General features: G+C 40.4%; 6 protein-coding genes across 10 annotated transcripts in view; 5 read left to right on the top strand and 1 right to left on the bottom strand.

The window, feature by feature from the left end:
- Positions 1 to 20,712: 20,712 nt before the first annotated feature.
- Positions 20,713 to 35,653, top strand: LOC146642089 (protein NLRC3-like). Its single transcript, XM_085399017.1, has 9 exons — positions 20,713 to 21,159; positions 25,541 to 25,619; positions 25,725 to 25,953; positions 26,131 to 26,987; positions 28,056 to 28,996; positions 29,698 to 29,871; positions 32,043 to 32,216; positions 32,847 to 32,893; positions 33,039 to 35,653. Exons 1-9 carry the CDS (start codon positions 21,056 to 21,058, stop codon positions 33,593 to 33,595), a joined length of 3,162 nt encoding a protein of 1,053 aa, XP_085255143.1. The 5' UTR covers positions 20,713 to 21,055; the 3' UTR covers positions 33,596 to 35,653.
- Positions 35,654 to 46,494: 10,841 nt separating this feature from the next.
- LOC146642088 (NACHT, LRR and PYD domains-containing protein 3-like) lies at positions 46,495 to 64,084 on the top strand. 5 transcript variants are annotated; one of them, XM_085399013.1, is made up of 18 exons: positions 46,495 to 46,595; positions 47,813 to 47,857; positions 48,009 to 48,111; positions 51,858 to 51,968; positions 52,059 to 52,169; positions 53,085 to 53,163; positions 53,271 to 53,472; positions 54,268 to 55,942; positions 56,752 to 56,925; positions 57,042 to 57,209; positions 57,323 to 57,487; positions 58,157 to 58,330; positions 58,594 to 58,767; positions 60,803 to 60,964; positions 61,316 to 61,489; positions 62,370 to 62,543; positions 62,625 to 62,671; positions 62,768 to 64,084. In XM_085399013.1, exons 2-18 carry the CDS (start codon positions 47,839 to 47,841, stop codon positions 63,304 to 63,306), a joined length of 4,251 nt encoding a protein of 1,416 aa, XP_085255139.1. In that variant the 5' UTR covers positions 46,495 to 46,595; positions 47,813 to 47,838; the 3' UTR covers positions 63,307 to 64,084. The 5 variants fall into 5 exon arrangements, with proteins under 5 accessions (XP_085255139.1, XP_085255137.1, XP_085255140.1 ...); XM_085399011.1 differs by having other exon boundaries at positions 54,151 to 55,942; XM_085399014.1 differs by lacking the exon at positions 56,752 to 56,925 and having other exon boundaries at positions 54,151 to 55,942.
- Positions 64,019 to 71,522, bottom strand: LOC146642087 (PI-PLC X domain-containing protein 1). Its single transcript, XM_085399016.1, has 7 exons — positions 70,801 to 71,522; positions 70,496 to 70,632; positions 67,213 to 67,338; positions 66,975 to 67,130; positions 66,440 to 66,546; positions 65,758 to 65,828; positions 64,019 to 64,896 (listed from the first exon to the last, which is right to left on the bottom strand). Exons 1-7 carry the CDS (start codon positions 70,901 to 70,903, stop codon positions 64,622 to 64,624), a joined length of 975 nt encoding a protein of 324 aa, XP_085255142.1. The 5' UTR covers positions 70,904 to 71,522; the 3' UTR covers positions 64,019 to 64,621.
- A 23,669-nt stretch (positions 71,523 to 95,191) lies between these two features.
- On the top strand, positions 95,192 to 101,869 carry LOC146642086 (four and a half LIM domains protein 2-like). The gene is made up of 6 exons (XM_085397653.1): positions 95,192 to 95,291; positions 97,202 to 97,381; positions 97,492 to 97,666; positions 98,064 to 98,233; positions 99,654 to 99,840; positions 101,289 to 101,869. The coding sequence occupies exons 2-6, from the start codon at positions 97,226 to 97,228 to the stop codon at positions 101,438 to 101,440; spliced, it is 840 nt and encodes a 279-aa protein (XP_085253779.1). The 5' UTR covers positions 95,192 to 95,291; positions 97,202 to 97,225; the 3' UTR covers positions 101,441 to 101,869.
- A 1,215-nt stretch (positions 101,870 to 103,084) lies between these two features.
- Positions 103,085 to 116,955, top strand: LOC146642085 (uncharacterized protein C7orf57 homolog). Its single transcript, XM_085399754.1, has 8 exons — positions 103,085 to 103,168; positions 103,819 to 103,866; positions 103,975 to 104,148; positions 107,932 to 108,019; positions 108,245 to 108,374; positions 109,034 to 109,098; positions 111,578 to 111,678; positions 114,454 to 116,955. Exons 2-8 carry the CDS (start codon positions 103,824 to 103,826, stop codon positions 114,510 to 114,512), a joined length of 660 nt encoding a protein of 219 aa, XP_085255880.1. The 5' UTR covers positions 103,085 to 103,168; positions 103,819 to 103,823; the 3' UTR covers positions 114,513 to 116,955.
- Positions 116,956 to 118,908: 1,953 nt separating this feature from the next.
- Positions 118,909 to 140,419, top strand: part of LOC146642084 (plakophilin-4-like) — a 79,524-nt gene continuing 58,013 nt past the window's right edge. Inside the window, exon 1 of the mRNA XM_085399753.1 lies at positions 118,909 to 119,320. Within this exon, the coding sequence (XP_085255879.1) occupies positions 118,952 to 119,320 (369 nt within the window). The 5' untranslated portion in view covers positions 118,909 to 118,951. The remainder of the gene's footprint in view (positions 119,321 to 140,419) is intronic.

Raw genomic sequence — 140,419 nt, 5'->3', positions numbered from 1 at the left:
TTATGATGTAATAGTTTTGTGATGCGGAAAAAAAATGCTGATGCCCACTCGGGAAAAAATCCAAAATAGGGTCAGGATTAGAGTTGGGGGTTGGGATGTGATCGTGGTTAGGGTTAGGGTTACAAGACTGTGGTTAGGGTTTGGTGTGATGGTGTTTTAACATCACATCGCAAAACTATGACATCAAAGCAATGTGACTGGTTACCTGCAATGTTGAACCTGGACCAACATTAGTGCTGATGAACCAGAACAACATAAAGACGACGACATCAGTTCATGTATCTTTTCCCAGCTCCTCTGTTCAGCCTTTCTGTTTTAGCCCCTCCCCCTTTTAAGGCCACACTTAAACAACACTGGTAACAAAGGAACCATGCTGATACATCATTTTTGTTCCTTTAAATTAAGTTTCTTCTGATTGGCTGCCCCTCACAAACAAAAAGTTTGAACAACAAATGGTTGGGGTTTCTGCATCCTTGAGAGGACCATATTTGAGATTGCTGTTCTGTATGATGTGATGCAGAGCCAACAGTAGAATAAACAGCAGAAACTGCGCATATAGACTAATTTGAAATCCACTTTTTCAATGATTGACACTTTTATTTTATTTTGACAAAAGAAGAAGATGACCACAGAAAACACCACTTGTCAGCATAACTTTGTTTATCCTTTATCCTAAACACCTCTACAAGTCATCACCACCCAACAGTTATCCTGGGCTACAATTAAACCACCACTTTAACTGATCCACCACTCATATTAATAAACCAAACAGAATAAATAAAAAAACATATATACATATAAACCGACATGTACAGATACTCATTAACATGGTGGGGCAAAAAAGTATTTAGTCAGCCAGCAGTTGTGCAAGTTCTCCCACTTAAAACGATGAGAGACGCCTGTAATTTTCATCATAGGTGTACCTCAACTATGAGAGACAAAATGAGGGGGGAAAAAACCTAGAAAATCACACTGCAAATAAATTCTTTAAAAGTCAGACAAATTATGGTGTAATATGTATTATGGTCTTGAGGACTTTTAACTGTTTTTACAGGTTTCACGAAGCTTCCTACTGATCTCCTTTAAAGTGACAGAAAGGGGAGTTTCACTAGTTCTGCTTATTTAAGCTCAAAGTGTCTCACGATGTGAAATGAGTTAGACATTCCTGCTGTAGAAGACTGCATTTCCTTATACCACTCTTTCTGATTTGTCACCATCTTCTCCACCATGTGACCCCTTTTTCATTTCTTCTAATGTGTCTCTGTCTTCATGAGCATATCCCTCTGTGCTGCCATCATCACTAACATCGGCAGCAGTGTTGTCCTTGCTGCAGCAGCACAAGCATGGCAGCAACGTGTCAACAGGCCAAGGAGGGCTTTTAGGGTCTTTGCTATAGAAAAGATGAATACAGGGGCAGGGAGAAGAGCATAAATGAAAATGAACACAGACTGCTGGATGGCTATGGTAAGAGGAATGGTAAAAATAAAAAGGACCCTATGCAGAAGATAGAGTAGGAAACAAGTGTTTTTTCTTATGCAGCCCAACTGTGGGAACATAATGAAGACACAATGGAGTACATAACGGTATACTTCCGACCATAAGGATCCTTCACTGTACTCGACAATGCTCAGAAATATCCAAGCACACACAAACTTAAAGACAAATGGGTACCTTTCCAGATCAATACACATCCTGAAGTTAAGACCGGCAATCCCACCATAGAGGTAGTGAGTGACGTGTTGGTCGCGAACGAAACGGCTCTTAGAGCCGACTCTTTGACATGAATGATGTGAGCCGGCTCCTTATTTGGAGCCGTGTTTTTTTTCTTCTTCTTTCTCTCTCGCACTTTTATCCACTTCACTCCACACGCCAGCCAATAAAATTCATTATTTATTTTACATTAGTAATTCCTTTTTTGAATAATTTTATATTGTTGTTGATAATAAAGTAATTAAAGCAACAAAACAACCTGAAGAGCCGGTTAGGAGCCGAAAGAGCTGGCTCTTTTTAGTGAGTCGAGCCGAAAAAGCATCTAGGTGTTTTCTAATGACTTTCTCTTGTGCAGAGTCAGGTGCAATGCTATTCTGCAACTCGAGGCCTTGATGGTTTAATGAACTGAAATAGAAACAGGTACTGTTTTGTGTTCTTGTGCACTGAAATTGAGTTAATTTAATAGTGAAGTGGCTAAATTTGTTACTGTTGTGATAGTAGTGCAACTGTTAGCTTGTGTAGATCCTGACAATGCTCGCCTTTTTGCTTTGTGTTTTTTGTCAAAGTGTAAACATTTTAAAAAATATATAGATATCTTTTGGCTAGGCTAACTTCAAGTTATCTAGCCATCCTGACACACTTACTATATTTTCTGGAAGAAAATATTAATCATGACAATAATAACCTTACTTGTTCAGCAGTTTGTAAACCAGATGGTTATAAAGTGCCTCACAATTTAGATAAAACATTTTCAAAATAAGTGACTAAAATAAAGAAAGGAGAATTTCTGTTCTACTGAAACTTACAACTATCACCTTACATTGTGACAGTTGAAGACAAATTAATATTTGAATACTTCTTTTAACTTTAGGACTAGCTGTTTTTGCTCTTGTTTAACTGACTAGTAATATAACATGCTCTGTTTTGCTTGACTAACTTCTTAGTTCTCAGAGAAGTCCAGTCGGCCGGCTCAAATTCGGGTAGAAAATCATAAATTTAGTTTGTTCTTTTTTACTCAGATAACAAAGTTAGTTTTAGTTTAAAACAAAACAGATTTCTAAAATATTTTTTGTTTGTTTTTATTTTATGGCACGTGGTAAAAAAAAATTGTTAAGCATTGTATTTCTCTAAAATAGTTGAATAGAAAAAAATGTTTGTTTAACCAAAAGTTGGGTGGAGGCTCTGCATATACTGTATTTACATGCTTGTGAATGAAAGTGATCCAGAAGTTCTTTTTTTGCCTGTCCCGATCAGCACTGCAGCAATCTGAAGGCCAAGAAAAATGCAAATGTTTTCCCAAGTGGATCAATATGACTTTGCCATACTGGTCCACTTGATTGATCTTTATTTATTTATGTTTTTATTTTTTTTAAGTAATTACAATCAGAACAGACAGGACCGGAGGATAGGAAAGGAAAAAATGTAGACAAGAGAAGTTGGGAAAATGCTCAAGAAAAGGAGAGGGAAAGAAAAACAGAGGGGAAGAGGGATAGAGACACAAAAAATCCACTAGATCACCTGCTGGGGAAAAAAAGAATAAAACAAGCAAAAAGACAACAACACAGTAGGGAAATCACAGCAACAACCTAGATAAGCATAAGTAACAGTAAATAATAAATACTGAATTTTACTGAGCCGCATACAAGACCGACAGGGCATGATATGATAAAAGGCTGCAACCAAGGAAGATAATGTGTTTCTGTGCACACCTATGTGCACACCTGTATGCATAAGTGTGCTTGTACTCCAAAGCTTTCTCCCTGTAGTAGGTGTGGGGAGCCATAGCCCATAGCCCTGTCCCCCAGGGCATGAAGCAGGCATGGAGGAGATCCAGGCCCCAGACATCTAGAGGACCCCCGGAGCACAAAAGCCCAAGGAAGACCACTGGAGGGGCGACCGCGCCACACTCCTAGAAAAGAGCTAAGGAGAGCCCCATACGACGTCCACATGGCACGGACAGAGCCCCCAGATGCCAGGCCCCACTAAACAGCTGCCGGGAATGAGCCAGTACACACCCAAGCACCCAGCCCCGGACACAGAGAACCACCAACACACCGATGGGTGAGGGCATCAGCCACTGGCAGGGAGTGTGGTGGGGGGAGACAGGCATTTGAGGGGCTCTGAGATGTTCTCAGAGAGGTGGAGTGTAAGACCTGACCTGACACATAAACAAAGACAAACAGGCTTACACAGACACAAATCCCAGAAATGAAAAGAAAGTGTTCCTGTGCACCACCAACAGGCAACAATGACTTGCGCTATGTGTACCTAATAAGCAAATAATGGATAGTACAGGCAAATAGTTTCTTATAATGCATTCATCATTATAAGATATAGTGACACACAACAATGAACGATGAAGTCAGATTTTTGCAAGAAACAATGAAACAAGTACACTGCAAGTACTTTCTGGGATGCGAGCCAAATTATGGAAACACCTGCAAAACCTGTGACTAAGGCACAAGTAGCCTGTAATTAAGTAACATGTAACAAATTTTACTCAAAAATTAATTACAATAAGACTTTACATAAAATATTTTGTTCTGGCATTTTTTTTAATGTGTTGTTAAGTGAGAAAATGGATACCTTGAGATGTACCCTATGAACTTCATGCTTGGAAGTCTTTCATAAATGTTCTAAATTGCAACAATTTCTCCTAAAATTTGGAATATTTTCATTTATCTAGGGACAAAAATTTATTGAATGGCACTTCACTTTTTTTTTTTCATTTCACTTACAGCCTGCTTAAACACAGTCCAAACCTGAGTATGAACATGTCAGTGGAGTCATTGAATCATGCACATAATCCATCCAGGTAAGTAAATCCCAAAAAGTTGATTCTGTTCATCTGGAGGTAGCATTTCCAGTGGGAGGAACATTTTGTCACCCATCCAAGTGACTTCTGAAGAAGTTGTACAGAGGTGAGAGTCAAATGCAACTTGGCAGGACCCAACAGGCTGCTGAGAAATCATTTTTCTTAGTGTTTTTGTTAATAAACAGCACATCCTGAAGGCCTCAAACAGAACCGGTTTGGTATGATCCCAGATTTGGTCAGACAAACAATAACAGCTTTAAGAGAAAACCATTATTTGAAAAATTTTCTGTAGAACAACAAAGGTTTGAAATAGCAAAACTATTGTTTTTTCCCCTTTGATTTCAGTTGCTGTGACCACTTTGGATGATGTTGCTTTCCCAGAAGAAATGAGTGGATGGAGATGACCTTGCTCCTATTTATATGTCATGGTTGTTGGGCTGCAGCCAAGGTTCAAAGTTCTGCTGTTTTTGTACAGCTGCTTGACAAACATCTGTGGCATCTAACCTCTTATATTTATAATTGAATAAATATTATAAGTAATTATATAAAGACTATATGTATATGAATATTATATTGATGTGTGAATTTTATATGAATACAATAAGATAAAGAAATTTATCTTATATTATATTCTCAATATAATTTATTTTTGGTTCTCACACAGTTTATAATGAATTCCAATTGTGTTAATATTCCGTTACTAAACTTTTATATATTCTATGTGTAGCTATTATTCCTTCTGTTGTATTTCAGTCTTAAATGTCTGTTGCCTTTAAAGGGTTAAAGCTAAATCTCCTTCTTCCCACTTTTTTTTTCACATTTCCTGATTTTAGTGTTTCTGCTTTGCTCTAGCTTGACTTGTTTGTCGAACCGCACCTCAGATATTTTCTGCTTTAAACTGGTAAGTAGCCGTTTTTATGGTGGACTAACTCTCAGCTACTTTTTGCTCTCAGTGCTGCCCTGGAAAAAAAACTCTGGCCCATTAAAAAAAAACTGGAAATTTTTCAGCTGTTTGTGTGAGAAGTTGTATTAAACAGTTAAGGGTTTCCTGTCTGTACATAGATTACCAGTGTAACTCATCAAATACTTGAGCATTTGGCAGGATCCTGGATCTTGCTTTTAAGCGGTTGTTTATTTTGATGTCACACCAAAATCCATAGTTAAGTTAAATTCAAGTTAAATCTATTTGAGCAGATTTATTTAGAAAAAGAATAAGTGACAGACTTAAACAGTAACAAAGACCTCCCCACACGCACATATTTTCAGTTCCTCTTATATTGGCTCTTAGCCAGTGGTTTCATTACCACTTTCTTCTTCATTTACATCATATTTGAGACAGATTAACTGCTGGGGGAATATGTTTTCTATGTAGAGTCACTTTATTCTATGTAGAGGATAAAGTGCAATTTATTTCTCTCTTGAATGTATTCATGTTAAATCAGGAGTGTCCAACTCCAGGCCTCAAGGGCCGGTGTACTGCAGGGTTTTGATATCACCCTGGGTCAACACACCTGAATCAAATGATTAGTTCATTACCAGGCCTCTGGAGAAGTTCAAGATATGTTGAGGAGGTAATTTAGTCATTTAAATCAGCTGTTTTGCATCTAAAACCTGCAGGACACCGGCCCTTGAGGCCTGGAGTTGGACACCCCTATTTTAAATGAAATGCCCCTTTAGGATTGGTTAGAAGCTGTCAACACCACCCCTTTCATATGAATGCTTAAGGCGGGGGTGTCAAACTCCAGTCCTTGAGGGTCAGTATCTTGCTAGTTTTTGAGATATCCCTGCCCCACCTGCTGCTGATTACCTGGATCAGGGCCCTATTTCAGGAAGCCGGTTTAGAAAACTCAGAGTGAAAAACGATACTCAGGGTTGAGTAACCCCGAACTGTCCAACTCGGAATATTCGGTTTCAGAAAGGCTGATAACAATTAGTTCAGTCAACGCGGAGTTGCTTTAACCCCAAGTTAAGCGCGCGCACGAGGATACATAAAGCCCTGATTAGTGGAGCACAGATTAAGCGAGTCACCATGGAGACGGAGGGAAAGAAGGCGCGGTCAATGTATGTCACAGCGCTTGAGGCCGAAATTCTGATGGCAGTATAGGGCTTTGGAGCGTGATGTCATGGGGGTGGGCGATAACATGCAAATTTTGCGGAAAAAAAGTAACACACCCTCAGCTGCAAAAGAAAGGGAGCATGCATGGCAAAACATAGCCAACAGAGTCAATGCGTGAGTGTTAATTTAAACATTGATCTAGGGATTTCCACCCATTTAACACGTTATTTTATTATATTATATTTTATTTTATTTTTTATTTCATACATTTTATTTTGTGATGTGATGTGAGCGCAGGTGCAACCCAACAGGCCCCAAACGTTCCTGGCAGCAAGTAAAAATGAAATATAAAAATATAGTCCAAACAGGTGAGGTGTAATTGTATTATGAGCCATAGTGCTTGGTCTGTTTGTCCGATGTAAATCAATTGCAGTTAGAGGCTACATTAATTTTCTTTCTGTAAGCACTTATTGAAATTATCTGAGCACATTACAAGTACATATTTGCTTACTCTGTATGCTCAAATGTGACCCGTTATAGCCAACAGCAAAAAAGCGGAGGCCCGAAAAACAGGTGGGGGTCCTCCACCACCACCACTCACAGAGGCTGAGCAGTTGGCTTCCACATTTGTGATAATGTTGGCAGCATCACATATGATCTTCACAGTGCAGAGAACACAAATTAGCATCCATTACTATAATGAAATAATTTGTTAGTTTGAAATGCTACAGGGAACTATGTACCTGTACATTAATGCTGTGGCAAGACTTCCTGTTCACATAGTCTCCTTCATTTACTGAAGGAGCAATGATTGGAATGTGAGTGCCATCTATACAGCCAATCACGCCTGGGAACCGTGGGAATAAATGTAAAATTTAAGTAGTAGTTCAAATATCACATCATGAATTAAGTTTTGTTCATCCTGCTACCTGCAATTTTGTGGCATCCCTCTTTGATAAATCTTGTGGGTCTATGACCGGGGAACACCACAAACGCGTACAGGAGACGTTTCAGTGCAACTGTAACATTCCTGACTGCCCGACAGACGGTAGCCTTGGAAACGTGCTCAGCGTCACCAATATTATACAGAAAGCTCCCGTTTGCAAGAAACCGAAGTGCAATACAAATAATATGTACAGAACTGAGAGGATGTCCGCGATGTGTCACATGAGCAATATTAGGCTTGAGGATGTTATTCAAATAAATTATAGATTGTGCTGAAAAACGGTAACGTTCACACAGGTAATCATCAGGAAATGATAAAATGTCCAAACGCGCTCTAATCACTCTCTCCTGGCGGAGAGCTCTGCGGAGAATTTGGGCTTCAACATCTACTGGCTCTTCAAGGAAGGGACACGCCATGTCTGACACTTCCTACAGTCAGGTTTCCGACAAAGAGGCGGAGAAAGTCAGGGTTAGTTGAAGTAAACCTGCTAGGGGGCAGGTTAGCTTCACGGAGTGTGTTGTCATAGTAACTCGCTCAGAATTAATCTAAACTCGCTTTGTGAAACCGAAAACCCAGAGTTTTCGTTAACTCAGGGTATACTTACTCAGAGTTTGCACTAAACCGGCTTCCTGAAATAGGGCCCAGTTCACAATCAATTCTACCCCCAGGTCAAAAATATGTATAAGAAAATTGGTCTAATATAATATCATTTATAAACATACCTGTCCAGCTGTCCAGCGATTAATTGCATAAGTACATGGATGCGGGACCTCACAGCAGAAGCATACTACATAATCTGTTGTACACACATATATATTTATTATGTATTTTTCACTTACTGTATTTACCAAGATCAAAAAGTCACAAGTAAAGAAAGGCCACACTATGGTGCATGTTTAAACAAGGAAAGTTTATTGATCAAAATTATTTATTAAACAAATAAAAAGTTTTTCAACCAAAAAGATAGATGTTCAAAGCAACACAACTGTGGCCCAATATCAAACAGAATTGTGAACCCCACTCTGTAGAGTGGGCAATCATAATGAAGCAGTTCGTTTTATTTTGTGGATTTAAGCTGCTCTTCATAATTTTGGCCTCCAGATGTCACCAGAGAGGACTGTGTTTAAATGTTTCAAGTAACGAACCCTTTTTCAATATAGGCTTCAATGCTTCAGAAAGCTTCATTTGGCCATCACTAGCAGGGCCCTGTTTCAGGAAGCCGGTTTAGTGGAAAAACTGAGTAAGTATACCCTGAGTTAACGAAAACTCCGGGTTTTCGGTTTCACAAAGCGAGTTCAGATGAAGCCTCAGTGAGTCACTATGACGACACACTCCGTGAAGCTAACCTGCCCCCTAGCAGGTTTACTACAACTAACCCTGACTGTCTCCGCCCCTTTGTCGGAAACCTGACTGTAGGAAGTGTCAGACATGGCGTGCCCCTTCCTTGAAGAGCCAGTAGATCGTGAAGCACAAATTCTCCGCAGAGCTCTCCGCCGGGAGAGAGTGATTAGAGCGCGTTTGGACATTTTATCATTTCCTGATGATTTTCTGTGCGAACGTTACCGTTTCTCAGCACAATCTCTAAGTTATTTGGATAACATCCTCAGGCCATATATTACGCATGTGACACATCGCGGACATGCTCTCAGTTCATTACATATTATTTGTATTGCACTTCGGTTTTTTGCAAACGGGAGCTTTCTGTATAATATTGGTGACGCTGAGCACGTTTCCAAGGCTACTGTCTGTCGGGCAGTCAGGAATGTTACAGTTGCACTGAAACGTCTCCTGCACTCGTTTGTGGTGTTCCCCGGTCATAGACCCACAAGATTTATCAAAGAGGGATGCCACAAAATTGCAGGTATCAGGATGACCAAAACCTAATTCATGATGTGGTGATACTTGGACTACTACTTAAATTTTACATTTATTCTCACGGTTCCCAGGCGTGATTGGCTGTATAGATGGCACTCACATTCCAATCATTGCTCCTTCAGTAAATGAAGGAGACTATGTGAACAGGAAGTCTTGCCACAGCATCAATGTACAGGTACATAGTTCCCTGTAGCATTTCAAACTAACAAATTATTTCATTATAGCAATGGATGCTAATTTGTGTTCTCTGCACTGTGAAGATCATATGTGATGCTGCCAACATTATCACAAATGTGGAAGCCAAGTGGCCAGGCTCTGTCCATGACTCACAAATATTCCGTGAATGTACACTGAGCACAAAATTTGGACATGGTGAGTTGAGAATACTGTAAAATATATAAAGACCAATTGCTTCAGGGACATTTGAACTGAAGTGTATCCTTCTGTCTTAGGAGAGTTCACTGGCTACTTGCTTGGTGATAGGGGGTATCCATGTTTACCCTATTTGCTTATCCCTTACCCTGACCCTGAACCGGGCCCACAGCAGCGATATAATCTGGCTAATTGCAGGACAAGAGCCAGAATTGAAATGACTATTGGAATGCTTAAGGCCCGGTTCCAGTGCCTGCAAAGACTCAGGGTCACCCCAGAAAGGGCATGTGACATTATTGTGGCATGTGTGATTCTTCACAACATTGCCACAATTAGAGGAGAACACTGTCCTTCTGAACCAGACATCAGCAGTGATCCAAACCATGAACATCCTGACCCTCCCACGGACATACAAGATGGAAGCGCAGTCAGAGACACCATATGTCACAATCATTTCTTTTGACCCATCACCTCAACATGTTGAAAGAAGAATAAACAGATTTTTTGTTCAACTGGCTTTATTGGTCGCCTGTGTTTCCTGTACACAAAGTATTAAAAGATGTAAACCTCATAAAGTGTCTCTGTTGCTTCCTCCTCTGTAACAGCTGTCAATGTTTCTTCATTATTTTCCTGTAGTAAAGAAATAGACAACATTGCTGTTCTACTGTAAACTCATATAATCTGTGGAGTATTACTCACAACTGCATGTTGGTCTGGCTCAACAGGAGGCTGCACCAGATGCAGTACACCACCACCATCAACTGATAGAATATGAGGTTTATACAGGTCACTTATAACTTACAAGGGACCAAATGGCAATTAACAAACATACCAATCACCTTACACTTCATTGTCATTATGCTCTCAAAGACAACCAAGACTGAGGGAAGGCAAAATCAGTAGGAAAATAACTTCACTACAAAATAATCCATTATGGTAAAGAGTTTATCAAATGAATGAGTAGCACTGCAAAGGTGACTGTGAAGAAAGGATGTATGCACATCATGTATTATTTTGGATTTACCCCTTATGTAGGCACTTGTGTCTTGCGGGGTTATTGACTCAGAGGATGTCCCCGCAGAGATGCCTTCGGCCACAGGGCGCCCACTGTTTTGGCTGAGGGCCAACTGCTCAGCCTCTGTGAGTGGTGGTGGTGGAGGACCCCCACCTGTTTTTCGGGCCTCCGCTTTTTTTCTGTTGGCTATAACGGGTCACATTTGAGCATACAGAGTAAGCAAATATGTACTTGTAATGTGCTCAGATAATTTCAATAAGTGCTTACAGAAAGAAAATTAATGTAGCCTCTAACTGCAATTGATTTACATGGGACAAACAGACCAAGCACTATGGCTCATAATACAATTACACCTTACCTGTTTGGACTATATTTTTATATTTCATTTTTACTTGCTGCCAGGAACGTTTGGGGCCTGTTGGGTTGCACCTGCGCTCACATCACATCACAAAATAAAATGTATAAAATAACAAATAAAAAAACATATGATAAAATAACGTGTTAAATGGGTGGAAATCCCTAGATCAATGTTTAGATTAACACTCACGCATTGACTCTGTCGGCTATGTTTTGCCATGCATGCTCCCTTTCTTTTGCAGCTGTGGCTGTGTTACTTTTTTCCGCGGAATTTGCATGTTATCGGCATATGCTGCCATCAGAATTTCGGCCTCAAGCGCTGTGAAATACATTGACCGCGCCTTCTTTCCCTCCGTCTCCATGGTGACTCGCTTAATCTGTGCTCCGCTTATCAGGGCTTTATGTATCCTCGTCCGCGCGCTTCACTTGGGGTTAAAGCAACTCCGCGTTGACTGAACTAATTGTTATCAGCCTTTCTGAAACCGAATATTCCGAGTTGGACAGTTCGGGGTTACTCAACCCTGCGTATCGTTTTTCACTCTGAGTTTTCTAAACCGGCTTCCTGAAACAGGGCCCAGGAGGCAAAGATAAACTCAAAAACACTCAGCTGTATTGCTGGAAGCAAGGAAATGCAGGAAACTAAATTAAACTGGCCAATAAGCAAACAGCACACACAGTGAGGGATGGAGGAGATGACAACACTGAACAAAGGAACACACAGGGCTTAAATACACAGAGGGATAAAGAGGGAACGAGACACAGGCGGAGAACACAGCTGGGAGTAATCAAACATGACGAGACCAAGGGGAAGCAAAACTGAAAACATTAACATGGGACCCAGACTGTCAAAGTAAAACAGGAAACATAACAGCAGACCTGACACTGAGACAGAGACAGGGAAGGTATAGAAACAAAACCTAATACTGGAAATTAGGAGATACTAAAGAACTTAGGGAGCTAGAAATACAGAAACAAATGGTAAATAGCCTGTATTTGTATAGAATAGAATAGAATAGAATAGAATAATCCTTTAATTGTCCCACAAGGGGAAATTTGGTTGTAACAGCAGCCAGAAAGACACATATACAAACAAACAGTACACAGAACATAAACATACAAAATTTTTCTTACATATTCACATTAAGGACAATGGTTACTATAAACAGAGTACTGTACAGTTATTAAATTAAATAAAAATAACTACAGATAAGAGGCAAACCAGGTTGCAGTGCGAATCTGTTGATTATATAGCGCTTTACTTAGTCCCTATGGACCCCAAAGTACTTTACACTACATTTTCATTCACCTATTCCAATCAGAGACATGATCAAATAACAAAATGGTCATCAGAAATCTACAAAGAACATGACGCATATAACAGCAACAAAATCCTTTATCTGGTTGTCATGGTCCTGGGTCATTTGACCCTGTGTTTTGTGTTCCTGTATTTTCATGTCATTTTGTATTATGGTTTATGTTCAGGCTCATTTATAGTCTGCCTCTCTAGTTTATTTTCTGTTCCTCAGTTTAGTTAGTTCTGTGTGTTAGTTTAGTTTTGTTCTTGTTTCCAGCAATAAAGCTGTTTTCAGTTTACTTTTCGCCTGCCTGACGAGTCTGTGTTTGGGTCCAATCCTGCTTGCTCAAAACACAGTTCATGACCAGTTTTGGACAAGTTACTTTGAAAAAGCAATTAATTATAGTTACTAGTTATGTCTTCAAAAAAGTAACTGAGTTAGTAACTGAGTTACAAGATTCTAAAAGTAATTAATTACTTGAAAAGTAACTATTGCGTTACTTTAAAAAAAAAAAACGTTTAACCCTCTGGGGTCTAGGGTATAAGTGGCCATTTTTAACTACTTTTGATTTTACTACATTTCACCTTTAAAAACTATTTACTTTGCCTTGTTTGGTATCATTCTTTTCAGGACAACCTCACGTGTCGGAATTTACAGTTATGTTTTTCATTTTGACATACTGTATTAACATAATTAATTTAAAATTAGACAAAAAAACATAAACTTTGAGTAGAAAAGGTTATATTTTTTACTGTAACAACCACAAACATGTTTAGTAGCTAGCGGGTACTAGCTTAACTCTCAATCCTGCTGTTAGGTTAAGGAAAAACAGTATGTACAGTGGGGCAAAAAAGTATTTAGTCAGCCACCGATTGTGCAAGTTAAAATGATGACAGAGGTCAGTAATTTGCACCAGAGGTACACTTCAACTGTGAGAGACAGCATGTGAAAAAAAAAATCCATGAATTCACATGGTAGGATTTGTAAAGAATTTATTCGTAAATCAGGGTGGAAAATAAGTATTTGGTCACCTCAAACATGGAAAATCTCTGGCTCTCACAGACCTGTAACGTCTTCTGTAAGACGCTTTTCTGTCCCCCACTCGTTACCTGTATGAATGGCACCTGTTTGAACTCATCATCTGTATAAAAGACACCTGTCCACAGCCTCAAACAGTCAGACTCCAAACTCCGCCATGGCCAAGACCAAAGAGCTTTCGAAGGACACCAGGAAAAGTATTGTAAATGGTAAATGGCCTGTATTTGTATAGCGCTTTTCTAGTCCCTAAGGACCCCAAAGCGCTTTACACAACCTGTCATCCACCCATTCACACACACATTCACACACTGGTGATGGCAAGCTACATTGTAGCCACAGCCGCCCTGGGGCGCACTGACAGAGGCGAGGCTGCCGAACACTGGCGCCACCGGGCCCTCTGACCACCACCAGTAGGCAACGGGTGAAGTGTCTTGCCCAAGGACACAACGACCGAGACTGTCCGAGCCGGGGCTCGAACCGGCAACCTTCCGATTACAAGGCGAACTCCCAACTCTTGAGCCACAATCGCCCCTTGTAGACCTGCACCAGACTGGGAAGAGTGAATCTACAATAGGCAAGCAGCTTGGTGTGAAAAAATCAACTGTGGGAGCAATCATCAGAAAATGGAAGACATACAAGACCACTGATAATCTCCCTCGATCTGGGGCTCCACGCAAGATCTCATCCCGTGGGGTCAAAATGATCATGAGAACGGTGAGCAAAGATCCCAGAACCACACGGGGGGACCTGGTGAATGACCTGCAGAGAGCTGGGACCAAAGTAACAAAGGTCACCATCAGTAACACACTACAACGGCAGGGAATCAAATCCCGCAGTGCCAGACGTGTTCTGCTGCTGAAGCCAGTGCATGTCCAGGCCCGTCTGAAGTTTGCCAGAGAGCACATGGATGATACAGCAGAGGATTGGGAGAATGTCATGTGGTCAGATGAAACCAAAGTAGAACTTTTTGGTATAAACTCAACTCGTCGTGTTTGGAGGAAGAAGAATACTGAGTTGCATCCCAAGAACACCATACCTACTGTGAAGCATGGGGGTGGAAACATCATGCTATGGGGCTGTTTTTCTGCCAAGGGGACAGGACGACTGATCCGTGTTAAGGACAGAATGAATGGGGCCATGTATCGTGAGATTTTGAGCCAAAACCTCCTTCCATCAGTGAGAACTTTGAAGATGAAACGAGGCTGGGTCTTCCAACATGACAATGATCCAAAACACACCGCCCGGGCAACAAAGGAGTGGCTCCGTAAGAAGCATTTGAAAGTCCTGGAGTGGCCTAGCCAGTGTCCAGACCTCAACCCCATAGAGGTCTGGACACTGGCTAGGGAGTTGAAAGTCCGTGTTGCTCGGCGACAGCCCCAAAACATCACTGCTCTCGAGAAGATCTGCATGGAGGAATGGGCCAAAATACCAGCTACTGTGTGTGCAAACCTGGTAAAGACCTATAGTAAACGTTTGACCTCTGTTATTGCCAACAAAGGTTATGTTACAAAGTATTGAGTTGTATTTTTGTTATTGACCAAATACTTATTTTCCACCCTGATTTACGAATAAATTCTTTACAAATCCTACCATGTGGATTCATGGATTTTTTTTTTCACATTCTGTCTCTCACAGTTGAAGTGTACCTCTGGTGCAAATTACTGACCTCTGTCATCATTTTAGGTGGGGGAACTTGCACAATCGGTGGCTGACTAAATACTTTTTTGCCCCACTGTATATCTGTTGTATTGAAACGTTTTCATGTGTTATTTTTATTTACCACTGCTGTTAATTAACAATGAAGAGACTATATTGATTCTGCTGCTTCAAAGGAGTAGCGTGGACTAGATCTATGGACTTTATTAATCTTGATTTCAAACTTCTCCGAGAAACAGACCTCGCTCAGCAGGCCTGAGTTTGCTGCTTTCTGGAAGCTCTTCTGAGTAAACCCACAGACTATTATACTCTGGCTTTACAGATTTAAGAAACAACAGACAGTTAATCTTCATATTCAAGAAATTAGCTTTAGCAAAAATTAGCATTAGCTACCAGCAGCTGCTAGCTCGCCAGTTAAAATAAAAGAAGAAAGGACCCCTGGACTGGAATGGTTGGTTAAGATAAATATTTTATTGGAGTCTCACCAGTAACACAAACTAAAGACAGTATGCCACCCAAGAAAGGCCCAACACCAGAGGAGGTCGAGGATATAAAAACCTCCCTTGGAGCAGTCAGGGCGCAGCAGGAGCTGCTTCTGGGGCTTTTGGAGGAGGTAAAACAGCTACGCCTCCAAAATGCCGAGAAGGACAGACGAATTATGGATCTCGAGCGGCGGGTGGATGAGCTGGAGCAGTACACCCGTACGAACGACGTGGTCATTAGCGGTATAAAAATCAAGCCCGGGAGCGTTGGGGAGCCCAGCGACGAGGAGACCCGCTCGGTGGAGCAACAGGTGGCCTCCTTCCTCCAAAGCAAGGGGATAGAGATGGACCTGGAGCAAGTAGAAGCATGTCACCCACTGCCCAGGAGGAGCGACAGACCGCCGGCCGTCATTATGAGATTCGTCAATCGGAAGAACAAGGTCGCACTGCTGAAACAAGGACGCAAACTGAAAGGCACGGACGTTTTCATTAATGAGCATCTGACACGAAAAAACGCAGACATCGCGAGGAAGGCAAGGCAACTGAAGAAGAACGGTAAAATACAACATACGTGGGTAACAAACTGTAAAATTTTCATTAAGCTAAAGGGGACACCAGAAGAGGCAAAAGTACTGATAGTGAGGAACATGGAGGATCTGGACAAGTACAACTGACACTAATGTATCGAGGCAATATATAACTCTAATGACAATCAAATGATAAATACACCAACATCTCTAATTACACCAGGAAATGACATGGACACGTTGAAATCAATTCTCCAACAGAAAGTAATTGATCTAGATTGTGAATATAAGGAGCATAATATAATAGACCCAGAAATAGATTCTGAAAGTAATGTTCTTTCTTCTTTTGTTAAAAATTGTAATTATTTCACACAGGAACAATATGAAAAAAAAAATCAACCTAGACGGGAAGCTCTCATTAATTCACTTTAACAGCAGAAGTACTCTAATTTTGATTTCATTAAGGACTACTTGCAACAATTTTCTCGCCCCTTCAGTGTTATAGCCACCACTGAAACTTGGTTCAACGTTGATAAAGGAATAGATTTCTGTTTGAGTGGATATGATTTAAAATACATGAATAGATTAAATAGGGCGGGCGGCGGGGTTGCTATATATGTTCATAACTCTATAAAATATAATGTTGTAACAACTATGTCTATGGCTATTGATGGAATTTTGGAATGTTTGACTATTGAGATCATGAATGAAAAAAAGAGAAATGTTATAATAAGTTGCATATATCGGACACCCAGTTCAAGTATTGACACTTTTTATGAATGGATAGAAAAAATGTTTGCTTCGGTGAACCAAAAATTACTATTCATCTGTGGTGATTTTAATATTGATTTGCTAAATCCAACAAGGTTAAAAGCCATTGATGACTTTACTGACACGATGTACAGCTTATCACTATATCCAACAATAACAAAGCCAAGCAGAATAACATCACATAGCGCCACTATTATTGACAACATTTTTACTAATGTCATGGATTTCCAAATTAATAGTGGCCTGCTTGTCTGTGATATAACTGACCACTTACCAGTTTTTACTTTGTGTGACTGTGATTTAAAAAAAATAGATACCAAGATTACGATAGCAAAGCGAACAATAAATTAAGAAGCAATTCATGCCTTCAATTTCGATTTAGAACAACAAGATTGGAGTTCGGTGTATGAAGAGTCAGATGTGGACAAGGCTTATGATAATTTCCTAGATATATTCATTATGTTGTACAATAAACATTGTCCTGTAAATGAACACAAGACAAAGAAAAAAAAGATAAAAAGTCCTTGGTTCACAAAAGGAATTATCAATGCTTGCAAAAAGAAAAACAATCTGTATAAACAGTTCATCAAAGTAAAAACAAAAGAAGTGGAACAAAGATATAAAGCATATAGAAATAAATTGACTGATATTATAAGAACAAGTAAACAACTTTATTATAGAAGAAGATTATATGAAAATAAAAACAATATAAAAGGAACTTGGGATGTGTTAAATAACTTAATTAAACAAGGATCTTCTGGAACATCATATCCTGAATGTTTCATTGATGCAAATGGTGAAAATCATAACATGAGTAACATTGTAGATGGGTTCAATAATTTTTTTATAAATGTTGGCCCTGAACTAGCAGCGGACATCCCGTGTCAAAAAAATGAAAATATCAGTAATATAAAATCAAATCCCTTTTCACTGTTCCTCTCAGCTACAAATGAGCAAGAAGTAATAAATATCACATTAAAATGTAAAAGTAAGTCTTCAATGGATTATCATGACATAAATATGTCTGTAGTTAAACAGGTTATTCTGAATATTGCTAGTCCCTTAACATATGTCTGTAATTTATCATTTCAGTCCGGTTGTTTTCCAAAAAAAAAAATGAAAATTGCGAAGGTAATACCACTATACAAAAGTAATGACAAACACAGTTTTACCAATTATAGGCCTATTTCTCTACTGCCTCAATTCTCAAAAATTTTAGAAAAACTTTTTAATTCAAGATTAGAAAAATTCCTTGAAAAACATCAAATAATAAATGTTGGTCAGTATGGTTTCAGAACGCAAAGAACCACTTCAATGGCGATAATTGAGGCAGTAGAAGAAATTACCAATGCACTGGATAAAAATAAATATGCAGTTGGTATTTTTGTTGATCTCAAAAAGGCCTTCGACACAATCAATCACTCAATTTTATTGGATAAATTGGCAATATATGGTATTCGAGGGAAAGCTGGTAACTGGTTAAAAAGTTACCTAACGGGTCGGGAACAATATGTTAGCATAGGGCATTACCACTCAGAGAAACTTGGTATTACATGTGGTGTTCCCCAAGGGTCAGTGTTGGGACCAAAACTTTTCAATGTATACATAAATGATATTTTTGATTTTTCTCAAGTACTTAAGCTCATACTGTTCGCAGATGACACCAATATATTTTTCAGTAGCGATGATTATACTGATCTTGTAATGACCGTAAACAGGGAGCTAAAATTAATAAAAAAAAATGGATGGATATAAATAAATTATCATTAAATATAAATAAAACTAAAGCAATGTTTTTCGGTAATTTAAAATATAATATAGAATTACCAATTATCATTGAAGGTGTACCAATTGATAATGTGAGTGAAAACAAATTTTTGGGAGTCGTAATTGATAACAAAATTTCATGGAAACCACACGTCAGACACATAAAATCCAAAATTTCCAGAAGCCTCGCAGTTTTGAACAAAGTGAAACCATACCTTGATAAAGATGCACTTCGTACTCTGTACTGTACCCTGGTTCTTCCATATATTACATATTGTGTGGAAGTGTGGGGAGAAACATATAAAAATACAACTAATCCATTAGTCACAGTATAGAAACGAGCACTGCAAATCTGGAACAGTCTGAGTTTACAACTGAAACAATGCAAAAATATTCATAGATTTAAATTCCTCTACAAACAGTTGGTCTGGTCACAGTATACTCAATGATGGTTTTAGTGTGCTCTGTAACGTCTGTTCTCTTACCATTGCTGGTATGGATTCCAAAAAAAAAAAAAGTGTGTGCGTATGTATGTATATGTGTGTGTAGATATATATGTATGTATGTATATGCACGTGTGTTTGTCACTATGTAATTATTATTGCCTGTTACCTGTGGTAACGCAATTTATAATTATTATATATTCTGTATTTAGTTATGATGGTTCTAATTGTTGTTGCGAGCTGCCGTTGAGAAGCTTGCATGTGCCCGGGGCTGTTGATGGTTTGTTTGGTTGTAACGATGGGCGTAGCTGTGGGAAGCTTATTGTTTTTTGTTGATGAGTGAGTATAGGGGTGGGATTTAATAAGTTCTCTTCATCCCACTCCTTTTCAGGTAATTTTTGTTTTTTGTTTTGTGCACTTTATGTTCAATATATGTATTTTGTTGTGCCTGAAATGAATAAATAAATGAATGAATGAAATGATGATTGTTGATAGCTACATTGCCATGTAATGAAAACCCTTTTGAATTTGATTAGTTGTACAACATTAGAAATAGAACTTGAAATTGAAACAGATTTTGTTCATGCTTTACACCTTCAACAGAAGTGTTATTAGTTAAGTGTAAACAATGTTCATTTGAAGTAATTCTGACCTCACTCTTAGGTCAGGTTTTTTTGGGAGCTGAGACTCCACGGAGAACTTTAGATTACGGACTTTGTGGAAATCCGTAGAAGAGGAATGATCTTCCATTGCAATGGATGGTGAGCCACAGCCCATATGGAACTGAATCTTGAAGTCTGGTTGCCTGGATTGTAACAGGACGAACTGTGTAAACCATACATCGATCGTGGACTGAACTCACACCAATAAACCGCCAGATCACCAAACAGGCCTGAACTGGATTCTATTGACACTTTAAAAGACCCGGGTCTGACATTATTTTCTTTTTTTTTTCTTTTTTTTTAACAATAATAACCAGAATTGTGTGTGCGCGCACACAGTTTTGGTTATTATTGTTAAATTCAATACAGTGCACAAATTCAAATACAATTGAATAATTGCTTCATCATTTGTGGTTGTGTTTTCATTGTGGTTACCCATCCTCTAGGCTCCTGCTGTTCCTGAAGTCTTCTGATTTGCCCATTGTTTATATATTTTGTTACATGCTGGTTACAGTGTAAAAGTGGCCAGCCAGCCAGGAGCCTTGAATTAATCGGTAACGATAGTGAAGCGTATTTTGTGTAAGGGAGTTTTTGGTAAAACCCTTTGTCTCACTAAAAGATGGAGTTTGTTGAAAAATTAGGTATTAAGGTCCCAAATGCTGTCATAGTGCATGGGGTAACAGGATCAGAAAAGGATGAAGAGATTTTTGACTTCTTAAAGCAGTATGGCTCTATTAGTAGGGTCCTCACCATTGATGATCAAGTATCTGAATTCAACAAGGATCAGATAGTGGAGTATAACTCGGGAGTAGCAGTACAAGCATTAGGACCCTTGTTGCCTTATGTCCACCCCTCAGCTGCAAATCCTAATGTAGTACTTTCTGTACATGCTTTGACAAATGTTTATTCCCAGAGATTTGGGGGTAGTGTCACAGATACTTACCTTAGTGAACTGTGAGGAATAGCCAAGCTAAGTGGGAAGGATTTTGAAGAGGTACTGAGAGAGGTGATGACAAAAATTGAAAAATCTGTGGGTGCTGCTGAAGAAAGTGCTGCACTCAGTCATGAAGGTGATTCAGAGGAAACTGATCATACCGACAGGCCCAGTCAGATCTTTAGAGCATGTTCAACAATTCTGCTTTTCCTGTCTCAGAGAGTTCAGACTGCAGAGATATAAAGCTGACAATTATTTCCAAATGAGTTATATTTAATTTGATGGAATATTTTTCTTTCTTTTTTTTGTTTTTTTTTTAATAGTATTTATTAGGATGCAGAAACAGAGAGCAGACCACTCTAGCTGTGTGTCCATGAAAAGTGAGAAGTCTATGGATAAGCCTGTTGTGTTTAAAGATGAACAACATCCTGATGTACGGTAAGCATTAAATATATATTGATTGATTGAATCTTTATTTTGAACATGTTGAAAAAGTATAAAAAAAATAGAATTGAAAGAGACAAATGAACAAAGCAAACAAAAGGAAAACGAGCAACCACAACTCCAAATAACGTCCATGTTCAAAAAGGAGCAGGAAGAAGCATAAGCTTATTTAATCCCACCCCTTTTCCACTATCTAGTATCAATAGACTACAGAAATACCTCCTTGCAATTACATTATATGTTATGTGTAATTTTTTTTTTTTTTAAATATATACACATATATGTTTCTATCTATCCATACCTACGTATATACACACATACGCACATATACACATTTTCAATAACCCCATTAACACCTGAAGGATACACAACCTACAATTTTATATATATATATATATATATATATATATATATATATATATATATATGCTGTTCTGCATAGGCCTGAACCCCCTCAGTGAGATCATTAACAAGACTGGCTACGGATACCGACTACGGAACGGAGCAGTTGTCAGCCACCTCCTGTACATGGATGACATCAAGCTGTATGCCAAGAGTGAACGAGACATCGATTCACTGATCCACACTACCAGGCTATACAGCAATGACATTGGAATGTCGTTCGGACTGGAGAAGTGTAGTCGGATGGTAACAAAGAGAGGGAAGGTAGTCAGAACTGAGGGGATTGAACTACCAGAAGGCAACATTGCAGACATAGAGGACAGTTACAAGTACTTGGGGATCCCGCAGGCGAATGGGAACCATGAAGAGGCCGCTAGAAAAGCTGCAACCACCAAGTACCTGCAGAGGGTCAGGCAAGTCCTGAGGAGTCAGCTGAATGGTAAGAACAAGATCCGGGCCATCAACACGTACGCCCTGCCCGTGATCAGGTACCCTGCTGGGGTAATAGGCTGGCCAAAGGAGGAGATAGAAGCCACTGACATAAAGACAAGAAAGCTCCTTACCATGCATGGAGGGTTTCACCCCAAGTCCAGCACCCTGAGGCTGTACGCTAAGCGGAAGGAAGGGGGCCGGGGACTGGTGAGTGTCAGCACCACAGTCCAGGATGAGACAACGAACATCCAAGAATACATTGGGAAGATGGCCCCAACTGACCGAGTGCTCAGTGAATACCTCAGGCAGCAGAAACCCAAGAAAGAGGAGGGAGACGAGGAACCATCATGGAAGGACAGAGCCCTGCACGGTATGTACCACCGGCAGATAGAGGAGGTGGCTGATATCCAGAAATCCTACCAGTGGCTGGACAAAGCTGGACTGAAAGACAGCACAGAGGCACTAATCATGGCAGCACAAGAACAAGCTCTGAGCACAAGATCCATAGAGGCTGGGGTCTATCACACCAGGCAAGACCCCAGGTGCAGGCTGTGTAAAGATGCCCCAGAGACAATCCAGCACATAACAGCAGGGTGCAAGATGCTAGCAGGCAAGGCATACATGGAACGCCATAACCAAGTGGCCGGCATAGTGTACAGGAACATCTGTGCCGAGTATAACCTGGAAGTCCCGAGGTCAAAATGGGAGATGCCCCCAAGGGTGGTGGAGAATGACCGAGCTAAGATCCTGTGGGACTTCCAGATACAGACGGACAAAATGGTGGTGGCTAACCAACCGGACATAGTGGTGGTAGACAAACAGAAGAAGACGGCCGTAGTGATCGATGTAGCGGTTCCGAATGACAGCAATATCAGGAAGAAGGAACACGAGAAGCTGGAGAAATACCAAGGGCTCAGAGAAGAGCTCGAGAGGATGTGGAGGGTGAAGGTAACGGTGGTCCCCGTGGTAATCGGAGCACTAGGTGCGGTGACTCCCAAGATAGGCGAGTGGCTCCAGCAGATCCCGGGAACAACATCGGAGATCTCTGTCCAGAAGAGCGCAGTCCTGGGAACAGCTAAGATACTGCGCAGGACCCTCAAGCTCCCAGGCCTCTGGTAGAGGACCCGAGCTTGAAGGATAAACCGCCCGCATATACCCATACCATTTATATACCCATACCAACAAACCCGTGCATGCGCACACACATGAAAATATTAGACAAGAACACCCTATCAAATCTCTACCTTTTCCCTGTACCCTGTATATAAAAAGTTTACCTTGATTAGAGCAGGGATATAAAACAAAATGTTGAGTAAGCAGGATAAGTAGTGTGGCGGCCAGAGATGGGCAGTAATGCGTTATTTGTAACGGGTTTCTGTAATCTGATTACTTTTTTTCAAGTAACGAGTAAAGTAAGGGATTACTATTGCAAAAACGGTAATTAGATTACCGTTACTTTTCCGTAGGAACGCTACATTACTGCATTACTAATTTTTTTTGCGAGAATGTCTCATGACAGTGAGGTAAGCGAGTGCGACAACAGCTGTGTGCAGATCAACAATGGATAATATATCGAGTGCGGGAGAGAGTATGAGCGTGCAGCGTTTAAAGCGTGGAAGTACTGACCTTACTTTAAGTTTGATTCCATAAAAATTGACAAAAACATTAGCGTCCGTTGTGCGTGGGAAGAAAACTTCTTTTTACAGCGAAAAAAACCCCTAAACTTCCAAGCAAGCACTGAGTGCGCTACGACGTAATGGGAAACTCACAGAGAAACTCGCGGATTCTTCAACTGACCGCTGCAGCACACCTGCACCAGGGTAAACCTCCGCCTACCCCACTCCTGCTTTACAGGTGAAAATAGAGCAACAGGACCGCTAGTCTTTGACTTTATTTATTTTCTGCTTTGTTTTATGTACATCTGTTTGAAAGAGTGTAAACACAAAAAATATTTTATTTTATGTGCTGAAATGTGCAGAAAATAGGTTTAAATGTTAAACAAATTTCTTCCAGTCAGAGAATTTTGCATATAATTAAATTTTTGCTTGATGCATAAAGTTAAAACATTAAAACTAATAAAACAAGTTTTAAAAAGAGACTTTTCCATTTGATTACATTTTGTATGATGGATTATGTAGAAAAAGTAGAATTGGGCTGAAAGATCTATCGCTTTATCACCTATTCAGGTTGTAAATCGTGTTTTTAAAAAGTAACTAAGTAATTAATTACTTTTGAAAATAAGTAATCAGTAAAGTAACAGGATTACTTTTGGGGGGAAATAATCAGTAATTAGTTACTGATTACTTTTTTCAAGTAACTTGACCAACACTGGTGGCGGCTTAGTGTGTTATCAATGGCATACGTGGTGACTCTAGTTCCAGCTGCCTTCAGATCATTAGCATTCTCCTCCTGAGTAGTTTTGAGCTCATCCACCACCTTTCTCCTAATCATCCTCAATGAGGCAAGATCTTGAATGGAGCTCCAGACTAACGGGGACTGATGGGAGGATTCTGGGTCACCTGATCTAGGACTAACTCTATGCTTTATCAAAATTGAACGTTTTCATCCTATTCTTAAAAGTAGTCAGGGTGTCTGTCAGCTCCCAAACTGGCAGCTGGTTCCACAGAAGAAGGGCCTGAAAGGTGAAGACTGCCTCCTATCGTTCCTATAAATACTGTACGGAACCATATGTACTGTAAGACGGCAGTACATGTGGTCACTTTGGCGTGACATGTCACCCCAAAGTGTGGGTTTTTTTGGCGGGGTGACGTGCTACTGTGAACTCTTTAAGATAAGACGGGGCCTGATTATTCAAGGCCTTGTTTGTAAGGAGTAGAATTTTAAATTTGATTATAGATTTAAAAGGATGTGACTGAAAAGAAGCTAATATGCGAGATGTGTTCTCAAGGTCAAGTTTTTTGCATCTACATTTTGCTCTTCCCGCCATTTGGAGTGAAGTAGCAAGTGCAGAAAGGATTTTTGGTTTTCAGTCACACATCACCAACTGTTAGTGTCCCCTCCTTTATAGCCTGGTTGTAGCTGATAGTGTTTTCCCCTCAAGTGAGGAAACAAGTATTTTGTGTCCACCTTTAACGGGAAAAGTTTTCTTGCATATTTTGAAAAAATATTGCTTTGTTGTAAATCTGACCTCTTGTAGTTCCCTACTAGGTCGTCATTGGAGACTAGCATGAGGCATGCCTAAATATTTATACCAATATTATAACAGTTAATATGATATTTCATCTCTAAACAGCTACCTAACATGTCTAACCTTATGATCCATCATGGTGTGGAACCTTTTCAGTAGGCTTCTGATGGCTGTACTCTGCATAATGCTCTGCAGATCAATACTCTGGATGCGGCAAAGCCTCTATGCCCTTGCACACTGCAAGCTCTACTTTCTTCTGATAATGATCCAGCAGCTCCTTATATTTCCTGTACATAGCTCTGTTATGTTTTGTTCTTCCTTTGAAGGGTAAACGGCAGTAGCTTTGCACATCCTCATGTCTAGAGAACTTAAACATTATGTTTTTTTCCATAGCCTTCTGCAGAAGGGCTCAAATGTTTCCTGCCGTCTGTCTGCTTCGCAGGATCATAAACAGTTAAACTTCATATTTAGGGTGGGTATATATCGAAATGTACTTTTCAGCTCTTAAAATTGTGCATATTTCTCTGTTTAGACTTGCAGGTTTTTAGACTCTGCACTCAGTGTCTTTCATTTCCAGGTGCTCAAGTCAGAAATCTTTACTTTCATTGGGAAAGAGTTAAAGAAGATCCAAAGGGTTCTGAGCTCAGATTGTCCAGAAGACTTGGAAAATCAGTTAGAGGATGGGGATTTGTTGGAGGATGAGGATAAGGATGAGAGGCGGAGCACCAGAGATGCAGTTGTGAAGATCACAATGTACTTTCTGATGAGAATGAAGCAGGAGCGGTTGGCTGACTGTCTACAGAAAAGTAAGCAGATTTCTCTAAAGACTTAAGTTACTGGATACAGTGAATATTTATTAATCTGTCAGCAGATAGACCAACTTATGTTCAAACACTCATTCTTTAGTAGACTGAAACGTTAGACTATTTACAGAATAATTTATTAATAAATCTTATTTGGGATTTTTTTTTCTTTTTTTTCAGAATTTTTGGCTGCGGTTTGTCAGCGTAAACTTAAATCTAAGCTGAAAAAGAAATTCCAGTGTGTATTTGAAGGGATTGCTAAAGCAGGAAACTCAACCTTTCTGAATCAGATCTACACAGAGCTGTACATTACGGAGGGAGGGACTGCAGAGGTCAATGATGAACATGAGGTCAGACAGATTGATTTGGCCTCCAGGAAACAAGACAGACCTGAAACAACAATCAGACAAGAAGATTTTTTTAAAGCCTCAACTGGAAAAGATGAACCAATCAGAACATTTCTTACAAAGGGAGTTGCTGGCATTGGTAAAACAGTATTAACACAGAAGTTCACTCTGGATTGGGCAGAAGAGAAAGCCAACCAGGACATCCAGTTCATATTTCCAATCACTTTTAGGGAGATAAATGTGCTGAAAGAGGAACGATTTAGCTTGGTGGAACTTGTTCATCACTTCTTTGCCGAAACCAAAGAAGCAGGAATCTACAGCTTTGAAGATTTCAAGATTGTATTTATCTTTGATGGTCTGGATGAGTGTCGACTTCCTCTGGATTTCCACAACACTGAAATCCTAACTGACCCAAGAAAGGCCGCCTCAATGGATGTGCTGCTGGTAAACCTCTTTAGGGGGAACCTCCTACCTAATGCTCACCTCTGGATAACCACACCACCTGCTGCAACCAGTCAGATCCCTCCTAGGTGTGTTGACATAATAACAGAGGTCAGAGGGTTCACTGACACACAGAAGGAGGAGTATTTCAGGAAGAGATTCAGAGATGAGGAACAAGCTAGCAGGATCATCTCTCACATCAAGACATCACGGAGCCTTCACATCATGTGCCATATCCCAGTCTTCTGCTGGATCACTAGGGATGGGTATCGAAAACCGGTTCTTGTTGAGAACCGGTTCCCACTGTTTCAATTCCTTGGAATCATTTGCCACTTTTAAAAACGATTCCCTTATCGATTCCAGTCGCCCCGAATGACGTCATCACGTTGAGTAGCGTCTTTTACCCAGTAGGAAACACGGCGCCTGAGCGGCACAAACGCTCAAAAGTTTGGTTACACTTTATGAGAAAGGATGACAACAGGGCAACGTGCAATACTTGCAAAGTAGAGATTTCATCAAAGGGAGGAAACACTACGAATATGCAAAAGCATTTGCTCAAAAAACACGCGATTGCTTTCAACGAATGTCGTGTTTTTGATCCGCTCCGGACTAGCGAAGCTCAACCCAGCAGCAGCGGTAGCGTTTCCACGTCCTCTCCCGTTAATACTGCAGGTAACTAATCAATTAGCATTGCATATTATGTTAGCGCGATTTACCTTATTACAAAACCTGCTATTACTGTGCGTTGCATTTAGATAACCATGATGAGAGAGACAGAGTCTGGCTGGCTCAGATGCTGGCAGTTCTCGCTGCAGTCTACCGGTAGCGTCTCCTTTCAGGCCAGGATAGACGAATGTCACCCAGCAGTGTCTAAGTTTGTGGTCAAAGGCTTGCACCCATTTGCCACAGCAGATGCCCCCGATTTCACTTTGGTAAGTGAATGTGTTTAATTGTAGGCAGGGACATTACTGGATATTCTTGTGTAATTGCTACAGAATAATTTATGTTAAACTTTGTTATTGCTACAGGAGAATATTTATTTTATTATTTTACATATACATTTTTTTCCTGGGGACCCTGTGACACCCCATTGAAGAGCCGTAGGCTGGATCTCTTAAGATCTCACTGTTGGGTTTGTAAGGCCATGTTACTCCTAAATTTCTATCTTGTTCAAAGAGAAGATATAAAACACAGTTCTAAGCTAATCGACTTTAGTGTTCTCCTTTTTAAAAAAAAAGAATCGATAAGGAATCGAATCGTTAAACAGAATCGAAAATGGAATCGGAATCGTTAAAATCTTATCAATACCCATCCCTATGGATCACTGCTACAGTTCTGGAGGATGCACTAAAACCCAGAGAGGGAGGAGAGCTGCCGAAGACCCTGACTGATATGTACATCTATTTCTTGGTGGTTCAGGCCAAAATGAAGAAGGTCAAGTATGATGAAGGGGATGAAACAGATCCACACTGGAATCCAAAGACTAGGGCAATCATTGAGGCTCTGGGAAAACTGGCATATGAACAGCTGCAGAAAGGCAACTTGATTTTCTATGAATCAGACCTGAGAGAGTGTGGCATTGACATCAGAACAGCTTCAGTTTACTCAGGAGTGTTCACACAGATCTTTAAAGAAGAGAGAGGACTGTACCAAGACAAGGTTTTCTGCTTCATCCATCTGAGCATTCAGGAGTTTCTGGCTGCTCTTCATGTCCATCTGACTTTCTTCAACACTGGAGTCAATCTGCTGCAAGATCAAGTAACAACCTCCAATACGTCTGAAATAAGAGAATGTACAGAGACACACTTCTACCAAAGTGCTGTGAACATGGCCTTACAGAGTCCAAACGGACACCTGGACCTGTTTCTCCGCTTCCTCCTGGGTCTTTCCCTGCAGACCAATCAGACTCTCCTACAAGACCTCCCAACAGAAATAGGATGTAGTTTACAGACCAATCAGGAGGTAGTCCAGTATATCAAGGAGAAGCTCTGTGAGAATCTGTCTGCTGAAAGAATCATCAATATGTTCCACTGTCTGAATGAACTGAATGATCATTCTCTAGTGGAGGACATCCAACAGTCCCTGAGTTCAGGAAGTCTTTCCACAGATAAATTGTCTCCTGCTCAGTGGTCAGCTCTGGTCTTCATCTTGCTGTCATCAAAAAAAAATCTGGATGTGTTCGACCTAAAGAAATACTCTGCATCAGAGGAAGCTCTTTTGAGGCTCCTGCCAGTGGCCAAAGCCTCCATCAAAGCTGTGTAATTTCACAAATATATTTACTGATTCTGATTTCAATCCTTTGTACACCTTACACCTTAACGTTACAGTATATTTCTGTAAATCACTTTTACATTCATTAGTGCATTGAATACATACTCACCTGCTCTGGTCAGCTACTTTCCTAAAGTTCAGACCCAGCTTCACAGTAGGAATCTATACTGTGAAAAATCTCTTTATGGAATTGGGGGGGGGGGGGGGGGGGGGACATCGTCCACACAAACATTTAGCTGAGGATGAATTCAGTTTGATCAGATCCCATTTTCATCTTGTAGCAGCAAGTGATCAACTTCAAGATTTAGATTAAAAATATGATAAAACTAGTTGGTGCTGTTTGACAAGAGCTGTATTATTGGAGCTTAACATATAACCTTTTTCACATCCAGAATAAATATGAGCCTGCTTCTGAAGTGTTCATAGCTTTTTCTACTATTTTGTAATTTACTTCTATTTACAAACCGTATATTGAATGTTAACAACTTATTCTAAGTGAAATGTATGAAAATTGAATTTAAACTTAACGAAAACATATTTTAAGACCACCGGTTTCCTGTAAATAAATGTAACAACACCAGAATAAATTGAATATGAATTTAGTAATGATGGTAATTAAATGCATAATGAGAAAACATGTAACAAAACAATGTGTAAAAAATAATCTTGTTGCTTATTGTCTCATCAGGATGAATGGCTGTAACTTGACAGAGAGAAGCTGTGAAGCTCTGTCCTCAGTTCTCGCCTCCCAGTCCTCCAGTCTAAGAGACCTGGACCTGAGCAACACCACCCTGCAGGATTCAGGAATGAAGCTTCTGTCTGAGGGACTGAAAAGTCCAAACTGTTTACTGGAAACTCTCAGGTCAGATCAAGTTGTAGTTAATTTTTTTAATGACTTCTTTGAGATCTTTTTAAAAAAAATTATATCTCTTATGTGCTGAACATAGATATGAAAATATCATGTCTGTTTGTTCCCCAACACTGCTGTTCAGTTAGCCACACCCTACCAAGCTAACAGGACGACAAGACAGACAGCAGCTCTGTCACCAACAAAACTCACTTCTCTTTTTTCAAGAGCGTATATTTTTTCAGAATCACAGGGTGGATGAAGCCCATCCTCGCTAACTTTGGAAAAGAGAGTCTAAGGAGCTTGGAAAGAAAAGCGTCTGGACTTCTTTGAGTTGCTTGAATACATTTCACCTCTCATCTGAGAAGCTTCTTCAGTTCTAAGGGTCAAATGGCTACAAAGGGTCATCCCCTATGTAGCCGGTGTATCAGAGAAACTCAGGAGGGTTCTCTCCAAGCACGACATCCCAGTGTACTTCAGATCCAGCAACACACTCAGACAAAAACTGGTTCACCCGAAAGACAAAACTCCTAAACACAAACTTAACAACGTGGTGTATGCTGTACAGTGCAGCGAGGAATGCTCAGACCTCTACATTGGAGAGACCAAACAGCCACTTCACAAGCGCATGGCACAACATAGAAGAGCCACCTCTACGGGACAAGACTCAGCAGTTCATCTGTATCTAAAGGACAAAGGTCACTCTTTCGAGGATGCCAACGTTCACATTTTGGACAGAGAGGACAGATGGGTTGAAAGAGGAGTGAAAGAAGCCATTTACGTCCACTGTGAGTGACCATCTTTGAACAGAGGTGGTGGTTTACGACACCATCTGTCTGCCATCTATAATCCAGTTTTGAGATCTCTTCCCAGACGCCTTAACGCCCACTCACATCCTGGGCCATCTGACCTCAGGAAATCACATGATAGGGTGGGGCCAGGTTTCACAATGAGCTCATCTGAAACCCTGGCTGATTGTGACCCACACCCGCTTTCACACCTTGGCTCATCTGATTAGGTAGAGGATCATCAGGTGGTCCTTTGTCCCTCTTTGGGGGGTAACTCCCACTGGGTTTAAATCTGGGACTCTCCACCATTTGACCCTTAGAACTGAAGAAGCTTCTCGGATGAGTGGTGAAACGTCTTCAAGCAACTCAAAGAAGTCCAGACGCTTTTCTTTCCAAGCTCCTTAGACTACGATGACCTGGATGACTGAGAACCTTCACAGACATTTTGGACAAGAGAGTGTGTACACCCTAAAAATGTCACAAATCTACCACAGGGGTAACACAGGCAAAATGACTATACTGTTATCGATACGTGTTGGATACACTGTGTATGTTAACGCAGGTAAACAGCAAGCCAAACTCAATTTAACTCAAAATAAAATATCCTTTAGCTCTTTGACATTGTGAAATAAATGCACAAAAGAAATAGTTAGTGATAGAAAACATGTATCAAAGTTAGTCTTAGCTGCTAAGTAATAATAAATAGTGGTTTTAACAATCCTCTGATATGCAAATTAGATCGCTAGCATCATTGCTATGGTAATAGACCATGCTCTAAGCAAAATCCGCTTCTGGGATAAGGCTAATTCCTGGTAGAAACACATTCACAAAACGATCTCTAAATCAGCTGTTATAAACATATAAGACAAACCAGAACATGTAATAAACTTACAGCCATTGCTTTCGATGGTGTATATAAAGATTCAGGCCACAGGAGATAAAGTTTAAACACAGATAGGCAGGTTTTCTGTACAATGCTTTTTCCTAACTGACTGCAGCTTCTGCTTCCCACAATGCATTGCGAACACAGATTACTCCTTCAAAATAAGATACAGAAAAACTAATGCTGACTGTATAGAATATATTTTTAACTAAATTACTCTCTTTTTTAATATAAATTACTACAGTTGAAATATGACATTTTTATCACTAAATTATTATGAACCATTTTTAATCTTTTACTTGGGACAGAACACGACAATAATTCAGGCTCACATCTGCACCTACAGCCAATTTAAATTCACCAGTTATCCAAACATGTCCTATAAAGTTAAGTCAAGTTAAGTCAATTAATGTTGATTAACCACATTTTTTGCAAGGCTGAGTTTAATTACTGTCTTTGTCACTGCCAGACCTGTTAAATAAAGAATGTCTCCTTTTTGATTATTGTCTCATCAGGCTGAATGGCTGTAACTTGACAGAGAGAAGCTGTGAAGCTCTGTCCTCAGTTTTGACCTCCCAGTGCTCCAGTCTAAGAATGCTGGACCTGAGTAACACCACCCTGGAGGATTCAGGAATGAAGCTTCTGTCTGAGGGGCTGAAAAGTCCAAACTGTTCACTGGAAGCTCTCAGGTCAGGACCTTTTCAACTGATCACAATTAAAAATCTGGATTAACATTTTCAAATAAACTGGTATTGTGTGTTTTTTCCTTTTTTCATAGTTTTGAATCAGCTGTCTTTAGCTAGATTCACTTGTTTTCTATTAACATATTCTACCAGAGCTAACCAGAGAACTTCCAGAGCTTCTTGTCTAATTCTAAACTCTGAGATTATGGAAAGTCTTTCAGTTCCTGCACAGCTGATTAAATTAGTTTCATTCTAATTATGTTTAGCTTGAATTCAGAATGTTTGCAGGTATGACCAAAAAATTAATCAGTGGAGTTCAGATATCTGGATGCCCATGGTCACCATGAACATCCATTTGAATCCAGTGAACTGAGAAATGTGAATGCATGTCAATGAATGTCATTAGTCAGAGAGAGTAAAGACTTTGTGACACTTAAGAAACTGAAAGAAAGATACGTGAACTTTCTTTGTGGAACAAAAAACCCAGAGTTTCCAGAGTTGAGGGTTAACACAATGAATTTTAGCTACACCTGATTTCTGTGACAAGACAAGAATTAACAAGAATTGTTAATATGTCTACCTTACCTGGAAAGCACTTTGGTTCAACTGTTGTTTTAAATGTGTCACTTCTTTCAGAATGAGGTCTGGTGAAGTTCGATGGCTAGGACCAGGTCTGAGGAAGTGTAAGTGTTTGGATAACGAACAAAGCTGTATATTTAACCATTATCATCACTCATTCACATCTCTGATATCAGGAGTCATCATCAGAGTGTCAATCAATAGATGCATCAGTAACTGAAGCTGGATTGTCTTTCTTACCTCTATCAGATTCCTGTGAACTCACACTTGACACAAACACAGTACATGGAAAACTCAAACTGTCTGATAACAACAGAATGGTGACGTATATGTATGAGGATCAGTCATATCCTGATCATCCAGACAGATTTGGCCACTGGCCTCAGCTGCTATGTAGAAATGGTCTGACTGGTCGTTGTTACTGGGAGGTTAAGTGGACAGGAGATGTTCATATATCAGTGAGTTACAAAGGAATTGGAAGAAGAAGAGACACGGACTGTTTGTTTGGAAGGAATGATCAGTCCTGGAGTTTGCGATGCTGTGATGGTTATTCCGTCTGGCACAATGGGAAAGAAACAGTCATTTACTCCTCCTACTCTATCCCTGACAGAGTAGCGGTGTATGTGGACTGTCCAGCTGGCACTCTGTCCTTCTTCAGAGTCTCATCTGGCAATCTTATCCACCTTCACACCTTCAACACCACATTCACTCAACCTCTTTATGCTGGATTTGGGTTTGGGTGGTCTGGTTGGTGCCTCAGTTTCTTTGGTCTGAATGACGCTTTTGTCAGTTCATTTTGTAAGTGATCATACAGCTAATTCCACATACTTGTGTGTAATTCCACTCTGCATCTAAGCTGTGCTTCTCTCAAGACAAAGAAGGCAAAATGGCGCCTGTGTTTGGCTGTGCCGCTGCCTTTGTCCATGTGTTTGTTTACTTTACATGTTGTGCAAGTGTTTTTGCTACAGAGGCCTCATCGGTGGAAGTGGGGGAAGAGAGATGGCTTTCTTGTGCTGATTTGTTGGCTTCAGAGAGAAGTAGACCTTCAGGGGCTTTATCCCTGGGCTACTGCCAGTAATATACACCTAAAACTTGTCGGAGCTGGATTAATCCCCACAACGCCCTGTGTTTACCACCCGAATTGTCATCTGAAAGCATGGAAAGCCACGGCTCATCGCAGCAGGAACCCTGATTTGCTGTGCGGTTTACCTCATAGTGCAGACTCTCTTCCAGGCCACCCTACACCTGTCCCGGTGGGTTGCAACGTTAAAATTATGTTAATTAATGCCCGCTCAATTGCCAACAAGTCTTATATCTTAAATAACTTGTTCTGTGCAGAGAAGCTTGATTTTTATGTTTATCTCTGAGACATGGCAGCGTGAGAATGAAGTCTTACATCTTTTAGAGCTATGTCCCGCAGGCTGTTCACTTCTCTGTGCACCTTGGATATCTGGATGAGGAGGTGGAACAGCGTTAATTTTTAAAAAAGACATTTTAATGCCAGATGATCTCTTCAAGCTGCTACAACCCTTTTGAGATGATTATGATTAAAAATTGGAAGAGATCAGCCCATGTACGGTATTGTAATTTATCGTCCACCTGGCTCTGCTGCGTCTTTTCTGTCAGACTTGCAATAATTTTTAACTTCGACTATTAAAATGGGCAAGGTCATTGTGACTTCAACTGTAATGCAGAACACTCATCAAATAGTACCACTAAGGAGTTCCTGAGCATCATGGACTTTGAATTTTGTTCAGCATGTATCAGGTTGTACTCATACTGCTGAGCATACTCCGGACTTGATCTTCACTTATGGTGTTTCCCTTGAACACTTGAACTTAAATGACGTTGTTTTTAGTGAACATAAGTCATTCTCTTTTAATGTATCTGTCAACTCAGAGTCTCTTCCCCAAGGTTTTATTATTGATGACTCGATCATTTCTAAGTTTTCTTGTCTTTCTAATTTTAAAAATTCTTCTGACAATATTGAGCTCCTTATTAACTCTTTTAATAAACACGGTCTTGCCACTGTCAATCAGGTTACTCCTTTCAAAACTGGGCATTGCTCTGTTAGTTCCTGCGCACCCAGGTTAAATAATCAAACTTGTGGTCTTCAACGCCTCTGTGGTGTCCATCATGAACACTTCAAAGAACTTCTTCACTTATATAATGAGTCAGTGAAAGAGGTTAGACGCTCTTATTTCAAAAATCTTATTTCTAAACTGCGAAAAATGGTCTCCTTAACTGAATTGGAATAAATTGCTCTTGCATTTGTGTCATCACGTTTAGATTATTGTAATGCCCTGTTTACCACTTTGGACAAATCAACTCTTTCTTGCCTCCAAGCTATACAAGATGCAGCAGCCAGACTACTAACTCATTCTAGCAAGCGAGCTCACATTACTCCTGTTTTATATTCTTTACACTGGCTCCCAATAGATTTTAGAATTCGTTTTAAAATTCATTTTTTTCACATAAAGAGCACTGAATGGCCAGGTTATTTGGCCATGGTCAGATTATTTATCCAAGCTTCTTACAAAATACACTGCTGCTCATTGTCTCCGCTCACAGACTCAGAGTTTTTTGTTTTTTCCCCGTACACTACTGAAGACGAAAGGGGACAGAGCCTTTCAGTCTGTGGCACCAATGCTGTGTAACAGTGTACAACCACAACTACACTTTGGTTGACTCTGTGGAATCCATTAAAAAGCAGTTATAACTTTTCTGTTTAAACAAATCTTCTGTTGATAAATGCTCTTTTTTTTAAAACTTTTTGTATTATTTAGATTGTCTATTTTGTTACTTAACGTTCTGTTTATTTTAACTTTTGTGTGTACAGCGATTTGTGACTGCCTGTATATGAAAAGCGCTTAATTAATAAACTTTACTTACTTACTTACTTACACATGCCAAATTAATGCTGTAAATAAATGCTGTAAATACAGTTTACAGCAGTGTAAATACAATTTAAATATCAGAAGATCAGAGCAGCTTCATGAAAGGCTGAAACTCTTTCTCTAACATTCACTCTCTTCTTAAAGTGTTTCCTCAACACTGTTCTGTACCTGTAGCATTCACCGTTTTATTCTTAGATTTAAAGAGAGACTTTGAAGTACAGTCAATTTGTCTTAATTTTTTGTTCCATTATTCTATCCATTATTTACTCTGCATGTCAGGGTTTTCCCACATACCAAAGAAAACGTTATATAAACCAGTTGTGATACCTCTGACTGTTCTTGGTCATTTTTTATAGGCACTTTGTAATTTGAGGTCAACATATTTTTTATTTCACCATTATGTTATAAGCACAAAGAGGGTGTTTTTTTTGTTTGTTTGTTTGTTTTTTAATTGTTATGCCTTGTGAATTATTGCTTGATGTATTGCTATGATTTTTTGTTTCTTAAAGGTCTAGTTTTTATCACACAGAGAGGCTTACTCTCACATTATCGTCATCTGTGAAAAGCCTCTGTGTGCAATTGTTGGTAAAATAAAACATTTCAATTAATTGTGATTTTTTTTTAATGTATATATGGAATGATCTGTCACAGTCAGCACCCAGGATGATATTGTATGGTAAAATCATAGGTGTTGAGGGCAGCAAGCCAGTGATGTCTACTGCACTGACCTTGCAGATGTCAGTGCATATGTTAATGAATTATTGTCAGTCCTGACAGTGAAATTGACACCATACAGGTAGTTGTAAAATGTATCACAGATATGTTCTGAGTCCACTGTCCAGCAAAAGGCTCTGATGGTTTGGTTTGTGTCTACATTGTTCTTGGATTTTGGGGTCCTTCCAAGTGGGACTATAACTCTTGGTGAGGACTGACAGTTGACAGATGATGGTGGAGTAGTTTGCTATAAACCTCCGATAATAATTACAAAATCTAGGGAAAAACTTGAAAGCTTTCAAGTGAGTGGGCACTTTTCAGTGTTTCACCACTTCAGCCTTTTCTGGAAGGTTGGCTATTCCATTTGTGGTGGCAATGTTATTCACATACTTAACTTGAAGATGACAGAATTGGCATTTGTTAATGGAGACTTTCAACCTAAACTCCTCTAGCCTGTCCAACACCTTAACCTTCCTGCCTTCTTGGGACCTTTTTGTGCCACTGCTATGTGTTAAATGGCTGCCATTTCCACTGTGTTCAGTGGAATATAACCAAACTTGCCACAGGATAGTTTTTACCTGTCAATGTTAATATTCCAGTGTGAATTCCTTAAATCAGCCTAAAATGGCTGAGCAGCAGAAATCCCCACACCCATCACCCTGGGGACCATTTTCTGCCCATTGACTTCCATTATAAACGCTATTTTTCAACCCCAAATTATCATCATATGATTTTATTTTTTCTTCTTTTCTTGGATGTCAATGAAGACTCAGGGCCTTGAAGTTTTAATTTTTAAATTGCAAAAAAAATGCAAAAAAAATAATGGCAGGTCAAAATGTATGTTGGTGCCAATCTTTGGTCCATCTAAAGGCCTACTTATAATGACAATCACATATTACTTCAACTGGTTTTTTGTGGAAATATTTAGTTTCGTTTTTTGGTTTTTGGGGCTTATAACACAGGGCGCTCATGTAATAACACTGGGATTTGAAGGGTTAAAACAACGAAAATATAATTAAAACTTTACATGAATATTTCAGGGAGAAGTAGTTTTACAAGGTTGGCTAATTTAAAGTGGAATAAAATATGGATATATGGTCTTTTTATGGCGTGGCTGAGAATGGTCCCTAGGGTGATGGGTGTGAGTTTTTTAAAGGATGGCAGGAGGGTTAAAGCAGGGGTCTCCAACGAGAATCAAACGAATGGCTTGTTACCAGGTTGGCATGATGATACTTGATAGCATGCTGAAGAGGTAATTCAACCATTTGATTCAGCTGTGTTTGAGTAGGGCTGCATCTAAAACTGCAGGACTGTAGCTCTTAAGGACTGGAGTTGGAGATCAATGCCAAAATAAGAAATGTTGTTCGTGCTCTTTAAGCGTTTTGCCACAAACAATTATATAATCCTAGTACACAATGGTTTCCAGAAGTTGCATGTCCCCAACAGCTATCTCCTTTAAGCCCTTGAACGTTGCAGGCGCTCCAGTGATTCCCTGTGGCATACTCTCAAATTGATAGAAAGTAAGACAGCAGACAGTACAGGTCGGCAGCAACACCTCCAGCACAAGAACACTGAATACAGGGGCTCCCCAAGGATGTGTGTTGAGCCCCCTGCTCTTCACTCTGCTGACCCACAACTGCACACCATCAAACAGCTTCAACCTTTTCATTGGGTTTGCAGACGACACAACTGTGATAGGTCACATCAGCAACAACGATGAGACCTACTACAGGAGTAAAGTTAACCATCTGGCCGAGTGGTGCAGCAACCTGTCCCTGAATGTGGAGAAGACTAAAGAGATCATCATAGACTTCAGGAGAACTCTCACCGTGCAAACCCCACTAACCATCAATGGTGCTGCCATGGAGAGGGTAAGCAGCACCAAGTTCCTGGGTGTGCACATCTCAGAAGATCTCTGCTGGTTAAAAAGCACCATCACTGGTCAGTAAAGCCCAACAGTGACTCTACTTCCTCCACAAACTGAGGGGAGCAAGAGCCTCAACCCCTATTATGAAAACCTTTGTTAAGGTTCAAATATTGAGGAAGGAGAGTACAAACAACCATTGGTCCAGAAGATCTTGGTCAAACAATTGATTTTAATGAATACACGCGTGGGAAGACCACTCTGTACACAGACAGGGATTGATCTTCGACTTAATCAAAGCATACACAGATTTTTATAGCGTCAGGGTTTGAATTAATGACGCCCCTTCATACGTCACAGACGGAATATATACATACGTCAAATCAAAACCACAATGACTTTTAACACGGTTTAAAAGAACATTGTCTTCTATCTCGTCTGGAACACGAGCCCCACATCCTGCCAGACGCTGTTCCTCTTTCCAGAGACAAACATGACCAACTTCTCACCTATAAATGAGTCTAACTAATGTGTGTGTGTGTATGTGTTGACCTTACATGCTCTCTCATCTCACCCGTTGCACTTCTGACCTTTTACCAGAACCGAGGCCCATCCTTAGGTACAATAACCTAACTGAAACTATATGTACTATGTTGAATAAATGTTTTAATCAAGAACCTCTACTAAAAGCTTAATAAAAGAATATAAAAGTATAACAGACATTTTGAATAACCTAGTAATTCAAATAGCCTCGTCTAACCTGCTCCTCAGAATAACTTAGACTCTGCTTTCACTTCTGCAAACTCTCTGCAACTTCCTGTCGACTCCTGCCTGCAACTTAGTCTTTCTGAAAGACACACACACTGTTTAAACCTCTGAATACAATATCAATACTGTAAATTATATTATTAATGCAATGGTAATGATGATGATTATTTACCAATAGCAGTAAAATAATTTCCCTGCTCTCCACACCTTCTACAGAGGCACAGTTGAGAGTATCTTCACCAGTTGCATTACTGTGTGGTATGGCTCCTGCACTGGGTCCTGCTGAAAAAAGTTACAATGGGTAATGAGAACAGCAGAGAGGATCGTAGGTACTTCTCTTCCCTCCCTCCAGGAGATGTACTGCACCCACCTCATCCAGAAAGCCCTCTGCATTACAGGTGACTCCACTCATCCATCCAACAACTGCTTCAGTTTGCTGCCATCAGGAGGGAGACTGAAGAGCCTCCGGGCCAGACCCAGCAGACTGGAAGACAGCTTCGTCCATCAGGCTGTCAGGATGCTGAATTCACTCCCTGCTCTCACACACATGAACTCCAGACCAGCATTCACCTTTTCCTTCTGACCCCCCCCCCCCCCCCCCCCCCCCCCCCCCCCAAAAAAAAAACACCCAAACATACAAACTCTGACCCACCACCATTGCACTGACTGGGGCAGTCAGTGAAAGTGCAAGTGGGAGCCCACTTGCACACGAACTGGCCCACAATCACTATGATTGTGTTGGACACTGCTGTTTAAATAATTGTATAGTATTGTATTGTGTTGTACATAAGACTTATTTGATGTTATTTTACTTTATTTTTCGTTTTTCATCTTTAGATTTTTAGTGTACACTGAGGGCTATGCGAGCATTGCAATTTCAAATGTGTATGACCAGAGATGGGCAGTAACGCGTTACTTGTAACTTGTAACGCGTTACTGTAATCTGATTACTTTTTTCAAGTAACTAGTAAAGTAAGGGATTACTATTGCAAAAACGGTAATTAGATTACCATTACTTTCCCGTAGGAACGCTGCGTTACTGCGTTACTAAAACCATGATTTTTTTGCGAGAATGTCTCATGACAGTGACGTAAGCGAGTGCGCCGTTAGTGACAACAGCTGTGTGCAGATCAACAATGGATCACATATCGATTGTGGGAGAGAGTGTGCAGCGTTTAAAGCGTGGAAGTACTGACCTTACTTTGAGTTTGATTCCATAAAAAATGACAAAAACATTAGTGTCCGTTGTGCGTGGGAAGAAAACTTCTTTTTACAGCGAAAAAGAAGTTGACGGAGCGTCTGTGGAGAGAGTGAGCAGCACCAAGTTCCTGGGTGTGCACATTACAGAGGATCTCTCCTGGACGAACAACACCACAGCACTGGCCAAGAAATCACAGCAGCGTCTCTTCTTTCTCCGCAAACTAAGAAGAGCAGGAGCACCAGCCCCCATCATGTACACTTTCTACAGAGGCACCATCGAGAGCATCCTGTCGAGCTGCATCACTGTGTGGTTTGGAGCCTGCAATGCGTCCTGTCATAGAACCCTCCAACGCATAGTGAGAGCTGCAGAGAGGATCATTGGTGTCTCTCTCCCCTCCCTCCAGGACATTTACAGCACCCGTCTCACTAAAAAAGCCCTTTGCATAGCGGCTGATCCCACGCACCCAATGCAAAGCTTCTTCAAGCTGCTGCCGTCAGGGAGGAGACTGCGGAGTCTCCAGGCCAGGACCAGCAGACTGAAGGACAGCTTCATCCATCAGGCTGTCAGGAAGCTTAACTCCCTCCCGATTCTGCCCCCTCTCCCCTCTTCTCCACCACGGTTTCACTGAACTCTGTCACACACACACACACACTCACTCTCTGACTCACTCACTGGCCTGCACCAGTCACTTTGTGGAGCATTGGACTGCCATTACCTCATAAGACTTTGTCTGTCACACTATCTCTTATCGTATATTACTAAATCTCCATTTGCACTATTTTGCCTATTTGCACTACTCTGTCTGGTTTGCACTTAATGCCATTTACCCTTACCTGAATACTGTATATTGTATATTGTATAGCTTTCTTGTTATATGTAAAATTGTATTGTATTTATTTAAATTTCTACTTTTTAACTATTTTACTTGCATTTTTTAATCACTCTCTTATATTTTAAATGTTTATTTGCTATTCATCTAGGGGTTGAGAGTAACGAAATTTCAATTCTCTGTATGTCCTGTACATGTGGCAGAATTGACAAATAAAGCTGACTTTGACTTTGACCCCTAAACTTCCAAGCAAGCACCGAGTAGCTACGACGTAATGGGAAACTCACAGAGAAACTCACGGATTCTTCCACTGACCACGGCACACCTGCACCAGGGTAAACCTCCGCCTACCCCAGTCCTGCTTTACAAGTGAAAATAGAGCAACAGGACCGCTAGTCTTTGACTTTATTTATTTTCTGCTGTGTTTTACTTGCATCTATTTGAAAGACTGAGTGTAAACACAAAAAATATTTTATTTTCTGTGCTGGAATGTGCAGAAAATAGGTTTAAATGTTAAACTAATTTCTTCAAGTCAGAGAATGTTGCATATAATTAAATGTTTGCTTGATGCATAAAGTTAAAAGGTTAAAACTAATAAAACAAGTTTTAAAAGAGACTTTTCCATTTGATTACATTTTGTATGATGGATTATGCAGAAAAAATAGAATTGGGCTGAAAGATCTATCGCTTTATCACCTATTCAGGTTGTAAATCGTGTTTTTAAAAAGTAACTAAGTAACTAAGTAATTAATTACTTTTGAAAATAAGTAATCAGTAAAGTAACGGGATTACTTTTTGTGGAAGTAATCAGTAATTAGTTACTGATTACTTTTTTCAAGTAACTTGACCAACACTGTGTATGACTGTACATATGGTCTTTGACAATAAAGCTGACTTTGACTTTGATACCAAGGGGACAAATAAATGCCATCTTTTCCTTGTCTTCGCAGCCTTTTTTATCTGATCGTATCCCATACGCAGGTCTAATACTGAGAACCATTGGCTGCCTGACAAGGAATACAGGGCATCATCAATGCGGGGCATTGTATATCAGGTGTATGGCAGTTGTTCAGTGTTCGTTAATCAATACAGATTCATTGCAGATATTGACACATATAAAACAGCTTTTATATGTGTCACCTCACATCTGCCTCACATCATTTATATCAGCAGGGGCTAATCTCCTTGACCTCTTTGGAGGGGGCACTAGGCCTGTCACAGTGGCATAACAGTTTGCATCTGGGGAAATAGAAAGAGGGCAGGGCCCTTTCCATTTTATCTGTCCCAGAATGTCATTATTTGGGAGTCTCTCCTGTGTCCCACAGACTGAATCCTCATAGAATGTGCTTTGCTCACCTTTCATCTTCACCCAGTCCCATAAGCAGCGGAACAGTGATGTATTGGTGCCATCTAGTACAGGGCTGTGTTGTTGGTTTCTTAAATCGTTTAGTTTTAGTGGTAAAATGTTGTGCTTGACTAATTTCTTACTTCTCAGAGAAGTCCAGTCTGCTGGCTCAAATTTGCGTATAAAATCATAAATTCAGTTTGTTATTTTTTAAGCAAATAACAAAGTTAGTTTGAATTTAAAACAAAACAGATATCTAAAATAATTTTTGTTTGTTTATATTTTATGGCAGGTAGTAAAAAACATGTTAAGCATTGTATTTCTCTAAAATAGTCGAATAGAAAAAAACAAAAGTTGGCCCAACAAAGTGGGTGGGGCTTTGTATATATATTTGAATGTTTGTGAATGAAAGTGATCCAGAAATTCTTAATAAAATGTTTTTGTGCACCAACAACAGAAAACCCCCAAAACAAAACCATCGCTTTATAGGCTTTAACCTTTTTTCATAACCTCCATGAAGGCAACCATGTCTTAGTTATGCGTACCTAATAAGCAGGTAATGGATAATACAGACAAATAGTTTCTTATAATGCATTCATTATAATAGGAAATAGTAACACTTTATAACATGACTTGCAAGTAAGGTGCAAGTACCCTGTACTTACATGCATTTTGTAGGCAACAAGTCAGGTTTTTGCAAGAAACAATGAAACAAGTGCGCTGTAAGCACTCTGTACTTTCTGGAATGGGAGCCATATTATGGAGTCACCTGCGAAACCCGTGACTAACGCACAAGTAGCCTGTAATTACATGTAATTTTGTGTAACAACTTTTGTACAGGAAACAACAAAATAATAACATAAAAATAAATAAATAATAACCATAATTAAATGGTTAAGTAATTTTAAGTACTGGGTTATTTCATGGTAAATTTATGGACAAATAAGCAATATTTCCTCATCTCACATCTTATGTGCCCTGTACTTTCCTGCAAATTCAACTAAGTACTACCTAAAATAAACAGTTTCGTTGTTATAAACAAATATAGAGAGTATGGAAGTTTCTAGGTTTACAGTACAAACCTCAATTTGACCATCAAAGCCCTGTGGCCTAACAGTTTAGAGTACATTGAAAATAAACCAGAGACACCAGCAGTCTAGGACTCTTTGATTCTGAACAGTGTAGTTAAACAGACTCGGTGTCACAAATAACCTGTAAATGACTGTGCCATTTGGAGCCCTACGTCCCCATCTAGTGGCTAAATATTGAAAAGAAAACAAATAAGTCTGTAAAAGCTCATCCACGAGGTGGCGTCGACTCTCAGAGATCTAAATACCACTGAGATAAAATCACGATCACTATAAATTTACAAATGGTTTGACCTGGAGATCCTATTTGGAGTTAAATCTCATTCACTCCTAAATAAATCTGATTTAAATCCCCCGCTGGTCTGGGAAAAGCCCACAGCAGAATCCAAAGCAGCATAAAATGAGACTTCATTTAGTTAATGACATTATTCAGCATGCACATCTTTGTGTGCAATATATACTTGCACTCAGTTACACTTGTAAAACACATAAAGATCTGTGTATTTACAGGTAACAGCCTTTACCTGAACTCTGTGAATTAGGAATGGGGGATTTGATTGACTTTGAATGTGGCTTGGTTGTTGGTTTGAGCATTTCAGAAATTATTAATCTGCTGGGATTTTCCATCTCTAGGATTTGGAGAAAGAGAAAATGTCCAGTGAGCGGTGGTTCTCTGGGTGAAAACGCCTTGCTGATGTCAGAGGTCAGAGGAGACTAGTCAGGCTGTTTTAAGCTGATGAAAGCAAAAGTAACTCAAATATGTACTTGTTGCAACAAAGGTATGCAGAAAAGCATCTCTGAGCCCAAAACATGTTAAACCTTGAAGCAGCAGCAGCAAAAGACCACATCAGGTATCACTCCTATATTATATATGATTATTATATATAATATTATACTATATTATATGAGCAGGAAATTGGACAACAGAAGGTCTGATGAGTCTCCATTTCTGATGCAACATTTGGATAGTAGGTCTGAATTTGGTTTAAATGTGAAAGCATGGCTCCATCCTGCTTTGTATCAGCATTTCAGGTTGCTCATGGTGTAATGGTGTGGGAGATATTTTCTTGGGACCACAGATTACTGGGTGGGAAAGGTTTTGCCCAGGAGTCTCCTTAAGAAATCTAGTCCATAAGAATGACATTAGATACAACGGAGAGTAGATAATAATGAGTACACATTACATTTAGCATTCTTATTTGCCACATTCTAGCCTCCTGAAAACTGAGGAAAAGAGAATCTTCCCATTGAATTTTTTTGTTATTCCCTTCCTCTTTGAAGCTAAAAGAGGCCACCCAAACACATGAGAGATCAATGGAAAGCCCAGGATGTCCATCGGGACTTCTTAGGGTAGCTCAAAGTAGTAAAAAGATATAGACCAAAAACAAGTGTCCATTACAGAGGACATAAACGAATAAGGTGGTTCTCAGGAGGCTAGATGAAGAAGAGTGACTCATGATCAGACGCCTGTGTGTAAACTGTAAAAAGTCCTGGAAAATCCTTTGTCCAAAGTCCGGTAAATTGAATGTTTACACAGGAACTCTGTAAATGGAGGAATTTGACGTGTCATCAAAAATCAAGGAAAAATATATGAGTTTGTAGCTCCTATTAATAAATTTTGTTCATGAGCATCTTAAGGACTTTTAAATTTTGTTTAATTCTTTTGAGCTTTAGGAATTTAAAGAAATCAAGTGTGGTGTCACAAAAATGAAGCAAATTGTGGAATTATAATAAGACTTTCAAGGCATTTCTCAACAATGTCTCAAAGCAGATTTGTGATCACTTTAAACTTAGTATGATTTAATGTTTGTATTTCCACTGTGTGTTTTGGTTGTATATCCAGTTGCTTTTTGTATATTGTATTGTATTTCATGTGATGGAGCTGGCAGGGTCTTTATTAGGAGAGACGAGGATAAGCTAGAAATGAGTACATCACAGGGACACTTACATTGAGGTGGTTTAGAGACAAAGGAATAGAAGCGGCGCTGACATGGTGTGAACATGTGCAGAGGAGGGAGACTGGATATATCGGACAAATGATGTTAAATATGAAGCTGCCAGGCAGAATGAACTGATTTTACTAAAATTACACTGACAATCAGCAAAGCTTATGTGATGATGTTCAAACAAGTTTTGCAGTCATAAGGAGGATCTTAAATCCAAGACTGAATTAACCCTAATTACCCGTTCCCATGGTAAAAATCCTGTGAACACAAACATCCTTCTATTCTCCAGTCTTGTTGGTACCTGTTGTACTGATTTGCTTCTCCATTAAGTTAATTACTCACATGAAACCTCATGTATTATAAAGTTGCCTTGGAAAAATCCTGCTAAGGCTAAAATGCAAGCAGTTAAATGAACTTACAGTGAACTCATCATTTGCAGCTCTTAGAAAGGTGAGAAAAGAGAAGCAAAAACTGTACAAAGTGTTGAGCAAAACAAAGCAACGACTGCAGTTTGAGGGGGGAAAAAACTAAGAAAGAGGAAGTTTCTCTGAGTGCAGAGGCAGGATTGCCAAATATAGGCTGTTATTTTTATTCACTAAGCAAAATGCAGAAGAGAAAAGCCAGGAATCAGGCTTCTCAAAAGAAGCAGTGCAGAGTGAAGAAGTGTGCAGAGGCCCCTGTTTTATGGTAAAAAGTCCATTTTAACATCACTAAAGGTTTTATTTGTTCATCATGTCACAGTTTTTTCTCCAGTCAGAGTGAAACTTGAAGCTTCATTGAGGTCCAAGTTTATCTTTGTGATTCATCCTCAGCCTGTGATGTGTGTTTGTTTGCCCTGCGCTGCGACTTCAGGCACGCTTCCTCTTCAGATTTGCAGCTTTATGGAAACGTACTGGTATAACTAAAGCTTACGCAAAATGTTATGTCTTTATTTTTAACACCTATGGTTACTAGTTATTGCTTTATAATGCTTCCGAATCAGAGCAGAGGCACTGACTGCCTGCAAGGAAAAAGCCCAGGGAGCGTTACGTTTATTCTACCTTTGTCACACGCCCTGGTGTGACTCACGCCTGGGCGTGATAGTGGGATTTGTGCACTTCTTTCAATGGTGGATTTTCTCAGTGAGCTTGGAGCGTTACTGTCACCATGAAAAGGTACTGTAAAATCTTATTTTCTCTCTTTAAAATGCATTTAGGTCAGAACAAGTGAAGTGCAGCATCTCCTGACCCTGTTGGAGACAGTACAGCCAAAAAACTCGACACAAATTCTTTGCTTCGATGCTTCGTTTAACACACGGCTCTGTAGCGCGCAGTTGCCTACATTTGCGACTAAAAACACTCTGGAGCCAGAGTCTTCATCCACTTCCGCTTGCTTTACACAAATCTGCAGTAAGCCTCCAGAAGTTCTACTAAAATATGTAGAAAAAGAACTGGAAAGAACTACAAAAAATAGATTTCAAAAGACATGTGCATAAAATTAAAGGGTTTAGTTGTTATTGTTGTTGTTAGAGATTTTAAATATTGCAATTTTATAATGGAAATGAGCAGTTGATATTGAAAGACCTGTGTTTTTTTTCCCCTTTTGTTTATTTAATATTGCTCATTAATAAGACAAAACTCATTCTTATCTGATTACTCAATTAATCGATGGAATAATCGATAGCTGCAGCCCTCGACATTAGTACAAGAATTATAAGTAAAAAGCATTTAAAAACATCACATGTATAAGCAGCCTGTCACAAACGTTAATCCAAATTACTTTTTACAGCATAAACAGTTTGTAACACAAACTTTCGATTTGTATAAATCGTACATATCATAAATGCGACAATACTAAGGTAATTGTTAACGAGCTTGTGTTCACTTTGATGTACCTCAGTCAAGACAAGGTGCCCCACAAGACAAAGTATCCTTAATACAAACTCTTCAGGCTTAATTTCACATTTAGTTGTAATTAGTTTTGGGGAGTAATAATAAAGTAAAACACATTTTTTCTACTCAGTATTTCTAATATAGATACACTTTGGTGTAGTATAAATAGTCATGAGGAAGTAGTAAGTATTGTAAAACTTATGGACACTTTGAGTGGCCAGTAACACTATATAAGTGTGAATATATTAAGAGCTTAACACCGAGCAAGAAAATAATCTAACAATAAATTAGAATCCATTTATTGTGAGCTAACTAAGATTAAACTAACTAAAATTAAAATAGAGATCAGAAGAGGGGGTGGGGGTCATCATTCATAAAAAGTAATCTGTGCTGCCATTTCAGTGAGTGTGGAAAACATATGTGCAAGTCCAATATATGCAGGGTCTTAATAATAAAATAATAATAAACAACAAACTCCATGTTCTGTTTCTCCTTTACAGACATTACAGAAAATACTGATGATTTGATGGATAAGAATTTAAAAGGTATTTGCTTCTTTTGAGGAAATATAATTAATATTGGAAGCTCTGACAACACTTTGAAAATATGTGTTGAATTTAACAATATCCTTGACGTGTTCTAGAAAGCAATCTTTAGTCTCAGATGTTTTGTAAGTTGGGTGTATTTTGTATAAAGATATGAGCTCCACCATGGATCTTGTAGAAGGGAAAAATGATGGGATCCTTCCCTCTAAAAACACTACACCAGGGGAACTTTGTGGGCCCACTGAAGCTCAGAGGTAAGTTACTTGTGTTTCTGACACTTACACACTCCCTGGCCACATCCTTAGGTACACCTGTTAAACTGCTTATTAACTTGTATCTTATTAACCAATCACATGGCAGCAACTCAATGTATTTAGGCATATAGACACAGTGAAGACGATCTGCTGCAGTGCCTGATGTGCAGATGCCGGTCAGCCCTTTTCAACCAGTACTGACGTATTAAGAGGCTGTCAGTTATCTGTATCCCCGAAAACTTGATCCTGCTGAATAATTTGCCAGCACTATTGTCAGTGAGCTGTGAATGACTGAGAATGAGTAAATTAAATCCATAGTAAAAAAGAAATTTAAACTGGGTCAAGTTGAACTACAAACACCACCAAGTGTGGTTCAATTTCTTACTCTTAAAACCCCAAAATTACTTTCCAAAATATACAGAATGCTTTCTAAAACGGATGAATCAATATCCCTTCCTATTGCAAAATGGGAAGCGGATTTATCAGTTAACTTAGACCAAAACTTCTGGTCTCAGATTTGCTTAAAAACCTTTCATTTAATTAGAAATCCCAGTCTTCAATTAATTCACTACAAAATACTACATAGAGTACACTATACAGGTCATCGGATGTTCAAGATGGGCTTTACGTGTCATGATCCTGGGCCATATTGGCCCAGCATTCTTAGTTTTCTTGTATTTTTGTATTTTGTTCCTTATGCCGTGGTTCCTAGGTTCTGTTAAAGATGTTCCTTATTTGGTTACCTCCTGTGTGCCCCTGTGTATCTGTGAGCCCTCGTCTCTCCTTGTGTTTTATTCCATGTTTTCCCCAGCCCGTTATGTCTGTGTTCTCCCTGTGCTCTCTCTCCTCCTGTCTGAACCTCTGTGTACTTCCTTTTTTACGTTGTCCGTCTCCCGTCAGTGTTGCGTTCACTCCTGCCGTGTCTTGTTATGATTATCAGTGTCACCTGTGTTCCCCGTGTGCTCCCACTTCCCTCGTTAACTCTCTGTGTATTTATGTCTGCGTCTCCCTCAGTTCTGTGTCGCGTTCTCCCTCGTGACTTTGTGCCCCTCCGTGTGTTTTCTTGTAAGTCCGTTCCTTAGTACTTCCCAGTTTCGTTTCATGTTATTTTGTATCGCTGTTATCTTTTGTCATCTTTTGTCAGCAATAAAGCTGCATTTTGAGTTCAGTCCTGTTTTCCCGTGAGTTTGCGTTTGGGTCCTATTTCCTGCCTGCCACACAGCCAGTTCATGACATTACGTCTGCCAACAACTGCTCACACTGCCAAACCAATTCACCGGACAATTATATCCACGCTCTTTGGTTCTGTCCACCAGTTCAGAAGTTTTCTCGCGAGATATGTGAAGACTTATCGAAGTCCGTTTAGTGTGTTTGTTGGGCAGCTTAGATAATGTCACTTCAGAAAAGAATATCGCCCAAATGGTTTTCACTGCCCTATGCATAGCCAAGAAAACAGTCCTCATGAACTGAAAAAATATAAAAAATAATCTTAATTATAACCAATATAGAAATTACCTATTAGATTACATTAGTCTTGATACAGCCTCTGCCACCACATCAGATCAATTGCTCTGGGCTCCTTTGATCAGCTCCATCACCTAGTGGGGGTGGGGGGTCATAGTTTGGTCCCACCTTTGCTGTTGTGATTGGTGTGGGGGTAGGGACAGGCTTGGGGCGTTGGGGGATTCCCCAGGAGCATCTTCCTTGGGGGGCTCAACCCGGGGTAACGGTCATGTCCTATTAGGGGCTCTGTTGGCTCTTAGGTGACGGTTTCCTTGTGGCTGCGTGCAGCGGGGCTAGGGGAGGGTCTGTGCTGATGGACGTGGGTTACTGACCTGGTAGCCTGGCTGCCCCTGGGTGGATCCGGGACGGGCGTGGGGTTCTGGGGGTGCTCCGTCTCTGGGCTGGGGCCCTGGCTGGGCCTCGGGGGCTTGGGTCCTGGTTGGTGTGTTGCCGGGGTTGTGGGCGGGTGGGTGTATGGGGGCCCAGCCCTGGCGCAGGGTGCCGCCAGTGCATCGAGCCACCTGGGGGACTCTTAAACAGGTGGGGGAGGCTGTTACATCTTGCAGGAGGTCTCCTCTCTTCAGGAACTCACTCTGCAGGAGGGGGAGATACAGGAGAGGTAGAGGAAGACCTCAGCCTGGGTGTTGATTGTCTTGTGTAGTCTGGAAGATGAGTGGATGACAGGGTGGGTGCAGTTTTTTCTGTGGTGGGGTCGGGTGGGCTGTCCCGGGCTCTGTGGGGCCAGGCGGCGCTGCCGAACTGGGCCCCGGTCCGGATGGGCCTGGGCCCCCTTTCCATGGCGGGTTGCAGAGTGTGTGGGTGCCTACTGGGGTCAGCGGGGGAGCTGGCCCCAGGGAGGGGTCACTTGCCTCTCCCTTCCTTCCCTCCCCATCTCCAGCTGCCTCCCTCTTCCCACTCCACCACAATCACCCACACATGCAGGGCCTTGGGGTAGGGGTGTGTCACCAGGGTGCAGGGGATGCATCCCCCCCTCTGTCCCCCTCTGACTGCCTGTGCCTCAATTTTATCTCACAACATAGACATTCACATTACTCACACTCTCATAACACATACATATAGTATCTTGGGGGTGGGCAAGCTACACGGAATCCAAAAGACCATCAGGGTGTACAACCTCACCCCTGGTGTCGTTGCCCACCTCTCAATTTTAAATACATGTAGACATTGAGAGCTATCAGGAGGGGCTATGCGCTTACCTGCTGCTCTCTGGCAGGTAGCTCCATGCCCTCCTGGGTTTTAAATGCATCTTAGAACACACATGCATCAACACTACATATGAGCGGGCGGAGGGAGGTTTGGAGTCTTCACACACCCCCGTTCTCTGCAGCCTGCTGGAGCGGGGGGCTAGGAGGAGTTGGCCGTCCGATTGGGGTCTGGAATGTGGGGCCTCCCTGCTGCTGCCGAGTCGGGACAGTCTGCTTCTCTCCACCCCAGGGAAAAGGGTAACACTACCTGGGTCTGGGTGCAGTTTCCCCCTCCATGGGCAAGGGTACCTAGACCTGGGGTATAGAATACACTTGGGGAGTGTGATTGTGTGTACAGTGTCTCTTTATGTCTGTTTCCACTTTGGGTAAGTGCTGAGTATTTGCATATGAGAGCATGAGGGTGGGAATGGATGTTTGTATCTGTGTGTGCCTGTATGTCTGTGTCCATATGTGCTTACGATATATATTCCCATAGATCATCATGATGTTGTTTATTATGTTGCTCTCTTTTTTTTTCTGCTTGTTTTCTTTTTTTTCTTTCTCAACAGGTGATCCAGGTGATTGATATATGTATTTTTTGTCTGCTTATTTTGTTGGTTTTTGTTTTTTGCCCTTTATCCCCATCCCTCTTCCCCGCTGTTTTTCTTTCCCTCTTTCTTTCTCCCCTTTCTTTTCCCCAGTCAAATCTGTCCCATATTTAGCAAGTGAAAATAAAATAAAATAAACAATAAAAGGTGAATCAAATAGACCATTACAGCAAGGCTGGGATGGTCCATTTGGTAAAGTAAATCTGTTGGGCATCTTTCTTCGCCTTTAGACAATAATTCTGATGGCAAAAGAGCCAAACAGGACAGGCAAGAAAGGGGGAAAAAAAGAAAAAGAGAGAATGAGTAAACGCAGCACTGCAGTTGTGTCAGCAACGCGAACAATAGTAGACTCAAGACATAGGAATCTTGCTCAGATATGTCCAGGTTTTCCTACATGACTAGTGAGACTAACAACTCTCTTGTTTTGAAGCCAGGAGCAGCAGCAGACTACATCAACTGCACCAAGCTCTGTTTCGATCAAGACCAATCATTCAAAGGAGTCACCTCTTGCTTTTAATAGACAACAATCTTCTGGAAAAGAGTTAGTCCACTGCAGTATCTGCTACACTTGCATTTATTAAACAGTTTTTTGGCATAACAATAATGCTTTTGTCTGGTGTTTCTCTGCCAGGACTGGGGAGGTGAGGCCTGGTTGTCCTGTATCCAGCTGTGATTCGGTCATGAGTGACCACTCCAAGGAGCCACCTCTTGCTTTTAACAGAAAGCAGACTTCTGGCACAGAGTGAGTTAGCGTGTCACTATATAACCTCAGTTTATTAACATCACATCAAGTCTGTTAAGGAGCAAAGTATGTAAGTAGTAATGATTTTATGTTGCAGTCTAAACTTTTAACACATTTTTTTCATTTCATTATTCTTTATTCATTCTATTATTATCAGGACTGTGACGTTTCCTCTAGACTGCACGTCAAAATGACTTGTGGCAACATACTGAAACCCTAAAACTGTCATAAATCTAATACTGGTACACGTTAAAACACTGTAAATTGTTGGAAAACTGGGCCAATGAGTTAATGAGTTAATTCTCTGGGAAAAATCCCTTGTAGGCTTCCTTAGGAAGAGCAAGAATCACAAAATCTGCCAGACTTAATATGTGGAGCTACCTGCTGTGGTGGCCCCTTATCAATAACAAAACAGTTGAGGTAACTTGCTAGTTACATATGTTTATCATTATTATGGCTGCCATATCATTGGTAGCCATATATACATATATTTTATGTGGCACTTACTGAAAATACATTGAAGATCTTTGCAATCCATAGGATCAGTTCTCTGGCATTTCATTGCGTATTCAATAAAACCCTAAAATGGCAGTGAACCAAGTATTGAGCCTGTGGAACCCCGCAATGTAAACTTTAGTAATGATGGGGGGCTTTTTTGTGACTTTGCATGTTTATTACAAATTTTATTAATTTTTAAAAAAACTACTTTATAACTTATAATTTACACAGTTTTTCTACCAATTTCTGCACTTTATTTATGAATTATTGGATTTATTTTGTGCAACAAGAGAACCATGTTGAGAATGATCTTGAAGTGGCAACATGCTGGGAAACAGTTTTCCAGTAAAATAGATTGTCATTCTTTATCAAAAAGATAATTTTTTTTAGTGTAGTGTGTTTCATTTTTATTCACAGACTGTATCAGGACATCTCAGAGGTTCATAGTGCTTCATGTGTGGAGGACCATCAAACAGACATAGACTCAATATTTAAGGTAAATTTGTCTCAGTGTGCACTTAGCAAAGTCTCAGCAGTTTTTGATTTGTTTGGTTTGGTTTTTTAGTCACAGTATATGTTTCATCTTTTTATATAATTTTTCAGTTGCTTGAGGAGAGTATTTTCACTTTTGTGAAAGACGAGTTGAAGCGAATGCAAAGGCTTTTAAAATCAAAGTGTTCAGATGGAGAAATGGACACCGATATGAATGAGGGCATGAGGAGCAGCAGAGAGGCATTTCAAAACATCGCACTGCACTTCCTGAGAAGAATAAACCACGAGAACCTGGCTGATTCTCTGCAGAGCAGTAAGAACATTTTACAGCTGCATTTTAATGGATGGTATGTGAGGAAGGAAGACAATGAGAAAAAGGAAACAAATATACAGTATAAAGATGCCCTTTAAACTCCACATTGAGCAGTTAATGCAGGTATAACAGATTAACGAGTTTATTATGTACTTGAAGCCCATTCGTCATCACTGACTGATTGTCAGTTTACTGCTAGTGCTTCAAGCTAAATGTTTTGACTGTGGCCATCTTGGTGTTATGAAACCACAGGTAACAATGGGGACAGTGACTATGGCCATAATCCTGTAATTTTTATTTGTTTGTATATTTTTTTAAACTTACACTATTTTGAAAATATAGATTTGACAAAACCAGATCTTATTTTTGGATTTTTTTTTGTACATGGCTAAGATCTCAGTCACACAGGTTTCAAAGCTGAAGACAGTAAAAAGTGCAAAAGTTGCAGAGTTTAGGTCTTTGCATGTTTTTCATTGATTAATTGCAAGTTTGTTCTTTGTTGGAAAGAATACAGGTTCAGCATTGGCTTCATATTTCACACATAGAAGCTACAACAACCTTTTGTAAAAGTATCTGTGGTTTTAGTTTTCAAAATTGTCAGCAACCTAAACTTTAACATTATTTCTAACTTTACTTGTGAGGGATAATTTTATATGTTGTTTTTGTGTGTTTATGCAGAATCCCCTGCAGTATGTCAGCGTAAACTTAAATTTAGTTTAAAAAGGAAATTCCAGTGCTTGTTTGAGGGGACAGCTAAAACGCGAAACCCAACTTTTTTGAATGACATCTACACAGAGCTCTACATAACAGAAGAAGGGACTGGAGAGGTCAGCAATGAACACGAGGTCAGACAGATTGAAACTGCTGTGAGGAAACCGGCCAGACCAGAAAGAACGATCACATGTGAGGACATCTTTAAACCCTCATCAGGTAAAGATCAGGCATGTAGAACAGTGCTGACAAAGGGAGTGGCTGGCATTGGGAAAACAGTCTTGACACAGAAGTTCACTCTGGACTGGGCTGAGGACAAAGCTAACCAGAACATCCAGTTCACATTTCCATTCACCTTCAGAGAGCTGAACCTGCTGAAGGGTACAAATTTCAGTTTGGTGAAACTTTTTCATCATTTCTTTACTGAAGCCAAAGAAGTGGGACTCTGCAGCTTTGAGGAATTACAGGTTGTGTTGATCTTTGATGGCCTGGATGAGTGTCGACTTCCTCTGGACTTCCAAAACAATAAGATCCTGACTGATGCTCGACAGCCCACTTCAGTGGATGTTCTGCTGACAAACCTCATCTGTGGGAACCTGCTTCCTTCTGCTCGGCTATGGATAACCACACGACCTGCAGCAGCCAATCAGATTCCACCTGGATATGTTGACATGGTGACAGAGGTCAGAGGGTTCACTGACCTACAAAAGGAGGAGTACTTCAGAAAGAGATTTGGAGAAGAGGAGCAAGCCAGCAGGATCATCTCTCACATAAAGACTTCGCGAAGCCTGTACATCATGTGCCACATCCCTGTATTCTGCTGGATCACTGCTACAGTTTTGGAGGATGTGCTGAAAACCAGAGCAGGAGGAGAGCTGCCTAAGACCTTGACTGAGATGTACATCTACTTCCTGGTGGTTCAAGCAAAACTGTGGAGCATCAAGTATTGCATTGGAGCTGAGGTGGATCCACACTGGAATCCAGGGAGCAGGGAAATGGTTTTGTCATTGGGAAAACTAGCATATGAGCAGCTGCAGAAAGGTCACCTGATCTTCTATGAATCAGACCTGACAGAATCTGGCATTGATCTCAGAGTGGCCTCGGTGTACTCAGGATTGTTCACACAGATCTTTAAAGAGGAGAGGGGGCTGCACCAGGAGAAAGTGTTTTGCTTTGTCCATCTGAGCGTTCAGGAGTTTCTAGCTGCTCTTTATGTCTTTCTGACTTTGACAAACTTTGGCGTGAATCTGTTTCAGTCTGAAACTTGGTGGTCAAATTTATTCAGGGACAAATCTAAGCTATCATACCTTTTCCAAAGTGCTGTGGACATGGCTGTACAGAGTCCCAATGGACACCTGGACTTGTTTCTCCGCTTCCTTCTGGGTCTTTCCCTGCCAACAAATCTCACACTTCTTGGTGGGTTGGTGACACAGAAAGGAAATATCTCTCTTGGGAAGCAGGAAACAATTGAGTATATAAAGAGTGTGATCAGGAGGAGTTTGTCACCAGAGAGAAGCATTAACCTGTTCCACTGTCTGAATGAGCTGAATGACCATTCTCTGGTTGAGGAGATCCAACAGTATCTGAATTCAGGAACCCTTTCCCCAGATGAACTGTCTCCTGCTCAGTGGTCAGCTCTGGTCTTCATCTTACTGTCATCAGAAGAAGACCTGGACATGTTCGACCTGAAGAAATACTCTGCTTCTGATGAAGGTCTTCTGAGGCTGCTGCCTGTGGTCAAAGCCTCCAACAAATCTCTGTAAGTTTCCTGAAAAATGGGAAACAACTGCTAAAGAACTACTGCATTTAGCTTAATCTGCTGAAAATAAAGTAAGTCAGGAAATTATAATTTACTTAGAAATCAATGCATGTATATGTTTAAAAAATACAAATAGATTAAACAAAGAGAAAGCTAAAAGAGAAAAGCTTAAAAAAGGAAATCATGGGATGTGTAAATACAGAAAGAAAGTAAAACAAAAATATGAAATCATTCAACTTCATTAATAACTATATTTTCACTATTTCTGATGAGTTTAATGACATACTGGCAGTTGATACAATTACAGCTTCAGCAAAATTCCATTATTGATCAATGTTCCTGATTCTTTCTAAGTAGTCTGGTTGTTTTGTTTTGGAGAAATGCTCATTTTAATTACCATGAGATTTTGAGTCTTTGTTCCAGAGTTTCTGTATCTTAAATTTTGCTGTAGTTTTTAGGAACGTTTTTGGGCTATTTAATGCACTAGATCTGCATGCATTATTTTCTAAATGTTCTAGCTGTGATTTAAAAGCTATGAACGATGCATCCTCTATATGAGAAGGAAATTTTTTATATAATTTACGCAGGATCTGAAATAACACACTGAAAATACAGAGCTGTTTACTTGGGTACTTAAAACCTGAATTTAATACCATAATTACTTTCAGTAGTTTCTTGATGGTGACCACATGAACATGCATTTAATAACTACGTATCTGGCCAACATATAATAATACATTTTGGCAGATATCAGTAGATTTTTTTGTTGTGATTAACATTGCTCCCTTTTGTATGAATAATAAACGTAGGTTGAGTGGCTGTAATCTGACAGAGAGATGCTGTGAAGGTTTGGCCTCAGTTTTTAGCGCTCAGTCTTCCACTCTAAGAGATGTTGATTTGACAAACAACAACCTGCAGGACTCAGGACTGAAGTTGGTGTCTTCTGGACTGAAAAATCCACAGTGTAGCCTAGAAAAGCTAAGGTTTGATCAACACATTTTGGGCAAATTTTCACAGTCGTTTCTGCTGAAACTGCTAAAAATTGAACAGAAATGGTAAATGTCTAAACAAAACATGTTTATATTCATCTTATTACCAGGTTGAACCAAAACAATCTCACGGAGAAATGCTGTCAAGAGCTGTCATTAGTTCTACAGACTTCTCATTTGAGAGAATTGGACTTGAGTTACAACAATCTGCAGAACTCTGGACTGAAACAACTCTCTGCTGGGCTAAAAGGTCCAAACTGTAGACTGGAAACACTCAGGTCGGGATATCCTATTTTACATAGCAATTAATAATCTGTGGTGTGATATTTAAAATAATTCTGTATGTTGTGTTTTGTTTTTAATTTGTGCACTGATTTAAATTCTTCTACAGGCTGATTGGTTGTAATCTGTCAGAGAAAAGTCATGATACGCTGTTTTTCATTCTCACCTCCTCTAATCTGAGAGAGCTGGACCTGAGCAACAACAGCCTGAAGGATTCAGGAGTGATGCTCTTCTCTGAACAGGGAAATCAGCACTGCAGACTGGAAACTCTCCGGTTGGATTATGACTTATGTTAAAGTTTTACATTTGGATCTTAAAGTCATTAGGTTTTTTAAAATTAGTTTTTGGTTACATGCTTATAATAAAATCTGTGGCTAACCTTCAGACTTGTGTTCTACAACAGAATTATAAAGATTTCAAGTGTCCCTGAGAAGGTGTTTGCTAGCAAGTACCTAATTCAGACATTTCCAGTTTTGGGGGATAATTAGCATCATTACTTCATTTACAGAAGCGTATCGATGATGTTCAAGTCACACAACTTGATATTATTCATTTGTAGCCTGAAATTTGTATTTTATTACTTGGAATTTATGTTTCAGAGATCATTAAAAATTGCATATTTTGTTCAACATTACAATCAACATAATCAAATTTATCTTTAAAAACAGATGTAAATTTCCAAAACATGTCCTGCAGAACTTATTTTGCAGAATCATCCAAAAGTAATTTCTTTTTAAAAATAATCTCTTTTAAAAGTAATCTCTTTTTAAAAATCCCATTGGCTTTTTTTTTTATTCAAGAGATGTGATGATAGAGACAGTGTGATGGCAACTTCCATCAAACTCTCTTGGCCTACACAAAACACGTTTCCTACGCCACTGTATCACATCCCATAAATGTTTGGTCTAAAAACATTTTAAGATGTATTTTTTTATTTTATCAGATTGAGTCGAACTGGTCTCACAGAGCAATGCTGTCAAGGGTTATCATCAGCTTTATGCACAAAGGTGTCTAGTCTGAGAGTGCTGGACTTGAGTGACAATGACCTGCAGAGCTCAGGAGTAAAACTGCTCTGTGAGGGACTTGGAAGTCCACACTGTCAACTCCAAACTCTAAGGTGAGGTCAGGTTAAGACGTATTTGGCTACCTTGATTCTGCAACTGTGACATTAGATGTAATTGCAAATGCTTTGTCCTTTGGTAAAATGTTTCATATTTATAAGATGCTTATTCATAAATAAAACAGCTAACCTGGTACAGAGAACTTTTTGTTTGTATTTGATTATGGATACTGCAAGTTTCTATAAAATTGACCTTTTTAAAAACATAGTCTACAATGCTCTAAAGTATACACGTTAAAGACCTGTATCTCATTTGTTAGGTTAACTCAAACCAACCTCACAGAGAAATGCTGCAATGACATCTCAACAATTCTTAGCTCCCAGTATTCAAGTCTGAGAGATCTGGACCTCAGTAACAATGATCTGCAGGATTCCGGAGTGACATTTTTGTCTGCAGGACTGCATAGTCCGTACTGCATCCTGAAAACTCTCAGGTCAGATTTCAACTTGTAAACTCTAATACTTTCTATACATAATGTCGGTTTTGGTTATTTGTTACTTTTAATTTGAGCAAAATTTGTGTCAATCTTTTTTTGTAGGTGCACCTAAATGAAAAAGCTATATCAGTGCGATGGATATAGAAAGTTATTTTTATGTCATGGTACACTCTGTTCTACTGTTTATAACAGTTACTGACATTTTAAAGTTTTCTAATCTCTTCTGCCATGCTTTATACCTAAATGGTAGTAGAATGGTTTATACCTTAATCCTACATATATATATATATATATATATATATATATATTAGGGGTGCAACGATACACAAAATTCACGGTTCGGTTCGATACTTTGGTGTCACGGTTCGATATTTTTTCGATACAAAAAACTGTTCATGCATTTTTAATTTGTCATTTATTAAAATTATAAATATATATTTTAACTCAAAAGTACAGTTTTTAAATTTAACCCTAACCCTTGTGCGTGTTTTTTATTTTGACAGCGAATGCGCACCTGTGGACCACTTATGTGCAGCCCCGGTTATTTAGCTCATCATATTGCAGCCACAGAAATTCTTTTGTCCATGAAACCATAAAGCTGCACTTTCTTTTTGCCTTATAGTCTGATTTGTCATAACTTCTCCGTTTTGTGGTAAGCTTTTCTTTGGCTGTCACTTCTTCACCCTGACCTGTCTTATTTGGCTCAGCAGAACTGAAATGCTTTTACACGCTCACTCACATAAGCTCAGCGATTCTCTGCGCGATCAACCTCTCACATGTTTAAGCTGCGGGAGATTTCACTTGTCATGTTTGCATAGTAAGCTAACGATTAATAAGACGATGTCAGAGGAATTGGTGCACAAATTATCATCACGCTCTCTATACACAGTTCGCACGATTGCAAAGTGAAAGCAAAAAAACAAGCGCAAATTCAAACGCGACTTCAATATGTCACATATTGACAGTGGCTCACCGATGCCAATGACATAATTACCCAGCTACATTTCTGAAAGAATGCAAAAGCATTGACATATATTTTTCCTACAATAGCCCGACGGGCAGGGAAGAGAGAGATTTTGGTAGCCCGACTGAAAAAAATCGCTAGCTCCAGGACGTCGGGCTAGCGATATTGCAAGCCCTGTATCTGATTGAGGAATCGCTCATCTTTGGAAAAGAGAGTTTATTACAGAGAAATGGCTCTTTCCAAAATAAAAGCTATACTATCCGCTTCTTCTGGGCTATATTCTCAGCAGCATAAGGAGAATCATGTGCTAACAGCTGTCTAAATGACTCGGCTAAAGTTAGTAGCATGCTCGTTGTTTTTGTCTTTGCACTAGGATGATGTCGGCGTAAATGTGCAGTCATATTCGTTGTGTTCCCACTAGTGCTTTCAGGTTAATCTCGTTGAAATGACCTTAACGCCACAACACGGCAAATCTCCGTTAACGAGCTACCGCCGATCGCCCCGTGCATGGGGCTAGACGGCAAACACGTTAACGAGCTAACTGCGCTAACACACTAGTTCACACCAATGTAATTGAGCATTGCATGGCACATCCAACATACTGTTTTACTTTAGTCCATGACTCGCTTACCTTCAGGGTCATACATCACATGAAAACCAAAATAATTCCAAACGCCAGATCTGAATGAGGTTCAATTTGCCTGTTGCAAGTAGAGCTTAACTTCTGTCTCGCTAGCTTGCCCTGCGCTCTTCCTTCTGACTATGCTGTCTGTGTTGAGCGCTCAGTGGATCTGCGCTCGACAGTGCAGCCTAGGCGGAGTAGTCGAACACAGATTCACTGAGCGCTCAACACAGACAGCATCGTCAGAAGGAAAATTGATAAAATAAATTACAAATGTTGTATTGTTTGATACATATGCGTACCGAACCGAAAGCACTGTATCGAACGGTTCAATATCGATACGAATATCGTTGCACCCCTAATAAATAAATATATATATATATATATATATATATATATATAAATATATAATCCAAATCGCACATTTACTGAATCTAATCCTTTAGCCTGAGTGGCTGCAGGTTATCAGAAAGAACTTGTGACGTTCTGATGTCAAAGTCTACCAGTCTAAGAGAGCTGGACTTAAGTAAGAACCACCTGTGGGATTCGGGCATCAAGCTTTTGTCTACTGGGCTGACAAGTCCACACTGTAGACTGGAAACTCTGAGGTGAGGTCACATTTTTACACTAACTTAGCCAAACATTTTAATTTTATTTTAGTGCTGTTTATTGTTTTAACATCACTTAATTAATTTTAATTACAGAGTTTCTGACTTAATCTTTGGTGTTTATAAATATGCCAATGCTTGAGACTTCTAATATCCTTTAATTTGGCTTGGTTTGTACCATAGTTTAAATATGTTTAAGCTTATATATATATATATATATATATATATATATATATATATATATATATATATATATATATATATATATATATATTTTGTTCATTATGATAATGAAAGTCAAAGGTAAATGGATCACAGAAATTACATGGAGAAACATTCTTAATTTTTCAGGTTGAATCACACAAATCTCACAGAGAAATGTGGTCAATATATCTCACTGGTCCTCAGCTCTGACTCTTGCAGTCTGAGACACCTGGATTTGAGTAACAATGACCTACGAGATTCAGGAGTAAAACTGCTTTCTGCTGGACTGAGGAGCCCACACTGTAGACTACAAACGTTTGGGTATGCATCTGAGGAATATGTGTTGCACCGTAAGGGTCATTGTGAAAAGACTGGACAGGCAGCCAACTGTGACAAGGGGACCCATTTTTTTCCTAGTAGACGATTTGCTGTCAGGATGGTTGCCCCTTCCTAAACCCTGGCTAGCAGTTTCTTCAAGTTAAAAGGATTTTTTTCTTTCCACTGTTGCCAAGTGCTTGTTCATAGGGGATCAACTGGTGGCTGGGGCTTCATCCTAATATTGTAAGGTCTTTACCTTGCAATATAAAAAAAACAACTTGTGGTGACTGTTATTGTGAATTGGCATAATGTAAATAAAACTGAACTAATGTTGTGTTTGCACACACACTCCATCTCCATAAGACAAAGGTTATAAACTACAATGAAAATAACCCTTAAGAGCTACATTTAAAACTGCTGCAGAGTCAATAAAACTAAATAATTAATAAAAACCTAAACTTACACAACAGGAAAAAAAGCAAAAAATAAATAAATAAATAAATAAAACATCTTCACTAAACAGTATGCACAAACAGCCACAGTTATGAAAGTGCAAACATTTTCATTTAACTTCTCAGATAGCATAGTGTACAAAGCAAGAGAGGGCTTTTTTTTTGTCTGAAGTCAGACTAATGAATTCATAGTTGTGGTGGACAGACTGAGTGCAGATTCTTATGAGCACATTTCTGTTTCTTTTGCAAATCTTGAACAAGACCATTTTTAAAACTAGCTGCTGTACCTGAGGAATTACTTTTTTGCTTTGAAAGACACTTGAGAGGTACTTTACACTGTCTCACTTGCATATGACCATCTGCACCAATTATCATGCAAATTATATATTAGTTTTAGGTGGATGGATCACTTCAGTTTTGCACTCTTGCAGATTGTCAGGCTGTTTGATCACGGCAGATGGCTGTACGTCTTTGGCGTCAGCTCTGAGGTCCAACCCCTCCTATCTGAAAGAACTTGACCTCAGTTATAACCATCCAGATGAGTTGGGAGTAAAGCTACGATCTGTGGGACTGAAGGATCCAAACTGGAGACTGGACTCCCTCAGGTATGATGTACATTGGAGTACAGGAACTGTAGAAATGCTAAAGGACTCCAGTCTGGTCTGACTTTGATTTTCCCCTCCCAGCGAGGACCACAGTGGTCTTCAGAGGCTGAAATCTGGTCTGAGGAAGTGTAAGTATATAAGATGTAACACTATATTTCTGGTTTGATTTAAAACCTTCAGACTTACTGCTGTATTTCACCCTTTCCTCTCTGTGTATTCCTTAGATGCATGTGAACTAACACTGGACCCAAACACAGCCCACAAAAATGTTGTCCTGTTTGAGAATAACAGAAAAGTAAGACTGTCACCAGAGAAGCAGCCATATCCTGAACACCCGGACAGATTCGACTGGTGCTACCAGCTGCTCTGTACAACGGGTCTGACAGGCCGCTGTTACTGGGAGGTGGAGTGGAAAGGAGGTGTTGATATTGGAGCAACTTACAAAAGCGTCAGAAGGAGGGGAGCTCTAGATGGCAGCAGGCTTGGATGGAATGAGAAATCATGGAATTTAGAGTTCAATGATAAAAACATCTACGCCTGGCACAATAATATAAAAACAGTTCTCCTTGCTCCTCTGTCCTCTGCCTCTGAAAGAGTGGGAGTATATTTAGACTGGACTGAAGGCACTCTGGCTTTCTACGCAGTCTTGCCTGATTCACAGATTCACCTGTACACCTTTTTCTGTGGTGCCTTCACTGAACCACTTTACCCTGGGTTTGGGTTCTTATCAATAGACTCTTCTGTGTCACTGTTAGAAATATAATCTATCCAAAAAAGGCTAATTTTTCCTGGTGAAATAGCCATAGGTCTCAGTAATGCAGCAAAAAAAAAAAAAAAAAAAAAAAAAAAAGCAAAATATTTAATAGATGTTAAAAAGAAGAGGCTGTGGTTTTTAAAAATGAGATTTTAAAAAATGCACCTTTTGTCTAAAAAAATAAGTTTTTTTTTCTATACTTTTAATATTTGAATATCTGACAGATGTTGCTTCTTTTTTGCTAATTAAGTCAAAGTTTGGACATCAAGCTTGGTATGAAAAAAGTAAACAACTATAAGTTCTTGTTTGTTGTTGTTTTGTTGTTGTTGTTTTCACATGTAATTTATTTATTTTATTTAATCCTGAACATTTTGTAGCTTGTGGCGTTTTGGAAAACTGAAAATTATTATTATTATTATTATATTATTAGTAGTAGTCATTTTTAGCCAGGCCTTCATCATTTTGTTTGTGCGCATCGTCTGAGGATTCTAAATATCTTAATTACAAACAAATCCAGGTACAAAAATCACAGATTTTTATTATTCAGGCAGTGTGACGGTAAATGTAGAATAACCAGGTGACATAACCCATGCGTTTCTTTGGACTGTAGAAGAAAGCCACGCAGGCAAAGTTTCAAACTCAAGAGTTGCTTGGTGTGGGGTGACAATGCTAATCACCAAACAGCACCCACACAGCTGTTTATAAAATACAATGTGAAAAATAAATATGAAAATATTTATTTAGAAATACCAGCATTTGATTAATTTACAGTAAAACAAAAAAGAAATGTAACATCATACAAGATATAGTGCAAGAGACCTAGTATTCAGCACGTTGTTCTCCAAGCTAACTATTGTATAGCTGTACGCTAATTAAAAGGCTGCTAGCATTCGTGATGTTGATAGTAAACACTAAAATTTGTAACATGTGGCATTGTGAAATGCAAAGATAAGACTTTCTGATCCCTAAAGAAAAGTTCACAGCACAGAGACGAGTTATGAGGTAAGAAAAATCATTGAAAAAGAAAAATGAATTAGAAATTAAAAATAAGTCAAAATAAAAAAGAAAACGCATATACAATATATAGATTGTCATATTTGTGCAAATATTTGTGGAAAAGTGTCCAGTAGTGCAAAATATAAAACTTTAACTACACTTGCACAGTGAATGTGTAAAGAACATGTAACTTGTGTACCTCCTTATAGTTTTAGGTAAAGCATGTTGAAATTAACCTGAATAAACATGTAGACGGTAATGTGATGCTTAAAAAACAAAAACATCAAGCACACAACTGTATAAACAGGATGGCAGGCTCACAAAATTATTAACTGGCACTTATTTTGGAGGATGCTGGCAGCTTCCTGCAGCCTCTGCCCACCAGTTTGTAGTTCAGCTCGACGACAAGCGAGCAGAACTCGCTCATACCGACGAAGTCACAGCACATAATGTTGACTCCCTCGGGTCCTGGCTGCTGCTCACCCGCCCACTGGAGAAGCAGTGAGAGAGAGTTCAACGTCAACATCCTCATGCTCTGGAAAGGGTGCAGGAAGACGTAAAACATGGTCTCTGTCAGGTTCAGACCAGTGACGTAAAAACCATCTGGAAAACAAAACCGTCTGTAAGGCCGGTGCTTAAAGAAATGAACAGCAAATAAAACCTGAGGTAAAATAAATCCCAGCTAGCTGCAGAAGCAGTACACTTCAGAGTATTTTTACTACGTCACTGACATTATTATATTATTAAACTTATGAGAATACTTCTGTCCATCTTGTCCAGGACGTTCTTGTAAAAGATTTTTAATCTCAAGAGTTTAAAAAAAAAAAAAAAGGTTAATAATAATTATATTATATATTTTGGTGGCTCAATCAACAGTATATGAATATTAGAAATTTGGTATTTAAAGGAATTATTCTGTTTTAATAAAAACATTTCATTTAAATTTTTGAATAAACCTTTTCAACTTTCAATAAAAACGTTCGCCACATGGGGGCAGCAAATCCGAATCCATGTTGGATTTTTATTGAAAACCTGCGTAGTCTGAATACGCTTTGAATTTTGAGCTTAAGCATAAATTATACTTCTGCATTGAATCTGTCAATCCTACTACATAAACCCGCAAAAGTGTCCAACATTGTTAGCAGCAAGTATAGTTGTATGTGGCGTGGCTGTGTTGCCGTGGAGTTTCTCTCCAATTTTATCCACTGGCTTCCTGATGATTAAAAAAAATTACAGCAGAAGAAGCAGCATCAGAGGAAACAGTGGTACTGAAAGCCATCACAGGCTGTGTGGGATGCATATATATGTACAAACTAACATTTGTACCTTTGGCAGGTTATTAAATCCAGTAAACTACCTTTACAGTATATTCTGTATCCAGTACTTTTGCTCTAACATTTTAAATACAGGTCTGTAATGCTACTACTTTCCCTCACTGCACTACTTGTTCCAACAACCTCATACCTGGTCTTCCCTGCCGTTGCTGGCCTTCCAGATAGGTGATCACTTTCTTAGGATCTGGGCTGTTAGCATACCTGAACACACAGGACAGGTTCAATCATTTCAGTGTTAGTGACATGACCAACTGTGCAGACAGTAGCCTTGAAAAGTAAAAGTAATCAGGCACTGCTTTAAATCTGTTTTTTTCCCCTAATGGCCACCAGTCTTGGTCACCAGTCAAAGACCCAAAAAGAAGGAGGGAGAGAAGAAGACCAAGAAAACCACATAAGGTCTAAGGTTTGAAAATAGGAGGAAACAAACTATCTTTACATACGTGTATATATTACATGCAACCAGTGTTTACATATTTAATATTGTATTTCACACCATGTCACACCATTTATAAATAAACCAACAAGCACGTATTATGTCTGACAGTGAACACACATTAAAATATGACACTCCAATTATGTCATATTTGAACCTTTGGCTGTTGCTGTTCTCAGTGTGGTTTAAAGTCACTGTACCAACATCTATTATTAATACTTTTGAGACACCAAGATGCTCAAAAACAAAACAAACAAACAAACAAAAAAAGAACAGCTAATATTGCCAGAGAAAGTAATCAGAACCGAAATCACGGAATCGAAGACACTTAAGCTACGAAGTCTATCTAACCCTTCTACATACAGTCTATGTATTTTACCAATAAGGTATCCGATTCCACAGCCCAGGGTGCTGCAGCTCCTGGTCGTCATAGGAAACAATGACCTGCTGACCTTTTGACCAACATGACCGCAGAGTGGGAGTTTCCTGCATGCATACACATGAATCAAACTGTCAGTTTATTAGGCACACTGTGCCAAAACCAATGCAGGCTAATAACATGATTACAGCAACACGTTTTAATTTTCGGAGCGTGACGTTTGTGGTGTGGTATATTAGCAGGTTTCTGGACTAGAGCAATACCTCTGATATTTGAAACACCTGAGTCGAAAAGAGTTTCAACAGAAACTGAACACCATGACCTAAATGATTAAAGGATTTATTGCAGGACTACAGTCGTAAATGCATTCGTTTTAGTCGGGGGTTCCCAATGAGCCTGTGGTTGAGATCAGTTCCATGTATTTATATCTGCTGAAGTTAAAATGGTAAATCCTTATCTGAGAGGCTGAAAGCAGTGAATATTTGGCATTATTAAACTTTAGAAATCAATCATTATCCTAATAATGTCTATCTACCTGTGGTGGGCACAGCTTCCCTCTGAACAGCAGAAGGATGAACTCCATCAGATGGGCGTGGTCTTCGTCACTTAGAGATTCGAAGTGTGAACAGGCAATGATTACAATCTCTTTGGGGTGAGCGTCCAGCCAGCCGGCCAGTTCATCCAGAGCCTCCTGCATGCAGACAGACGTTAAAATTTGCTGTAAATTAGCTTTCACTCTGAGTATCAATGCCGTTTTGGTGTAGTTTACTGACCTTGACGGTTATTAGCGTGTATATGCCGTGAGCGAAAAACAATTTGCTGCTCCCTGCTGGCTTTCTGGCGATCCGCAGGTCCAAGAAACGAACACCAAGATCACACTGATCAGAAAGGACCGATAGCTGTAGCCAAGAAAGAGAATGAATATTGAAACACCAGAACCAAACAATGACAGAGACTCCACCATGTTGTACAGATGGCTGTATCTCTCTCCTGATCTCCTCTGTACAATTTCACATTTGCATTCATCACTCCATCACACCTGTTGTCTCTGATTTTCAGTCTAATTCTTGCGTAGTATGACATATCTCAACTTTTTCTTCCTGTTTCAGGTTACTTGCTAGTCACTTTTTTAAAATAGTTTTATAGATCCGCCTCTTCTTTTTTCTGCACTTGTGCAGCTTCCTCAAACTTTTTAATGACACACTGCTGAGATCTGCCAAGTTTTCAGCTGGTAGTGCTAAAAAGAACATTTTATGTCTGTTAAACCCTTATCTTTGTTATTTTTCTAACATTCAACCCATTTTTGTGACAGGCTTCTAGTAACAAAACGCTTAAAGATACAGTTTAAAGTTGGTTAGATATTTGCATGTGTAGACACAACACTTGTTCCGTCTTTGCGTTAGGAGCCTTTTTTGGATGCTGGAATGAGTCATACCTTAGTGTTAAGTGCCTCAACAAACAAAAAAACCATTCCTCTGAAAATGGTTTAAGTACTGGGGGGAAATGATCAAATAAGCATCCAGATGTCCAAAGAAAAACATTCAAGGACCTTCGGAAAGCCTGGAGAACCGCTCAAGACCACTTTAACAAAAAAAAACATGAAGATAGTCTGATTAGAAGCAAAATATGAAGAAATGAGGGGCGGCTCGTTACACAGTACTGTATACAGTAAGTCATGATCAAACATAAAAACGTTAAATGTAATGGATACAATTGCTCCCATTAAGGTGAAGGTTATCTCTGGAAGGAAAAAGTCTCCATGGAGAAACTCCACACTAGTGAAAAATGAAAAAAGAGAGTGTAGGAAAGCTGAGCGCAGATGGAGAAAAACAAACCTCCAGGTTCACTATGACATCTATAAAGAGAAACTTCACAATTATAATTTACAACTGAGGAGTGCAAGAAGGTCCTACTTCTCTGACATCATCACTAAAAACAGCCATAATGCTCGGGTCTTATTTTCCACAGTTGACAGGCTAACAAACCCTCCTGTGTCAGTGCCAGCTGAACTTCATTCAACCATGGCCTGCAATGACTTTGCCAAATTCTTCACAGAAAAAATCCAAAAGATTAGACAAGCAATTGGTACATCAACAGCAGATCCAGGATATGTACTGTGTCCACCGAAAAACTGTTTAAACACCATAAAACAGTTTCACCCTATTAACAGCAAAGACCTGGAGGACATCATAGGTCAACTGAACTCCTCCTCTTGCTGTTTAGATGTCCTGCCAACAAGTTTTTTCAAAAAGGTCTCAAAGACTTTGGAGTCAGACCTGTTACAGATCGTCAACTTTTCTTTAATATCAGGTGTGTTTCCAGAACCACTAAAAACTGCTGTAATAAAACCTATACTGAAAAAGGACAATCTTGACAAGACACAAATGAACAACTACAGGCCGATCTCAAATCTCCCATTTCTAAGTAAGATCATTGAAAAAGTAGTTTCTCAACAGCTCAATTATTTCTGCTCTGACCAAAGTGTTCAATGACATATGTCTGAACACAGACAGTGGAACAATGTCAGTCTTAGTTTTACTGGATCTCAGTGCAGCATTTGATACAGTTGACCACAACATATTACTCAAACGACTGGAGAACTGGGCAGGTCTTTCAGGAACTGTACTAAACTGGTTCAAAACATACTTAGAAAACAGGAAATACTTTGTATCAATAGGTAACTTCACATCTGAGCAGACAAGTATCACATGTGGAGTTCCCCAAGGTTCCATCTTGGGACCCCCTCTGTTTAACATTTACATGCTCCCACTGGCACAGATTATAAAGAACAACAAAATAAACTATCATAGCTATGCAGATGACACACAAATATATATCACAATGTCACCAGGAGACCAAGGCCCTGTGCAGGCTCTTGGTAAATGCATTGAGGAAATTAATGACTGGTTGTGCCGCAATTTTCTCCAGCTAAACAAAAACAAAACTGAGGTAATAGTCTTTGGCGCCAAAGAAAAACGATTACAGGTCACCAGAGAACTTCAATCTATACACCTAAAAACCACAAACCAGGCGAGAAATTTGGGTGTAGTGATGGATGCAGACCTAAACTTAGAAAAACACATTAAGACAATAACAAAATCAGCTTACTATCACCTCAAGAATATATCAAGGATAAAAGATCTGATGTCTCAACAGGACCTGGAAAAACTAGTCCATGCATTCATCTTTAGGAGGCTTGATTACTGTAACAGCATCTTTACAGGTCTACCTAAAAAATCAGTCAGACAACTACAGCTCATTCAGAACTCTGCTGCTCGAGTCCTCACTAAGACCAAAAAAGTGGACCACATCAGTCCAGCTCTGAGGTCTTTACACTGGCTGCCTGTCCGTCAGAGGATAGACTTTAAAGTTCTGATGCTGGTCTATAAAGCTCTGAATGGTTTAGGACCAAAATACACCAGTGACCTCCTGACCCAGTATGAACCTTCCAGATCCCTCAGGTCATCTGGATCCGGTCTTTTATCAGTTCCCAGAGTCAGAACCAGACACGGAGAAGCTGCATTCAGCTTTTATGCTCCTTATATCTGGAACAAACTCCCAGAAAGCCTCAGATCAGCTGAAACACTCAGTTTATTTAAATCCAGGTTGAAGACTCACCTATTCTCAGCTGCATTTGAATAAAGCACCAAATCCACACTTTTAAGCTTAAACTTCAAAACTTACATTTTAACTACTGATTTTATCTACTGTTCTGATTTTATCCGTTTAGATTTTTTTTTTACATACTGTTTTGTTTGTTTGTTATTTAGTTAGTTTGTTTGTTTGCTTGTTTTAATCAATTTTAAATCGTGCTTTTTATTTGTTTTTGTTTCTAATGTCTCTGTAAAGCACTTTGAACCACCTTGTTGTTGAATTGTGCTATACAAATAAACTTGCCTTGCCTTGCCTTCCTCCTTCCAAACTACGGTAGTTCAGTAATTATCAAATTATCAAAACCTCAGATGAATTCCCCAAACCTTTTACGAGGTAGGGAGCTTCACCTGAGGTGGTGCAGGTTCCTGGTTCTCTTTCACCTTTAGGGGGACCGTAAAATACCTGCGTGGTGGCCCAGCGGTAAACACAGGGTCGAGTACAGCAGGGGAACAGCCTGTCAGTCAGTCTGAGGAAGCAGGACTCCGATCTCACCACAGGAGAGGAGACATCCAGGCTGAAGGACATGCTGTCATGGCTGCCTGTGGTGCGAGAAGAGCCTGTCAACAAGCATCTGAGACAATTTTTTTTATTACAGTTTAACCTGAAATTAAGGATATTATATTTTTAAAATAAACACGTGATCTGTATGAGAGTGTTTTCTATTCTTTTCTGTCTTGAACTGGCTGAACTGGTTGCTCCTGTTTTACCAGGTAATGCCAGGTTCCACAGCGGGACGTCCAGCAGCTCCTCCGGCAAACGCGACATCCAGTCCGGGTTTCCTCCGAGCTGCTCCCGCTGTTTGTCCTCCATGTCTTATTACCGCCCTGTCCTACTACAGATGTTCAGCATGCTCTTTGAGTTTCTTCGGGATCTGAACACGGTTTATTTACCAACTCTTCCGGTTGTTGTCAATCTCCACTTTCTTTAGCGATTTTCAAAATAAAATCACCAAACGCGACGAGAGCTTGCTTAAAAAAACAGTAGCGTTAGAACACTAAAGTAAAAAGTACGGTAACAATGTGCGTCCCCCGATTGAGCAACAGCGCCGTAAAATAAGAAGAATGGCGCCTAATTACAGAGTTAATAATGCAGACTTTGTAATATCTCACGTGTAGATTCATCAGCCAGATTAAGTGTTTACTGACAATTGACAGTGATAGCGCACATCATCATCACTATTCCAACAATCCTCTCCTCACAGACAAGCATAAACACACTCGACTATCGCTAAATCAGATTTAACACACGTTTGTAATGACGGTAATTCAGTTTATAATAGGGTTTATTCGCTCGGTCAGCAGGTGGCGGTATCCTCGTACACTGGGGAGTAAACTGCCATTAAACGAACAGAAGAAGAAGAAAACATCTGCACATGCGCGGTACGGATCGGGTAGACCCGATTTGTACGGTCAGACTTTACACATGCGCAGTAAGGATCGGAGAGTCCTGATCCTTAACTTTCTTTTTATTTTTCGTTTTTGTCTACATTGTACTGAAACGCTTCATTATTGCAAACATTTTAAGATATACTTGTTATTCTTAACATCTTAACTCTTACTCTGACCCATAACTTTTTTTTTTTTTCCATACTTTAATTAAATTTATGCACATATTACAATCTCTCGTTGGGAGACAACATTAGTGCAACAACATCTTGAAAAGGTTGAATAAGAAACCAAACGAAACAAAAAACAAAAAACAAAAAAAACAAACAAAAAAAACCAAAAAAACAAAAACACATATATACATATACATAAATATATGAAGGCCATTTTTATGACATATAACAGTTTCCTTTCTGCGAACACTTTAACATATATGTGGCTTACTTAGTATACCAAAAACACAATCATTAAAAGGATAGAGATTGAGTCCCATTGTCGAATATCAAAGCAGCCTCTTTACATGAATCCCTCAGTAATTCTAAAGATGACAAAAAAGATTTTAATTCAATTTTCAATACAGTTAGGGAAGGTCTTTTACTTTGCCATTTGCATTTGTGTATGTGGTATTTGCCCATAATTATCACCACCTTGTGTAGCATGGACAGTTCCTTAGATGGATCACCATTATTATATAAAACTTGTGTTAGAGTCAGTGGGGTCATCCCATCTATTCTTATACTCAACCAGTCTACTAAATCTTGCCAGAAGTCAGTTGTTACTGAGCAGGAAAAAAACAAATGATCAATACTTTCCACATTTTGTGAACAAAATCCACATGGCTCTACCTCAAACCCAAACCTTTTTTTAAGCATTTCAGCTGCTGGGTAATATCCATTAATTATTTTAAATTGCATTTCTTTGACTTTGGGGGGGATAGGCCATTTTAAAAAGTGCATATATTTGTTCGTTATTTTAATATTACTCCCTTTTAGTTTTGTGTTACTGTTAAAGTCGTGAAATAATTTGTTCTTAAATATCTTGTTCATGGTTTTATTATTACAGTTTTTATCCGTCAAAGGAATCTGGTTTAGATGTAAAGAAGGTAGACTAATTTGTGCCTTAGAGTAATACAAATAACCTTGAATCAAACTCAACAGAGGTAAGGGGATTGCCTTACAAACCTTGTCATATTCTCTAAGGGAACACTGAATGTTAAACTTAGCATTAAAAACACCCACTGAGAGAAACTGACCCCTTTCATCAAGTAAGTCTGTTATAAAGATTATGTTTTTTTCAAACCACTCTTTAATAAACAATGACTTCTTATTAATTGTAATTGTTCTGTTATTCCACAAGGTGGAGCAATGTGGTGAAAAGTTATGGGCAAACACCATCTTCCAATAAGACAAGACCTGCTTATGATATTCTGACAGTTTCACAGGCAACTTCAATATATCAAAATCACATTTCAGGAGAAAATCCAACCCTCCCACCTTTTTGAAAATATTTTTTGGGATATGGAACCATATGGAGTCAGGTTTCAAGAGGAAGGCTTTTATCCAGTTTATTTTAAAAACTCCAACCATTGATTGAAAATCAATTGACTTTATACCACCTTTAGCGTAATCTTTGACAAGTTGTGATTTTTTAATGTAATGTGTTTTACTGCGCCAAATGAATTGATAGATTATAGAGTTAATCTTTTTAATACTTTTCGGGGTAATGTATAGTGAGTATGCTGGATAAACCATCTTTGAGACGCCCTCTGATTTGGATAATAGATTGCGTCCAAAAATTGTAATATCTCTCGTCAACCAATGATTTAGTGTTTTGGACATGCCATCAATTTTGTCTTTTAGGTTTTTTGATTCTCTAGTGTTGATGTCTTTGTCTAAATAGATGCCTAGATACTTAACTTCATTTTTCACTGGAATCGTCCTCATGCTATTTTCCAAACAATCATAAAGTGGCAAAAGTTCACACTTCTTTAGGTTCAGACACAAGCCTGAAGCTTTAGAAAAAATTGAAATGACATTCAATGCTTTCTCGAGTATTGATTTATCCTTTAAAAATATTACTGTGTCGTCTGCAAACTGACTTATTTTCAGTTCAATATCAAAAATGTTTATTCCTTCGATGTCTGAATGGTTCACAATGAGGTAAGCCATTAATTGAGTGCAAAGAATAAATAATTTTGGAGAAATTGGGCAACCCTGTCGAATTCCACAGAATATGTCTATCCTAGATGTTATGCCTGGATTGAGCGAAACATAACTATAAATTTGCTTGTAGAACAGTTTGATCACTTTGCAAAATTTGTTTCCAAATCCAAACTCTGACCCATAACTATCATAAAACGCTACGACCGGAAGTAGAAACCTTTCGCGCATGCGGGGTACCGATCGGGTTTCCGGTACGGATCGGGTAGTGACAAGCCCTGCTTTTCATAAAAACAATATCCCCCCCATTCAACTTCCGCACCCTTTCAGATTAAGCTTTAGGCAAGTTCATCAAACCCTCTTGCCCCCTGGGCCCGTGGAGTGGCCCTCTTTCTCCATCTACAGGAGAAAAGCTGAACTACATGATGCTTCTGCTTCACTGGGGTCTGTTGTACAGTACGTTGCAATACAAAGGCCATTTCATTAAAGCTCAGACAGAAAAACCGAAGTATAAAGAGCTCTGATGCCAAATCCAGTTTGTAGGCTGTATAACGTTAAAAATAAAAAAGTGTGTGGAGTTTGCATTTACATGTATAAATGTACGAAGACAAAAAAAGGCCATATTTAGGGTTTCCATCGACATTGAAAATGTAAAAAAAAAATTAATTGACAAGAAACACTTGCAAATTTACTGGAAGAAACAGAACATTTACAAAGAGACTGGGGAAAAAAACCCAAGACTCAATCAATTTAACTCAACTCAAGTTTTATTCGTGTAGCACCAAATCACAACAACCGCGAGGAACTTTATCTTGTTAGGTAAAGACCTTACAATAATACACTCTACCACTTGGCAACAGTGGAAAGGAAAAACTCCCTTTTAGCAGGAAGTAATCTCTGGCAGAACCAGGCTCAGAGAGGGGTGGCCATCTGCAGCAACCATTTGAATGAATGATGAATGATCAGGTTAAAGATGCAATAAGGTTGTTGGTACTCATTAAATTACCGGATGGAAGGGATTGCCAATTTTTGTTTATATTATACTATTAATTACTATTACTTATTTATACATTTTTATAGTGATGTTAATATATTATATATTTGTTAAAATGTCATTGCTATCAATTAATTAATTGTGCATTTTTCTATTGCAGTTAAAGTTTGGCAGTTTTTGTGTAATTACATATTGTGACCACTAGGGGGAAATCAGTGTGACGTGACAGCATGAAAAATGGCCTTAAATCAAGACACAGAAAACACACACACGGTCAAAAATTAAATGTAATAAAATTAAGTTATGATTTCAAAGCATTACTTTGTTATGGTTGTCTTCAGTTTCATATAATAAGGTGAAGCTGTTTTCACATGTAAATGCTCTAGAAATAATATAACTAGACAATTATAGAGATGCTTGAATTATGAGGAGTCCTTAAATTGAACCTTTTTACCTTGTGACCCTATGAAATTAACTTACTTGTTCTTGTGACTGTTAGGTTGGAGTATGACTCAGACAGCCAAATGACACTGTGATCTTTTTAGATTAAGTTTCAGGTTACAATTTTGTTACTGTGTCTCAGTTGATACTCAGCAAATTTATTTAGTTTTGGCATTTTTGTGCATTTTTATTGGATTGGACTGTTTACAGGAAAGCAGAGAGAGGATAACAGACTCAAACCCAGTTTCCTGAAGGACCTTCAGTACATAGATTGTCAAGGAGACCTGACATGGGCTGCCCACATTTAGGTCCAGACCAAAAAGGCTAGGCAGCGCCTGTATCACCTACGACAACTGAGGAAGTTCAGGGTCTCTCCAAAGATCCTCAGGATTTTCTATACAGGCACTGTGGAGAGCATCCTCACACAGAACATGACATCGTGGTTTGGGAACAGCTGTGTGAAGGACCAAAAAGCTCTCCAGAGAGTGATCCGTACAGCAGAACGCTGCTGCAGGATTGCTCTCCCCCCGCTTCAGGACACCTACACCAGGAGATGCCGGACTAGAGCAGCGCAGATACTGAAGGACCCGTCCCATCCTGGCAACAAACTGTTCCAACTTCTGCAATCTGGTAGAAGGTTCCGCATCTTCCGGGCAAGGACAGAGAGACTCAAGAGGAGCTTCTATCCCCAAGCCATCCGTGCCCTAAACACACACACCCGCCCTCTCACATCATCTATAATTGACTGAGACAGGACTCTCTTCCAGACACTCTAAACCAAGGCACAATGTACATTTCAATTCCTTTAATTTTAAATATGTTTATATTGTCTATCCTGTAAAATAGTCAGATGTCTATTCATATTAATGTACAGAATTCACCTGCTTGCTGCTACTACTGCACATTCACCCAGTGTATATACTATATGTATGTATATATACAGTGGGGCAAAAAAGTATTTAGTCAGCCACTGATTGTGCAAGTTCCCCCACTCAAAATGATGACAGAGGTCAGTAATTTGCACCAGAGGTACACTTCAACTGTGAGAGTCAGAATGTGAAAAAAAAATCCATGAATTCACATGGTAGGATTTGTAAAGAATTTATCTGTAAATCAGGGTGGAAAATAAGTATTTGGTCACCTCAAACATGGAAAATCTCTGGCTCTCACAGACCTGTAACGTCTTCTGTAAGAAGCTTTTCTGTCCCCCACTCGTTACCTGTATGAATGGCACCTGTTTGAACTCATCATCTGTATAAAAGACACCTGTCCACAGCCTCAGACAGTCAGACTCCAAACTCCGCCATGGCCAAGACCAAAGAGCTTTCGAAGGACACCAGGAAAAGTATTGTAGACCTGCACCAGACTGGGAAGAGTGAATCTACAATAGGCAAGCAGCTTGGTGTGAAAAAATCAACTGTGGGAGCAATCATCAGAAAATGGAAGACATACAAGACCACTGATAATCTCCCTCGATCTGGGGCTCCACGCAAGATCTCATCCCGTGGGGTCAAAATGATCATGAGAACGGTGAGCAAAGATCCCAGAACCACACGGGGGGACCTGGTGAATGACCTGCAGAGAGCTGGGACCAAAGTAACAAAGGTCACCATCAGTAACACACTACAACGGCAGGGAATCAAATCCCGCAGTGCCAGACGTGTTCCGCTGCTGAAGCCAGTGCATGTCCAGGCCCGTCTGAAGTTTGCCAGAGAGCACATGGATGATACAGCAGAGGATTGGGAGAATGTCATGTGGTCAGATGAAACCAAAGTAGAACTTTTTGGTATAAACTCAACTCGTCGTGTTTGGAGGAAGAAGAATACTGAGTTGCATCCCAAGAACACCATACCTACTGTGAAGCATGGGGGTGGAAACATCATGCTATGGGGCTGTTTTTCTGCCAAGGGGACAGGACGACTGATCCGTGTTAAGGACAGAATGAATGGGGCCATGTATCGTGAGATTTTGAGCCAAAACCTCCTTCCATCAGTGAGAACTTTGAAGATGAAACGAGGCTGGGTCTTCCAACATGACAATGATCCAAAACACACCGCCCGGGCAACAAAGGAGTGGCTCCGTAAGAAGCATTTGAAAGTCCTGGAGTGGCCTAGCCAGTCTCCAGGCCTCAACCCCATAGAAAATCTGTGGCGGGAGTTGAAAGTCCGTGTTGCTCGGCGACAGCCCCAAAACATCACTGCTCTCGAGAAGATCTGCATGGAGGAATGGGCCAAAATACCAGCTACTGTGTGTGCAAACCTGGTAAAGACCTATAGTAAACGTTTGACCTCTGTTATTGCCAACAAAGGTTATGTTACAAAGTATTGAGTTGTATTTTTGTTATTGACCAAATACTTATTTTCCACCCTGATTTACGAATAAATTCTTTACAAATCCTACCATGTGAATCCATGGATTTTTTTTTCACATTCTGTCTCTCACAGTTGAAGTGTACCTCTGGTGCAAATTACTGACCTCTGTCATCATTTTAGGTGGGGGAACTTGCACAATCGGTGGCTGACTAAATACTTTTTTGCCCCACTGTATATATAATGTTCTTCCTCTACACCCCCCCCAATTTTTGCACATGTCGAGGAGCGTGTCAGGCTACATTTCACTGTGTGTTATACTTGTATAACTATGCATGTGACAAATAAAGAACCTTGAACCTTGGAGACAATGTGAGTTATGGCTGGAAACCATCAAACTTACTGGTAATAGTAATAGTAACACTGGTAAAAGTAGAAGGCACCTACCTTTATTTTCTCTAGTTATTTTAGCTCCACTATTAGGTTATCCTATTGGTTTCTGGGTAACCTAGGTCCAGGACTCATCTTAGGCTTAATATTTAGGACTGTCTTTTAAACAATGGTTTGTGTGGATTTCAGTCGAATTCAGAGTATTACTTGAGTGGAGTGTAAATGAAAATAAAACCCATTCATTTGTAAATCATTTAAACTACGCAGTGCTGTAAAAAGCATATTTATTTTTGCTTATTTGTCACACTTACATGATTCACATATTTTAATAATAGGCAAAGATAACACAATACATTACAAAGTTCTATTTTTAAAGGATAATTTCATTCATTAAGAGAACAAAAGGTATCCAAACCTAATTGACACTGTGTGAAAAAGTACTTGGCCCCTAAACCTAATATCTGGCTGTGTCACCCTTGGCAACAAAAACTGCAATCAAGTATTTGCAATAACTAGGAATGATGAGTTTTTCACATCGCTCTGGCGGAATTTTTGAAGAATTGTTTTAATTAGGAACATTGGAGAGTTTTCAACCATGAACAGCCTGTTTGAGGTCGCAGTCAGGTCTCTGTTAGTTTTATATCAGATGTAACTCAAACCTTTCAAAAAATGTTACTTTTGAGATGAGATGAGATGAGATAGCCATAATTTGTCAGTTGCAGTTGTCCACAACCGAGACCTTGCCGACCGTACATACAATACACAAACATCACATTGGGGAGACAGGTCAGGCTAGGTAGCCTAGGAAAAAAACAGCGAAATGTGTAACACAAAAGGATAATACAGGAATGCACAGATACCACCACACCATAACACAATAAAACACAGACAAGCAACATGAGAGAGTATTCCAGTGTGTACAGCTGGATCTGGGACCACTGCAATCTTCAATCACACCTCCAGCTGATCCGCTGTCCACATCGGATTAGAGGTAAGAATGGGAGGAGGCGCTGGATTTGGGGAAGGGAGGGTGATGGTGAGAGCGTATCAGTATCAGTGTACATGTGCGCATGCGTGTGTGTGTATCCTGTGTCTCATCAGTCCACAGAATATTTTCCCAAAAGTCTTAGGAATTATCAAGATGTTTTCAGGGAAATGTGAGATTAGCTTTTAAGTTCTGAAACAAAAATACTGCAAGAAAACAGGTGGTTGGTTCCAGAACGCACTTCCAACTTGATTCTTTGAAAAACATATGGCATCTATTTCTTGTAGAAATATAGACCAACAAGAAACAATAATTTCTTAAAACTTGGAAAAAAACTAAAATTAATTTAATCTAATTCAACAAGTTCAAAGAGTGGTAAAAAAAATTGTGCAGTCTCTTTCTTATTGTTGAACTCTGACCTTAACTGAGACATGTGAGGCCTGCAGTTCTTTGTTGTTTCTGGTTCTTTTGTGACCTCCTGGATGAGTTGTTCTTGGAGTACTTTTGATAAAACGGCCGCTCCTGTGAAGCTTCACCACTGCTCCAACTTTCCTCCATGTGTGGATAATGTCTCTCACTGTGGTTCACTGGAGTCCCAAAACCAGAGGTGTGGACTCGAGTCACATGACTTGGACTCGAGTCAGACTCGAGTCATTAATTTTATGACTTTAGACTTGACTTGAAAAAATGTTCTAAGACTTGTGACTTGACTTGGACTTTTACACCAATGACTTGGGACTTGAATTGGACTTGAACCGGTTTACTTGAAAAGACTTGATGTTTTACCCCAAATATAAAATTTAACATGCATATTATATGGAGATTTAAAATGTGATGTCATTCACGGGTAGAACCGCAAAGGATTCTGGGAACTCGTGGCAAGCGGTACTAGCGCACGCAGGCTTTCAATTAAAATCAGTTATACAGCGATAAAAAGAAACACAAAAATGTCAAGAAGCCGTTGTATTATTAACTGCAATAGCCGGTCGCATGACAGCCACGGGAAGCCGACGGGTAAAGAGATCGGTTGTTATCGGATTACGTCGTTGAAGAGAAATTGTTCAAGCCATGTTTCCGAAGTAACAAAGACGGCCTGGATCGCAGCCATTCAAAGATCAAATATAACGTCCCAGAACACTCCAGCTCACAGGTTAGTCTGCTCCAAGCATTTACACGAAGGTCAGTGTTTTTTAGTAGTTAATACGTCATTTTCATAACATAATTAGTGATATAGGTTACAAGCAAGTCTGGCGCTGAACAGAAATTGTCGCGCTATGCTCCTTTATTTATTGTGCATAAATAGTGAATTGTCCTGACACAATATTGCGTTTCGCTTCTGTTATTATGGTACATTGACAAAAACACATACTTTTATTCACAGGATAAAACAGGTTTTTTGTATCACTAATTGTCCAGTACGATTACAGCATACAATATTATTGTCACTGCTACATTTCTGTGATGGGTACCAGAAATTATTTCCACTACTAATTAATTACCGTTGAGCTCAAAGGTCCTATTAATAAACGGTTAACGAATGTGTATTTATGAGACGATTTGTGAGACTGGTAAACTTATGATACGTACGATGGTCTTTCGTTCTACACGGTGCATTTCAAGGTCCTGTACCCATCCGTCGGTAAACTGTACCTGGGCTTGTTGCAGTGACCTGAAGTTACTAAACTTCATGAGTGTGTGCACTCACTCCAAGAACCGTATGTTTATAAATATGCATATAAATATGCTACAATGAGATAGCTGACTTCATCTAACTAGCAAATGTTGTCCAGGCTACGTTGGTGATACAGTTTTTTTTAATGTGTATGATATTTTTGTCATGCGATTTTAAAGCTGGTCCTACAACCGCATCCAAGAATAACATGCAGCTTATCTCAGAACTGTCGGTGAAAATTATTCTTGGAGCTAGGTTTAATTGAGCTGCATTTTAAAGAGGTGCAATTTCACAATTTGTGTATATTTTCTAAGTTCACTATTTTGTATGTGTTGAGAAAAACACAGATTTTAAAATTACATGGTCTAATATTTACATTTAGCATATAACTGCAACATTATTTTTTCGTTTGTTTTTTTTAAAGACTCGAAAGGACTTGAAATTCAAAGTTTCAGACTTGTGACTTGACTCGGACTTTTACACCAGTGACTTGAGACTCGACTCTGACTTGCCTGACATTACTTGAGACTTGACTTGAGACTTGAGGATAAAGACTTGAGACTTACTTGAGACTTGCAAAACAATGACTTGGTCCCACCTCTGCCCAAAACCTTAGAAATGGCTTTGTAACCCTTTCCAGACTAGTTTCTTTAGCTTGTGGTGTGATGTGTTGCTTTTAGAGATCTTTTAACCTGCTTCACTTTGTCACACAGTGAAATTGAACTAAGCTTTCAAAAAAAATGATGTTAATTACTTTTAATTCATTATTTTTACAAGAGTGGCAAATCTTTTTTCCCCACACAGGGCCAGGTGGGTTTTGATCTCTTAACAAATTCAATCATAATTTAAAAACTGCATTTTGTATTTAACTGTGGTATCTTTGTCTAATATTAGAAATTCTTAGTCTTGATGCATGCTCAATCATCCAGGTTTTCAGGGTTCGTGTGTGGATGCGAGGAGGAGATGACCCAAATGCAGGACTCACGACGCAGGATACGGAGGTTTATTATAGTGAGTGGATGGACAGAACATGAATGCTGACTGGCTGAACGACCCAAAGGCAGGCTAACGGTCATTAAAAACTAAAAATCATTAAGATAGATTTAAGGGTGGCTGGCCTCTCCCTTAGAGATAGGGTGAGAAGTTCGGCCATCCGGGAGGGGCTCAGAGTAGAGCAGCTGCTGCTCCACGTTGAAAGGAGCCAGCTGAGGTGGTTCGGGCATCTGACAAGGATGCCCCCTGGGCGCCTCCTGGGTGAGGTGTTCCAGGCATGTCCCACCGGGAAGAGGCCCCGGGGCAGACCCAGGACACGCTGGAGAGATTATATCTCTCGGCTGGCCTGGGAACGCCTTGGTATTCCCCCGGATAAGCTGGAGGAGGTGGCTGGGGAGAGGGAGGTCTGGGCCTCTTTGCTTAGGCTGCTGCCCCCGCGACCCGGCCCCGGACAAAGCAGATGAAGATGGATGGATGGATGGATGGATGGATAGATTTATTAAAAATTCTACTTGAAGGTCACTACTATGGAACGCCAGGACTGCCATAATGAACTAATTAAATACACCATTAAATAATTAATTAAAATTGGAATTAATTAATTAAATAAATAGTTATGACACATGTAATTAATTAATTATTGACACATTTAATTAATAATTTATTTATTTCACATTTTAATAAATTATTGACACATTTAATAAATTATTGACACATTTAATTAATTATTTATGTATTTCACATTTTAATTAATCATTGACACATTTAATTAATTATTGACACATTTAATTAATTAATTATTGACACATTTAATTAATTATTTATGTATTTCACATTTTAATTAATTATTGACACATTTAATTAATTATTGCCACATTTAATTAATAATTTAATGGTGTATTTAATAAATTCATTATGGCAGTCCTGGCGTTCCATATTGTGGTGCCTAATGTTAAATTCTCCTTTTATCAGTGGCCGCTTGTGTGCTTATGTAACATTTTTTTTAAATTGTAAATTCAAATATGTGACCGGAGTTGATCCCCAAGTCTTGCTGTATCCTAAATTCAATGTCAATAGAGGCTCTTTGTTCTATTCTATTCTATTCTGTTTTGTTCTGTTGCACGCTATTCATGTTTTTCACTGGAAAACAAAAAAGTCTGGAAGAGTTATGTGATGCTTTAAAAAGTATCTGGTGGAAAACAGTTGAACAAAACAACAAAAAAGTTTCAGAGAATACGAATAATTTGATGATTTCATCGTCTGTGGCACATAATATAATTAAATCTCTGTCCACAGGGGACAAGGTGGAAAACAAATACTGAATACTGAATAAAGCACTTAGGCAGCACAGCGTAACATTCAGACATGATTTTTGGGGTAGAAATGAACACTTGGGCCAATGTAAGAGAACACAAACTGCTTTAACAATCTATATTAAAGAATAGTGGGCAAATATTTGGGTTCAAAAAGTACAGAAAGTAATTCCCTTTATTCCTTAAAGCTTTAAAAGGTAATGCAAGATGTGGAACATGGCGTTCCGTCTACCCAAGTAACTTTGACTATGACAAGAATATGATTTTATCATCAGTCTCTCATATCACTGTTGAGAAATTTTGGCCCGTTCTTCAGAATCAGAATCAGAAACTTTATTGTCATTGTCACAAGAACAACGAAATGAAGAATGGTCCCCGATCATTGCATCATCCCTAGCAATATCAAAATATAAATAAAACAATAAAATTCAATAAATAAAATAGATAGAATACTTAAAATACTAATAAGATGTAACAGTAAAACATTCACATACATTCCCACACACATGCTTCAGACCGTGCATAGATTAACACAAGAGTGGCGTGATGGACATTTTTTTGTAGTATTCAGATGTGTTATTGCAGTTGGATAACAGCTGTGTTTGAGTCTATTAGTCCTTGCTCTGATTGCCCTGTACCGTCTGCCTGAGGGCAACAGTTCGAACAGGGAGTAGCCAGGATGTGAAGTGTCTTTTATGATGTTTTGGGCCTTTTTAAAACAGTGGGCGTTGTGTAGAACTTCCAGTGTGGGGAGAGGGCAGCCAGTGATCTTTTGGGCGGTGTTAATGATCCCTTGGAGTGCTTTCCTCTGAGCCCCTGTGCAGCTAGTGTACCAGATGCATATGCAGTAAGTTAGAACACTCTCAATGGTGGCTCTGTAGAAGGACACCAGCAGTCTCTGTGTGATGTTATTCCTCCTGAGAATTCTCAGGAAGTACAGTCTCTGCTGGGCCTTTTTCAGCAGCTCGGAGGTGTTCACACTCCAGGAAAGGTTCTCCTCTATATTGACTCCCAGGAAGCGGAAGCTTGCCACCCTTTCTACACACTTCTTTACAAGGTTGCGTCAGTTCACTGAGGTTTGCAGGCATTCATTTAAATTACTTCATGGCTGACTCAATGACAGCATGGTGCACAAGTCCTGAGGCTGTAAAACCAGCCAAAATCATCATCACTCCAAAACCGTGCTTGGCAATGCTGTGAAAAAAGTATTTGCCCCTTCCTGATGATTTAGTTTTTACATATATTACATGTACAACTTAATGTTTGAAATCATTAAACAAATTTTAATGATAGACAAAATATTGTGCTGACATGCTGTAATTGGTTTTCCTCTTCATTATGATGAAACATCTCTGCTTTGGTCTCGTCTGTCCAAAGAACTTTGTTCCAGAAGTCTTTACAAACCGAAGCTGCACTGCCATGTTTGTTTTTAGAGGTATCAGACTTTCACCTGGAAATCCTTCTGACTAAACTAAACCGACTAAACACTTGTTCAGTCTTTTTCTAATTGTACTGTCATGAACTTTAACGTGTAAGCTGCTAGCTGAGGCCCGTAGAGTCTGAGATGCAGCTCTTTAGTTTTTGCCGTTTCTCTAAGCATTGCATGGCCTGAGATTGGAGAGAGGTACAAACTATCAAAACTTCTGATTTAACAGATGTACTCACACTTGCTGATGATCAGTTAATCAAGTGCATTCAATCAGCAGCACCTCGGTCCAGATCAAATGTCTTAATTCCTATGGAAGCAGTAAGGGTGGAATAAATTTTTAGACTTAGAACTCTACAGAGTACTAAGAAAACATTTTTCACATGACTCTATATTTCCTATTTAAAATGATACAAAACAACTGTGAAATAAATTTTAAATTTAAAGCCAGGAAGCAGCATAACTGGAAGGACAAACGACTGGCTAACCAATGTAATGTTTACAAAAGCTTCTAGTGGAGACTCTCAAGACTGTCCATCCATCCATCCATCCGCTTCCGCTCATCCTTTTCAGGGTCGCGGGGGGCGCTGGAGCCTATCCCAGCTGTCATAGGGCGAGAGGCAGGGTACACCCTGGACAGGTCGCCAGTCTGTCGCAGGGCCAACACACAGGGACAGACAACCATTCGCACTCACACATTCACACCTAGTGACAATTTGGATTATCCAATTAACCTATCCCCACAAGCTGCATGTCTTTGGACGGTGGGAGGAAGCCGGAGTACCCGGAGAGAACCCACGCAAACACGGGGAGAACATGCAAACTCCACACAGAAAGACCCCGGCCTGATGGTGGAATTGAACTCAGGACCTTCTTGCTGTGCGGCAACAGTGCTAACCACCGTGCCACCGTGCTCTCAAGACTGCTTGGGTTAATTTTATTATATGATTGGGTATAAACTTATTAATATGTCATTTGTAGCCAGTTTCTCTGCCAGCGAAGCATCAGACTTTTATTTCAAGAAACTACTGGACAATGTAGTGACGGAGGACCTGTAGATGGCTGGCGTGACAGAGGAGGATGCTAGAAATAGGGTAAGATGGAGGCAGATGATTTGCTGTGGAGAAGAAAAATAACTGACAGTTGCTCAGTTCTTAATGCTAAAACTGTGTAATCCAAATTGACTGGAAAACATCAGACCTAACTAACTTCTATAAAGTAAAAAATGTGTGTCTAAGTGTGATTAAAGCCACACGGCAGAGCACACTGACCCTCAGTGGGGTCACACATGGACATGTTAGTGTGGTCTAACCATTTATTTGCAAACCAGACGCTGCTGTTTAGCTCTTACATGACATGCTGTTCTCAGAACCATTAAAAAACTCGAGCTGTCCTTCTCTGTGCCAGCAAAGCGATAAACTAGGGAATAATTGAGTGTATTTATCGCTATTATATAATCTAATTGAACAGTCATGAGATTATGAAGAGACTGTATATTTAAAGAGATCAATGATCACTCCGTCGGCTGATAAAAGCTGCAACAGCTGGAAACCTAAAACAAAAATCACATTCTGTGTCCATCTTCATATCATAAATAAGACTTGAGTGTATGAGAAAGCTTTTATGCAACTATTCTGAGCAGAAATAAACCCAATAATAATGGATTGCATTTATATAGTGCTTTTCGGGGCCCTCAAAGCACTGTACAATTCCACTATTCATTCACTCTCACACACTGGTGGAGGCAAGCTACAGTTGTAGCCACAGCTGCCCTGGGGCAGACTGACAGAAGCGAGACTACCATATCTCGCCATCGGCCCCTCTGGACATCACCAGTAGGCGGGAGGTGAAGCGTCTTGCCCAAGGACACAACAACCGAGACTGTCCGAGCCAAGGCTCGAACCGGCAACCTTCCGATTACAAGACGAACTGCTAACTCTTTGAGCCACGATCGTGACCCGATGTCACACAGTTTTATTCTTTAATAGGCAAAAAGTGTTGTTGTTGTTTTTTGAGATTCTATTGCTAAATTACATGAGTGATATCTACTTATCGGATAGGCAAAGACAATTATTGTTGTTATACAACATCTTGAAATTTGAGGACACAGGTAATGTTGTTTTGGGATCTCCAGAATAAAACCTGCCAGTCCTGAGAAAAAGGCCATGAGATCATCTGCTAATGTCATGATAATACCAAAGAGTAATCAGTCAGTGGTATCAGATCTTAGAAATTGAATTGAACCTGCTAAATGAGAAACTACTTCTTTAAATCATTTAATTTTTATGATGACCTTGATGATGGTGTCCCTAAAAAACCTGAGAGGTCTAATAGCATGTCTTTGTAGTGCCACCAGTATAACGCATTACATCATCCCAATACTGGTTACTTTTTGACATATAGTTTAGAAACATTTTATTAAAATTGGACAGTGAAGCTAAGACAGAAAAACTGGGATAAAGACCAGGGGGAGATACGCAGCAAATGGTCTCAGGACAGATTTAAACACGGGCTTCAGTGTTATACTGACAGCATATGGGTTTCCTGCTCTACCCAGTGAACTAAACCAGCACCCATCTCAATACTGATTACTTAACAGTTCCTAGAACTGATAGTGAATCTTATTTCATTTGGTTTCGTCGAAATAAACTCCAAACGCAATAACAGGAAACAAACTTTGTTAAAACTCTAAGTCGAGGCTTTTTCCTAGTACTACAGGTATGATAAACATTCGAGGAACACGCTGCAATGTCTGTAAATCATTTCTATTTACTAGTTAAACTTTTACCTCTCTTGTTTTTCCAAAAGCTATTTTCCCTTAAGTCTGAATGATAACGCTTTAAAGTGAAAACAACACATGCAATAGCGACATTTTTTTCCCCCACAGACTGTATAAAACCAATGGGCACAACCACGTGACATCACCCGTCGGTTTAAGATTCTGGACTTTAAAGTCTCAGCTTTAACATTTTGAGCACCACCGTATTATTTCAGAGTCAGAAATGACCAGAATTGTACGGAGCCCCACCGGGGACATGGGAGAAAAAAAAAATTTAAGACGGACTTTTGCGAGATCTCACAAAACAAACTCGGGATCTCGCAAAAGTTTTGCGAGATCTCGCAAAAGTTTTAGCCGCATTCTTTGAAGCCAACCGGGATGTCGAGGCACGATGTGCCGGGAGAGCGGTGTTCCTCCCGGCTGTAGCAGGTCTTGACCTCCCATTAGCTTCGAGATGGTGGGTGTCAGATCTCCAAAAACGTCGGAGCACTTTTGCAAATATGTGATGTCTTGTAAACCGAGCAGATATCTGACGTTTACACAACTACATTCACGCCTCCAAATATCTTAAAAGTGTATTTTGTGACCCAGAAAGAGTAATATTATAACTAAGTAGCTGCCGCCATTGTGGGAATTCAACTTTTGCGAGATGGGTATCGTTTAGGTTTTATCCGATACCAGTACCAAACCGGTACTTTTGAAACAGTGCCAGTGCTTAAACGGTGCTTGAATTGGTGCTTAAAGAATGGAGAACACAAAATTGGTCCAAAAACCTCTCATGTTCAGCTGTTTTTTTGTAACAAGATAACAATGTTAGCCTTTTCTGCAGCTATAGGGGATTTATGGCATCACTCTTGGCTGGAAGCAGTGCTTAAACAATGGAAAAAACAAACTTTGTCCAAAAACCTCTCATGTTTAGCTGTTTTCCACTTTTTCTTTGGTCATTTTAGCCTTTTTGGCCAGGGTGAAGGGAGTACCTGCCATCAAACAAGAAGACAGCTGCATGTAACTACGACTGTGTTTGCTAGTTCACCTTACCTGCATTAATGTAATAACGTGGTTTGCCTACCTAACGTAAATTACACACGAACAACATTAAGCTACTCACGCAGAGAAGAACAGCTGCTGCTGCCATCATCATCCGTCATCATTTCTGCCACACTGGCAGGGCTAGGACCCAGGACTCTACTCCTCGGGTTTTTGGGGGATGTTGCTAATTCCGGGTCAGATAACAGGCAACCCACACGCAGTAGATGTGCTCGGTGTGAGGTCTCGCAGCAAGCTATCAAATACGGCGCATTTCTCGGCTTTTAACAAAATGCTATACGTCAACAGGTGTTTCATCAGATTCGAGGAGTTACCTCCTTTGTACAGCATCACCTTAAAGCACTTGTTGCAGGCTGCTGAGTTTGCATCTTTTGCTGTGAAGTACAGCAAGACTTTGACCGCTTCGCTTTGGGCATTTTTAATCTGTAGCTCTGCTCTAAAAGAACGTACGTACCTGGGCCCGCCTACTACGCTTGCAAAGGTAAAATGATTGGCTGGAATCCAAAGTGTATGACATCTCAGGAAAAAAGAAAGCACCGAAATGTGCGCTGCTTTTCGGTCTGGTTACTACCGTTTATGTCATGGCACCGGATACCGGTACCCATCCCTAGAATTGGATGAAAGTAAGGCGCTAACACCATTAAGTTTGGTTAGGCCTTTTACTTTGAAGGTGAATGCTTAGAGTTTATGTCAGAGTTTTTCATCTTGGAAATACATTTTTTTCCTTAGGGAATGGTGGTTACTATGAGGTTGCCATCTGATCTCTAGGCCTGTGAGGTTATGGCCTTAGCAAGGTGCATTCATAAGCTGTAAGGGTTACGACAAACAGACATGCTAATGGGTGCTATATAACAGTATGATAAAATGATAGAATTTCGCTTATGACAAGTGAAGGAAAAACTTTTTCAGACGATTGCATTTACAGGCTCCAACAGCACAAACGTGGTCAAAAGGTCCAGGACAATGACTCAAATTAGCTGACGGGAAGCCTAGCACACAGCTAGCAAATGTAGCTGCAAATAAAAGGGAATATGGCCTTGGCTCCAGTATCCAGGTACGAGTTTTAAAAACTCCATTCAGCATTGTTATAATGGTGGAAACTATCCAAAATGTTTTCGTGCAAGGATGTAAAAAAAGGTTTTCTTATTATCTCACATTTGGAGTCACCCTCAAGTGCCCAGAAGATGAGTGCAGTTTTTGCGTCTTTCTTTTGTAAATTTTTGGTTCTGGAAGTTGAGTATGTCTCAGCAGTATGATACCTTGTCTCAATGTTACAGTGAAGTGGTACAGTGATTTGGCCTTTTGTCCTGTTCGGCACCAGCTCTAGTACAGAACAGCATTTCCCGCATTGCTGCTTTAAATGCAAACATAGTTTTTTGGGGCTACTTTTAATTCTTGAAACCAAAGATTTCACTAATTTGAATTCACCTGAAAAGCCAGGCTTCATATACTGTCTTTGTGGTGGCGTAAAGGGTAAAGAAAAGCCATGACTTCCAAAAGCTTTTTCAATTTGTCACAAATGACAAACAAGACTTTCAACAAGGAGCTCAAAATTGGTCTTTGATGTGCAACTATTGCTTTGGGTTAAAACAGATCTTTTCAGAGTGTCTCCAGCTAAATCCCAAAAATGTCTAACATTCTGTAGTAATGGGGTCACCTGAGTAAACAGAAATCAAAGAAGATTAAAAGGGCTTCAAATCAAAAAAGCTTAAGATGCCTCTTCTGTCCATACACATTAACCCATCGAAAAAGCTTATGCTACATAAAGGGAACAGTAGCCTTTGTGCAAGACAACAATATCAAAGAAGACACATAAGTGAGCAAAAACACTTTTTTGCCTTAAATGAATGCTACAAATTCTTAAATGATAAAAATATTTGTGTGTTTGTTACAATTTTCTCTGAAGAAGTTAGTACCAATGTGCCATCATTGCATGGTAACAGTGACTGGAAACTAAGCCATGCATTAACGAACAATTATCTTGTGACACCAAGCCTATATGTCTCGAGCAATCCTGAACCTGTATGGAAACTCCCTCTTCAAAAGACAAAATACTTGGATTCCAAGTTCCAAGTATTTTGAGCACAAATTGCATTAATTTGGTGAGGACACCAAATTAATGCAATTAAGGAAATGAGGAGAGACTGTGACATAGTAAACTCACTGTGTTCACTAACCACCTATAGCCTCATAGAGGAGTAAACAGTCTGGTGCTTAGTTCAATTCCCTTCTCTCCATTGGGCATAATTAGATAAATATCCTCCAACTAAACAGGTTGAACTCAGCTGAGAATCAGGAGATGCGAGTCCTGCTTCAGCTTATTTTAGGTGATTGATTTACAAGCCACCTTTAGCTGCTCTGATAGCTTTTACCACATCTGTCTGTCGGGTAACTCTAACCATCACTTTTTGTGAAATCTATATCCTTAAAGCAGGGGTGCCCAATCCCAGTCCTCAAGAGCTAGTGTCCTGCAGCTTTTAGATGCATCCCTACTCCAACACAGCTGAATCAAATGGATTGATTACCTCTTCAGCATGCCATCAAGTTTGGCAAAGGCCTTAAAACAAGCCATTCATTTGATTCAGGTGTGTCGGAACAAGGATCCATCTAAAAGCTCCAGGACGGTAGCTCTCAAGCACTGGGATTGGGCACCCCTGCCTTAAAGTGTTTCCATCCAAGGAGTCATGGAAATAATGATACAGTTTATTTTAATAGCACTCATCAAAAAATATGCTACAAAGTGCTTACACCAAAAACATAAATGGTGCTTACTGAACACCTATGCACAGACACAGACTAAGAGATACGGGCTTTACATAGAAGGAACACACCGGCAGGAAAAGATAAGATACAGAACCCAAACCAAAAGACACCTCATGAAATCAAAGATAAATAATACAAAACAGAAAACCACTGGGTCACCAACCCAGGACCAAGATACTCACTGTCATATGCCTGTCTGTTTATTCATATGAGAAATAAACCTCAAAGAATAAATTAGAACACCAAAGCTAAAATAGTAAAAACATAAGATATAAAAGAAAGAAAGAAACTCATTGCAAAAGGAAATAAAATAAAGACAAAATTAAAATTCTAATAGGAAGCTAATCAAAACCCAAGAGGACCAACACAGGGCACTTGCTTCAGTCAGACGGAGCTGACTTGTACCAACTTTACTTTTAGGTTCAGGTAATGTTCTTTACTCTTAATGAATTATGTCAGGTAGATCCATAATATGTTCATATTGGCCACAGGAGCCCCACCCGCCTGCTGCTAATACTTCTAGAAGAAAGTTGACTTAAAAGGGGAGGAGCTAAATGGCTTGTTTGAGAAACAAAGCTGCGTCAAAGAATGGTGTAACATGAATAAGCAATATTTTAAACTATGAATCAATCAAAGGTTACGCTAGTAAAGTCCAGCAATAAAAATACTTATTTGGAAATAAGGGATAAAAAGCTATTGAGAAAAAAAAATAAAACTCAAAAGATGCCCTGAAGAACTCCCATCTCTTCAAAATGCATTTAATTCACCATCTTTGCCCCAGTGCTAATATTTAACAACGAACAGCCAACACCAATTTAATATTTATATTAAGATATATTTCTCTCCTTTTACATGCATTAAGCTTATATCGGTTAGATCCCTAGTACGGTCATCTCAGGCACAGGCGCCCCACCTATGTGCCAGTCATACTCTTTGTTAACGAGGGGCAGCCAATTTAGAAGAAGGGATGTTTTATGCTAGAGGAGCCAATTTGGCTTATTTATGAGCTATGTGAGCTAAGGGTTATAGTATAAGATAAACAAGGATTACTTTGAATTGTGAGTCATGCAAAGCTATTATAGAAAATAAAATCTGTACCATATGGAAATTATTCTGGAAAAGTACAGGCACTTTGTTAGCTCTGGTTTCATGAAAACTTGTTAGTTTTACATTGTAAAATGATGTTCAGTATGTTCAGTTGGCTTTAAATTAGCACATCTTCCACCCTCCTGTTACACAAGATATGGTCTGAGAGACATTTTTTTGTAATATAATACATTGAAATCTAGGTTAATAAATTAAGTAACTTATTTTTAAATGTTATTTCTCAATTTAAGCAATAAAAAACAGCCCTTTGATGCTTATATGAGAGGTTTCAGTGGTTTATAAAAATCAAGTGCTGCATTTTCGCTTCGCTGGATATTGTCCATGACTAATTCAATAGCTAAATTTAAAAACATTTATATTGATCCAACAGGGCTTATGACCACAGCAGAACTTCAAATTAACAACCATCCACAGTAAGTAATGTCAGAGTTTTAGTACATTTATGTGAACCCTGTTGTTCAGTAGTCAGTTCGGTAACTGCTGATCAGCATTTTGAGCCAAATCTGAGCTTTAAGGACAGTGCAGCCATTCATATCTGAGTTTTTTGAGTCTTTTGTTACTGTTGCTAAGGAGGTTATCTAATTGGTTCAGTTTGTATGTTTTGTTAGGTATGGATGGATTTGAATGAAGAGTGTATCACAATTTCGATTTGGTCTAATTTAGTGGTTAACTTGTGGAGTCGATCCAGATGTTGACTTCCACGTATTTCGCATACATTCTCTAACATTGTGAAATGGGGGGAAATTCATGACACGTCTTCTCAAATAGATGCCAAATTCAGGGACTCACGCATTGTGTCAGGGGGGTTTTCAGCCTTAGCAGAGGCATGCAATCACAGACTGCTGTTGTTAAATGCTTTTGTTGTTCGCTTTTTATTTCTGTCTCTATCAGATTGAATGATCTCTAAGAAATTATCTTATTTTCTTGTATCTGCTACTGTAACATGTATCAAGGATGTTTTGACAAGATTACAGAAAAAACTGGTTAATATCCGATCCAACTGCACAAATATTCAAGTGAATCTGAAGCATTATTACTGGCCTCTTTTAAACTGAAGATGTGGAGCCACCTACAGAGAAACTATTATCTTGTCAGTAAAGTATTATGGTGTTTAGTTATGATCTTATAAGACTTTGGTCACAAATTTGGAAAACGGCGTAAAAAAATACTTCAAACCTTCAAAAGACCCTCAATTCTCAGCTTCTTTTTAGGTTCAGAAAAGGAATCGATTTGACTCGACAATCAGCCTTTTGGAGCTAGAAATAATCCACTTTATACAAAGAGTAGCAGACATGTTTGTGCAAAATCTTCCTCTGTGTGGTATGTTTTTGTTGTATTCTTTATCTCCATTTAAACCCACGTCTTGGCATGAATTGAGTCAACTAACCCTATTGACAACCAGGTCTACAGAAACAAACTTATGAGCCCGCACACATGCTAGTGAAGCTGTAGCACTTTAAACAAAACTCAAAGCTGATGTTCAGCGGGTTAAACTGTCTAACAGGATTTGCTATTTGTTTGGTCCTCTAGCTATTTGGTCAAGAACCAAACCAGACAAAGTCAGAGTTAACAAAATATAATTTAACCAGGGAAAAAAAATACCTATGTCAGTCTCTACACAGACTAATAATACAAATAGAAATCCAGTCCATACATACATAGAAAAAAGTATACGGAAATGATCCAAAACTCTAAACTTCAGAGCTAAGGAAACTGAAAATAATAATATGTTAGTATTTCACTGATAAGAGACATGAAAGTCTAAATTAAAATATAATCAGGCTCACAATGAGAAACAGTCTTCAGAATGTGAATGAAACTTCACAGCAGTCACATCTGATTTTTATTTATTAAGTAAAACTCCACTCGCAACCTTTTTACTGTGGAAGTCATGCAATGACAGACAGATGGGCAGAAATTCATCCAAGATTTAATTACATCAAGAAATGATACAAGGCAGCTCTTTAAGAAGTACAACGCTCTATTTCACAATTTCAAAGAATGTGATCCGGATACACATCAAAATTTGGGAAGTGGGAAGCAGCAGGAATGAGGATCAGCACCTCCAAATCTGAGGCCATGGTTCTCAGCCGGAAAAGGGTGGAGTGCCCACTCCGGGTCGGGGATGAGTTCCTGCCCCAAGTGGAGGAGTTCAAGTACCTCGGGGTCTTGTTCGCGAGTGATGGGAGAAGGGAGCCGGAGATCGACAGATGGATTGGGGCTGCAGCTGCAGTAATGCAGACGCTGCACCGGTCCGTCGTGGTGAAGAGGGAGCTGAGTGTAAAAGCGAAGCTCTCAATTTACCGGTTGATCTACGTCCCTACCCTCACCTATGGGCGACCGTGGCTCAGGGGGTTGGGAATCGCATCTGTAACCGGAAGGTTGCCGGTTCGATCCCTGGGCTATCTGTCCTGGTCGTTGTGTCCTTGGGCAAGACACTTTACCCTACTTGCCTACTGGTGTTGGCCAGAGGGGTCGATGGCGCGATATGGATAGTGGTATTGTAAAGCGCTTTGGGTGCCTTGAAAAGCGCTATATAAATCCAATCCATTATTATTATTATGGCCACGAGCTGTGGGTAGTGACCGAAAGAACGAGATCGCGGATACAAGCGGCAGAAATGAGCTTCTTCCGAAGGGTGGCTGGCCTCTCCCTTAGAGATAGGGTGAGAAGTTCGGCCATCCGGGAGGGGCTCAGAGTAGAGCCGCTGCTCCTCCGAAAGGAGCCAGCTGAGGTGGTTCGGGCATCTGACAAAGATGCCTCCTGGGCGCCTTCTTGGGTTGGTGTTCTGTGCATGTCCCACCGGGAGGAGGCCCCGGGGCAGACCCAGGACACGCTGGAGAGATTATATCTCTCGGTTGGCCTGGGAACGCCTTGGTGTTCCCCCGGATAAGCTGGAGGAGGTGGCTGGGGAGAGGGAGGTCTGGGCTTCTCTGCTTAGGCTGCTGCCCCCGCGACCCGGCCCCTGATAAAGCGGATGAAGATGGATGGATGGATGGATGGATGGATGGTCATTAAAATGGAAAATCCTCTGGGCAAAATGTGCATGAAACCTGCAGATAAACCACTAAAGACCAGCACAGACGTTATTATCTTATTATCTCACATTTGGAGTCACACTCACAAGTTTTATAACGGGTAGGAAAAACAAGTGTTATTTATAAATGGGCAAACGTCAAACTAAAGCTCATCACAGATCCTTTTTTATTTGATAGAGTTTGTTTTGAGCTTTTCACAGCAGGATTTTCTGGGATTTGCAGCTTTTTGGTTCGACTTTATACCCGTCTGAATTTAACCTGCCCACTCTGGTCAGACCACTGCTTCCGCCTCCACGCCCCAGTGTGGGTCACATCATGCCTGGGCTGTATAAAGGAGATGGACCACAGCGCTCAGTAGACACCTCGGGTCCTCGACTGCTACCAAGCTGCCTTTCTGGTAAGATTTTATGTTGAGTTGCTTTACTAACTAATTGAATCATTCATTAAATCTGCATCATTTTTTGTATAGTAATAGTTGGTGTATTTGTAAATTCCCCATGATTAGCTGAATATTATCCAACTTTCTCTGGAGGTTTAGCGGATTAATTGTTGAGCAACTTTTTAGGGGGAGTGAGGGAAAAGTGAACACAGACTTTTTTCAGTAAATTCTAAAAAGTTTGTCTGGTATTTGGCCAGTACACCATGACATAATGACATTTAAATAAAGTCAATTAAAGAGATGTATTGGGCACAAAAAGACTTACTGAGGAATGGTTATGAAAGTACAGTAAGAGGAACAAAGGTAGAAATGGGATTTATAGCAAAGTACTGATGTCAGCTCACTCAGCACTGAAAGGACTGAGGATTAACAAAGGATTAGAGGTTGTTTATGTGGGGCTATTAAGTATACAGTGGTTGTTTTGTTTGCTTAGATGGTAGAGAAAAAGTATAGATGGCAGACAGGATGTATAAGTCACAGAAGCACATATATATAATGAGAGAAGCCAGAATAAAAAAGGCACAAAGGCTACAGAGGAATATGGTGGGTGCTGATTTTGAAATATATTTGGGGAAAATAGTGGATTTAGATGGGTGTCGACACCAAACAGCATCCCAACATTATTGCCTATGTCAAGAGTCCACTTACTTAGCAGAGGCTGCTTTGGGTTTCTGAGGAATTTTAGAGGTGTTCACATGATTTTGGATGAAGAGGACAGTAGAGAAGAAATTCTGCATATTTCCTATTTGTCAAACTATTACTTGACTAAAACAGGCTGGAGCACAGGACAAAAAATAACAGATTTGGAAATAAAATGCACATTAAAAGGGTTATGTTGATGATAAGGTTCTGTGAAAACTTTCAAATTAAAAAGGAAACATTAACTGCTGAACCTAACTATTCAAAGTATCAGTTAACTTAACTAGCATCTGAAAACAACTTCATAAATATTGCCAATAGACTAGCTGTTGTATTTACACCGATACTGTACAAATCCTTCAAATAGCATGCTATTTTACATTCTTACTTCATAATAAAATATTTTTTGGAATTAGAAACACAAGAATGATAGTATACAGACAGTAAAATAACAGGTTTGTGCAGGCAAATGTAGCTGTTATTTCTTACAGTGTTGTTTTCTTAAATAATTTCTACAAAGACACCCCAAGGTACCATCCAAAAGCCTTCTTCCTGATCACAAAGCAGCTTTAGAACTTTTCTTTCAAATTCAAGTCAATAATAATCTTTTTAACTGACCTTTATGGTAATTAAGAAGAGATCTGAGCCTATGGGTGTAATTAAATATGCAGTTTCTTCAAAACCAGCACGACTGAAAATCCTCCAGTCGTATAAACAAGCAGGATCTCTTCCAAAAGCTGATTTCTGGATGTTGCATAAGACTTTCAATAGGGACTTTCTTTAAATCCACCCCTTCTTAAAGCAAGAATTTAACTGTAAATCATTCTTCAATAGCTCTTTATCTTTTACTCCTCCTCCATCAATACTTTCACTGATTTTCCATCATGTGTTTTTTGTTTTTAACCTACTTTTAATATTAGTTTTAGACTCTATTGAAGAGTTGAGTTTATACTTCATTTCAGCCCCATTTTCAGAGCTATTGGTGACATTCCTTTAGCTAATTTGCTGAGTGTAGTGCTTTATTAACTTCACAGGAATTCCAGTTAGGTTACACGTGCTCATAAAGGCATGATGATCATTAATATGTTTATGTGCCACGTGGTCCTGAGATAGTACTGTGACTCTTTTGTAGAAAAGTCTCTAATTGTACAAAATGTGATTACATTTGAGCCAGCGATTGCTCCTGTGTGTGGCTGCAGTTATGCAACGTTTATAGCACTCTCTTACAGAGCATAGGACTCAGAAGAGTCGCAATGGGCGAGCGTTATGATTGCACAGAGTGTCAGGAGTCCCTGTACGGCCATAAGTACATCCTGAAGGAGGAAAAGCCCTACTGCATCAAGTGCTATGAGACACTATTCTCCAACACTTGTGAAGTGTGCCAGAAGCTCATCAGCTGCACAAGCAAGGTGAAATACCCACATTTTAACTGCTACATTTTTCTTACAGTGATTCTTGTTTTTGCCATTGTTTAAATATTTCCACGAACTACAGAACCTGAGAGTGTTTGTCTCTGCAGGATCTGTCGTACAAGGATCGCCACTGGCACAGCGACTGCTTCCTCTGCAACAAGTGCAGCCGGTCTCTGGTCGATCGGCCCTTTGCCACCAAAAATGAAACGCTCATGTGCATCGAGTGCTACAGCAACGAGTACTCTGCCAAGTGCCACGCGTGTCTGAAGAACATCATGCCAGGTTAGGAAACTCTAAGGTTACTGTAGCACACACAGATTCTAGGTCTGACCAACAATTTCAGCTGTCAAAATGGCAGCCAACAAAATTCTAATATACAATTTATTCGTCAAATTGTTGATATCAATAGGAAACAATCTCCACTACAATAATGATATAAACATGGAGGGATAAAATAGTCCAGTGTCCCACTTCCAAAAGTGTTGTAGCGTTTGCAGTGTGGGCTATGAGTAGACTAGAGTATGACCTTCGCCACTGAGTTTTTACAGCCACAGCCGCTTTAGCAAGTTGGAGATTTCCCAAATGACAACACAGCGATACATCAGCACCAGATGGATTAAACTAATAAATGACATTTGTTAGTCACTCTCTCTCCTTCTCCATCTTGTGCACCCACCAGGCTCTAAAAAGATGGAGCATAAGGGCAACAGTTGGCATGAGAGTTGCTTCACCTGCAACCGTTGCCAGCAGCCCATTGGCACCAGGAGCTTTGTCCAGAAGGATGCCAACAACTACTGTCTGCCCTGCTATGAGAAGCAGTTTGCTCTGCAGTGCGTCCACTGCAAGAAGGTAAAGTGACACGCTGTGGCTAATAATCATCGCTGTGTTTGTTAAGCTGCAGATTCAACTGGTCTGACATGTAAAAAGAAAGGTCTTACACAGGCTCTGTATACTTGGCCTGATAAATGGTCCAAATCAATGTAAATGCTGCCATAATGAAAATACATGCAATGAAGGCGGGTAAAGATTCACATCCATGGTACGTAACAGTTCTGGGCAGGAAACAGATGGTCACACAGGCAGGGATCGGAGGCGTCTTTTTGTGCTAAAAGCTGAGAGAGCAGTCATCTGCCTCCCCTGTGACTAAGTCAGCAACAAATGCACAAAAATGACAAGAATGTGAAGTTAGACTGGTTTACAAAGGCAAAGAGCGGTAAATGAAATAACAGGATTTTTTATTTTACAAACAACATTACCAAAACAGACAGGAACAATACTAAAAAACAAGATGATCAGTTCCTCTCAGTCAACATCACATGACATGGTGGTAGCTTGATAATTCACATCCACAAGTACAGCAAGTACAGCAAACAAAATACCTCAATTTCTAGTGTCACTTCCAAGGATAAAGCAAAGCAAACTATGCAAGGCTTAAATGTTTAAGACGTGCTTAGCTTTGGGTGCAATACTGGGTGATGTTTGCACCTTTATTTGGGCGTAATACCACTTTCAGCATGCATCTTTCTGCAAAATACTTTTATGTACAGTATTGTTTGCACACTAATATTTAATCATACTTAATCACAGTGAGAAAATCTGAATGAAATTTATGTGCATACTAAAATTTGGTCACTTTAGCCCATTGCTAGGAGGTTGCCAGGCAACCTAATGATGGCATAAAATATGCATTATTCAAGTTGTGTAAATAAATCGTTGTTTGTTTGGGGGGTTTTAAATAGTAAAATCAAAAATGACAGTGTTATTTATCAAGCTTTATGGATGTATCAGTGTTAAAAACAGGTCTTTTAAACCCATTTCTTGGTAGTTGCTAGGCAACATGACATTATATGAGCTATAGATAAGAGCCTTCAGGGGCTTAAGATGTACCTGTGTGACAAGTTTGGCAGCTCAAGTGAGAAAAGTATTTAACTCAGTGGGAGTTACAGAGCTGTAGTCGAAGGCATGGAATCCTGGTCTTGTTCTTTTAAACGATTTCTCACCTTATTCAAAATTTTTGCTCTAGCTTATGCTTGACAGCTGGATTATCAGTGTGTTTCTGCTCTGACACGGTATTAAAAACATTTGAAAAGGTATTTTTAGACCTTAAGATTCAATATATGTCCGACGCAGATGGTATAAAACATGTAGCTACGGTTACATAACCTGGTTGTTTGTGAAAGCATGTTTTGAAGCCTGGGACTGGGTCTTTTCACAACCACAGTTATCCCCCTGCTGGTCATTTAAACATTTGTAAAATGCTCTTTTTCAGCCCATCACCACTGGAGGTGTGAACTACCACGACCAGCCTTGGCATAAGGAGTGCTTTGTTTGCATCGGGTGCAAGCAGCAGCTGGCCGGCCAGAGGTTTACCTCTCGAGATGATTTTGCCTACTGCCTTGATTGCTTTTGCAACCTGTTTGCTAAGAAATGTGCTTACTGCACCACCCCAATCAGCGGTAAAGGTCATGCTACACTCATATCAGAAGTACTGCCCTTCATGTTACACATCCAGCATATAACCAGGGAGTTACCGACACTTTGCACCTTTAAATTTTTCATTTTATTGCTTTACGCGTTTAATTTTTATGACCCACAGTGTTCAGGATAAACTATTAAGGTGCTTAATTTAGCTGTGGTATCAGTTTGACGACTGTACAAAGGGGATTCTTGTCCAAACGAGCTTGGCATGTTGAGTCGAGGCTCATTGGAAAATGAATTACTGGAAATATGCTGGAATTATGATTTTAAGTCCACACTTTAATAATTTTTCCTGTTAAATTATACTAAACTACTGGCAGCTTCATCTGGCAGCATGACATCCACATTCCAGTGGAGCTGCTGTTTGCGTGAGCATTGAAGGTATTTGCTGATAAATGAACAATAGTAGACTGTAAAAATACCCTCTATTTTTGTTGAAGTTCAGGTTTGTTCTCCAGAAACTGAATTCTCCCTTAAATAAGTGTGACTCTGGGTAAACATAAAATCAGTTTAAAATAATATACAAGGGAACGCTTGCACAGAATGCCACGGTGGCACGGTGGTTAGCACTGTTGCTGCACAGCAAGAAGGTCCTGAGTTCAATTCCACCATCAGGCCAGGGGTCTTTCTGTGTGGAGTTTGCATGTTCTCCCCGTGTTTGCGTGGGTTCTCTCCGGGTACTCTGGCTTCCTCCCACCGTCCAAAGACATGCAGCTTGTGGGGATAGGTTAATTGGATAATCCAAATTGCCACTAGGAGTGAATGTGAGTGTGAATGGTTGTCTGTCCCTATGTGTTAGCCCTGTGACAGACTGGCGACCTGTCCAGGGTGTACCCCGCCTTTCGCCCTATGACAGCTGGGATAGGCTCCAGCGCCCCCCGCGACCCTGAAAAGGATAAGCGAATGGATGGATGGATGGGAACGCTTGAAATGATGGACTCTTTTGTAGTTTCTTTGTAACATATGAACTCAGGACTGAGTAAATTAGTACACCTTACTGGTCCCAGGTTCCCCTTTCGAACTACATTTAAGCTTTAGCCGGTTCGTCTTTTAATGTATGATTAGCCATTTGCATTACCTAATAAAATGTTCAGGGAGTTTATCATGCAATGTCAAAATTCTACTAAACAAATAATTGTCTACTTGTCTTCAAAGACTGAATAACAAGTTTAAATGGTTTTGGCCGTGGCTTTCATCACTTTTTATTTTGGGCCAACGGGCAACCATAAGTGCGACTTAAAGCAGCACTTTAAATATCACACCCAGAAGCAAGGCAAATCTAATACTGCAAAGTTTTGATCATGGGAGCATACTTAAAAGCAACTTAATCTCGCATCCTGCGTGGATCCACTCACCATCAATTACGGAGTTATTTCATTACCCAGATCATGAGACTCCCCTTTACTGACTCTTCTCTCCATCTCAGGTCTTGGGGGGAGCAAATACATCTCTTTCGAGCAGCGCCAGTGGCACAACGATTGCTTCAACTGCAAACGGTGCTGCGTGTCTCTGGTTGGTCGGGGTTTCCTGACGTGCAAAGACGACATCCTGTGCCCCGACTGCGGCAAGGACATCTGAGCGAAATCCACCAGAAGACAACCCGAGCCGGATTGGCTGCCTGTCGGCATGCACAGCAGCATTCACCTAACTTTGCATGATTTGAATCATTTATCAGTGTCTTAAACATTAACATGTTTTTTTATGCATGCACTGAAGATACTGCGTCTTATGTGAATGACCTGCAGCCTTTACTCCCCATCAGGATTTCTGCATTTTGCTCAGAAAACATCCATACGTGGAACAAGAACATGTTTTACTTTCAAGTCAAGAATGCTGTAACCCAAATATACTATGTGACAGCACATGTAAGAGCATGTGAGGCTGTTCTTAACTGATATCACTATGATGTAATTGTTACTACTAATGTTGTTTGTTCTAATTAAATCATTGCTATGTAATCTAATTTCAATCTGCTAGGCACAATAAAGAGCTTTAAAGGATGCTAAACTGGATTAAGGCTTTGACATGCTGGCCCACTAGCTATGCTGAGTCAAAAATCCAGAAGGACAGTATACATTTACACAGTTATGACACAAAGTTTGCATGACAAAGTTAGCCAAAAAAAAGACCCAATTTACAAAAATTCGTTTTACGCTTTTATATGTTTAGTATTAAAACATTCATTAATTTGTGCAGAAATTAATCATATTGGGTTTAGCCTAAACTATCAGGAAAGAGGGGAAAGGGATCCTGCAACAATATCCTCATATCTTGTTAAACAAAGGAAATATGCAGTCAAGACAGAGGGATGAGAACACACTGATATGTAATAAAAATGCTTTCGATTATAACAGCAACACTTAAAAACCAGAAGCTTATAATGGCAACCAAACAGCTGATTGTATTATCCTGTAACATGAATATTTAGTTTTTTTCTTGTTTTTTTTTTTAATGAAAGAACTGTGCAGACTCCCAAAAGGTTGATTCTGTTCATCTGGACGTAGCGTTTTCAGTGGGACAAAGGTTTCCTCACTCATCCAAGTGACTTCTTCAGTCTCAGCTTACTGCAGGTTTCCCCAACCTTATAAACAGTACATTTGCACAATAACTGAAACTAGTCCACTGAATAAGTGGGCTCAGTCAGCTTTCGGGATTTACTTACCTGGATGATTGAGCATGCATCAAGACAAAACTGTGCAGACTGTTAGATGCAAGAATCAGACAAGCGAGCAGAAGGTCTGAATGATCAATCAGTCTTCATCTGTATTATAGACACAACTAGTGTCAATACGGACAATGTAATTAGCATGGTAGCACCCATACATACAATCAAACCTTTAAAGTGCTATATAAATAAATTATGGTATGGTTAAGAAAAAAAAAAGCTCAAGTCCAACCTCATTACGATTACCTGATCACAGGTGAGTAAATATTGTTGTGTACTATACATAAATTGTTTTATAATAAACAATAAGGGACACTGGAACATAAAACTGAGTTCATTAACCAACTAGCCTGTTTTAACAGTCGTTCGTTTGAAACCGAAATTAGTCGTAGCCCAGTTAGGATTAGCAGTTCATGCTCCGAGCACAATCACGAGAAGAGGTCTCACTCTGTCCCATTCTCACTCCTGCTCTGTGCCATTATCTCTAAATCCACTGTGAGTGTCACAGAGAAAATCACAGAGTTTTTCTCCGTCAGACACACACGATCTTCCTCCTTGTGCACCGGAAGTGGGCAGCAGGTGCCGCAGGAAGTGTCTGTGTCCAGCCCTGCTTCTAGAAGAAGAGGAACGAGAAGCTAACGGTATTTAACAGCAACACCCTGCTTCACAATTATGAGAAATCAAAAACCACATATGACATATGTCTTGTTTTCGTTGCTGTTGTGTTGTTAAAGAACACCGCTGTAGCGCAAAATATTTGAACACAGGAGAGCTGCTGCGGCAAGTAGGGAGGCGGCTAACCACATTAGCACGGCTTTGTTAAATTATAGCGTGGAAAACACTAGAAAAAAAAGATGCCTCAGCTGTGTTTGCCCAAGCTGTGTGACCGTATGCACATGCAGGATAGTATTTGTGAAGTAAAACTCTTAATTTTACACGGCTTTAGTTTTTAAAGAATGAGAAATGTGCAATTATTAGCTTTTATTGGTGGTAGCTTCTGAAAATAAACGCAAAATACTGCTTTTTCTTAATGGTCTCGTCAGTGTCATTACTGTGGCGCACAGTACCGCCGCTGTGCTTTACAGAAGGCTCCAAATACCCTAGAAAAATTACAAATATAAGCAGGTGTTTCCAGTGTTCTTTGGCTTTCTTTTTTTTTTTATAAAATCAACACACATGCTGTCAACTAAGCAATAAATTAGGTGTGAGAAATGCCAGGTTGTTTTAAAGAAACTCTTTGCACATTATAAAACGGGCCTGTTTCTCATCAGACCTGCCTTTTTGTCTTCAGATAAAATGAGTGCTGCTGTACCCAACCATAGAAGGACCAAGCCTGGTGGTAAGATCCAAACTCTATAACCTGTAATACATGTTGAAACTAAAGGCTAAAAAATTAATTACATATTTATCAGCAAGGACACAGCGTTGTAATTTTCATTTATTGCAGGCATAAAGCCCGGGGCGGCGAACAGCGGCGTGACGGGACCGACCTCCCAGATCCCTGGGCTGTGCCAGACCGCCACTGAAAGCGCTCCAGCGGAGAGGATCAGTGGGCGGCGAGTTGGGATATTTGAGACGGACTCGGACTATGTCAAGCTTGCGAAGCAGGGGGGACACAAAGGTAAAATTAGACAGTTGTTGTCTGTTCATATAGATGCCTTGAAATGCATCTATATGAAGATTGCCAGTGTAAAAAAAATGATTTTATGCTCTAATTTTATAAAGAGTTTCAGAGTTTTCCTGGCTCAGAGTAGAAGACTAAAAAGAAGTCTATAATTTTTGTCCATTTACCAAACAGTAACATATTTTGAGCGGAGACTAAACTATATAAAGTACTTGTATAAGTACTAGAGCTATATATAGCAAATATTAGAGAAGTCTGTTGTGTGTGTCTGAAAGAGTCTGATTTATTCCATTTTTAAATCATCAAATATGTCTCTCGGTCAGCCTCTAGTATGCTTATGCAGTTCAGGGTCATGGGGAGGCTGAAGAGGTGGGGTACACCCTAGACAGATCATGTCTGTCTCAGGGCCAGCACTTTGACACAGGCAACCATATAGAGAACCAGTTGAGGTGGTTTGGAGATCATCTCATTTTAGGCACTTCCTAGGTGAGGTATACAGGACATGTTCTACCAAGAGGAGACCTTGGAACAGACCCAGGACATGTTGGAGAGATTCGGTCACTTGGCTGGCTTGGGAGCCCCTCAGTGTTTCTCAAGACGAGTTTTACAGGTGGCTGGGTTGAGGTTGTGCATCTCTGTTTAAACTGCAGCCCCTGTGACCTGGACCCATATAAAGTGGATGCTTGGATGGATATTGAGTAATATTAAAATTTTATAATAAAGTTTAGTATCTGAATGTCAACTAGGGCTGCCACAAACGATTATTTTGATAGTCGACTAATCAAATCCATTGGACATAAAACGTACAGCTTATTGCACCAGCAGCATCTGCTCTTATATAACTATCATTAGCTTACAGCTTTAAGTGTTTAAGGTGCTAACTAAAAAGACAAGATGACAGTTTATTAAATTTTAATGAAATCTGCAGATTGTTTCGGTGAAGTTTAATAAACTCCTTGCCATCTAAAATATAACAGGACACCGGAGTAAATTCTCGAGCATCTCACACTTCTGATGATCAGCTGTCTGCTTGACGTTTATTCAGCTGTGTAAAAACTATAACTTTGACCTCAGCCAAACAGATTTACTCAGGAACAAATAAAATACTAAAAAAAAGCCAAACACTAACATTTTTAAGTTATCTAAGTGACTCATATATCATGTTTAACCTGAGTAGCGAAAGACTGCGGTGGGTTTGTAAACGATTTGCCGGGAGTCCGGTGTTCTCACGGCTCTAGTGAGCCTTGCCCTCGGCTAGCTATCGAGCTAGTGGGTAACAGATGTCTCCGAAAACGTCGGAGCGCTTTTGAAAATATGTGGTGTCCTGATAAACTGAGCAGATATTTGAGGTTTACACAGCTACATTCTCGCCTGAAAATATGTTAAACATTTATTTTGTGACCCAGAAAGAATAATAAGAGTAATATTAAAACTAACTAGCTGCCGCCATTGTTGGAAACTGAGCAGGGCTGCGCTATGAATTCTGGGACATAGCTTCTTCTTCTTCGGGGTTTAAGGGCAGCTGGCATCCTTGTACATGCAGTGCTGCCATCTTCTGTTTCAGTCCGTTATTACACTCTTAAATCCTACTACTCATTCCTGCGTCTTTTGGGATCTTACAAAGCTTCAAACGACGCGTCGACTATTAAATTAGTCGTCGACGATTTTAATAGTCGACGTAATCGTGACTAGTCGACTAATCGTGGCAGCCCTAATGTCAACAAAAGAAAATGAAACATAAAAACACAAAAATCAGAAGGCCTTAAAATGGCTCACAGCTGTGCAAGAAAGGAGTTTTGTTTAGCACAATCCAACGTAGGAGATTCCTTCTACGGTCTGTACCAGCATTTGGATGAGGAAACTCATTCACCTGGCTTCACGTACCCTAATATAGGCAGTCAATAAAGGTGGTTATAAGGTTGATAAGTGAAGCCAGGGTTTATTTATCATACAAAACATGGATAGGGTACTCAGCAGCAGAGCCACAGATTTTACAGTGGCGATAAAAAGATGAAGAGGTTAACCACATGATCCAGACTGAAAGCAGCACAGCTGCTGCAGACACATCAGCTGTGTGTGTGTGTGTGTGTGTGTGTGTGTGTGTGTGTGTGTGTGTGTGTGTGTGTGTGTGTGTGTGTGTGTGTGTGGTTTTAAAGGTGCTGCATGAATGCATGTGAGCTTTAAGTTCAGTGAAGCGTTACTGGGCTATATTAATAAAGTTTAGCTTATTTGAAGGAGGAAAGCTGGCAAAAATGCTGACTGTAAGAGTTTACAGACCTCTCAGTACCACAGCTCTATCTTTAAAGAGCGGGTGAATCAGATGGATTACAGTTACATATTATATTAAATTAATCGTTAGATTTTCTTTGAGCGACTGTCCTGGTAATGTTCAGTCGTAGTCTGTGTGCAAATTTGTTAAAAGGTCAGCAAGTAAATAAAATAGGTGTCGTGTTTTAGGATTCTGTATTCACACGTGTAGAACAATAAAATTGATCAAGAATTGCAGCAAACAGGGAGGAAAATCAATAATAAAGAGCCTGTATTTATTACTGTTGCTCTTCAGGGAAAATAATAAAGGCTTCAGATGTTCTTAAAACAACTTAACACTCTGTTACTGACAACACAACACAGGTCTGAGGGCTTTTCCAAGGATGATGATTCTGTTTTCCAGAGAAGTGGTTAGTTGATAGGCAGCAATTTCAAACCTGATAATGTCTAAGCTTAAACATAACCTGGTCAGGATGCCCTGAAGTTACCTGGATGAGCCCTCTGCGGTTGCTGCTCTCAGCGTGGAGGCTTTGAAGCCACACTACTCGCCCCATTTTTGTGACTAAAAATGCCTAACGGGTGACACACATGGCTTTGAAATGCAAACCTCAAACAACAGGCTTAAAAGTCCACAACATGAAAAGAAGGAGAGAAAGAAAAGCTTCTGCGTTTTAGGAAAACACAACAGTCTCTTTTTGTTTATAGAAACTGCAACTTTGCAGGCTTCATTTCTCTTGGGAGAAGCAGAGCTCCTGCACAGAAAGTTTCATATGAGTATTTCATGCTAGTCTGCACGTGTGGGCTCATTTGATAAGAAATGTGATATTGTGGTTATTCAGATTTTAATTAAAAACAAATATTTTTAATTTACTCGCTATATCCACATATATTACTCATGTATCTTTTAAATTAAGTTTAAGGAAATGTATTTTAAAGTGTATGCGTGATGTCTAGGGTATAGAATAATCAGAGCCCTGTAGAAGTTGTAGTGCTTGTTTTTGTGCACATACATGCATTAGAGGTTTGATTCCAGATACCAGAGTCCATTGGAAAAAGTTCCAATTAAAGATTTTGATGCGTTAAGTTCAAGTGCACTGCTTGCTTAACATAATCTGCTCTCTTTATTAAAGCTTTTAGTGACTTGGCACTCACTCTGCCTCCTGGGCACTCTACAGCTTCTCTCCATCTTGTGCTGTAACTGAAAAGTTCAGGGTCGCGATCCACCCTTTGTTGTAGATGGTTAAGGACTGTCAAATCACTGCTGTAACAGCAATGCAGGAGAATAATGTGGCAAACAGCAGAAGAGAAGATAAACATTACGAATTCACAATTAGGCTGCCTAAAAAAAACAGTTCCAGCCTCAGCTTGGACTGGAGTAATTGTTTAGCTGCTTGGCTGAATAGGCTGTGAGTTAAATGCCACATTGTGCTCTTAAAGGTGAGACACAATGCATCATTACTGCTGCCAGTGCTTTGGTTTCATTGTGGGGGGGGGGTTTTCTTTTTGCTGCAGGGCTGTTGAGCCACGATGTGGACGATGACGACATGCCGAAGAAAACCTACAATCCATCCAACTGGTTTGGAGGAGATGAGTCAAAGAGGTGAGAGACGAGCTGCGATGAGGACGCGTCACTAACTGAAAAGCTTCAGTTATAGCGATTGTTTAATAAAAGAGAAATCTGATGACCATTTGCGCTCATTGGTCACCCTGAGCGCGGGCCTCGGCATTAGCAAGCCATGAAGTCTGCATCCTAACAGTTGGCAGGCTGTCAGAAGTGTCCAGCAGTAATTTCACATGGCATGTCATCGTGGTTTTGTGCTTACAGCGGAAGCAAGGAAACGTCTCCCGATGGCCAGATGAAGGGAGGCAGGCAGCCTCTTGCCCCGCCGTTTGGCACTGATAACAGTACATCCTGGGAAAGAGAGACTGATAGATTTACCCAGGGTAAAGAGAAGGTGAATGGACTCCAAAAATGCATCACCCCCTCCCACTTCCACTGACGCCATACCAGTGCCTTCCATATTTAATTTATTTATAAGTTTTTCCCATCACCTTTCCTTGTGTTTTCACCTGGTTTCGCTCCATTGATGCATTTTCAGCTTATTTGAAGTTTATTTGGGTCTAATTTGCTGCCGGTGCTTTGGGGTGATAATTTATTGGAATTTTGTTGTTTGTTTGTTTTTTTAATCAAATCTCTGGGTAAGTACAAGCGATGCTTTGAATATGTTACACTGTACAATATCTGAAGAAGTAACGTTCCTGAGCTGTGACAGAGATAGTTTTCAGATATTGAGAAGTGCATCAAATAAAATGTGCAGAGAAAGTGCAAAAAAATTTTAAACTGCTATTTATTATATATTTATGCTTTTTAAGTATTTTGGGTTTGAGCAGTTTTACTTTGTTGTCAGTTTCTTGGATCATTTTTCATGGCATAACTATTTTCTTCACTTTTCTTCCTTCATTTCATCCTTTTTCTGTTTCCCAGATTTACCCCATGCTATATTAGTAGCCCACTTAAAGTAATGATGTATTTGTTGAATAATTCTGCTGTTACATGCAAGTCCTTTATGTCTTGAAGTGATACAGAGATAACCACAGCTTTCTCAACCTGCAGATGTCTCCTGATGCTCCAGGCTCTGAGATGGAGGGTCTGACAATAACCAACAAATACAAAAGAAGGTAATAACTCTCTGGTTGTTTGGTTCCTGTACATATATATACACTCAACAAAAATATAAACGCAACACCTTTGTTACTGCTCCCATTCCCCATGGGATGGACGTAGAGACCTAAAATTCATTCCAGATACACAATATAACCATCCCTCCCAAACAGTGGTCACAAATCAGTCCAAATGTGTGGTAGTGGGCACATCTGCTATATTGAGAAAATCCATCCCACCTCACAGGTGTGCTACATCAGGATGCTGATCTGACATCATGAGTAGTGCACAGGTGTACCTCAGACTGCCCACAACAAAAGGCCACCCTGGAATGTGCGTTTTTTTTGCGCTATTGGGGGTCTGGGGACCCAGAACCGGTCAGTATCTGGTGTGACCACCATTTGCCTCATGCAGTGCAACACATCGTCGCATGGAGTCTATCAGATTGTCAGTTGTGGCCTGTGGAATGTTGGTCCACTCCACTTCAATGGCTGTGCGAGGTTGTTGGATATTCGTGGGAACTGGTACACGCTGTCGTATACGCCGGTCAAGCACATCCCGAACATGCTCAATGGGTGACATGTCTGGTGAGTATGCTGGCCAAGCAAGAACTGGGACATTCTCAGCTGCCATCTGCCCTGAACAATGTGAACCATGATTCATCCGTGAAGCGCACACCTCTCCAACGTGCCAGACGCCATCGAATGTGAGCATTTGCCCACACAAGTCTGTTACGGCGACGAGCTGGAGTCAGGTCAAGACCCCGATGAGGACGACGGGCATGCAGTTGAGCGTCCCTGAGACGGTTTCTGACAGTTTGTGCAGAAATTGTTTGGTTGTGCAAACCAATTGTTCCAGCAGCTGTCTGGGTGGCTGGTCTCAGACGATCTTGGAGGTGAACCTGCTGGATGTGGAGGTCCTGGGCTGGTGTGGTTACACGAGGTCTGCGGTTGTGAGGCCGGTTGGATGTGCTGCCATATTCTCTGAAACGCCTGTGGAGACGGCTTATGGTTGAGAAATGAACATTCAAAGCACGGGCGACAGATCTGGTTGACATTCCTGCTGTCAGCATGCCAATTGCACGCTCCCTCATTGCTGTGGCATCTGTGGCATTTTGCTGTGAGACAAAACTGCACATTCCAGGGTGGCCTTTTGTTGTGGGCAGTCTGAGGTACACCTGTGCACTACTCATGATGTCAGATCAGCATCCTGCTGTGGCACACCTGTGAGGTGGGATGGATTATCTCAATATGGCAGATGTGCCCACTACCACACATTTGGACTGATTTGTGACCACTGTTTGGGAGGGATGGTTATATTGTGTATCTGGAATGAATTTTAGGTCTCTACGTCCATCCCATGGGGAATGGGAGCAGTATACACATATATATATATATATATATATATATATATATATATATATATATATATATATATATATAAACACCCAGCACGCCCCTGCGGGCGGTTTATCCTTCAAGCTCGGGTCCTCTACCAGAGGCCTGGGAGCTTGAGGGTCCTGCGCAGTATCTTAGCTGTTCCCAGGACTGCGCTCTTCTGGACAGAGATCTCCGATGTTGTTCCCGGGATCTGCTGGAGCCACTCGCCTAGCTTGGGAGTCACCGCACCTAGTGCTCCGATTACCACGGGGACCACCGTTACCTTCACCCTCCACATCCTCTCGAGCTCTTCTCTGAGCCCTTGGTATTTCTCCAGCTTCTCGTGTTCCTTCTTCCTGATATTGCTGTCATTCGGAACCGCTACATCGATCACTACGGCCGTCTTCTTCTGTTTGTCTACCACCACTATGTCCGGTTGGTTAGCCACCACCATTTTGTCCGTCTGTATCTGGAAGTCCCACAGGATCTTAGCTCGGTCATTCTCCACCACCCTTGGGGGCATCTCCCATTTTGACCTCGGGACTTCTAGGTTATACTCGGCACAGATGTTCCTGTACACTATGCCGGCCACTTGGTTATGGCGTTCCATGTATGCCTTGCCTGCTAGCATCTTGCACCCTGCTGTTATGTGCTGGATTGTCTCTGGGGCATCTTTACACAGCCTGCACCTGGGGTCTTGCCTGGTGTGATAGACCCCAGCCTCTATGGATCTTGTACTCAGAGCTTGTTCTTGTGCTGCCATGATTAGTGCCTCTGTGCTGTCTTTCAGTCCAGCTTTGTCCAGCCACTGGTAGGATTTCTGGATATCAGCCACCTCCTCTATCTGCCGGTGGTACATACCGTGCCGTGTGTGTGTATATGTATGTATATATATATATATATATATATATATATATATGTGTGTGTGTGTGTGTATATGTATATATGTATATATATATATACACACATATATATATATATATATATATATATATGTATATATATATATATATGTATATGTGTGTATATATATGTATATATATATATGTGTATATATGTGTATATATATATATATATAAGCGTAAAGTAAAACTGCTGCGTTCTGCCTCCTCTTCAGGTCTTATGATAAGAAGACTACACCCGTCAGCATGTCCAAGCTGCTGAGTCACGGCTACGTGGAGGGGCAGAAGAAGTCACTCAATGACGACGATGCCTCAAGTATGATGTCAAACAGCCGGAGGGTGTTAGCCAGTGATGTGTGAATCCTGCAGTAAATTCAATACATAGTATTGATCATGTTTACAGATTTAATACAGAGTAAGATAAGAAATGTTTAATTTTCCCAAAAGTTGCCAATTAAATAGAAAATACAAAGAGTTGAAGACCTCAGGAAATAAGTAATGAAGGCAGGTATTGTGGTATAGGTTGGTAAAAATTTTCTGCATCTGTTCTTCTATCAGCGGAGCTAATGGAGATGCTAGACAATGTATACAGCTACAGGTCCAGCAAGTGGTCTTTGCATCCACAGCCACAGTCTGCATCAGCTGATGGATGTGTCCAAACAGTATGGTGGTTCAAACAGCAGCACCAATGATGAATTTTCACAGCGAGTATGGCATCTAGGGCATCATGTAGGTCTTTAGACTGACTTCACCAAATATGATGCCAAATATTCATGAATATTCCAAATGTTCATGAAAGTAAAATACCTTTAAATTGCTGTCGAGCTACTGTTATGGCTTCAAGAGTCTTTTTTTTTTTTTAAATTACATTTTGTGATGCTACAGTAGTGAAAAAAACTACACCCTCTTTCAATTTCAACGTTTGACATATGTGGATAATTAAAGAATTTAATCTGGTCTTAATTATTTTAATACCGCAGAGGAACAACAACACATGAGGCATTGTAATTATTTACTTAATGCCAAAATGCAGAAGCTGTGTGTGGTTATAAACTAGATGAAAGAAAAAGAAATCAAACATAGACTTGGCTCAGGGTTACAGGAAAATGAAATCATTTTAAAATTGTTTGCAACCAACATGGAAAAAAAGGGAACAAAGTTGCTTCTAGAAATCTGTATTTCTTACTGACGCTCACCGGGGAAAGGCAAAGACTTTAGACACTATTAAAAAAAGATTAGATCTTCCTGCTGTCTGCGCATTGAGCAAGCTTCCAGCATTGGTGATGTACTTTCAGAGAATTGATTGGTCAGTAGGTGATCTCTTATTTTAAACTGGATGTGCTTTGGAGCATGTTAGGCCTGTGGCAGAAGTCATTATAAAAATGAAAACTCGAGGTTAACCCGACAAGTTAACAAATCCTGCACACAGTCCTGATCTCAATCCAACAGAACACCTTCGGGATGAATTAGAGTGGAGACCACGAGCCAGGCCGTCTAATCCAACATCAGTGTCTGCTCAAAATTTGCATAAACGCACTCCTAAACCTTGTGGAAAGCCTTCCCAGAAGATCTAAGGAGCTGGGAAAGAAAAGCAACTAGATTTCTTTCAGTTTCTTGAAGACATTTCATCTCTCATTCGAGAAGCTTCTTTAACCGAAGAAGCTTGCTTTTCTTTCCAAGCTCCTTAGATTACAATGACTAGCACTAAGAGCCTACACAGACACCTTCCCAGAAGAGCTGAGGCTGTTATAGCTGCAGAGGCTGGGCCAACATCATAACAAACCCTATGGATTAAGAATGGGATGGCATTCAAATTCCCTTGAGCGATACTTTTTTCCAATACAGTGTACATTTATTTGGATAAACTGTCCGATTGAAGTAGTTGATGTAACACTAATACTAATAAGCTGTAGGGGTGGGTTTTTATAATCGATTCATCGATTAAAATCGATTCTGGCTTGGATAACGTAAAATCGATTCATTAAAATCCTAAATCGATTTTTTAATATAAATTTATTTTGTCCGAAATGCCAGAATCTCTGGTGACATCTCACAAAATTTCAAGAACCACCAAACAGTAAATGAGAGCAGGTACAGGGATTCTGCACATAGACTTAAACACACAGCGGATCAGAATCAGTTAGATGTCGCCTTTCTCACAGTCAGGGCTGAAAGCCGACAGCTCGCTGATCCGGGTCCGCGCTTTGTGTTCACGCCCTTTATGCGCTGATTCTAAAGCTGTTAGTTTGATCTCTCTCCAAACAATATTGACCGAACCAGCAGCAAAAGAAGATCCAAACGCTTCACATAAACATCGTCATGAATTCTTTTACTGTTTTGCTTCCATTGCGATGCGCAGCTCTCTCTCTTCCCCCCCCCCCCCCCCCCTCTCGAACAGTTTCGCTTTCTTCATTATTCGCTTGCTTGTTACACAAGTCTACTTGTTGCTTACAGCGCTGTCGGCCGCTGTTTTTTTCCCTTTTACATGCTTCCGAAAAGAAAACCTCATTTCTGCTGTTCAATACTGAACAAATTGAAACTTTTTAAAATTATTCAAAATGCAAAATGCTTAGCCGTGTGTCTAATAAAACCGCTGTAACGTCAGAGGTAATGTTCATTAATTAATGGTTTTCTTTCGTTTTTGATGTACTGCAGAATATTTTTATAAAATCCCAGGCCAGGAAAATCACCTTCATGTTTTTCTGTGTTTTATCTTCAGCTACTTTGACACAAAGGCATCTGCTGTGATGCTCACACCTTGGATAAAGTCTTGCGAGTGTCAGCTTCCTTTTTATAGATACAAAAATATGTAAATGTTCTGATCTGAATTATATTTCTGACTGTCAAAATTTCCCAGATTTAAATCGAATCGAATTAAATCGAATCGTGGATCGAATCGATTCGGGACCTTGTGAATCGGAATTGAATCGATTCTAGAAATCAGTGACGATACCCAGCCCTAATAAGCTGGTTGTAACAGTAGATTACAGTGGTATTAACGCGTATGTCATTGGTGGGAGAGAGCGTTTACAGTTTGGCCTGATAGGCCTCAGAGACGTTTCCTCTTCTTCATGTTTCTTTTGTCTTTCAGGTGTGACCTCAGAACAGACGAGCACTGTCGCGACGGAGGACGTGGACGATCTGGAGTAGTGAGCGCAGGTCTTGGTCCGGAGGGGGGGAGGGGGCGTCTTAACACTGATTCATGGTGTCACAAACCCACGAAGGCGCTGCTCTGCCCCTCTTGGAATCACTCGCATTTACTGTACATCCACTGACTGTTATGTTTTTGTACTCATGTTTATGCAAAGGTACTGTCCTCTCTCCCTATTTATTTGTTTTAATTTGTAAAAAGAAGTCAGGCGGGTTTTATGTTTGAGTAGAACTGTCGGTGCTCACGGTGTCTTTTATTTGTTTTGTCGTTCCTCGATTTGAAAGACGAGTCGTGTGCAGGGCTGGAAACTAACAGGCTGGTCGTTTCCGCCTCATTTGCCGTTAGTTCCCCTCCCTGGTTGTATGAAGATCGAGTTAGTGAAGTAACCAAGTGTTTGTGCTTATAAATTGTGGTTCCAGTGACGTGACATATTTATTCTTTTTGACCAAATGCTCCTGCTGTCTGAAGGGATGCTACAGGTTTGTGTGTTTGCTGATGCGGGGGCAAATACGCTCATTCGCTGAGACAGCAGCCTTGCGGCTGTGACCACGTGCTAAAACGAATGCTGATGGCCACAGCCGCCACAGTTTGTTTGGACCAAAAGTGATTTTTTTTTTTTTTCTTTCAGCTTGCCGCTTTGCAAAAGGTTGCCTTTTCTCGCAAACCCCTTCGCCCCACAACACTGTCGTTGTTGAGGCTAGAAAATCCAGAAACATGCACTCATAAAGACTCATTTTTCCTCAGTAACAAGGCTCAACAGAGCAGAATATAACAAAGAACCAAATGTTGGAGTCCATTCCAGATATGTCAGCAGTTTCCCAATCAAAGATCTAAATTTACTCTATTCTCCAGGTTAAAGCCCCTCTCTGCTAAATCAGTGCATTTTCCTCCAGCTTAAAAAACCCAAATCCCACACAACAGATAAAACATCCTGGACAACTTTGGGGATAACGACTTCCTTCTGCAGGCCGACAAGCTGAAAGTCAATTCCAGTGTAATTCCCAGTGACGATTAAGGCAGGAGAGGATTTTTTTTTTCCCCCCCCTTCGTCTTTTTTTAAGTGAGTTCTGAACGTGCCAACCAAGCAGTTTTTTCCCTGCTCATGCAGTGTTTAGACTTCGTAGACATCAGTAGGAAGAAGTTAGTGTTAGTGCACAGCCCAGTCATGCTGAGCCCTCCACCCCATGACGCGATGGAGAGTTTATTCTGATCAGATGAGAGGAACGATTACTGCTGCAGCATTAAAGGCAAGGAAAACTTTTGTTCATGTAACATTTAAGATATGCATCATATAAGTATAAAATGTTATAATAAAATAGCCTAGAAATGTACTTTTCGGTTTGAAATGCATTGATGCCAATAGACTAAATGGCACATAGCCATGTTTAGTTTAAAAGTCTGTGTATATATATATATGTGTGTGTGTGTGTGCGTGTGTACCTTCTTCCTCCCACTTAATATGCCGACATCAGTCGAGAGGCAGTGTTGAGTCTTTAGATTTTAACTTACCAATGCATTGTATTCAAGGTGATAATGTCCCTGTGTTTGATGTAATTCCCCAAATTAAATGCAGGAGACTTTCAGGACCTGAAATGCTCAGTTTAGGAGCAGACTGATGCTATAAAAGTTGAAAAGCTCCCATCTCCTCCTCTTGTTGCAACATTAGTTTGACTGTCAGGATGCCCAGGGGAAAAAAGTAATGGATTTCTGTGTTTGATGGACATTTCAGCTTTGAGTCATTTAATAGTTTTAACTTTTGAGGCGTAACCGTGACAGCAGAAATCCTAATCCTTCAGGGACATTCGTTTGGGGGTGGGGGTGTTGCTCTTAAAATGAAAAGGATAGCGGTGACGTGTCTCTCCTAATACATCCAACAAATTCATCACCTGCGTGTCAGAAATGCTGCAGCAGTAACGGACTCTTGTTTGGAAAGAATTTAAAACCCTTACAAGGGATGTTTCATGTTCAACACGGCTGTCTGGTTTTAATATATTTAATCAGTGATGCATAATTTATCTCTGTGTGGTGTTTCCAACATGTTTTACCGGCACAGTGTTTTACTTTGCAGTACAAGGAACGTCGAATGTATCATCTTTTGAAACGGTTTGCTTTGAAGAGCGGGTTTATTTTTAACAAGCTGTTAAATATTCAGGTATTCACAGTTATTAAAAAAAGCAGTGTTTTGTCATGTGTCTTCCTCGGCTCCGTGTGAGCCGGTGGCGTTATCGGTTTACAAACCAGTAGTGGGAAACCTTTTAGTGGCTTAACTTTGCAGCTTCCTTCCTGAAGTCTTGTCACTCGTCTTGCTTTCTATCTGCAAGTTTACTTAAGGTGCACCAGAGGAGACGGAAGAAGGCAGCTGTTAAACAGAGACCATGCTTACGTTTAAGACCGCACACAGACTCTTTAATTGTCATTTAAATAAATGGGCATGTGCATGTACCTGTGTTCTGCTTTTTCTTTTCTTTCTGAGCGTGAGAATCTACTAACGAAGCTCCTCCTTTTCTTTCTACACCAAATGTGGATGCTTTCTCACACACACAACTATTTAAAGATGAGTGAAGGTGTGTTCATGTTTAAGCTTTAAAACAAAATGAAATTTGTAGTAGCTTTAAAAAAAAACCAACAACTTTAAAACAATATTTTCTTTATTTTTAGTCTCTTCAAAACTCTCCAGGTCACCTTACATTAGTGTAATTTAGAAGCATATACATAATTAAATAAAATAAAAGCACAAAATCTTAGTCTGATAAGATTATAGCATACATAGCATATGCGTTTAAACAGATATACAACCACAAAATCTCCTAATCAATTGTAAATTTGCTCCACTACAGTTGTAACATGATGTCTGAAAGTTAAAACATTTCAGCTAAAAAAGCAAAACCTGCTACCAGCAAACCGGAAATGAAGAGCAAGCTTACCAGGGCTGTGTGACAGGAGAAGTCTGGAAAAAGTGTTAGAAGTCACAGGAGTTCATGGTAAGTTTCAAAATATGTTAACTTGATTGCAGCTATCAGTTGTATGCCCCATCCTGCTAGCTGTTAGGGACAAGTACTGGTGGGTTTCCACTGCCACTGTAGTCAGCTAACACGGGGCAAAATGTCATCAAAATATGTGTATTAAAATACTCGGATTAAAAAAAATCTCTTAATATTTCATCTGTATTGATTTGAATTCAGTGGTTTAATAGTTTAATTGTTTTATTATCCTGGCGTAAAAGGGCTTTCATAAAATAATTTCCATAAGTTATCCTGAAGTGCTTCATAAACTTTACTATTAAATTTACCGTTGGGAGTCCCATAATGACCACTCAGGCCCACGGAGGTTTGTGTAGGGGAGAAAACACACTCACACGCGCGCACGCGGGCTGCATCCCTCCTCTCCAGCGGGGTGTTTGCACGGAGCTTCCGCGCATCTGCACGGCTGCAGCTGCTGCAGCAACGCATGCACCGGTGGGGCATCGGTGACCGCTGATCGATTATCGTATCGGAAAGCAATTCGTAGCCGCATGGTGACGTCACGCCGCTGATCGGTAATAGTGGCTGGGCGGGTTGATTGGTGGGTGGGTGGCTGGGTGCCGCGCGGACGCCAGGGGTGGATGAGTGCACCGAAACCCCACAGCAGGTGAAAAAGAAGAGGAGAGGAGGGGGGAAACACATAATTGCAGGAGGAGCGCGAGGACGTGCACGGGGACTGTTTGTTTATTTTTGACGTCGGCGCGTGGGAAATGTAGTAGCTGTCACGGCCGTCCGCAGGTGGAGGATGGATGTGTAACAGGACGGATCAAGCCAGCTGTGGCCTGCTTCTGACAGCAACATCTGGCCGGTGAGTCCTCACTGACAGCCGCTTGCCAGGCAGGAGGGCGGGCAGCGCAGCTCTGCGTGCCCGAAACAAGAGAGGCAGGCTCGGATTGACACAGCCGCGCTCCCCGGTCTCCGGTCCGGTGAGTCGGTGTGACCTCGTCCTTGGCTGCCGGATGGTGGATGAGTGATTGATGTGTGACAGTCAGGCTGGTGTGCAGATGTGATCAAGGCTCTTCGCTTATCGCCCAGAAAAGAAACGGGGGTAAAAAATAAATAAATAAATAAATAAATAAAAGGAAAAAAGGATCCTGAACGTGACATGTTGTTAAATGCCTCCCGTGCAGCTTGCATGCACACCTTCAAATGCAATCCATAACATTTACACTACTGCAACTGTAAATTGTGGAGACATTTGCAGTCACCTGCGGCACAGAAGGGTTAAATCCCCGCTGAAATGCCTCACAATTCCATGGAGATTAAAGCATATATAAGGGAAAGCACTCTAATCTCATCAGTGAGCCTCATTATGAATCCCTACAGAGGCTGATACTGTAGGTGCATAAAAAGAAAAGCACACCATGAGCCTCCATAGGGGTGTTGTAGTGATACCATAAGGTCACTATAAAATCAGTATGAGTGTCTGCAGGGATATTAGGGAGGTTTATAAAAACCAGTGTGAATCCCTGCAGGGTTATTATAGAGGGTGCTCCCCTGTAAACTCACCCTGTGACACGCTCAGTGGCTGTGACAGTGATTTTCTGGTCATTGTGCCTCCTCCTTGTCCACATCCTGACCGACTTGTAGTCCTCCTGCAGGGTCAGAGAGGGCGCCTCAGCAGCCAGCCGGCTCTGGACTACAGCGGGCAGGTAGAGGCGATGGAGGAGGGTGACACAGAGGGGGAAGGGCCCATGGTGGCCAGAGAGGGACCGAGTGGTCACAGCCACCCTACAGACTCCAGCGGCACCACCACCACCAACCTCCTGGCTTCTGTCAAAGAGCAGGTAGGCGGCAGAAGATGCTGCAGTCACACCCTTGTTCGTGTGTGCTCCTCATTTTCCCACATTATTCCCACGCCTTTCACTCTCCATTAACTCATCAGTGACTGACTTTGGCTTTACGCTGCCAGTTCTGAGGCTGCATTCACACTGACAGTCTCTGTGTTTTTAATGGAGCTCATACCTTATCTTCTTTCGCTGTTTCTTTGCATTAGACCTGCTTGAAGATCTCTGCACAGAGGCACTCGCTTAGGAAGATCCATGCATGCTTTGTGGTTGTTTTGCATATGTTTTTGTTTTTGAGTCATGTAGTATAACTCTCTGTGGTTATTTTATGTCTGTTTATGATCATTTTACATCCCACTGTGATATTTTTGTGTTTTTATTGGTTATTTAGTTTCTCTTCAAGCTAATTTTCATCTCATCTGTTTTGTGGTAGGCTGCTTATCTTTGATGGTTTTTCTTGCCTCCTTTATAGCTTTTTGTGGGCATTTCCTGCCTCCCTATGGCTATTTTAAATCCTATTTTGGTTGTTTGGGATGTGCTAATTTTTTGTTCATTTGTTGTTGTTTTGTGTGCTTCTGGGGCATGTAACTTCTCTTTGTAGTCACTTTGTATCTCTTTTGGATAATTTGGTGTCTCTCTTGCACTATTTTGCGTCCCACTGTGTCTGTGGATTTAGCTTGCCTTTCTTCAAGGTCTGTTTGCATCCCCTTGAGGATATTTTCTGACTCTTGAGATATTTCATACTCCTACATGGTTATTTCATGGTCTTGTGTGTCTCGTTGTGGTCATTTTGTGTCCCATTGTGGTTGTTTTGGATCCCTTTGTGGTCATTTTTTAAATCTCTGGAGCCATTTCACATCCCTTTGTTTTTGGAGCTTTTTGTTTTGTATTCATTTAGAACAGGTTCCTCTGTCTTGCTTTATGTTTCTTTTATCTATTTCGGGGACATTTTGCTTCTCTAACATTCTTTTGTTTCCTATTGTGGTTCTTGGAATTTATTTATTTATTGTGTTCATCTTTAGCACGTTAAAGTTGTTTTGTGTCACTTAGTGGTCTCTTTCTACCTGTTGTTGTTATGTTGTTTAGTTGTCTTTTATTTTGTTGTTTTGTTGTTGAGTCCTCCTTGTGCCATTTTGCATTCCATTGTAGTCATTTTGCATTTCTTTCGTTTCTCTTTCTCTTTGATTTTGCTTCTTATTGGGCTTCTTTGTTTTTTACCTCTCTGGTTTCTTTTGTGTTTTGGGGGCATTTTGCTTAACATTGAGGTCATCTTCTATCCTTTTGTATTTGTATTGCATTTTTGGGGGGCATTTTTTATTCTCATTGCGGCCCTTTTGCATCTGTTTATATTAATTTTGTATCTCTGGTATTATTTTGTATCCCTTTTCTCTGCTGTGGTTTTGTGTCCCTGGATATTTTTCCATCCCTCTGTAGAATCATGTGTACCTATTCACTATCCTTTATTGTCATTTTGTGTTTATATGCATCATTTTGTATCCTTTTCTCTACATTTTCCTTTCCTTTATAGTCACATTGTGTCTTTGTTTTTCTTCTTTTATTTTTCATTTTGCTTCCCTTCTGTGGTGGTTTTGTCGTTTGCTGCTCTCTGAAGTCATTTATATCTGATTGTGGTTGTTCTTGTCTCTTTGGGCTAACTGTAACACCATTTGTGTTCATTTGGCATTTATGTCCTTAAGATCATCTTACATCTTTTTTGTATTTACTTTGCCTCCTCTTTCTGATCATTATACATCCTTTCGTAGTTGTTTTGGGAGGATGGTCAGATTGTATGAGGGGACACTACACCACTAGCCATCCCTCTGGTCCCGCCCCTTCTCACAGGATAAATGAAGTCTGCGATTCACCCAAATTTACTGAGCAAATCCAGAGGATTATCTGCAGATGAGACTGAAATGTAATGGGTCTCCATGCTGAGCCTCATGAATTTGCACCCAGAATTCTATTAAAACTCTCATTAATAATTTCCACTATCAGCCTTCTGTGATGCTCTGCCCTTAAAAGGATGGGGGGGAAAAACATATTTAAAAAAGATTTACTCACACAGGAGTAGATGTATAAACATTATTTTGATGGGTTTTTTTTTATTATGAAGATTATAGACATGGCAGATTTGCACAAGATTAAGAGCAAAGACAACTGCTGCAGTTATTACAGATCGCTTGAGGTCACCTGGTGATATTTATCCAATGTAAACAGGCCTTTATACGAACTGACAGCGATGTTATGAAAGTGTGTTTTTGTACCTGTTTCCTTTGCTTGCTTTCCACACATTTCAGATAGTGTTTTGTCTTTTGTCATTCCTTTTATATTCCACTGCAGTATTTCACTGTTTTTGTCCTTGTCATTATCATTCCTACTGCTGCCCTGCCAGTGTGACTAAACCTATCTCTGGTTAAATGCTGTAAAATTTAATTAAAAGCTCAGGAACATTCAGATATTCAAATTGATGGGTTGAATGCTGATATCAGCTGACCTCTGTTTTTCTAACACAAACGTCTTTCTGCTGACACTCGCTGAACAAACATGAGATCAGGGAGAGCGTTACAACACAGAGACACATGTGAACACAGCCTCCGTCTGTCTCCCTTCCCTGCTGTTATTTTTGTGGTGATTTCTGTCCAGTCGACACAGGAGTCTGTCTGTTGTCCTGCTTTTAATTATTCCTGGACTGTGGCCATGTTCTCAACTTAGTCCCCGAGTGTGTGTGACGCCGAATGAGGCAGGCTGCTATTTAAAGGCTTATGATGTCCAAGAAAAGAGAATCAGCTCTCACTTTTAATCTGCCGTTTCTGTGTCGCTGCAGATTGTGGCTAAATCTCTACTGATGTGAATTTGGGGGAAAAGGTTGTTTCCAGCTGCTTTTGGTGTTCGTAGAACGCAGCAGGAGCAGCTTTGTCACCCCTCGATCACTCTTGGTGCTTTAAAAAGCTCTGCTTGAGCTTCATGTTGCAGATGTCGCCTGTGTTGTTTTCATTTCTTGTTGATTAATGTCTACAGCGGGTCCCCCCACGATGAAAAAAAACTTAAGGTTGGAATTGAAAAAGTTGGATGAAGAGTCAGTACAAGATCAATACTAAACACAACAGTTTCAAAGGAGTTTGTGAAGTAGTCACGACTTGTAAGACATTGATTCGTTTTTGTGGACGTGAATCTTCCATTTTTTTTGCGTCCTAGAAAACAACTTTTTTAATCAGACCGCTCTAATGTCTGCTCATTCATGTCCACGTTCATGAAATGCACATTTTCCATTTTCAAAACTGAAAAATTCCACATTTAGAGGCTGAAGCAGTTGATTTTTCTACTCACACAAGAGAGATCACAACATTCTCCCTTCTCTTCTTCTTGATTAGGCAAAACTGTTTAGATTTCTTCTTATTTTTCTTCTTCTTGCTCCCTTTAGGGGTCACCAGAGCAGATCATCTGCCTCCATCTCACTATCTCTATCATCCTCCTCTGTCACACCAAGCCTCTGCATGTCTTCCTTTACTACATCCATGAATCTTCTCTCCGGGCTTTCTTTTTTCCTTTTGCTCAGCGGTTCCACATTCAGCGTCCTAGATCACAACACACTTTAAATATCATAAGAAATGTGAGTTGGAGGGTGTAGCTGCAACCCAGCACGCTTAGTGAAGAAACCCTTATACGATGTGAGAATCTGATCAAGCTGTTTGTCAGAGGGAAAGTGTGATTTTTAGGACACTCGAGCCAAACTTTAGCTGGCGTAATGTTAGCTTATAGCTGGATGTTGTTGTCGTTTAGCCGGCTTGTTGTCAGCTGTCCGGAGACGGGAGGGTCACATCTCTAATCTGCTGACAATAAGTTTCCTTCTTTGGCTCTCGGAGGAGGCGGACGCACTTTTTCTCCTCTCCCTTATCTTCCCTACTTATGTCCTTGTCTAGTCTCGTGGGTTTTTTTGTATTTTCCCTGGAATATTCTCTCACAGTCTGTTCTCTAAAACCTAAAAGAGGAATTATGGATTGGATCAACTGGTCCCTAAATGCAATTGACACCCCTTTCTCAACGAGAAGTTTGGGCTCGGGTGAGCCTGAGTGCTGAAGATATCTACCTATTCGGAACCATGGTAACAGGGTTCTGGCTGATCGGAGCTGGCTTGGCCCTGACTTATCGAAGAATTAAGGAAGCGGAACCGGCTGTTCAAACCCCCACAAGGCTGCCCGCTGGGATTGGAACGATGGGAGAGGCGTGAGTTTCTCAAAATGGGCTCATTGAGTCAACACGGATAAGATCTTGGAGAGGCTACGGCTGCTGTGAATACTCAGAATAAGATCTCTGACTGCAGACTGGATACATCTCGGAAGGGCTAGCCTGGAATAACATCTCTGGGCGCAAAATTGGATGACATCTCGGGGAGGCACGCTGCCGTGAGTTCTCAGAAATTGGCTCCTTGACCACAAGAAATGACAACATCACAGAACGCAAGTATGGCGAAGCTCGCGGCTCTCCAACGGGAGATTGAGAGACCAGTGTTGGACTGTAGAACTGCTTTGAAATTCATATGAGCTGTTCGCACTAAAGTAAAAAATACCATCACTTCATGCGGATACCTCTTCGGCGCCAGCTGCAAGGCCGGAGCTGAACAAAACACCCTGATAACAACTGTGTTTAGTCTGTTCCTTCCCATTCCATGCAAGGCCACCTGGGTTGGCTGGAAGACTGTTTACTTAGCCTGGCAGGGCGAAGGACACTGTCTCAGCTGAACTATGGACACGCACACATATACATATACTGATACTGATAAGCACTCACCGACGCATCACCCTCCTTACCCCGGATCCAACGCCACCTCCAATGCTTACCTCCCCTCTGATGTGGACATCGGGTCAGTTGGAGGCGCAGTCGAAAGATTGCAGCGGTCCCAGATCAGATGTACACACTGGAACTCTTTCCCATGTTGCTTGTCTTTGTTTATTGTGCTATGGTGTGTTGATATCTGTGCATTCCTGTATTATCCTTTTGTGTTACACATTTCGATGCTTTTTTCCTCGCTACCTAGCCTGACCTGTCTCCTCAATGTGATGTTTGTGTATTGTATGTACGGTCGGCAAGGTCTGTCATCTCGGTTGTGGGCAAAAGACCTGCAACTGACAAATAAAGGCTATCTCATCTCATCATCTCATCTCTAAGTGTGACGATATCATTAATAAATAAGCACGCTTACGCTCTTTTTTTGTATGTTAGGGCTCTGAGGCCTGAGCTGAGGTAGAAGAGGATGACATTTTATCAACATGGTGGCCAAGTCGCTTACCTTCTCATTTTTTGCTTCTTTGGTGAAGGGGATCCCATCTCGAATGATAAAACTTCATGAATGCAAATTAAATTTGCATCTGCACCTGTGAGCTCTCTTTAGCTCTCTTCTTCTCCACTATTGGTACGCTACGTATTGGGCTAATCTCTGTCCAAATATAGAAAACGTGATTAGGCAGAACACCAATGTCCGTCTCAGCCACTGTTTTCAAGATGGCGGGGTAACACAGCAGCTTCCACAAAAGCCTGCTGCTCCTGTGTGTTTTCAATTGATTCTAATTTTATGAGAGCTCATCAGTTTGTTGGAAGACGTAATTACACACTAATCAGTGTAAATTCATAAATTCATTTTTTCTATTAAATAAACTAAAAAAACAACTAACTGCACCCTTAAACTGTTCAGTAGCAACTTTAGCTCTTATTTTCCAGATGTGAGTGTTAATGATCCTCATAACTAACCAGCAGAGCCGTCTTTCACTGCCCAACATTGTTTCCTTAAAGAGTCCGTGCATCACAGATTCAGCGTTAAACCCACACTGGCCATTTTCTGACATGTTGAAGTTGTTCTGTAGCGTTGGAGAGTTTTGTTCTCATCACCATGAGTCATCGGACATGTTTTTGTAGTAACATAGCAGCTCCATTGAACCCCAGTACTGACAGGAAACCTGCTGACTCAAACATTGTCTGATATAATCGCATATATATAATCTTTTTCTCCTTCCATGTTCTCGATAAGCTTACGTGCCGCTGTAGTTTTAAACCTTTGCATTATTGCCCGCCAGGTTTTTTTTCTGTGTTATTAACCAGAAACCAATCTTCAAATTATGATGCACCATTTTTTAGCTATGTTTCATGTGTCATGGGCTGCAAAGCATTTGCTCTACAACCTTAAGGTCAGCATTTTCTTTTTCTTTTTAAATCTCATCCCCCACATCTGAATCCAGCTTCCCTGCCAGCTGCTCAGATCTTTAAACCGTCTACCAAAGGTGACTCTGGGTAGTTATTGCGCTGCAGAGCTTGTTAGAAGGTATTGTTGTGGGTATATTCCTGCAGGCACCAGCGAGGTGATGAAATAGGATCCAATAAGGCTGCTCTCAGTAACTGATCTGTGTCCTGAAGGGTTAAGTGAAGGGCAGCTGGACTTCCTCAGCTCTGATTGAAAGGCGGGAAGTCGAAGGCCTTTTTTCTTTGTCAGGTTGATTATGTATTCTTTAGGTCACGTTGGGGTCACATTAAAGATGGTGTTGAAGCAGCCTATAACCTTGTGAGGAGTTAAGATGAGACATTAATGGGATCATATTCATAGCAGTGATGTTATCGATTTAAAGGTACTTTTTTATTCTCTGTGTTGGAAAATGCAGCCGTGCACACAGGTGGAAACAGAACGAAGAGGCTTTCATGTGAATCAGGTGTAACACCACCACTACACTGACACTGATAAACTGACAAGCATGAGTCCTGTGGATTGGATCGTATGGAAGCTAATTAAAAAAATTTAATGAATTGTGTAATGATAAAAAGATTTCAGGACCCATTAATGACATATTATTACATACACGATATCTTTAGTGTCATTTGTCTACATCCAAAATAGTTTGACTGTCCTCAATAGAAGTCCTGCAACATCTGAAATAAATTGACCCAGATGTTTTCTTCTGATATTCTTACTCTTGTAGGCACGGTTACCATTAGTATGCAAAAAAATTGAGAAATTTCATGTGCGTTTAGCTTTTAGAGCCAAATGCAAGATGCTGGGTAGGTAAAATTAAAAAAATAACTTTTTAATTGGTTTCTCCAAGAATCCAGAAGTACAGCAAGTCCACGAAGAAACAAAACATGAATCTGCAAAAGTAGCAAGAAGAAGAATGTGAGGTTAATTCTTAGGGAGCAAACTAAAGATCTGACAAAGACAAAAGGGAAACATGAGACTGTGCACGGTCTAAGGAAACAGGAGCAGGTGGAGACGGTCAAACACGGGTGAAACTAATGAGGGCGGGCAGATGGTCACGCAGGAAGGAAAGAAACAAAAGCAAGAAGACACATGATGAGACAAACCTACAAAGGCTAATTACTAACACTAAACACGACAGAGACGGTGCACAGTGGAAACATCAAACCAACCAATATAACAGCAATGTTGGGCATTTGTCTTCCGTTGTTCGAAGTTATGTCACATCTGCTGCTGCTGGGTTGAAGACGTGAGCGTACAGTGATCATGTTGATCTGTGCAGAGACTCTCTGATAGGGAGTTGCTGCAGCAGCTGGAGAAAAGTGTCTTTTTTCTAACGTGGAGGTTTTGGCTTAATGGTGACCCGTGTCTTTCAGAAGAACACCACAGCGAGTACCCTCTCCCTCAGCATGTGGTTACTTAGTGACATTGCTATGGTGATGTCCTTGCTTGTGCACAATACGACCAACGTGGTGACCATAACTGACTCTCGATGCGAGGCTCGTCAGTTCTGTTGGTCGACTTTGTCGTTGTCCAGTTGTCCTACGATCCTGTCTAAGTCGTGACCCAATGGGGCAATCTTGACTTTAATAAAAGCTCACGAAGACCCTGCCACACAAATGGCAACATCACCATGCATGCTAGACAGTAATGCTGAAGGTGTGTAAGGGGTCATAACAAAGCCTCACCTCTAACTCTGAAGGAAATGTTTCTACAGTCCAAACTCAACCAGACTTTACAGCTAAATAACCAAAACTTCAATTAATCGAACGTCTTGTGTGTCAGTAACCGTGAGACTAGCTGTAAAGTATCTTTTGTGTTGTCTGTTGTGCCTCAGGATAATTGGAAATAAGTGCACTTCCGCAGGTCCTTGTTTACCAGTGGCTTTGTAATATCCTGTAAGAGCATAGCATCCCTGGCTCACTTTCATCTGGAGTTTATTTGTTCAACCTTTCAACTCACAAGGTTTTCATTATTCAAAGGTAAACTTGAAACACTGATTTGCTGAGTGACATTGGAGCAACAATTGCCACAAGAAGCAACACTGAAGTCTTTGAGCCCCAACATTGTGGAGAAGGTCAGAAAATGGGTAGAAATATTGTGTGTCTTTGACACCCGAGGCTGCTTTTTTCACTTTATCTCCTTCCAACACCTTTTACAGACTTAGCAGCAGTAGTCACAGAAACCAGGAAAAGGATCCTTTGTGTGTTTAATATGAGCTCTTTGTGAAAAGTTCACATGAGCTGTGAAAACCGTCAAACAAAACTTCACATTATTCTGCAGTTTAGGTTTTACCACCCACAAGAGCAGAAGAGGTTCACCAGGGGAGCCAATGAGTATGAGGCTATGAAGATTTTATGGAAAAGGTTACACAAACACACTCAATGTGTCTTCTGATTAGATGGCATATGTTGATGTGAGAAATGGATAATTAGCAGCTAACAAATTAGAAAGATTCCCCCTGCAACATTCAGGACGACTGCAGCCTAAACTTGGGTGTTGCTGGAGAGCGAACGTTCATTGTGTAGCTCGTCTCAGGCTGTTGAAAAGTCTGCGACCAGAAAATATAATCAACTTGCTTCACTCTTCTCAGCGTTGGCATGCAGGCAGCAGTGCTGCTGAAGCATCAAATCTACCGCCTGCAGTTCCTCCACAGAAATGTCAAATTAGACGTGCTAAATAGAGCACATCAGTTATTGCCTTCCATTGTGTTTAGGCCCTGATGCCTTTCCACTTTGCTCTCATTTAGCCCATTAAAAGTAGCAGCGTGATAGATGTGAGCAGGGAAATGCCAGACCTGCAAAAGTGGCAACTTGTGAAACCCAAAACTGCCCCGGTGTGTGTCTGTGTGTGCATTTTAATTTTGTCACTTCTTCAGCAAACATGGTGAGACTGATCAGATGTTGAGACAACAGCCTGCAGCAAAGTTGCTCCAAAATGAAAGATGAGACTTCTGTAGCTCCTATCGGCATCAACAAAGAAACAGACTCCCTGATATCAAATCCAGAGAGTCTGCAGATCTGCTGTAATGTACATTTGTAATAAGCAAAAGTGCTGCGCTGTGAGATCTTGTACTTGTTTGGGTTGAGACTGAAGCTGCAGAAGTTCTGGAAATAGTGCTATTTTCGCATTTACATTGTACTGAAACTCCCATATACATTTCACAAAATGTCATGCTTTACTTAACATCATACAAATAAATAGAAACATGGGCTTCTAAATATTAAAGCTCCAATCAGTGTTAAGTAGCAGAGCACAGTAGCATCTCCGCTAACCCAACTGTGGTTCGAGAGAAGTCGTGTCTTTAGAATAGAATAGAATAGAATAGAATAGAATAGAATAGAATTCAACTTTATTGTCATTGCACATGCACAGGTACAGGGCAACGAAATGCAGTTTGCATCCATCCAGAAGTGCTTTAGTGATATATATATATTACAATATATATTAGCAATAATATAGATACAGAAATGGGTCTATTATGGTATGTTATAATGTACACGGTATGAAGTATGTTGTGAATATTCTATAACTCTAAGTATGTACAGGCTGTAGTGAGTACAAGCTATGTAAATTCAAATTCAAATTTTTATTTGTCACGTACACAGTCATACACAGTACGATATGTAGTGAAATGCTTGGACAACTGCTCGTGACCTAAAGAAAACAAAAAAGGAAAAGGCTATGAATAAGATAGGAAATAAATATGAAAAATTAAAAAGGGTAAATTTAACTAGGAAGGAATAAAATATAAATTAAGGTTAAAAATGAAATAACTGTACAACACAAATTAGAATGAAGGGTAAATTTAACTGGGAAGAATAAGATAAATATATAAATTAAAGTTGAAAATAAAATAACTGTACAACAAAATACACAATACACAATATAGAACTATATAAGAATGTATGAAGAAATCTAAATATAAATAAATATATACACAATAACAGCAGCTGTACAAGTATTAACCGGAAATGAAGAATATAGTGACCAGTGTTGTGCAAAAACAAAGTCCAGAAAGTCCAGTGTGTGTGTAAGAACTATATGTGTGGGTCAGTACTGCGTGGTGGTGTGATTGAGAGACCGTATCGCCTGCGGGAAGAAGCTCCTCCTCAGTCTCTCTGTGTTGGTCTTCAGGGAGCGGAATCGCTTTCCTGACCTCAACAGAGAGAACAGTCTGTTGTTGGGATGGCTGAGGTCCTTCACGATCTTCCTGGCCTTGGTCCAGCACCGCCTGCTGTAGATTGAGTGCAGGTCAGGGAGCTCGGAGCGGATGGTGCGCTCAGCTGACTGCACAACCCTCTGTAGAGCTCGTCTGTCCTGCATGGTGCTGTTCCCGAACCAGGTTAAGATGTTTCCCGCCAGGATGCTCTCTATGGTGCACGAGTAAAAGTTCCTGAGCACCTTGGAGGGCAGTTGGAAGTCTCTCAAGCGTCTGAGGTGGTAGAGACGCTGTCGGGCCTTTTTCACCACGGTGTTGATGTGACAGGACCATGACAGGTCCTGCGTGATGTGAACTCCGAGGTATTTGAAGCTGTCCACTCTCTCCACTGGGCCCTCGTTGATGACGGGGGTCTGGTAGTTCCTCTCCTGCTTAGTGCTGAAGTCCACTATCAGCTCCTTTGTCTTACTGACGTTTAGAAGGAGGTTGTTCCTCTGGCACCAGTTCTCCAGATTCCTAATCTCCTTCAGGTAGGCCGTCTCGTTGTTATCAGAGATCAGGCCCACCACGACGGTGTCGTCAGCAAACTTGATGATGGTGGTGGAGCTGGTAGTGGCCACACAGTCATATGTGTACAAAGAGTACAGCAGGGGGCTCAGAACACACCCCTGGGGGGCTCCAGTGCTGAGAGTGGTGGAGGCTGAGACATGTCCGCCCATCCTTACTGCCTGTGGTCTGCCAGTTAGGAAGTTGGAGATCCACTGACACATAGATGAGCTGAGTCCCAGATGCTCCAGCTTGGTGGTGAGTGTGGAGGGAATTATGGTGTTAAATGCAGAGCTGTAGTCTATGAAGAGCATTTTAACATAATTCCCCCTTCTAGTGTCCAAGTGAGTGAGTGATGTGTGGAGGAGATGAGAGATGGCATCGTCTGTGGAACGATTTGGACGGTAAGCGAACTGTAGTGGGTCCAGTGTGTCTGGTAGTGAAGAAATGATGAAGTCTCTGACCAGGCGTTCAAAGCACTTCATCACTACTGAGGTGAGGGCTACAGGGCGATAGTCATTGAGAGAAGCAGGGTGGGGTTTCTTCGGGACAGGAACAATGATGGACTCTTTGAAGCATGTGGGGATCACCGACTGAGATAAAGAGATGTTGAATATCTCAGTGAACACAGGAGCTAGCTGGTATGCGCAGTCTCTTAGGATACGACCTGGGATGCCGTCTGGTCCTGCTGCTTTCCTGGTGTTCACTCTCTTGAAGGCTCTCCTTACTTCATGCTCGGAGATGACGAGCACGTTTCCGGTGCTGGCAGTATCTTCCTGTCTGCAGCCGTTAGCGCCGCTAACACTAGCATTGTTGGAGACCTTAGCTGCAGCCTCGAAGCGAGCATAGGAGGTACAGGCTATGAACAGGATATAAATATGAAAAACTATACAGAATATGAAATAAATAACTTTACAGAATTTGAGATACACAGCTATACAGAAATGGGAACTATGCAAGTTGTAAACAGTTGTAGGATTAAAGATTATCGAATGTACAGAATGATTATTTACACAGAGCTATACAGTAGTGCAGTTAAGATAAGTGAGATATGTGGATAATTTCTACAGAGGCTATATAAAGTGCTAGTGGTTGTGAGTGGTGGTTCAGTCCATGTTATTATTGTGTGTTTGAGGGTACAGTTGTCCATTGTGGGTGTGTGTATGTTCAGTCCATGTGTTAACGTGGGTCAGATGTCAGGAGGCAGAGTTCAGGAGTCTGACAGCTGTGGGGAAGAAGCTGTTCCGGTACCTGGTGGTCTTAGTCCGGAGGCTCCTGTGGCGCCTCCCAGAGGGCAGGAGGGTGAAGAGTCCATGTGATGGGTGACTGGGGTCTCTGATGATTTTCCCAGCCCTTTTCAGACACCGCTTCCTGTAGATGTCTTTTATGGCAAGAAGTGGTGCTCCGGCGATGCGCTGGGCAGTTTTCACGACCCTCTGCAACGCCTTCCGGTCCGAGGCAGAGCAGTTCTCGTACCAGACTGTTATACAGTTGGTCAGGATGCTCTCGATGGTGCAACGATAGAAGTTCACCAGGATGTCTGAGGACAGGTGGTTCTTGCTCAGAGTCCTCAAGAAGAAGAGGCGCTGGTGAGCCTTCTTGACCAGCTTGGAGCAGTTGGTCGTCCAGGTGAGATCCTCGGAGATGTGGACTCCCAGGAACTTGAAGCTGCTCACACGCTCCACAGCCGTCCCCTTAATGTGGATGGGTGGATGTGGGTCAGCATTCCTCCTGTAGTCCACAATGAGCTCCTTAGTCTTCTCGGTGTTAAGCAGCAGGTTGTTTGTGTCGCACCACTCAGCCAGACGATCCACCTCCTCCCTGTAGACGGCCTCATCGTTGTCACTGATGAGGCCAATCACCGTGGTGTCATCTGCAAACTTAATGATGGTGTTGGAATCATCAGCAGGTCTGCAGTCGTGGGTGAAGAGGGAGTAGAGGAAAGGGCTCATCACACAGCCTTGTGGTACACCGGTGTTCATCGTGATAACTCATGATAACTCGTGATAACTTTAACTGCCTCACTGCACGTTCAAAAATGTTTATAAAATCAAAAAACTGAAGAAAGTTTTCAATAACAAGTCAAAAATAACTGTATCAATTCTGACTTTATGTATTGCTATATAGCCAGATTTTAGCAGTTTGCTGGTCTGGAGCATTCAGGTGTGTGTTAACACAATGTTACAGTCTTCTCAGGAGTGGATGTCCCAGCAATTTAACCTTAACCTCCTAGGACCCAAACTCTTCCACGTCATGTTTAATTTCTCGTTGATATTTGGGCATATTGGGACCCGATGAATGTAAAAACAAAGAATTACCTGATTTTTTTTTTTTACCTGATTTTTTTTTTAAGAAAAATGAGAGCCACATATGGCAAGGCAAGGCAAGTTTATTTGTATAGCACAATTCAACAACAAGGTGATTCAAAGTGCTTTACAGAGACATTGTAAACAAAAACAAATAAAAAGCATGATTTAAAATTGATTAAAACAAACTAACTAATTAACAAACAAACAAACAAACAAACAAACAAACAAACAAAACAGTATATAAAATCAAAATAGATAAAATCAGAACAGTAGATAAAATCAGTAGTTAAAATGTTAGTTTTGAAATTTAAGCTTAAGTGCGGATTTGGTGCTTTATTTAAATGCAGCTGAGAATAGGTGAGTCTTCAACCTGGATTTAAATAAACTGAGTGTTTCAGCTGATCTGAGGCTTTCTGGGAGTTTGTTCCAGATATAAGGAGCATAAAAGCTGAATGCAGCTTCTCCGTGTCTGGTTCTGACTCTGGGAACTGATAAAAGACCGGATCCAGATGACCTGAGGGATCTGGAAGGTTCATACTGGGTCAGGAGGTCACTGGTGTATTTTGGTCCTAAACCATTCAGAGCTTTATAGGCCAGCATCAGAACTTTAAAGTCTATCCTCTGACGGACAGGCAGCCAGTGTAAAGACCTCAGACCTGGACTGATGTGGTCCACTTTTTTGGTCTTAGTGAGGACTCGAGCAGCAGAGTTCTGAATGAGCTGTAGATGTCTGACTGATTTTTTTTAGGTAGACCTGTAAAGATGCTGTTACAGTAATCAAGCCTACTAAAGATGAATGCATGGACTAGTTTTTCCAGGTCCTGTTGAGACATCAGATCTTTTATCCTTGAAATATTCTTGAGGTGATAGTAAGCTGATTTTGTTATTGTCTTAATGTGTTTTTCTAAGTTTAGGTCTGCATCCATCACTACACCCAAATTTCTCGCCTGGTTTGTGGTTTTTAGGTGTATAGATTGAAGTTCTCTGGTGACCTGTAATCGTTTTTCTTTGGCACCAAAGACTAAACCAAAAACTGTTTTTGTTTAGCTGGAGAAAATTGTGGCACAACCAGTCATTAATTTCCTCAATGCATTTACCAAGAGCCTGCACAGGGCCTCGGTCTCCTGGTGACATTGTGATATATATTTGTGTGTCATCTGCATAGCTATGATAGTTTATTTTGTTGTTCTTTATAATCTGTGCCAGTGGGAGCATGTAAATGTTAAACAGAAGGGGTCCCAAGATGGAACCTTGGGGAACTCCACATGTGATACTTGTCTGCTCAGATGTGAAGTTACCTATTGATACAAAGTATTTCCTTTTTTCTAAGTATGTTTTGAACCAGTTTAGCACAGTTCCTGAAAGACCTGCCCAGTTCTCCAGTCGTTTGAGTAATATGTTGTGGTCAACTGTATCAAATGCTGCACTGAGATCCAGTAAAACTAAGACTGACATTTTTCCACTGTCATTAAACATTTTGGTCAGAGCGGAAGTAATTGAGCTGTTGAGAAACTGCTTTTTCAATGATCTTACTTAAAAATGGGAGATTTGAGATCGGCCTGTAGTTGTTCATTTGTGTCTTGTCAAGATTGTCCTTTTTCAGTATAGGTTTTATTACAGCAGTTTTTAGTGGTTCTGGAAACACACCTGACATTAAAGAAAAGTTGACGATCTGTAACAGGTCTGACTCCAAAGTCTTTGAGACCTTTTTGAAAAAACTTGTTGGCAGGACATCTAAACAGCAGGAGGAGGAGTTCAGTTGACCTAAGATGTCCTCCAGGTCTTTGCTGTTAATCGGGTGAAACTGTTTTATGGTGTTTAAACAGTTTTTCAGTGGACACAGTACATATCCTGGATCTGCTGTTGATGTACCAATTGCTTGTCTAATCTTTTGGATTTTTTCTGTGAAGAATTTGGCAAAGTCATTGCAGGCCATGGTCGAATGAAGTTCACCTGCCACTGACACAGGAGGGTTTGTTAGCCTGTCAACTGTGGAAAATAAGACCTGAGCATTATGGCTGTTTTTAGTGATGATGTCAGAGAAGTAGGACCTTCTTGCACTCCTCAGTTGATATAGATGTCGTAATGAACCTGGAGGTTTGTTTTTCTCCATCTGTGCTCAGCTTTCCTACACTCTCTTTTTTCATTTTTCACTAGTGTGCAGTTTCTCCATGGAGACTTTTTCCTTCCAGAGATAACCTTCACCTTAATGGAGGATATATGTTTAAAATTTCGATAGAAGAGTAGCAGTATAATGTCCTCGTAAGTGGATATCAGATCCTTGTAGAGCAAAATTGATTATTTTAGAATAAATAACCCAAAATGTGATGTCCACATATGTGGACGCCAGGTCCTAGGAGGTTAAGGTCACAAGGTCAAAAAACCTAAGAGCCTAAGGTAAAGATAATGACAGTTCAATTAGAAAAAGACTGAACAAGTATGACTTGTTTAGAAGGTTTGCCAGAAGAAAGTCTCTTCACTCTAAACAGAACATGCAATAGTTACATCTGAACAAACCACAAGACTTGTGCCTTTATACAGATGAGACACAGTGCAGGTACTTTGCTATACTGCATAAAACCAAACACAGCACATCAGCACAAACGCGTAATACCAACAGTAGCACAGTGGTGGAGGCATGATGATTTGGGCTTGTTTTGCAGTCACAGGACATGGACAAACTTTCAGTCACTGAGTCGACTATAAACTCCTCTGTACACAAAAGCATTCAAAAGACAGATGTGAGGACATCTGTTGAATAGATAAGGCTTAGCTGAAATTAAATAATGCATCAGGAATATGATACCAAGCACGGCAGCAAATCTCCAACAGAATGACTGAAAAAGAAAAGAATCAAGGTTTTGCAGTGGTCCAGTCAACAGCCAGACCTCTAGCTGATTGAAATGCTGAGGTGGGACTTTAAGAGAGCTGTGCATGAACCCCAATGAAATGAAGCAATGATCCTAAGAAGAGTGGGCCAGAATTCCTCTACAGTGATGTGAGAGACGACAGTCCTACAGAAAATGCTTAAAGTTATTACTGCTAAAGATGCTTCTACAAGCTACTGAATCGTGGGGTGTACCTGTCTGAATCTTTTCATCATTATCTGCGTCGCCTGTAAAACTCAGGTGTAGGTTAACTCTTTCAAACTACACAGCTCAGTGAAAACACTGTAAAATATTCAAACTCCTCCTGGTGTAAGCTATGGGCTACTATATCAATACCAGAATGTTTTATTCTCTACCAAAATATCCAGCATCAGTGGAGCTCTAGGCTTGATCAATTCACACATACATATGAAAGCTGCAAAGCTCTTGTGAAAAAAAAATATTCAAACCTCAAACTCTTCACAGTGTGAACCTGTGATGCTGGACTCTCAGTGGTTTTAGCACGGCCAAGCAGGTCAGTAAACAGTGAGTCAGTTTCATCCTGTTACTGAACGCAAAACAAGCATATCTATCACTGTTTAGAAATATACAGAGATTCTCTTAATTTCAGCTTTTCTGCTGGTGTAACAACCCCCATCGGAGAGTTTACTTCAAGAGGAAATGGCATCTAAAAAAGGATTCCAGCTCCGGCAAACTCTTATATATGTTCCCCTGCTTTAATCATCTTTATGCAGCCTAGTTTCACGGTATGTTTTTTCCCCTCGTCATCCCCCACCCCGCCCAGCGTGAGAACTGCTGCCTTAGCCGACAGTAACAGACTGTGCGGGGCAGCTCCCAGGTGTAAACGCAGGGTCCCACTGAATGAGCCTGCAGCATGGCGTGATGAAAAAGAACATGCTCAGAAAATGTCATCTCAGGATATATAGAGGAGGAGAAAAAAAAGCCCAATAAAATAACAACAACTGGGCCACATCAGCGCTCTGCACACTTGGGTTGGTTTCAGAGCCAAAAGACCACTCTTTGACGTCAAAGTAAATTTACAGCGCAGATCATCTGGGCGTGCATGATTGATGGCAGCCGCCACCGTGACCGCTTTCCCTGCTTCACGTGACCTGCAGGGTTTAACCAGCTCCGTCAATCCAGTTATGTCAACGTCCACCGCCTCCCTGCTCCGATGTTTCAGATGATCCCAATGATATCCGAGCCACAGTGCTGTTTGCTGTTTGTGTTGGATATCTGCCTGGATTTGAATGCATGCTTGCTGTCATGCTTTAGAAAAGGGAGAGCTCACGATGGCTCGCTGCGGCGGCCTGCCTTGTTGACTCGGGATCACGGACGCCTGAGGTTAGCAGTCTGCAGCAAAGTCAGTGTGGCGGAAGAGGACACTGATTTCTCTTGATGTCTCACAGAAATCACAGAGGAACATTCATGCTGGGTTACTGTTTCAGATCTCATCAGTCGGGGCTGTTCTTTGCATTTCCAGGAGTTATTTACTCTCTTATTGAACCTCAGCTGCCTGCACCTGTCTCATCTGCTTAGTGACTTGTCAGAGCCCTCGCAGAACGACTCACACAACTTGTTGCTTTCGATCAAAGGTGCCTGTTTGGGCGCACAGAAAGACTGAAAATGTTTAAACCCATATACGGGTTGCATGTGTGGGTGGAGAGAGGGCGAGAGACATGGAAAAACAAAAGTGGATGCATAGCATTCTGGTTTATTGAGGCTACTGTGGGTGTAGCAGCTGGTATCTCTGCTTCTCCTCTGATGATTTCTCTCTGTGCCTCGAGAAAGAAACAGAAGTCTCATAATGAAAATTTACTGCCACGTCTGACATGTCTCATTACGTCACTGACCAAATGATGGCCAGACGTTTGTGAGAGCAAGAATAAGTCTTCTCTGAGCGGTCAAATGAGCCTGAAAATCTTCAAGCTGCCTTTTTTAACAAACTCTTTAAGATGGCGAGTTTCAGCAAAAATCAGCAGCGTGTCACAGCTGCACAACTAGGCCGAACATTTCACGGGTATCACAGATGCAGTCCAGATAAACTGAACTGCCGGGCTATGATTAGACATGGCGAGAAGGAGTGAAACACAGAGGTCTGCGGTTGGTGTCACTCCAGAAAAGAGAGAAAAACACTTAGTGACGCCTCCCAATAAGCCGTGGCGAATCGTCCAGTGGCCCCCAGCTGGTACGAGACATTGCCTGGCACGGCTTTGCATCGGCCTGGCAGGGCCAGGCGTGCTTCCAGACATCACGAGGTGATGGGCGCATGGAACCGATGCAGCTCTGTTTGCCCCTCGAGATGTGCCGTGACGTGGCAAGGCTGAGATAAGGAGGGCTGTGTGCTGCTGCCCTGTCTCTGTGCTGCTCCAGAGTGATGTAAGGAGATGCAGGAGCAGAGGAGGACAGTCAGCACTGATGCTCTGAATACATGCTGCATATTTTAAGAGTACTTATTAGGCTTTCTTATCTTTTGTCAAATATGTGTTGCAGTGTTGGATGTTAAGAGATAAAAATATTAGCAGTAACTATAACTCTGTTGTCAAATGTAGATCGAAATTGAATTATGTTTTTTGGGGCTTTTAATCATTTCTCTGAACTTTTCGTTTTCCACCGTGGAATGGTTTTACTGCTTACATCTTTACTGACTTTAAAAATGTTTTAAAAAGAATTGGGTGCACAAGCTTAAATGTGTTTTGGATTTTCTCTAATCCAATCCATATATACACACATCACCACTACCTGTTGAAGTCAGCACTTTAGAGGACCAGAAGTTTAATGTTAGCTTTACGCATAAAGCAGTCTATGGATCATTATCCTGTTGGAACATCCAGCTGTGTCCAAGTGTCAACTATCTAGCTGTTAATAATAAGGTTGAAGAATTTGGAGGTACCACTGGCAGCAAAATAGCTCCAGAGCATGATGCTGCCACCACCATGCTTGACAGCTGGTGTTCCAGAAGTTTCCAGTTCAGACTTGAGCTCTGGTGGTTCCTGGGAACAACCGATCTATCTTCCTGTCATGTGTGGGTGACGGTTTGGGCTTTCTTCCAGACCTCGGACAGTTCTCCTTCTTAGATCTTCACTGTTCCTTGAACTTTCTCATTTTTCTGAGTCTTGGTCAATCTAATGAGTGCTGTCAAACAAATGCTTTTTGTGCTGCAAGCTGCAGTCAATCATCATTACTAAAGAGGAGTTAATTGGCCTTGTCAAGTTAAAAAGCTTCAGCATCACTTATTAAAAGATTTAAGTGTGAATATGTTTGTGTGGATTAAAGAAAATGCAACATAAATTCAAACTTGTGCACCCAATTATTGTTTTTTAAAGATATACAATCATTCTACCTGGGATTACTTGGAAAGATTACTTCAAAGAAATCTGTAAATCTGAAGACTCTAATGACCTTCCAGGGAGGGAAAAGGGCATTTGATGATCTTTAGGACAGCGGTGATGACTCTCTATGCATTTTTCTTTCTGCACAGCTGTAAAACTGCATACAAACACACAGCATTCAATATACACTCTGTGGAGCAATATTAGAAAGATGCTATCAGTTTTTGGGTGAGGTGGTTCTCCCTGACTATCATCAGAAAGCAAAGTCTGTTAGGTCCACACTGCAGAACAGGAAAACCAAGACTCTCCATACATGCCCCACTCATGAAAAGTGTCAGAATATCTGTTTTCTTTCTCCTGCAATCAATAATCATCTCCTTGATCTTGATTGTAGGGATCATGTTGCTATTTGCTATAATGGAATTTAGATTTGCTCTTGTACTGATATAATGGTTCAGCAGAAATACATATTTTGTATGAAATATGGATACATTTATAGTGAAATATCAACTAGTTATCAAATAAAATAGATGAGCATGCTGTACATATTACACCCTATAAAACACAGACACAGCTACCATGACATCACCCATGACTGGTATAGCAGAGATGGTCATCCAGTTCTGAACTTCCAATCTTATGGAATTTCATCAACACTAAGGAAACATATTTATTGTTTTTCAATCAGCAGTGAGCCAGCTACGCATGATAGAGCCAAAATCCCAGAGCTGTCAGAGTTCACGGCTCCGATGACACTTAAAAGACTTCCCATTACAGATATCACCCTTCAACTTTCCCAGTTGAACACATGCGAGGTGTCATCTATCCAACTATGTGGCAACCTGCTTACTTTTCAATAAATGTAACTTTGAACTTTGGATAAAGAAAGGCTCAGATTTCAGATTTGATTCTGTCATAATGTTTTTAAGGGGATTTTGGACATCTATTTTTATTTCTTCATAAATCAGAAACTACTGTCAACAGCCAGAACAGTAACAGGTCCCAATTGTGTATATATTACATCCTAATTGTGTGTGTGTGTGTGTGTGTGTGTGTGTGTGTGTGTGTGTGTGTGTGTGTGTGTGTGTGTGTGTGTGTGTGTGTGTGTGTGTGTACACACTTACTACATCGGCAGTAAGTGAGACTTATTCCCAGTGGGTGTTGAGCTACACCTAGGCTCCCCTTTGTCACTGATTAAGAATCAGTGAATTAAGAATTTTATGTGGTTCCTTTGGCTTCATCAGGCGGTGGCCTGTAGCTCACACTGAGGTGTTCTTCAGCTGAGTGTGAAGGGGCAAGAATGAAAATCAGCACCTCCGAGTCCAAGCCCATGTTTCTCAGCTTGAAAAGGGTGGAGCGTGCACTCTGGGTCAATGACAAATTCCTGCCTCAAATAGTCAGTTGGGAGACTGACAGGTGATGTTCACGCTGTACCTGTGTTTTTTGTTCTGAAGAGAGAGCTGAGTGTAAAAACGAAGCTGTCAACTTACTTGTCAGTCTACGCCTCTGCACTCACCTCTGGTCATAAGCTCTGTGTAGTGACTGAAAAAATGAGATCGCAGACACAAGTGGAAATAAGGTTCCTCCAAGCAGTGGCTAGAGTCACCCTTAATTAAATAGGCTGAGA

The sequence above is a fragment of the Rhamphochromis longiceps genome, linkage group LG23 (genome assembly GCF_057381845.1).
Source record: "Rhamphochromis longiceps isolate RC_006_pf linkage group LG23, R_longiceps_female_GT1.1, whole genome shotgun sequence".
In the NCBI taxonomy this organism is placed as follows: Eukaryota; Metazoa; Chordata; class Actinopteri; order Cichliformes; family Cichlidae; genus Rhamphochromis; species Rhamphochromis longiceps.
The sequence above is the reverse complement of the archived record's forward strand: the minus strand, read 5'-3'. Positions and strand labels throughout refer to the sequence as shown.

Coding starts and splice junctions, on each gene's coding strand:
- LOC146642089 (XM_085399017.1), top strand. CDS start 21,056: ATGCAGAAACAGAGAGCAGACCACTCTAGCTGTGTGTCCATGAAAAGT. Junction 26,988..28,055: donor GCCATATCCCAGTCTTCTGC/TGGATCACTAGG, acceptor TACCCATCCCTA/TGGATCACTGCTACAGTTCT. Junction 28,997..29,697: donor AAAGCCTCCATCAAAGCTGT/GTAATTTCACAA, acceptor TTGTCTCATCAG/GATGAATGGCTGTAACTTGA.
- LOC146642088 (XM_085399011.1), top strand. Junction 60,965..61,315: donor TGTAGACTGGAAACTCTGAG/GTGAGGTCACAT, acceptor TTAATTTTTCAG/GTTGAATCACACAAATCTCA. Junction 61,490..62,369: donor TGTAGACTACAAACGTTTGG/GTATGCATCTGA, acceptor GCACTCTTGCAG/ATTGTCAGGCTGTTTGATCA.
- LOC146642087 (XM_085399016.1), bottom strand. CDS start 70,903: ATGGAGGACAAACAGCGGGAGCAGCTCGGAGGAAACCCGGACTGGATG. Junction 67,339..70,495: donor ACCGCTGGGCCACCACGCAG/GTATTTTACGGT, acceptor TCTTGGCTACAG/CTATCGGTCCTTTCTGATCA. Junction 67,131..67,212: donor ACACGCTAATAACCGTCAAG/GTCAGTAAACTA, acceptor GTCTGCATGCAG/GAGGCTCTGGATGAACTGGC.
- LOC146642086 (XM_085397653.1), top strand. CDS start 97,226: ATGGGCGAGCGTTATGATTGCACAGAGTGTCAGGAGTCCCTGTACGGC. Junction 97,382..97,491: donor TCATCAGCTGCACAAGCAAG/GTGAAATACCCA, acceptor TTGTCTCTGCAG/GATCTGTCGTACAAGGATCG. Junction 97,667..98,063: donor TCTGAAGAACATCATGCCAG/GTTAGGAAACTC, acceptor TGCACCCACCAG/GCTCTAAAAAGATGGAGCAT.
- LOC146642085 (XM_085399754.1), top strand. CDS start 103,824: ATGAGTGCTGCTGTACCCAACCATAGAAGGACCAAGCCTGGTG. Junction 103,867..103,974: donor TAGAAGGACCAAGCCTGGTG/GTAAGATCCAAA, acceptor CATTTATTGCAG/GCATAAAGCCCGGGGCGGCG. Junction 108,375..109,033: donor TTACCCAGGGTAAAGAGAAG/GTGAATGGACTC, acceptor CTCAACCTGCAG/ATGTCTCCTGATGCTCCAGG.